The 144,179-nt window shown below is 40.6% G+C and overlaps 1 protein-coding gene across 1 annotated transcript; it reads left to right on the top strand.

Annotated features, from left to right (window-relative positions):
- The first annotated feature begins 65,501 nt into the window (after positions 1-65,501).
- SLC1A1 (solute carrier family 1 member 1) lies at positions 65,502-141,505 on the top strand. The gene is made up of 12 exons (XM_012812845.2): positions 65,502-65,597; positions 104,820-104,960; positions 119,626-119,718; positions 121,365-121,479; positions 122,684-122,726; positions 124,104-124,202; positions 126,818-127,002; positions 128,436-128,543; positions 130,706-130,828; positions 131,207-131,401; positions 137,686-137,820; positions 139,525-141,505. Exons 1-12 carry the CDS (start codon positions 65,507-65,509, stop codon positions 139,769-139,771), a joined length of 1,575 nt encoding a protein of 524 aa, XP_012668299.2. The 5' UTR covers positions 65,502-65,506; the 3' UTR covers positions 139,772-141,505.
- Positions 141,506-144,179: the final 2,674 nt, after the last annotated feature.

Here is a 144,179-nt window from a genome sequence, read left to right as displayed (position 1 = left end):
TTTTTTTTTAAGCAGGCCCAGGATGGGTTCTAACCCACCAATACCAGTGCATGTGGCCAGCGTCCAAACCACTGAGCTACAGGCACCCGGCCTACTATGGTATTTCTTGAGAACAGTCCTTCTGAAACAATGGACTCTCACTGTGTTACATGGTCTTTCATTCAAAGCTTACCTGATGGCAACCTCAAGTAGCTTTTATGCAGAGAAGAAAGGAGTTCTCTTGTTTGTCCAGTGGTCGTATACTTTTTAGAATGGGCAAGAGAATTTAAGACTGGCCTTACAGATTCTTGCTTAAGATTTTAAAGTGAATTTTAGGAGCCTCCCCCTTTTTCTTCATGGCAAGTTTTTTTTGTTTGTTTGTTTTTGTTTTTTATTAAAGCATAGCTGTGTACATTAATGCAGTCATGGGGTACAGTGTGCTGATTTTATATACAATTTGAAATACTTTCATCAAACTGGTTAACATAGCCTTCATGGCATCCTCTTAGTTATTGTGTAAAGACATTTATATGCTACATTTAGAAAGATTCACATGTACCCTTGTAAGATGAACCACAGGTGTGGTCCCACCAAACACCCTCCCTCCACTCATCTCCCCCTCCCCTCCGCTCCCTCTCCCCTTTCCCCAAAAAAACATATTTTGTGATATGGATTGATTAGAATCTGCCACAGTGGTGTTGTGGGTGGAGAACACAAGTATTCTGAATGGGAAATCTTTTGTAAGAAGGCACATTTCGAAATACCTAGCATTCTTGGCTCATGCACACCAAATGCCAGTAACACCTCCAGTCTTTGTGATAACTGAAAACATTCCACACACATCCATCTTAGGATCGGACTGTCTAATTGCGAGTCACTGTGTTAAATTTCTCAATCTTCTTACCAACATTTAACAGCCATCCTGAACAAATGTACTGGATATACCCAGCTGTCTTTTGAAGAAGATACCCTGAAAATTAAACTGTGCTAGAGACTACTGAGGCAATTTTTGGTTTTAAATTCCACAAATATTTATTGCAAAAGAGAAACTGGACTTTAACTAGTGATCTCATTCATTGCCTTCAGGTGGGAAAGATAGGCATGTAGATGGTGACCTTGTGCGAGTCACAGGTTAAATGAGGATATTACTGGGTTTGCTCTATCTGTAAAACCTTCCAAACTAAGTATTGGAAGTGACTATATAAGAATTTACAAAGACTAGAACAGAAATACAAAATGCTATGAAACACAATGGAGAAAGGGGCTAATCCAGGGATCAGAGGGAGAAAGCCCTTCATGGGAAAAGTAGTATTAAGTTGAGTCTTTTAGGACAAGTAAGACTTCAAATGGTGGAGATGAGGGGAAATGCATTGCATGTGGGAGGTGCATTGTGAACAAGGACAGGGGCTGGGAATGCTCAGACATTCTTCAGGGCACAGGTTGCTTCCTGGAGTTGGTAGAAATGCAGAGTGTGGAGCACTCCACACTCAAGATAAGTCGAGATAAGGCTAGAGAGGAAGGTGGAGACCAAATTGCTGAATCATTTGGAAATATGACATAGACCTTGCAATCTGCCATCAAGTAATTAAACTATCATGCAATAATTAGAAAATAATCTCATCAGTCTGAGCACTAGAATTTAAAATCTCTTAGAAGGGATTAATCCATGAGCATTGCTTTCCGACCTCAAATATGAGACTTATGCTCCCTATCTGATTACATCAGGGAGAAAGACTCCAATAGGCACTTAGCTGGTTTGAACAGCTACTAATTTCTTTTGAAGGAGGAGTAAGGGCTCCAGGCTAGGAGCCATTTATAGAGATCTGAACAGAAAAAGTCATTGAGAGTAATTGGTGGGGACTTAGAATTGTAGTCCTGAATCCTGGATGCTCAATGCAAAAACCTGGGAAGCATTTGTAAACTCTAGGACTGAAGTCCAGGTATGTGTGATTTAAAAAAAAAAAATCACTCCCAGGTGATTCTAATGAGTAATCAGGATGGAAAATCATAGATTCCCAAAGAATCATTGAATAGAAGGCCACAGACTTCATGTGGAGAGGAAGAAGCAGTTTGAGAATCCACAAGTCTGCTGAGTTCCACATTTGCGAACTGGCCAGGAGTTTTAGGGAGTTCAAGAAGAGAGGGACATCATTTTCTTCCATCACTTAATCTGTACACTACTACCTTGAATACCTTGTCTGAGAAAGTGCCTACCCCACAAACCTAAAGAGAAGAAGGATAATTGGATAATTATATAGCCAGACAAGCTTTCCTAGCCCCAAACCATTACTTCTAGGGTGTTGTGACCTAGAGAAGGTATAATTAGTCATCACTTAAGCAAGCCAGTCAACTTGGGGGTAGGGTGGTGGGGCAGAGCATGTTTCCTCTTGGATCTGCATGATATCATAGAAAGACGGATTCCACTGTGCAATTACGAAAAGCAGGTCCATGAGTAACATCTGATTTTTACAGCTGACTTAAATTGCTGTTTATTTCCCCTATCAAAACAGAGTCTTCATTTGTATAGCATTTGCACGAGTATTTATTTACCCTTGACTGTCTCAGAAAGCATTCCAAAAGCATGTCAGGAGCTGCATGTTGGCTTCTGCACTGTCGATTATTAGGAATTTTTTTGAAGTATTGAATAGTGATTTAGTGTCTCCACTAGCATTGAATTTTCACGTAGGTCCTACATATGACTGCTGACGTGTAAGTTACCACGAGAGCAATAAGCTACATAGCACCGATCTTTTCAGTTGGCATTCATGAGCATCTGAAGTAATCTCTGTCCGATGACAGGGCCAGAGTCCTAGTAAGCCTGCTGTTCCACCAGGCCATCTCTTCCCACAGGACAGGAAAAAGGGTCCACCCAAGACTGAGATTAGATGGTAAAGGCAAAGCTGATTCCAACTGAGAGATCCTGTCAAATAAAGGGCAGTGGCAAAAGCTGCTGATCCTGCAGATGGGAAAGAGAATGCAAGGAGAAAGCCAATTGTTCTAAGGGAAGTCTCAAAACACTCATCCATCATTCCTGATGGATTATAGCTGGGTTTGTCTCTTTCAGCTAAGAGGCATGTCATCATTCAAATACTTGTAAGCTGTGTGTGAGGGGTTCAGTGGGTTCACCTAGAATACAAAGGATCTCACCCAAGATACAATCATTATTGGAAATGGTGGGGGAAGGAAACATTCTCAGTTATTACTGACTAGTTCCTACCCTGACTGCAGAATTCACTCATCCCTTCCACAAACTTGTAGTGAGAATAGTATCAGTCACAAAAATTCCCCTTTTCTTCCTTCCTTCCTCCATTTACTTTCTCCAAAAATATGTAAGGAGTGCCTACTATGTCTCAGGTTAAGATGGTGAACCAAAGCTAAGTGAAATATCTTGGCAGGAAATCTTAACCTATGATCCAAGGATATGCCTAGAAATGGACAGGATTCACATGGATGGGGGAAAATCTCAATTTTACATTTCTAACGGAAATTTTATTCAGTTGTGAATCTACACAATAAAACACAACTGTATTAAAGGTACCCGGCCCTGGCCAGGTGCAATGGCTCACTCTGGGAGGCTGAGGCAAGTGGATTGCTTGAGCTCAGGAGTTCAAGACCAACCTGAGCAAGAATGAGACCCTGTCTCTTCTAAAAATAGAAAAAGAAAAAAAAACTTTCATGGTGGTAGGCACCTGTAGCCCTAGCTACTTGGGAGGCTGAGCCAAGAGGATTGCTTGAACCCAAGAGTGTGAGGTAGCTATGATCTATGATACCACAGCACTCTACCCAGGGAGACAGAGTGAGACTCCATCTCAGAAAAAAAAAAAAGTACCTGGCCTTCTGTCACCAAAGGAAATCACAGACATTTTCATATCAATTAATAGTTTTTGCAGATATCTCAAAAATTATTGTGGGTTTTATTCCTCCACCAGAATTTATTTGTTAATGCATTGATGAAGAAGCACATATGTGACCATATCACAAATTTGTATTTTAACATTTTGATTATTTTATTTCAACATAATTGGTTTCCTTTATAATCCTGTATGTTTTATTTTATGCATTTAAAAACTTTGTTCTGAGAAGGAGTCCATAGGCTTCTCCAGACACCAAAGGAAACATTGGCACAGAATGGATATGGATCCTCTTCTTAGTAAGAGAGACAGGCCTTAGAGAAATAATCGTACAAGTATATAATTATAATAGCACTTTTTCTAAAGAAAAAGTTCAGAAGAAGTCCAGAAAACATGGCCCCCCAGTTTCTAGGAGGATGTGGAGGTGGTAGATTACCATAGTAGTATAGTGGGATCCACCTAGATTCTGCTTCCCCAGGAAGACAACACACTATTCTGCAGTCAAAAATATGGATTGAGCACCTCTCCTATACCAGGCCCTGGGAACACAGCATCTCTGCCTGCTAATCTAGTTGGGGAAGTTCCAGCAAACCATACACAAAGAAATACAAAACCAAGCTAATACCAGGTATAGATCAGAGCCCTGAAGAATGTGAACCAGGGTAGACAGAGACCGAGCAGATGCCAGGGGAGCTGTGGGTCATCATTAGTGGGAAAAGGACTAGAAAATTCTCTTGTGCAGAGGTGAAAGATACACTAAGATCCAGAGGCAGAGATCTGAGGGGTGAATTTAATAACCAGTACAGGGACCTTGAGATGGAAACAGTAAGCTCTTGGTCTCCTTGAATTCTAGGAACCAGACCTGTCAAATCATGGGAACTGTTGCCTGCCATGGCCTGCTTTTGGAAAAAGGAACAAATCATATGAGTCAGAAAAGGAAACTGGGGCTGGTCTAAGGGTTCGTGAACATAAGAGATCAGAAGTAGCAGCAGGATGTGGCTAAGGTGCCCGAGTCCACACCATGTTGGACCCTCTGCAGGCAGGGTGCTTGAGGAAGGTTGAGGGGCACCTCCCTACCTCTGGGCACCCCTGAGTTTTGCCTAGGCCAGCTTATCCCTATCTGCCTTTCAATCTTCAAGTTCCTATTATCAGAAGGCCACCTCAAAGTGACCCACAAATATTTATCACCTAACATCACAGAAACCAAGACCCCTGATTCTCAGGGAGCTAAAGCGGTCAAATAACCTCCCTACCATAAAGAAAGACAGCTATTTACCTCCAAGTGCTTTTCAGGATTAACCTTCCAAGGCCTCAACCCATCTCTTCCCAGGTGGGTTCAAAGAAAGCTACTCATTTGTCCCCCTTCTTTGGTCTTTAGGAAAACCACTCTCTCTCCTAATGAAAAATGATGCCAAAGCTCCTATCTGGCAGCTGTCCATTAGACTCCACTTATAGCTTATCAAAATCCGCGAACATCCTACCCTGCAGCTATTAAACAAACTCAAGTAAGGAATTTATTTTTAAAAAACCAATAATTTCTAGGGAGTCCTCACAGAGCATTCAGCCCAATGCCCTATAAGAAATGTTGGCTAAGTTACAGCACAAATACCATAAGAGGTATGCAGAATCATTTTTATTTAAAAAAATGGGCCTCTCAGGTGGCACCTGTGGCTCAAAGGAGTAGGGTGCCGGCCCTATATGCCGGAGGTGGTGGGTTCAAACCCAGCCCTGGCCAAAAAAAAAAAAAAAGAGCCTATTTTTCCTTCTATTTCTAAACTTTAAATTGACTTACTCTTGTTTATAACATCCACACACACATACTTCTAATGTCAGAAGAAAATCAGTGAAAATTTTGCACCTCTTATTAAAACATTGCTAATCTCTTTCCTGCATGGTCTGTGTATCTCCACTTAGTCCACAAGGAGATATGAAATGTGAGTTTATGGTCAAACAATAGATAAGATAGTGTGAAGTTATAGGAGGAAAAAAAACATCTATTGAACTCTACTTGAATGAAGACAGAAAGATGAATTAGTAATGTTAGTCATACTTACTAAAACAATAGAGGAGGCAATAGGACTTTGGGAAGAAAGTTCAATTATAAGAAAATTTCCAATATCCTTAAAAGTTTTAGAGAACCATCAGTGTAAAAGTATTATTTTCCTAAGTGATATGTACAAAGAAGGCTGAGTAGCAGGAAGAGCTTTGAACTTGAAGTCAGTAGATGTGTATTCCAGATCTCCCTCTGCCACTGATTGTTTTCTGAAAGTGTTCTCTAGTCTCTCTGAGTCTCTTGTTTTCCTTATCTATAAAATGATGAGCTCAGAAGGGGTGACTTTTAAGACTTCTTGCAGCTCTAAAATTCTGTAAATCTCTACCTCACTAATTGGAATAAGCCTGTAAGTATCAGGCATTAGATTCTAATCTACATTCCTGAGAGGAACATGATGCTAGAGAATAATCTCTAAAGTTCCAATGTGGTCTATTAGGAGAGGCTTCGTCACTGCCACAATCATTGGCAAATTTCAGCAGTTGGTGAATATTTTTTCAATCAGAGATTTACTGATTAAAAGAATATGTCAGGCTTTATATCTGTGGCCGCTGTGTTCTGGACAATGGAATGTAAATGGAATTGTTGCTTGAGACTTCTAGGGGAGTATTCTTAAAAAGGAAAGGAGTTCTCATCTTCCTCTCTCCCTTCTTCCTCCAGGCTGCTCTGTGAACATAGTGACTGGAAGTTGAGGAGCCCTCTCAGACCATGAAATAGTTCTCTAACTTGGGTAGAAGAGCAAACTAGATGGAGCCTGAGTCCCTGCTAATCATGGAGTTGCCAAACCAGATCCAACTGCCCAACTTCAAGTTTGATTTATATGAGGGAGAGATAAATTTATATCATCTTTAAGCCATCATTTTCTTGAGTTTTCTGTCACATACGAATAAGCTTAATCCTAACTAACACAATAATCCTAACTAAACAAGACTGTTTCCTTTATCAAAGGGTATCCTTATGCAAAACATGCCTCTCCTACAACTATTTCCGTGCATCAAAGGATTTGACTGAAAACCTTGTTTTAATCACTGGCATTTCTGCTTTCGTCACCTCATCTAGTTTTAAGGATGGCAGGCCAGGCCAGGCAAGTTTTGAAATGACATGACATAACAGGGAGGAGGAAATGAAGGATTTTCTCATAAGCTTTGCCCACAAGCTGCCTAGTTCTCAAGAGTGTTGTAATGCTGAGTGATTCCAGTCGGGTTAAACATGCAATGAGGAGAGATCTTCCAGAGCACTGTCATCTATCTGGAAATTTCAGCTTCCTATTACCCTTGTAAGCCTCCTGGGAAAGAAGCTCGAAGTGACCCAGTTCCCACTGACACTCCTACAGTGAGATCTGCCTTTGCCTCAGCCCCACTCAGTTGGGAGTGCTAACCAAGCTAGCTTGCAATCCTTGGGTGGAGGCAACACAAATCAGGTCTCTGCTGATGCACCCTGGTGATATTTCTGTGGAAAGTTTAAGCCTGCAACTTCAACTCTCAGTTTTGATTTCTGTAGAATCTAGAAAGCTTCAGGACGCTCAAAGATGATTGGTTCCAGGGAAGACCTTTGGCTTCAAGGAAGGCCTCTGTGAGATAGTTCCTGACTCTTTCTCTCCTTACAACAGTGGTTTGTGATATTTATTTGGAGAAACCATTAAAGCAAGTGATGCATCTTAAGGACCACCTCCTTATACCAGAAGCACTTATATACATGAAACACAAGTTTCTAAAGTTCCAAACCCCATGATGTCCATCCATGAGTCACAGCCCCCAAGTCAAGGAGTCTTGCCTTTGAACCCCAGAACATACTTTAAAACTTCTAAAGCCACCCAATCTCCTCCTTGAGACAAATTCCCCACTACTGGTCCTGAACAAAGACTATAATAAAGGCTTCAATCTTCACAACCTTTATTTACTGTTATTTATGACCAACAGTGAGATAAATGCCCTATGCCTCTTCCCCACTTCCTGCTCCAAAGTTCTTCATCCAAAATCTAAGTCCCAACTAACTCTCCTTTCCTACCTTACCTCACACAAACAACCCACACTCTGCCACATTGGACTCTTTATTTGCAGTTTCCCAAACACACCATGAGTCCTCTCAGGTCTTTTGCTTTTGCTTAAGCAATTTCCTGCTCCATGGACATCTCTTTGCCTATCACCATCTGCAAAAAGGTTGCTCATTGTTTAAGACCCTGGAAAAATAAATGTCTCTGGAAAACTTTTCCTGAACAAAGGTACTTTGTGATCCTTTGGGTACTCAGCCTGACCTTGGACATATCACTTTCCATTATGGATTATTCAGGCAACCTGATAGCAGAAAATTTGAACCCTTAAGGTCTGGAATAGAATGATTGGGTTTCAGTCCTGGCTCTGTCCCTGTCTTGCTGGGTGACCTTGCATACATTTCTTAACTGTTCTGTATTTTGATTTTTCTCATTGATGAAGTAGGGAGAGTAACACTCCACTTCATAGGGTTGTGTAAGGATTAAATGTAAAATTTAATCCATGTAAAAGTCTTTGCAAAGTGCCTGGCACATTGAAAACATTTAATAAAGAATAGTTGTTTTTATTTTGGTTAATTGTATACTTTTGCTCACATCCACTACCATTAAAATATAAAGTAATTGAGGGTAAGAGGACGAGCCTGGGCCTTAGTCATCCTTTTGGACCCATCAGAAACAATTTTGCACATGGTAAATAATGGGAATATGATAAAAGTGTAATAACCATGAACATTCTGAGAACTTTAGGCAGAACTGTTGTCATTTATGTCATTTGTGCCACAAAGTAGTTAAGCTTCATATTGTTTTGAGACCACAGATAATTCTGGAACTTGGAAAAAATCCTGATTGCCACTCTCTGTTCCAATCCCAAGATTTTTGTTTCAAAAATTCACAATCCAAGAATTCCCATCTTTGGAATTATAAATTTAAATTCCTGTTCATTTATACTGACATTTATTTAGCAACTATTAGTTGTCAGACACTGTGGTAAAGGGTGAAAATCAGAGGTGTCCTTCTTGGGTTCCGGTAAACTAGCCACCATCTGACATCAGACTTCAAGCTCAGGATTTAGGACATGCAAGGGCTGTCTGGAAAATCTCTATCCTTGTAATATGAAAAATAGAGACATACATGGCTAGACACTTTCCACACAGCTCCTATACACACTTTCATATTTCATAAGCTTGATGCTGATACCAGATCACAGCTGGTCTGTATGATTTCCCTCCCTGAGACAAGAGGTGAATAATTCTGTCAAATGGCAAAATAATATGTCATCTTTTGTTATAAAATAATTGTGCTGATATATGTAGAAAATCTACTAGACCACCTTTGACTGCCCAACTCACTGAGCTGATCCAGATAAGCCCCTTGCCTCATAGAAATGCCAAATGAGAGACAAGAAAAATATTTCCCACACAACCAAGTTTGATCAGAAAAAAAGAAATCCTTAGTTTCTAAAAATAGTGTGGAATCAAATCAGAGCTGATGCCAGTACAGATGAGGCTATCAGAGTTTCAGATAGGGATACGGACCCTGTAGGACAAGGGGCCTAGGTGTCTAACACCTACCAAAAACCCCAGCAAATGTGAGTTTAGGCCTAAAGGGTGTAAAGAATGGAATTGAGCTCTTTACATCAACAAGCCATTGCCTGGGGGGTTGGAGGAGTAAAAAAAAAAAAAAAAAAGAAATCACCCATGAAAATCAAACACTGGGTCTATACTATACACAGATTTGAGGCCTTAACTTAAGAAACTTTCATGGTATAGAACCTTAAACTGATAATTTACCAGTCCAGGGTCATTCAAACCCCCAGGAATATAGTTAAAGCCGAGGAGAAGTATTTGTGACATTTCACAGGCTATCTCTTCTTGGTTGTTGCAAAGGCACTTTGAATTCAACTGGAAATCATCCCTGCTTACCTAACCTAGTCATTGGCCAATGTAATCTACTTATGAATGACCTCATTTCCCATTAAGGCACACAAATCTAGGCAGTATCTTGACATGTCACACTTATTCATCATTAAAGGTCATTGATTTTATCTTATAAATATCTTTCAGATACATCCATTTCCAATAGCCCATCTCCATCTGAACCCCTTGTCTCTTTTCCCAGTCTCCTAACTGGTCTATCCTGAATCCGCCCTATCACATGGTACCATAAAAATTGCCATCTTGTAGGTCAAAATAGTCTGGGGGAGGCAATTTCATAAGGTTCAATCTACTATTTCTTGCCATCTGATCTCCACATTGTACACAGAATTAGATGGTGTTCAACATGTTTTTGAATAAATTAAACATTTAAATCTATAGAATGGAGGACTAGAAAGACTAAATGCAGGGAGACCAGGGTGGAAGCTGGTGAAGGAGAAGGCAAAGGCCTGAATCTAAGGCAGGTTTTTCATGCATTACTTTGGCCAATCTTCTGAACATTCTATCTTTTGCTTTGGGCATTTTATAAACAAGGAAACTAGAGATACCAAATAACTTGTGCCAAGGGTCAAACAATGGTAGATCTAAGATGACAAACCACAACATCTAACTCCAAATTCTGTCCTCTTCCTATTAAAAAAGATATTGAGATAAACAAAGGAGACAGCACAGAGCCCAGAAATGAAAGCCAGGCACTCTAATGTCTATTGATGCCAGAAAGATAATGCAGGGACCGAGACAGGCATAGGCAAGCTGGAAGGGGCATGCCCATCTAATTCTAGCTCTAACTTACTGTTGATGCATGGGGAACGAGGGCTCGGTATTTTTAGATTGCCCTATTTTTTGAGAGAGTTTCAACCCTGGATTTTTGGATGAAATCATTCTGATTTAAAACACTATGTGGAACACCCAGAACATATCTGTAGGGGGGAATGTGGATTGTGGGTGCCCATACACAGCCCAAGTCTGTATGAATGGGGAGTCAGCAGTAAAGATACACGGCTGTCGGGATCTACCTATGCTTGTATCTTGGAAAATATTTGGGTGGGGCCCCCTTAAATAATCATTGCAAAAGTTATCCAACTTGAACTTTGATGACTCTATGAGAAGCTAGAATCAGTTAATCTATAACTGGCTTTGTGATTCTAAGATCAGTATGTTCTGTTAAAGCAAACAGACAACAACTCACAGGAAGATAAGCATCATCATTCCATGATCCCCAAGAAGGGAAGGAGGCTCACTGGCCACATTGGAGAAAATGTGTAGTTTGCTGACCGTATCTATTCTCCTTTCAAAGGACATACAATCTGAAGATAAACTGATAACAGCCCTTATTTTAATTTCAACTCCCATTCAGACATAGATCACAGTCACTTTCAATATACCAGAGATCACAGGAAAGTTCATCTTTATCTCTGGGTTCCTTTCCCCAGTATTTCTCACTGAAGAAATAAGAGAAGGTCCTAACTGCTCTTCCAAGAGACAAGCTGTAATAAAACGAATATCTGCTTTTCAGTTGCAGTTCTTCTAACTGTGGAGGAACCCAGCATGGAGAAGAGCTTCACGCATTTTCTCAATTTGTCCTTCTTCGCCTGAAATCTAACCAACTACATGTATCAGAAATTATTGCAGTCTTTTTCCCCATGGTGTTTATTTGGGTGGAGTTAAATCACTTAAATCACTAGCAATTAAATCACCATGGCTTTCATGAAAGTTATCTAGCATTTTGTGGAACATATTCCTGATCTGAGGTCTTAGAATTTCTCCTATGCTCATCAGCAATATTTTTTAGAGATAGTGTCTTGCTCTGTCACCCAGGCTGGAGCACAGTGACATGATCACAGTTCACTGCAGCCTCAAACTCTGGGCTGGAGTCATCGTCTTGTCTCAGCCACTTGAGTAGCTGGGGCTATAGGTGAACACCACTATGCTTAGTTAATTTTTCAAAAATTTCTTTGTAGAGACAGGGTCTGGTTATATTGCCCAGGCTGGTCTCAAACTCCTGACCTCAAGAGATCCTTTTGACTCAGCCTCCCAAAGTACAGGAATTATAGTATAGGTGAGAGTCACTGCTCTTGGCGCTCATCTATAATTTAAAAAGGCATCACAAGCAAATAGAATTCAGTAATAACCCACATATTCCTGGATCTTGGAAAGAGGAATCATTTAATTTCTGTCCTGGATAGCTAGTATACTTAGATCAATTTTGTATTACTGAAGTTAGGGTAATTACTAAAACAAATAACTGGGCAGTTTGTGTTTTAATAGCACACAAAGTTGTTACTTCTATTTCAGTTCAATGCAGATTGCTAGGATGGGAGGATGCGGTGTTCTGTTCTACTCCGAGACAGAGGAGTCAGTCAGAGACTCAAGATCCTCCCATCCTGTGGTTCCACCACCCTGTTAGTTGAGATGTCAGCAAACACTCTCTGTAAAGAGCCTTACAGTAAATATTTGAGGCTTTGTGAGCATATGGTCTCTGTCACAACTGTTTAACTCTGCCAATATAGCACAAGAGTAGCTGTAGATAATATGTAAATGAAGACACATGGCTGTGTTTCAATCAAATTTTATTTACAAAAACAGGCAGCAGGTAGGATTCGGCCTGTTGACCATATTTGCCAACTTCTGCGCTTGGACTTGATCTTCCTCTCCCTTTAGCCAGTGGATAAAGAAAGAGAGAACACCATGGAGGAGGCACATGTAAAATTAATGTCTATCCCCATCCCTAGGAAATTGTTAAATGATGTTTGTAAATTGCTCCATGCAAAGGTCAATATGTAGCTCAGTAAATGACATCTGTCATCATTTTAAAATAATAAAATACCTTTGATATTTACAGGAAGAAGTGGACATGTTTAATTAAGGGGTTATCAGGAAAGACTGCAGATGATTCTCAAAGCTAGGATAGGATTTAGCAAACAGAAATGGGTGGACATCATGAACAAACGTGTAGGAAAGCATGGTAGGTTGAGTACATGCATGCTGCTCAGTTTGACTGTAATATTGGGCTATGTGGCTGGCTCTGGGAGACAGGTCTGGAAATATAAGAAGGCCTCAAATATCATGTATAAAGTCGAGATGTTCAGCGATTATAAGGAGCCATTTAAAGTTGTTGAGGAGTATATACACCAGTTCTGTCTCTCAAAATTTTGTTTGTAATTGCATTGTTTGAAACACAGACTATGTTTCCTAACCCAGTGTAAGCAATGAGAGTTAGAATCCCAGGCTGGTCCACATCAGTCTGCTTTCAGGTGTTTATAACACATAAGTATATGCAAAGGAGAATTGCTTTACTCAACCAATATCTCAAACATGCCCAGAAGATTATTCAGCTATATTAATTACATACATGCTACTCCAATTATCACTGTTTTCATCTGAAATGAGCTTTCCGAGGACAAGTTTCTCAGTTAACACGTACAAAGATTTATTGCCAACTATTAAAATTCCTGGAAGGGTGTGCCAGGATAAAATATAGACTCAATTTTTTGCCAGTTTCTCTGGATACTGAGAAGTGCTTTGCATAAGGTGGAACTATGAAGTCAGAAGCGTGTTTAGATAGGCCTGCATTTCTAGATCCCTAAAAAGAACTACTCATCTCTAACTGATGCAAACCTGTCTGGCTTCTTTGTCAGAGCCCATCTGTGTTGAAAGCTAGAAACACCCCCTTCCACCACCTGCTGGAGAAATCTCTTCTAATATTCAAGAATGGTCTACCTAAATTGCCATTGTGTGGAAAGCCTCAAAACTGGGGGGGGACCCAAAGCCAGTGCCTCATGCTAATGTTTAATGTGTATGGTTATTTATTCATTCACTTATTCCACACATATTTCTGAGAACCTGTGTTGGTGCTAGAGGTAGTAAAAGCAGTCCACGAGAGTCGGACGTGACATAAGGGTTAAGGCGGCAATATTATAATTTATTTCATGGGGGTACACCCATGTCAAAGTAGTACATAGAAAAATAAGAATTTAAAACCATCTATGGAGTCAGAAAAAGCTTTTCCTAAGATATAGTATCTGACCTGAGATACCAAAAATAAATAGATGCGTTAGAGAGAATGAGGGGACAGCATCTCAGGCAAAGAACCCAGCAAATACCCAAAGTCTGGGATTCACGGAGGTTGTGTTGTGTCTAGTCAGTGAATGGTTGCTGAGGAGATGGATGGTAGGTGGATGAAAGAACGGATGAAAAGATGTGAGGAAACCTTCTTTTCGACATTCCCCTCTACCCCAAAATAAGCCAGCTGCTCCTTCCTCACAGATCTCTGATGTAGCTTAACGTTTGGCTTCATTTAGCTTTTCTTACTCCATGAAGTTAAAAGTTAAAAATCCTGACATTGAGGGGTTTTCCTTCTAATGCCCAATTTAAGCAAATGGGATGCTGACTGTAACCCATCTGAGCTCAGGGCTGAACTGGGTACCGGAGAGAGATTTCAAAGGAGACATGATCTGGGCCACTGATAAATTATCCTCTCATTGGAGAATCGACAGTGACCCTCAAGAAATAAATCAAAACAAAGGTAGCTGGTAAATTGCAGGATTTGGATTCAAAGTTATACAAGAATTTGGGTTGTTCACAATCATCAATACAGCAGAAGCTTCAAAGTTCTGTCTCTTCTCACAGATAATTCTCTACAATGCTTTGTGAAGATAGGATTCCTGGAGCGCATCGACAAGGTTTGACTATGACCCTCCTGAAGAACTCCAGTTTCTTCCTTCCCTGACTTCATGCTTGGTGTGGCAGACACTTTCTTTGCTTGCTTTTTTCCTTCTCCTTTCCCCACCCCCATCACTCTTCCCTCTCCCCGATGCCCTTACATAGCCAGAGTAAAGCTTGATAGTGTAAATTGAACAATACTATGAAACTCAGTAGTAAGAGACAGACGTGAGGGAGGCTGGCTTAAACACCAGGATGACAAGTCGGGAGGCAGAGGTCCCAGGAGTGGAGCAGCCCTCAGTTCTTCATGTGGAGTTGATCTGTATTTCTTGCCTGCCACACAAATTTCCCTTTGTCTTTTCTGCATCTCTAACTCTTGTCACAGGATTATCAAAAAGCATCCTCTTACAGAGGTCCCTTGATATTCATCTGCCTTGTATTTAAAGACAGATTTAGCACTCCACTGAAAAGACTCACATTTAAATCTCTGCAGAGATAGCTGAGACAGTATCCTCTAACACAAACCTTCCTCTAAATTGTCTGTGGATTTGTAGCTATCTAAAGGATATTAAGTGTAGATGTGAATGCTTGAAAAAAACTCATTTTTGACTTGCGATACTGGTACTGAAAAACGTTTACTATTTTAAAAAGTTCAAGTTTATATTTGGCATAAACTTGAACCCAACAAGGCTTCTGATAAGAATATAAGTAGGAACATAGCTATAGCTATGAGGGTGCTCATTAAGGCTTTGTGGTTAGCAATAAAAAAATTGGAAACAACCATAGGGAAATATTTAATTCATATGATGGGATACTATGCAAAGAAAATGGTGTTCTAGAAAAATATTACAGACAAAGGAAATAGTCATGATGTATTAAGTTTAAAAAGTTGATTTCAAATTAATATAAACAGTATGAGTTCATGGTACGAGGGAATAGAATTGAAAATTATAACATTGCAACATTAGCATTCTTCACTCTCCCTCCAAAGTGAATTTAATCTGCATGCTTTGGTTCCTCATGCTACCACCACCAGGATCCTAAGCCGCTTTTACTGTCCCCATCAAGGACATCTTTAAGAGAAGCTAAGAATTTACTTGTTTTTCTTTAGAAAAATGCTTTGAGGTTTGTGATGTGTGATCAGAATAATGTATAGAGAGCTCAAACTAGAGAGGGAGAAAAAAGAAGGGCTTCCATCCAAAAGGTAGCTACGAAGAATATTTTCCAGCTCCATCCATGTAAACATAAAAGAGGTAAAGTCTCCTTTTTAATGCTGCATAGTATTCCATGGTATACCTATACCACAATTTAGTAAAGTATCTCAGGAAAGGAAAAAAAAATATCCAATGGGGCAGCATCTGTGGCTCAAAGGAGCAGGGCGCTGGCCCCACATACTGGAGGTGGTGGGTTCAAACCCGGCCCCGGCAAAAATGCAAAAAAAAAAATAATAATAAATTATCCAATGTACTCAGTACTACTGTGAAACCAAATTATAATCACACTTGCATATGAAAAATGAAACACAACTATAGCCTAGGATGAAAAGGAAGGGGAGGGAGAGGGGAAGGGTTGACAGAGGGAGGGTTAGTAGGAGGACCACACCTATGGAGCATATTGCAAGTACAAGTTGGATCTATCAGAAGTAGAACACAAATGTCTTAAAGCTGTAATTGGGTAAATGAGGTGAAGGCTATGTTGATTAGTAGGATGTAAGCATTCCTATTTATACAATCAACACATTGAATCCCATAATGGCATAAAAGTATTCATGATCTATATACAAATTACTTAATAAAAAATAAATAAAAGGCAGCTATGTCTACATAACAGAGCATTGCAATACACAAAGGAGGTGTCTTTTGTTTGTTTGTTTGTTTTGAGACAGAGTCTCACTTTGTGACCCTCGGTAGAGTTCCACAGCATCATAGCTCACAGCAACCTCAAACTCTTGGGCTCAAGTGATCCTCTCATCTCAGTCTCCTAAGTGACTGGGACTCCAGGCCCCACCAAAATGCCCCAAACTCCTGAGCCAAGTGATTCACCCACCTTGGACCCCCAGACTGCAAGGATTACAGGCATGAGCCACCATGCTGGCAAAGGAGGTTGTCTTGAGCTAGAGAAGAAGAAGTGTTTTCTAGGAGGTGTGGAAGAGCCTCGAGATGTGAAGAGACTGTATAGTGGAAGAGAGTCATGAAACTTTATTATGGAAATGTATGCAAATGTTTTCATGGTCTGGGAGAAGTGGCAATCATGTATTTGAGTACTTTAACAATTAATTTTGGTTCTGGACCCCAAACTGCATAAGGTTCTTCAATTTATATCAGACTTATATGCACAACCACAACAAAAATTAAAGACAGCAGATTTAGGTCAGGGTTGGGGGCTCATATCTGTAATACCAGCACTCTAGGAGGCCAAAGCAGGTGGATAACTCGAGCTCAGGAGTTTGAGACCAACCTGAGCAAGAGTGAAACCCCCTCTACCCCCGTCTCTAAAAAATAGCCAGACATTGTGGCAGGCATCTGTAGTCCTAGCTACTTGGGAAGCTGAGGCAAGAGGATCACTTGAGCCCAAGAGTTTGAGGTTGCTTGAACTATGACGCCATGGCACTCTACCGAGGGCAACTGAGTGAGACTCTGTCTTAAAAAAAAAGAAAGAAAGAAAAGACAGTAGATTTATTCACCAAGGTATTCATGTGACTAGGATGAAATTGTTTTATTCTTTTTACTATCTATATTTCCTAAATTTTCTAGCTACGGGTCTGTATGTATATGTACATATGTAATTTTTTCTTTCAATTCTCAAATAACGCCTAGGAGTATGCACTGTGATGATGGAGATTTTACATACTAGGAAACTGAGGCATAGAAAGAGAGGATTGGTAACTTGCCCAAAGTCACAGAAGACAGTACATTTGAGAAAAACCAATAAATAAATAAATAAATAAATACAACAAAAATAAGATAGTCCGTTTGGCACCGGATGATATGCGTTTGAACCATGTAGGTGCACTTATATGTAGATTTTTTTCAATAAAATCTACACATAACAGTGCGCCTGCCTCTCCTGCCTCCCCCTCCACCTTCTCCACCCCTTACCGCCTCTGCCACCCCTGAACAGCAAGACCAGCTCCTCCACGTCCTCAGCCTACTCAAGGTGAAGACAATGACAGTGAGGGCCTTCATGATGATCCCCTTCCACTTAACGACTAGTAAATATATTTTCTGTTCTTTATGATTTTCTTAACACCATTTTCTTTTGTACAGCTCTATAATGTAAGGGTACAGTATAAATGCATATGACCTATAAAATATGTGTTAATCATTTACATTACCAGTAAGGCTTCTGGCTAATAGTAGGCTTTCAGTAATGTTTTGGGGGCTTCAAAAGTCACACATGCACAGATTTTTTTTAACCATGTGTGAGGTTGTCACCCTAATCCCTGCATTGTTTGAGGGTCAACTGTAACTGAAGCATTAGGAAGTGTCCCCAGCAACTTAAGTCCAAAACAAGTGCTTCAGGCACTTATGCTAAACACACAGCTTCTGGTTCTTTATTTCGCACATTTTCAAATGAAGTATTTCCATTCTACAAAGAAGTATACTAATGAGACTAAAATGACGAATGTTCAGGGACATGTGGCAGCATGCTACCCTAATAAATATTAATATGTAAAGAAAAAAGGGCAAATAGAGCTAAAATGTTTTAGTAATGAAGATTGTATTCATTAAAAGCAATGAAAGGTGAAATAACAAATAGGCCACAGTTGTTCGTGTCCCAGTGAAGCCTGCCCACCTGGTAACATTTTCACAAGGAGGCTGGAAGGAGCCAAAGAGATTATAAGATGGCAGCGGTGTGAAGTTTTTTTTTATCCTGACCTCCGACCCCCTGCCAAATTTCAGAAGAAACAGCTTCTCCTGAATTTAGTAATTATCATTTCCTTGAGTGTTTTGTATAATCCGACTACATATATAGACTTTCTTTAAATACAGCATTGCTTTGCCTGCTTTATAGATTATATGCATGGAATCATAATTGCCATTGAAATACGATGGTCAGTGTTGATCCCTGACAACTTAATCTACTGTGTCTTCAACTTGCTTTAATTTTGTTTGTTTGTTTGTTTGTTTTTAGAGACAGAGTCTCACTTTATCGCCTTCACCTCCAATACCTAGGCTTAGGCAATTCTCTTGCCTCAGCTTCCCAAGCAGCTGGGACTACAGGCGCCCGCCACAATGCCCAGCTATTCTTTTGTTACAGTGTGGCTGGGACTGAGTTTGAACCTACTACCCTCAGTATATGGGGCCGGCACCCTACCCAGTGAGCCACAGGCACTGCCCCTGCTTTAATGTTGTTATCCCTTTGTCTCTCTGTGCTGGATTCTGAGTGAATTTTTCAGTACTACCTACCAATTCATTAATTATCCCTACAAGCATGAAACTTTGTATTTCAAAAACTATATATTTTTCTATTTTCCAGGATTTCATCTTTCAACCGTTTTATTGAAATATAATTCACATAGCATACAATTCACTATTTAAAATGCACAATGCAGTTGTCTTTACTATGGTCACAGAACTGTGCACCATCAAAACCATCAATTTGAGAACATTTTCATCACCCAGTGAAGAAACTCCACCACCCTTTGTAGTCCTTCCCATTTCTCTCCTCCTACCTCCACCACTTTCCATCCTTTCCTCCTACCTGCCTGGCCACAGTCACTTGCAGTTTCTGTTATTGCCTATTCTGACTGTTACTGTTACTCCTCCCATATAACTGTGATTGCAGAACTGTGACCTCTCCATCTCCCCTCCTTACTTAATCACCCACACCTCTGGTAACCATCGTTCTGCTCTCTTCTTCTATGAGATCAACTTTTTAGATTCCACCCATGAGTGAGATCATATGGGATTTGTCTCTCTGTGCCTGGTTTATTTCACTTACTTCCAGGTTTATCCAAGTTGTCACAAATGACCAAGTTTTATTCTTTTTATGGCCGAATAGTATTCCATTTGTAATAGTAAGAATTGCCATCTTATCGCTAACTCATAACTCTTTCTTTTCCACTGCTTAATTGTGTGCTTGCTTAAAAGTCCCCAGGAACTGGCCTTGAACAACTAACCCTGAAACCAAGATTGCAGGACTCCTCCCTTGGAGGAAAATGCTGAACAATTAACCTTAAACTCTGTTGTGGTCTAGGTGATGCAGGCCAGACTGTCAGATGGCCACTGCTCAAGATAACTGTCACAACAACAACAACCTGCATTAGCCAGGTCCTGCACCTGTGTTCCCAGAACTCCTTTCCCTTTAAAATCCATAATGCAGACTAAGGAATTTGAGATGGTCTTTGTGACAATAGTTCACCTCCTCCTCAGGGTGCCAGCTCTTAAATAAACCTGCTTTTCCTATCACCAACACTGGTTTCTCAAGTCTGGCGTTTTGAGCAGTGGGCAGCTGGTCTAGCGCTCAGTTACACACTGTGTCTGTGTACCACATTTTCTTTGTTCTTTCATCCATTGATAGACACTTCCTTTGATTCCATGTCCCAGCTATGGTAAATAGGGCTACAGTAAATGTAAGAGTGTTAGGTCCGAAAAATTATTCTCCCAAACAGACGAATCCGAGACACACTCCGATGTAAAAAGCACGAGATGAGTTTTATTCAGGCCCCCGGAAGCCTAGACTCTCCTGGCATGCAAGCCGAGGACGAGCCCCAAACCCGGGGTGGAGGAAGTTTTTATGGGTACAGAAAGCAAGAGGGGTAGGGTCGGATACGAGTACACTTTTCATTGGTGGTTGGTGATTTCATTAGTGAAGGAGGAAGTAAAGGAGGATTTGCATTGGTAGCTGATGATTTCACTAGTAAAGGTGAATTTGGATTGGTACAGGTGAGGGATGGGGGGGTCCCTTAACCAGGGGCTAGAGTTGGTGCAACCTGGTTACCTGTATTTCAAGGTAATAGAAACTTATTGTTTATTATAGCAGCTGTTTGCCTAAGGTGACTCAGTTTACGGCTCAGTGGCTGTGCAACCTGGGGTGGGGGGAGGCAGCAGGGAGTGGCCCTGCAGGTTTCACTGGCAGAGGTTGGGGCGGAAGGGCTATGCGGTAAACAGCTAGGAATGGAGCTTGTACTGTGGCTTGTGCTGTAAACAACAAAATGAAGCTAGTTTGGTTCTCACAAGAGTACAGATGTCTTTTTAACCCACTGATTTCAGGTCCTTGGGATATATACCCAGTAGTGGAATTACTGGATCACATGGTAGTTCTAGTTTTAATATTTTGAGAGCCTCCATACTGCTTTCCATAGTACTTGTACTAATTTATATTTCCACCAACAGTGTGGAAAGGTTCCCTTTTTCCCATATCCCCACCAATCATTTTTATCTTTTGTGCTTTTGATAATAGCCATTCTAACAGGTGTGGAGTGATAAATCTCCTCATTGTTTTGCTTTGCATTTCTCTGATTATTAGTGATTTTGAGCATTTTTTCATGTAACTGTTTATATGTCTTCTTTTTTAGAAGTGTCTATTCAGATCTCTTGCCCATTTTTCAATAGGGCTATTTGTTTTCTTGCTATTGAGTTGTTTGAATTCCTTACATATTTTACATATTAACCTCTTGTGAGATATATAGTTTAAAAACATTTTCTTCCATTCAGTAGGTTGTCTCTTCTGCTAATTGTTTCTTCTGCCACAAAGAAGCTTTTTACTTAGATATAATCCCATTTGCCCAATTTTGTTTTTTGTTGCCTTGCTTTTGAGGTCTTATCCAAAAAGTCTTTGCCAATACCCATGTTATGAAGTATTTTCCCTATGATTTCTTAGAGTAGTTTCATAACATAGGGTTTTACATTTAAGTCTTTAAGTCTTCAATCCCTTTTGAGTTCATTTTTATACATGGTGAGAGGTAGGGAACTAATCTCATTCTTCTGAATGTGAGTGTTCAGTTTTTCCAGCAAAATTTATTAAAGAGGCTATTCTTTCCTAACTTGTGTTCTTGGCACCTTTGCCAAATATCAATTGGCTGCAAATACTTGGATTTATTTCTGGGCTCTCTATTCTGTTCCATTGGTTTGTCTGGTTTTATGCCAGTACTATGTAGTTTGGTTATTTTAGCTTTATGGTATATTTTGAACCTGTTCTTTTTGCTCGAGATTGTTTTAGCTATTCGGGGTCCTTTATGATTCCACATAAATTTTAAGATTGTTTCTATTTATCCATCAATTGTCATTGATGGAGATGTTGCTGAATCTGTGGGTTGCTTTGAGTACTATGGACATTTTAACAACATTAATTCTTCTACTGCATGTACACAGGATATCTTCCCATTTATCTGTGTCTTTTTCAATTTCTTTCATCAGTGCTTTATAGTTTTCATTGTAATGATCTTTCACCTCTTTGGTTACATTTATTCCTGGGTATTTTTTTGTACCTATTGTGAATAGAATTGTTTTCTTAATTTCTTGTCAGACAGTTCACTATTCACATATAGAAATGCTCTTAATTTTTGTGTGTTGATTTTGTATCCTACAACTTTACTGAATTCATTTATTACTTTTTTTTTCATTTATTACTTCTAACAATTTTTTTTGTAATCTTTAGAGTTTTCTATATATAATACCATGTCGTCTGAAAACAGAAATAATTTAACTTCCTCCTTTCCAATGTAACTGTATTTTATTTATTTCTCTTGCCTAATTGCTCTGGCAAGGACTTTCAGTACCATGTTGCATAGGAGTGATAATAGTGGGCAACTTTGTCTCATTCCAGGTCTTAGAGTAAAAGCTTCCACCCTTTTCCCCATGCAGTATGATACTGTCTGCGGGTCTGTCATATATAGCAGTGGTTCTCAACCTTCCTAATGCCGTGATGTATTTTCATAGTTACAAAAGGGGTCGTGACCCACAGGTTAAGAATCACTGATATATAGGCTTTATTATGTTGAAGTACATTTCTTCTATACCTAATTTTTTAATAGTTTTTTATCATGAAAGCATGTTGACTTTTGTCAAATGCTTTTTCTATATCTGTTGAAATGATCAATTGTTTTTGTTCCTAATTTTGTTAATGTGATATATTATATTTATTGATTTGTGTATGCTGAACCATCCTCACATCACTGGGAGGAATTCTTGATCCCACTCGATCATGGTGATTGACCTCTTTAATGTGCTGCTGAATTTGACTTTGCATCTATGTTCATCAGAGATACTGGTGTAGTTTTCTTTTCTTCTTGTCCCTGTTAGGTTTTGGTGTCAGGATAATGCTGGTCCTGTAGAAGGAATTTAGAAAAATTCCCTCCTCTTCAGTTTTTCAGAACAGTTTGAGAAGAACTAGTATTAGCTCTTCAAATGTTTTGTAGAATTCAGCAGTCAAGCCATTGGGTCACAGGCTTTTCTTTAATGGGAAACTTTTTAATGTCTATTTCATCTCCTTTCCCATTATTATTCAGACTTTCTATTTCTTTAAAATTCATTCTGGGTAGGCTGGGTATGTTCTGGAATTTACCCATTTCTTAAAGAATTTCCAATTTGTACATAATATTTTCTTTTCTTTTCTTTTCTTTTTTTTTTTTTTTTTTTTTGAGACAGAGCCTCAAGCTGTCCCCTGTTGCTCACAGCAACCTCCAACTCCTGGGCTTGAGCTATTAAAAAATTAGGTATAGAAGAAATGTACTTCAACATAATAAAGCCTATATATCAGTGGTTCTTAACCTGTGGGTCATGACCCCTTCTGTAAGTATGAGGTTTTATTCTGGACTGGTGTCTGAGAGACCAGATAACTGCAACTTCCAAACTCCTCTTCTTATTTTTGGTAAATTTTGTAAATTCCTTTTTGTGCTTAAATACATTAAACATATATTAATAAATTTATGAGTTAATCTTATCTGTAATTACCATTACTCTGTAATTACTCTTTTTTACCATTAGATTCCTTTACATATTTCCAGTTATTAAAATGAACACTTCCTTTAAATTAAATAAATTTTGTTGTCATTTTCTTTCCCCCTCTTTGCTTTCCATCATTCCAGGAGTTTGGAAGTTGCAGTTATCTGGTCTCTCAGACACCAGTCCAGAATAAACCCTCATAAACACAGTTTAGAGATGACCTAGTGTGATAAGTGAAATCAAGTCACTGAGTTAAGCAGGCAGCTTTTTGCTTCCTTTTTTCACATTTTGTCTGTCATGCCTACATTTTAGAACAGAGAGAATATGTCAAAATATGAATTTCCTTTTCCAAGTTGACCAGGAATGAATTAGAAATTGGCTAAAAAAATAAACAACAAAGAGGCAGAGTTCTTGAGATCAAAGAGAAGGATCAAGGGGAAGAAGTGTCACCCAGCCAAGGAGACTAAATTAGGAGGGAGAAATGATGGAGAAGAAAATAACTAGAGTTGAAAAAGAGAGCAGGATGGGAGTAAGGAACCAAGACCACAGGGCTGGAGAAATCACTGTTTCCAGAGGCCAGTCCAAAATGTGGAAGGGGGACCAGGAAAAGTCATAAGCTAATATGTCAAATGATCACTAGAAAACAAACCAGCAGTAACAACAATAAAACCCAACTTTTACCTAAATTCCAGATCACCCGGGGAACTCAGAAAGGTCCTCAGTTTTTCCAAATACAAAAGAAAATAGCTTAGCAAGCCTGGGGACAAAGAGGTTGGCTTGAAAAAAAGTCAAAATTATGTTAATAAGTCCCGGGTTGATACTCTATATAATTCTGCTGTGTGTGACCCTATCCACTGTCTGATTGTAAAGAAGTTATATCACGAGCTTCTCTACAACAGTCAGGGAGACCTGACTCCTTAAAGCTGGGTGATGTTGATGATTCACTAAAGGAGGAGCCCTGCAAAGGACTAAGGGATGGGACCACAGCTGAAAAAAGATCTCTTGCTCTGTCAGGCAAATACTGCAGAGATGACAAGGAGAAAGTGATGGGAGTTATTTGTCTGAAATGTGATCCAAGTTTTCATTCAGTTCAGTGCCCCCTTCTACTAATCAGCATCTCAGACATAAAAAGACTCTTCTACAAAATATCTTAATCCACAGGAGCATCATAATAATTATGATGCTTCTTGTACATAATAATAAAGATACCTAAGCAGTGCCCTACCTCAGACGTAATGTATAATCACATGCTAAGTTGGCTTGTTATCTAGCCTGTCCATCTGGGTTACTTAGCATCATTATCTCAATTATCTTTCAGTTCATACACTTTAACTGAATGAACAAAATGTGGAGCTCTGGGCTCTGGTCTGTATGTCATATGCGAATCTTTAAACCACACTCTTGGTAATTCATTGCATATCCTGAACTCCTTTGTATTTCGACAACTTCCTACTCACCTGTACATAAAGGAAAACATCTGGTTGCTGGACAGGACTTTGCAGGTCTGGTTTTCTGATTGCTTTGTTGTTTATCAGGAAGAAAGCAAGCCATTCCACCATTAATTAGAAGTCTGGCTTCCTCTGCCTTCAGATAAACCCACAAGAAGAGCAGAGGCCTCTAGAGTATATGGAACTCAAGGCATTTACATTCCCTATCAACACTCTCTAACTACTCCAGGCTTCACTGCATCTGACAATTGAACATTTGTTTTCAGTCTTGATTGCAAAATTGCTTCAAGGATTTCATGCTTGGCTAAATTATCTGAAAAGAGGTAAGTGAAAAACCTCCTAATAGGCTCAATTTAGCTCTTTCTTGCCCAGGATGCTAAACTGTCTTATAAGAAGCATGAGAGTTAAAAATATGCATAAGACTATTTTTTTGTATTTCACATTGAATCTCCCCTGTTGCCTTGGAGTTACAGCTCATACATTTTATCTCATACATGGTAGTTGGTTACATTTCATTATTTTAATCATTATGCATCAGCCCTGGTGAATATTAGAAAGAGGAAAATTCAAACAGAGCATAGTGGTGCAGTGAGGTGTAGGAGAGAGGTGCAGGATTTGTTTCCTAGCTTCACTAGACCTAGGTTTATTCATCTGTTCAATCAGAAACATATTACTTATCTCACAGAGGCTGTAGGAAATGTATACAAAACCTTTGAAAACTGCAAAGTGCTATAGAGTTTTTCGTCATGATTTTCACCATAATAGAATCATGGAGAGATGGAACAGGAAGGGACATTAGAAATAAACCAGCCTGGATTTCAGAGACGAGGAAACTGAGGACCAGAGGGACCAAACCACCTACTCATGGACAGACCTCAGGTTGGGGGGCAATTCACACCACCTTCAAGGCAGGTGTCTGAGTCCTTCCCAGGTACTCTCTCCCCCATAAGGGCTGCACAGATAAGAGAGAAGTGGGCTGCCAGTAGGAATTAGTGGAGCATGATGGGGACTGTGAGGAACTGGAAATGGACCTGATCTACCGGAGAGGACAGCTAGTATTTGTCTCCAGGTAATTTTCACCATATAAGAGTATAGGCCTAGGGCTGTCAGATCTCATTTTGTCTAGAAAAACAGAAATCTAGACTTTTTTGATATGTAAAAATCTCCCTATTTTTAATGATATTTTAATTTTTTTTTTTTTGGCAGTTTTTGGCTGGGGCTGGGTTTGAACCCACCACCTCTGGCATATGGGGCCGGTGCCCTACCCCTTTGAGCCACAGGTGCCATCCTATGATATTTTAATTTTTAAAACAGGTTGTCGCACAAAATATGCAAGAGTCTAAATCAGCCCCTGGTTTACCAGTTCATGACCTCTGATCTACAGGTGCCAAGTCTGATTGTGTTCCTCTGAAGTTCAGGTGGAAACCTAATCTCTATTGTAGTGGTATTAAGAGCTGGGGTCTTACAGGAAGTGACAAAGTCATGAATGGGATTGTTGCTCCTTTCAGAGGGGTTGAAGGGCATGCCCGTGCCCCTTCCATCATGTGAGGATATGGCCAGAGACACCAGTGCTGAAGCAGAAAGCAGACTGGTTCTGCTAATGCCTTGATCTTGTGCTTCCCAGCCTCTGGAACTGTGAGGAATAAATCTCCATTATTTATAAATTACCCAGTGTAAGGCTGTTTGCTACGGCAGCCCCTGTACATTAAGAGGACAGGGAAACATCCAAACTCTTTCTCATGGTGTCAAAGGCCTCCTTCTGTTTCCTTCCCCGGCTCACTCCTACCTCTCTTAGCCTGTACTCAGGTTCCAACTGCACTGAATGGCTTGTGGTTCAACAAACACACCCCAACGCTTGCAAATGTGCCCAGTTCTTACTCTGCTGCCCTTGCTCCTTGCTCTTAATGTTCCCTATGCCTGCAGTGAACCTCTGCGCTATAACTCATTTTCTTTTATGATAGATAGTTCTGATCTTATTTCCACCAGGAGACAGTCCCTGAATAGTCTCTCCACCACAAAACCCCTACTCAACACGTTCATCCCATTCTCACAATATCCTGCACATCTTATTTCATTTGCCTCATGGTACTGCAGGTACTTGGTTTATGCCTCTTAACTAGAATCTCAGCTAATGTAGCATTGAAATTAAGCTATTCATTCTTGCTTAGAAGTGATCACTGATCTCTTTTCCTGAATCTCAGTCTGTTTCTAGAGTGGTCTTTGACTCAAAGTAAAGTATTGCTGATATACCAGAAAAGATGCTGAAATTTTGTTCCCCAATATAAAAGTCTCATGGGGAACACTTTCCCCAGGAACTCAGGTAACTCCACCTCTTCTTTTGACACAAGGTTATGGGAGCAGTCAGCTTCTCGAACTGACCCCTTGCTCAGCACCTAAACCCAAGCTGTTCCATGTTCTGGTTCCTCTCTTCCTGACTCCTTTTCACCTTACTTTTCACTGTCTGCTTCTGTCCTGCTTCAGTGGAGTGAGGCTTTCCCTGACTGCTGTTAATCACTAAAACCAACTCCTTAGAGCTCTCAATATGATTCCTGATTTCCTGTTCCAACCTAAGGCTGATGGTCTTCCAAGATCTTTTCAGCTACAGATGTAATCGGATTCCCATGTAAGACCCCAAGCCCATTTGTCTATCCCTTGATCAGAGATCTTTTCATGTAGTGTGTGCCTAGGACTTGAGAACTCAGTGGCAAATCTATGCTAATAAACACACATGAGAGCTTCCAACCTAGCTACACAGGAAGCCAGAACTCAACACCATGCCTGTGAGCACAGAGGCAGAGAGTGTCTCATTAGCTCCATCACCTATGATGGCAGAGAAGTTGAGCCACTTCTCAAAGCTGAGCCAGTTACCAACATAACGTATAGGCCGTTTGGTCTTTATGTGGTCTTCCCACTTCAACTTAATTTTTTTTTCTTTTGCACATTGTGCTTGTCTTTAGAGACATTTACAGATACTTCCAGTCTCTTCTGTGCATGTGGTGGGATGCATGTCCCCTCCTGTTACAATAAACTATGAGTCAAAGTAACTTAGATCACTTCTGGGCAGAAACTCTAAGAGTCTGTATAAGAATTATCATGTCCTTTTGATTCCTGCCTCAACAATCAGAGCAGCACTCAACCAATAAGCACTGAACCTGGATTCCTGAATGACCATGATAAAGTTTACCAACATACTTTGGTCATATAGCTTGAGGTAGAAATAACCTTTTGTTATATAAAGACACAGATATTTTGGAATTGTTTGTTACTGCAGCCTAGCCCAGCCTGACTATCTCAGTTTTCCCGTCTGATATCTGAGTTGGTAGGCAAGAGGAATGCGACTGGCCTCTTCTTAGTATTCCCAACATCTTGCGCATGATGAATGTCAAGTTAAATATGATCATTCTTAACCTATGGAAAGAAAGCAAAGCTCTCACAGTTAAGTAATCACATAGTTAGCAAGTAGTAGAACTGGGGTACCAGGGGTCCTCAAACTTTTTAAACAGGGGGCCAGTTCACTGTCCCTCAGACCGTTGGAGGGCCCTGGGATGAGTCAGCTGCTAAGCAGGACAGGTAGTGGAGGCAAAAACACCCAGCAGGCCAGATAAATGTCCGAGGCAGGCTGCATGTGGCCCGTTGGCCATAGTTTGAGGACGCCTGGAACCCAGAGAGGTCTTCCCAGCCCCTCTCTTTGGATAACACCTCATCTGCATCTGCCTGCTGGTCAGAGCCTCATCAGAATGACAGGAGGAGCTACTGAAACTTAGTGACCATAAATTTAGATAGAAATACCCAGAAAGAAATCTGTATTGGCCCTTAAATTTACACAATGCCCTAAGCTAGTGATGAGAAGCTGAGAGGTACAGCAATTAACACAACTTTGCTCCTTATCTCACAAAAATTTATACAGAAAAGCTCAGTCAGTATACAAAAACCAAAATTAAAGTAAATGTGTGCAAAGTGACTTAACCCGTGGAATAGGGGCAAAGAGAATAAAGAGTGAATCATGGTTTAAGAAACCAAAGAAGACTCAATTAGTATTTGAGATGGGTTTCATAGAAAACTCAGGTTGTTAATAAACAGAAATGGGGTAAGGAGCAACATGGTCTAACGTTCAGAACACAGAGAAAAGAAATGTGGTGAAGAAATAGAGTCGTGAAATATGCCTACAGAAAAAGCAGTAGGGAGGGTAAAAGCAGTGGGGAAGATAGAGCTGACCAAGTTACACAGGACCTGTGTTCACGTCACACAGTAAACAGTGGAAAGCAGGTGAGTGACCCATCATGAGTTCTATGAAAGTAATTCTGACACAAGTTTGAAAGCTGGATTATAGCAGACAGACATGGAGATAGCAAGGAAACCATTCAGAGACTGTTACAGTAACCACAGGGTATGCACATAGGGTTCTTTAATTGCACAAACCAATAAAAAAAAATTAGCTAACTTAAATGACATATGTTGGATGGATATTGGATGTTTTGATTCAGATAAACTAGGCTATGCTGTGGTAAAATATAAACCCCTCAATCGCATGGTTTAAGACAGCAAATAATTTTATTTTCATTCCTGCAATGTCTAAGATTGTGGTGACAACTCTTTAGAACCACTCTGTGCATTTAGTAAGTTGGGTATCTAGCATTATCAAAGTAGTGCAAGCCAGGGAATTCACAACCACTCTTAGGTACCATGCCACTTTCACTTACAGTTTATTGGCCAAACCTAATAATAAGGAGTTTGGGAAATGTAGGAGTGCATATAGCATGTTTGCTAAATGTAGCTATCTCTTCTACACTTTGTGACTCAGAGATTGAAAAGAAATGTTATATGGTGAGACTCAGTGCGCCGTATATTAAAATCTTGTCCTGATGCGGCAAAAAAAGAAATGTTGAACCACCGGCCATATGAAAGGCAGGAAATCAGGGCAACTCTGAGTTTCTTTGGAGAAAAAATAAATGGTGATGTCTCTTTAGGGGACCACTATCAGAATTATGGGCTATGCAAAGAATATCATTGAGACAATAAACAAAATCTGAAAACATAAGATCATTGTATAAATGTTAGTTTCCTAATTTTGATGATTATTCTGTGGTTATAGAAGAGAATGGCCTTTAAGGGGCACATGCTAACATCTTTACAGTTAAAAAAGAATTTTGTCTACATCTCACTATCAAATGGTTCAGAAAAAATAGACAGATAAAATGATAATGATGATGATGATAGACAGACACAGCTATAAATGCCCTGAGAAAAGAAAAGAATAAAGAAAATAAGATGTAGAGAGATTAATAATTAATAAGTAAATAAGTACACAGACAAATAGAGATACATAGACAAGAGAAAGAAACAGATCAAAAGAGAAGTCATAATATCTTCTGGGTCTTTGTTAACGTTTAGGGAATTTAAGTAAAGGGTATATAAGAAATTTTGTCCTATTCTTATATATCTTCTGTGAGTATATAGTATTTCAAAATAAAAGTTTTAAAAAATTTCTCCTTGTTCTCTGTCCATAAAGAAGGAATTAGCTACAACTATTTTTTCAAGCTTGTGTCACTCAGGACTCCCATTCCCCTGAAAGTCGTGATCAGATGGAGAAGGAAGGTGGTGGAATACCTTGATTGACAGGCCTACCAATGAATTGGAAAACAAATTGTTCCTCGAAGAAAAAAATAGGGTGCTGTACCAAAAGAAGGACTATGGATACAAATCCATACCAATCCAGATTAATGACGACTTGAGCAGAGCAGTGAAAGATCACAAATATCTGACAGGCCAGAATCTCTAGTGTCACTTTTTTCAAGCTTTTAAATACATTACATACATGGGAGTTATTGAAAGACTCAAATTCTACCTCTGTGTTGACACCTGAGTCTTTATTCCTAAGTATAACTACCTGCATCAACCTGTGGAAGTGCTCCAAAGACCACCTCCCCCCAAAATGTATTTAATAGAAACAGGACTACTGAAAAAACATGCTGATTCAATTCAATTGCAGAATTCAAGAATTGCTTAGTCTATTCTATTATTTTCCAAGTGAGTAGATGGAAGTTCAGGGAAGGTAATGACCCAGACTATCTATCAAATTTGGGCCACTATTTTCGATGTATTGTCAGAATTCTGTTAATTTCAGGAATGGAAACCAAAATTATACTGGCTTAAGAAAAGAAGGAAGAAACAGGAAGAGGGAGAGGAAACAGAAAGAAGGAGGCAGGGGAAGAAAAAGGATAAGAGGAGAAGAAGGAGGGTCATGGGAAATTGTTATTATTCATTGGTTTATAAAACTGTAATATCCAAACATGAGTTATGGCTTTCAGGCCTAACTTGATCCTGATGCTCAAAGAAAGATCATGTCTTTTTCTGTTGTTCCTGTTTAATTTTTTCTACATTGTCTTCATTCTCAAGAGATTTCTTCCCAAGTAGGTCCAAGATAACATTCTACTAGTTTATCAACCTTAGCTGAAACAGTTTTAAGGCAGAGTATGGTGGCTCATGCCTATAACACCAGCACTTTGGGAGGCCAGGGCAGGAGGATTACTTGAACCCAGGAGTCTGAGACCAGCCTGAGAAACATAGCAAGATCTTGTATCTACAAAAAAATTAAAAATTAGCCTCATGTGGTAGTGTCTATAGTTCCAGCTACTTGGGAGGCTAAGGCAGGAGGATCACTTGAACCCAGGAGTTCAAGACTACGGTGAGCTATTTTTGCATCACTTCTTCCAGCCTGGATGACAGAGCTAGATTCTGTCTAAGAGAGAGATAAGCAATCATTTGGGTTAGAGAGAAGACTTGGAGCCAGAGCCTACCTCAAGGATAATAAATGCCAGCTGTGGGTGTTGGCACAGTTTCCACAAGAATCAGGTGGAATCAGGCGGAATCAGGCCCGCCCAATGATTTCTAGGCTCAGGCATCCATCCATGGTGGTCAATACGAAGGACTGAATATCAGCCCCTGGAACATCCTCTATGACCCTGCTGTCCTGCCACCACACGTACACAGAAGTTTACCTCGAGACCCAAGAGTCATCAGGGCAAGAAAAACAGGGAAGGAGGATGTGTCCTAAAAGATGGGGAATTGACCCCAAAGACATTGGGGTGAGACAAAGTAAAAGAAAGTTTCATACTGGAGTTAACTGAGTTATCTTTCCATTGAAGGTAAGTTGAAGTTTTCCCCTATCCCGCTCATTTCTACCCAGCTCAAAAGTCAGATGACATCAGTCATGGGAAATAAAGGAAAGTGACTTTTTTTTCTTATTTAATTTGTAATTCATAAACTTCTACCTGGGTATGGAAGTTTTGGATTATTCAGAAATTTAAAACAGACATCTTATGACTCTTATTTGTCTGTGTTAATTAAATGTTGGCCATTACAAATATGAACTCTGCAGACATTCTGAGGAAATACCAATCTCACTCTAGGCCATGCATGAAGATCTTGTGCATTCACAGATGAGCAGGAAGAAAATCCACTTGTCACAGTGGTATTAAATGTTACCTGTTCCTCACTCTTTTTTTTTTTTCTTTTTGCAGTTTTTGGCCGGGGCTGGATTTGAACCCACTACCTCCAGCAATATGGGGTCAGCACCCTACTCCTTTAAGCCACAGGCACCACCCTGTCCCCCAGTCTTTATGTCTCCATTGATGTCAGCACAAAAACATCTGCTCTTAACTCAAGGAAAAGCAGACACCAAAAACATACTTTCTTTTTCTTTTTCTTTTCTTCTCCCCTCCCCTCCCATTCCCTCTCCTTTAGTAACAGTCTGTGCTAAAAACCTTGATGTCATATAACCCAGGATTTTACACACACACATACACACACCAAATGCCTTTGTAAATTCTATATTTTTGTTGTTTTATTTTCCTTCATTTTTGTTTTTAACTCACCCTTATTCTTATAACATTCACCTTCCCCAAACGGCAGGAATTAGGAAGTGCATAGTGGTTTTCCACTTCACTAAGTAATTTATACCTCTTTCCCGAGTCCTGGGCAGATAGGGCAAAATAGAATTCAGCTCCAAAATAATAATCAATTTTTAATTATAAAATTGAAATATAAAAAAGACTACTCGTGATGAGCTTTAAACCTGCCTTTGTGGCATATTCTAAAATTATTATTCTTTCACCCAAGTGAGCCCATAAGTTGCTGAGTTTGGATTGATTTATATTTAATTCACAGCTAGTGTAGATTGCCTTCCACTGTCTGGTCTTTAGTTATTCAGGGTCTCTTTAAAATGTTTCATCACTCGTTTTGTAGACAACTAAATAGCATTTTCCACAAGTTATTAATGGAGAGATTACTAGTGGAGTTTATGTGGCTATAACCTCAGAGAACACAATAGGAGTAAAAGGATAAAGAAGAAAAGAAAGAAATAGGCATCTTGCAGAGTAGAAAGAACCCCTAGTAAGGGTCAAATTGACTTGGAATCTTCAGATTTTAGTTCTAGCACTATCACGAAACAAGTTATCCCGAATGGAGCCTGTAATTTGTCTAGGTGGATGAAGTTTCCCCTGACATTCTTTCCAAGCCTACATTGTAGACTTTCTCTGGTCGTTTATGAAATTAGCTTTACAAACCTTTATTCTTACTATCTTGATAAAGTAATCAATAATGGGCCACTCGGAGATAATGTGTGGGTTGTTTCTTTCCAGATCCTGAAAGGCACACCTCAGAAATACTGTGGGTACATTTCCAGGCCACCACAATAAAGTAAATATGACAATAAAGCAAGTCACACAAATTTTGTCCTTTCCCAGTATGTATAAAAGTTATATTTAAACTGGAGCTTCTTCAGTGTACAACAGCATTATATTCTTTAAAATGAATACATCTTAATATTCAAATACCTCTTTTAAATTTTAGTTTTTATTTTTAATTAAAATCATAACTGTATACATTCGTGGGGTACAATGTGATTATTTGATTTACACTTTAAAATACTTTACTGCTAAAAGCTGCTAATGATTATCTGTGCCTAGAAGGTCTTGCCTCAGTGTACACGGCTGCTGGCTGAAGAGGGTGGCAGTTGCTGAAGGGAGGAGGTGGCTGTGGCAGTTGCTTAAAATAAGACAATAACAATGCCTACTGCATCCATTGACTCCTTTTTTCACAAAGGATTTCTTTGTAGCATGTGATGCTGTTTCTTTCTTCAAAATATTAGGAAGGTACAAATGTTTGTGTTACAGGGATACCTTGTATAATGCTTAAGTCTGGACTTTCATTGTGCCCACCACCAGAACAGGGTTCATTGTACATAAGGTTTTACCCTCACCCTCTCGCATCTAACCCTTCTCTTGGGTTCCCAAGTTCTCTACACTCTTTGTGCCTATGTGTGCCCATTGTTTAGCTCCCAATTCTTACAGAGTATGTGTGGTGTTTGTTTTCTCATTCCTGAGTTACTTCACTTCAGATAATGGCCTCTACTCCCAATCCAAGTTGCTACAAAAGACAGCATTTTGTGCCTTTTTCTGGCTGAGCAGAACCTCATTCAACATATATACCACTCATGAGTTGATGAGCACTTAGTTGATTCCACATCTTTACAACTTTCTTTTTTTTTTTATTAAATCATAGCTGTGTGCAACAATGCAATCATGGGGTACAGCGTGGTGTTTTGATGTACAATTTGAGATATTTTCATCAAACTCATTAACATAGCCTTTATGTCATTTTCTTAGTTGTTATCTTGACATCTATATTCTACTTTTAGAAAGATTCACTTGTACCCTTGTAAGATAAACCATAAAGGTGATCCCTCCAATCACCCTCCCTCCACCCATCCACCCCCTCCCCATATTCTTAGGCTATAATTAGGTTATAGCTTTCATATGAAAGCTATAAATTAGTTTCATAATAGGGCTGTGTACATTGGATACTATTTCTTCCATTCTTGAGATACTTTGCTAAGAAGAACATTTCCAGCTCCATCCATGTAAACATGAAGGAGGTAAAGTCTCCATCTTTCTTTATGGCTACATAATATTCCATGGTGTACACTCAATTGTACTGCAATAAATTCAAATACAAATGCCTTTTTGATAAAATGACTTCTTTCCTTTGAGGAGATACGCAGTAGACGAATTGCTATATCAGATGGTAGGGCTACATTTATTTCTTTGAAGAATCTCCATACTGTTTTCCACAGAGGTTGTACTAATTTGCAGTCCCACCAATGTATAAGCATTCCTTTTTTTCTATATATGTGCCCATGTCTACTGGTCTTGACTTTTTAATAATAGCCATTCTGACAGGGGCAAGGTGATATCTCATTGTGGTCTGGAACTAGAAGAAATAATGCTATGCTTCATTTGGAACCAAAAAAAGTCCAAATAGCCAAAGAAATCTTAAGCAAAAAGAACAAATCTGGAGCCATCACATTACCTCACTATAAGATTATAATAACCAGAACAGCATGGTGCTGGTATAAAAGTAGAGACATAGACCAGTAGAACAGAATAGAGAAATAAAATCATCTATTTACAATCAGCGGGTCTTTGACAGACAATAACATATACTGGGGACAAGAAGCTCTATTCAACATATTAGGGAAGTACGAATGTTTGTGTTACGTGGATACCCTATATAATGGTGCTGGGGCAATTAGATAACCACATGCAGAAGAATGAAGTAGGACCCCCTACCCTCACCATATACGGAAATTAATTCAAGATGAATAAGAGACTTAAATGTAAGGTATGAAAACATAAACGTTCTAGAAGCAAATGTAGGAAAAACTCTTTTAGACATCAGCCTAGATGAAGAGTGTGTGACTAAGACCCCTATTGCTTCTGTGCCTTTCGGTTAAGACCAAGTGTAGTATGGTCTAAGACTCCCAAAGGCAATTGAGCAATAACAAAAACAAATAAATGGGACTTAATTAAAAAGCTCTGAAATAATCAGCAGAATAAATAAACAACCTACAGGATGGGGGAAAATATTCACAGACTATACAGCAAAATATGGACAATCTACAAAGAATTCAGACTAATAAGAAAGAAAAAAATCAAACAACTCCATTAAAAAGTGATTAAAAGACAGGAACAGAAGTTTTTCAAAAGAAGATAGACAAATGGCCAGCAAACACATCAAAAAATGCTCATCATCACTAATCATCAGGAAACACAAATTAAATTCATAATGTAAAATTGTCTGATAACATTTTACCCACAGTACAACTTCTTTCAAAATTGGAGTCAATCCTCTCAAACTCTCCCACTGTGTTGTCAACTAAATTTATATAATATTCTATATGCTTTTTTGTCATTTCAGTGGCATTCACTGCATCTTCACCAGGTATATATTCCATTTCAGAAAATCACTTTTTCTCCCCTTCCCCTCCTCTTTCCCCTTCATCTTGGGCTGTAGTTAGGTTATAGCATTCATAACAAACAAACAAACAAACAAAAACAACACTTTCTTCACTCATCCATAAGAAGCATTTAGAATGTCCTAATTTGTCCAATCTTTCTTATTTTGAGACAGAGTCTCACTTTGTCACCCTTAGTAGAGTACCATGGCATCATAGCTTACAGCAACCTCAGTCTCTTGGGCTCAAGCAATCCTCTTGCCTCAGCCTCCCAAGCAGCTGGGACCACAGGCTCCTGCCATAACACCCCGCTACTTTTTAAAATTTTTTTTTAGAGACTGGATCTCACCGTTGCTCAGGCTGGTCTGAAACTCCTGAGTTCAGGCAATCCACCCACCTCAGCCTTCCAGAGTGCTAGGATTACAAGTGTAAGCCACCATACCTGGCCTCACGATTTGTCCAACTTTTATCATGATTTTGCAGTATTTGGCCAGATCTTCAGGCTCCACTTCTAATTCTAGATCTTTCTATTTCCATCATATCTTCAATAGTTTCCTTCATTTAACTCCTCAGAGTCATCCATGAAGGCTGGAATCAACTTTCCTCAAATTCCTGTTAATGTTGATATTTTTACCTCCTTCCATGAGTCACAAATGTTCTTAATGGCATCTAGAATGGTGAATTCTTTCCAGAAGGTTTTCAATTTACTTTGTCCAGGTCCATTAGCGGAATCACAATCTATGCCAGCTATAGCCTCAAGAGGTATATTCTTAAATAATAAGACTTGAAAGTTAAAATTACTCTGATTCATGGGCTGCAGAATGGATGTTATGATATCAGGCATGAAAATAATATAAATGTCCTTGTATATCTCCATCCGAGGTCTTGGGTGACCAGGTTCATTATCCATTAGCAGATTTTGAAAGGAATCTTTCTTTTTTGAACAGTAGATCTCAAACTTAGGCTTATAATATCCAGTAAACTGGGTGGTGCCTGTGGCTCAGTGGATTGGGCGCCGACCCCATATACTGAGGGTGGTGGGTTCAAACCCAGCCCTGGCTGAACTGCAACAAAAAAATAGCTGGGCATTGTGGCGGGCACCTGTAGTCCCAGCTACTCGGGAGGCTGAGGCAAGAGAATCACCTAAGCCCAGGAGTTGGAGGTTGCTGTGAGCTGTGACGTCACAGCACTCTGCCGAGGGCAATAATGTGAGACTGTGCTCTAAACAAAAGAGAAAAAATATCCAGTAAACATGCTATAAACAGATGTGTTGTCATCCAGGCTTTGTTGTTCCATTTATAGAGCATAGGCAAGGAGATTTAGCATAATTCTTGAGAGCCTTAAGATTTTCAGAATAATAAATAAGCCCTGGTTTTAACTTAAAGTCATTAACTGTATTAGCCCCTAACAAGAAAGTCAGCTTATCCTTTGAAGCTTTGAAACCAGGCATTTCCCCCTCTAGTTGTGAAAGGCCTACATGGCTCCTCCTGTCACACCAGCTTTGTTTTCTCTTATTATAGAGTGGTTTCTCTACTTAGTAGAAAACATGACCTCCCCCAGCTCTAGATATTACATCTCCTTATTCATTCAATTGGCTATTGCTTATGAGCCACCGGCAAGGCAGGCACTGTTCTAGGCATTAGGGACAAAGTAGTGACAAGGAATAAGTCTGCCCTTAGGGAGTTCATGTTCTAGTGAAAGGGAGAGAGTCATACAATAAAAAAGTGAACAAATAACATGCCAGGTAACTGCTATGGGGAAAAATAATCAGCATAAGGAGCAAGGAAGTGCCACGTGGGGGTGGTGAAGGCTGCAGAGGCATTGTGTATTGTTTTATAAAAAGTGACCAGAGAAAAGTTTCTGATATCTGGTGACATCTCAACAAGTAAAGAAGTTTGTCTGGAAGTAACAAATGTATTTGGTGGAATAGCAAATACCCTAAAGTGAGAACATGTTAACATGTTTGAGGACAAGCAGGGGATCTGCTTCTGGAGTAGATGTGGGAGACAAGAAGAGATAGGACTGGAAAGGTAGAAATGGCCCAACCGTATAGATCCAAGATAATTGTTAGGATTGGGGTTTTCCTTCTGGGCTGGCAAGTCGGTGGAAAATACTGAGCTGAGCAGTCACAGGATCTGATTTATGTTTTAGTACGCCCACTCAGGCTGCTGTATGTAGGAGGGCAAGGAGGAGGGAGAGTAGGGGACTATTTTAGGAATCCTTGTAAGAGACAATGAGGCTTGAACTGGGTGATAAAGTTGGTAAGACGTGCCCATATACTAAACATGTTTTGAAGGTTGTCAACATCGTATGTTGAAGTATTGAATATGGAGGCATAAGATAAAGAGAATCAAAGATAAGCAAAAGTAGATAGAGAATACAAAAAGCATAAAGACTGAAGCCTGGAGATCCACAACCCTTGAACATTAGGGAGCTGGGAACAAACTTAAAAAGGAGAGGGAGAAGGAATAGCCAGCTAGGTAAGAGGCAAACCAAAAGAGAGTCGTGTTCCAGAAGCTGCCTGCGGAAGGTGGAGGAGGAAGAAGGGATCAACTGTGCTAAATGCTTCTGAATGAATTGTGTCAAATACTGAGGCCTGAGAATGGATTATTGGATAGGATATAAGCACAGAAGTCCACAGCTGACCTTGACAAGAGCTATTCCAGTGGAATTATAAAAACAAATACTCTAAAAGCTTATGCCACCCAAGGGGGGCTGAATTCTCAGTTCCACTTCAAAAAAATCCTAAAGATAGACACTAATTAACCTGGCTCAGGTCAGGTACTCACCTATGTGACCAAGCCACTAAGACCATTGGAAAGTGCAATTTGGAAGCGATTAGTGGTGGACCAGTCAATAGTGAGGGATCTCAGGCTGTCATGTAAAGTCATGGGCACTCCTGAGATATATACAAGGGGAGAAAAGAAGCAGCTCCTAGGAAGAGGATGACAAGGTCATCATGGATCTCCCCTACATTGGGTTTACCAGTTTTTATTTATTTTGAACTCTCCTACATTGGGTTTATTTAATTAATTCATTTATTTATAGAGACAGGGTCTCTCTCTGTTACCCAGGTTAAAGTGTACTGGCACAATCATAGCTCACTGTAGCCTTGAACTACCAGACTCAGATGACCCTCCCACTTCAGCCTCCCAAACAGCTAGGACTACAGGTGCGCACCACCATGCTTGGCTATTTTTTTTAATTCTTTAATAGAATGAAACACTGGGTTTCACTGTGTTTCCCAGGCTGGTCTTAAACTCCAGGCCTCAAGCAATCCTTCTGCCGTGGCTGCCCAAAGTTCTGGGATTACAGATGTGAGCCACTATACCCAATCGCTTAATCTTTAATAATAAATTGGGATTGAAAGTTCTGTTTTCACAGAGCTGGTACCAAAACCAAGTCAAACAAGAGAGCACAGTGGGTTACCATGATGTTGCCAAAAAGGAGGTCCATACCCATACCCATGTGGCCCTTCTCCAGCCACACAGGCCCTGGCTGCACTGTGTCCCAAGAAGAAGCCATGGAGATATATATATATATTAATATTACAATAAGTGTAGGTGGATATTCTGCTAGTGCTGGAACACAACTTTTTCTCCTGAGTTTAAATATTAGGAGTTCTTAGAAAAACACATTGTTAACATCTCACTTTTTTAAAAAGTAGAAAAAGCCATCCCAGGAGGAGCTCAAAGGAATAGCAATATCAGGATCAAAAGAAAAAATAAGAAGAAGGGAAAGGAAAAGAAGTAAATGAAGAAGTTTTCTTTCCTTTTTTTCTTCTACCTGTCTGCATGTGGTGGCGATTTGTCCTTGTTCTTTCTTTCTAGTTCTGACAAAACATTTCAAATCTGAAGTGTTTTTAAAACAAAAAGAAATCTTGAAGTACTATCGCCCCAAATGAGGCCAATTACTCCTTGGCTGTATGTTAGGTACTTAAGGAGGCTTACTAATTCTTTGATACCAAAATAACCCCTCTTTGAAGAAAGGGGTGAGGGAATTTTGTTCCCATCCTCAGAGAGTTAAGAATTTTTAAGGCCTACTAAGACCAGTTTGACTTCTCTGGGAATTGGAGATGTCCTATCTGATTTTAGCAAAGGAGGAATTCTCTGACAAATCTCAGAGCATGAATTTTTTCTAGGATAACCTCCCTTTCTAAATGAGCCATGCAAATTGACATAAAAGACATTAAAGTTGGAAACTTCAGGCACAAGTTGAGTTAGTATCAGATTGGTTTTCATTCTCACTTGTGTGCACTTTATAATCATGCTTATCTTTATGTATATGCTCCAGAGAGATAGATAAATTCTCCTAATGTTTCTCTTTTTAACGTAAATCATCTGTAATTCTTACACAAAGACTACATTTTCCATTTATGACACTTAATCAATTCATTTCTCACAGAGCTTTAAAAACAGAGTAAAATGTTCTCAAATTGGTATTGAAATTAGTAAAAGTAATTTTATCTTTCTTGGCAATGAAACAGATTTCCTACATTTTTAAATCCCTCTCTATTCTTTTCTCATTTCTCACCCAAATGTGTACAGTGAGAGCGCTCGCTGTTACTAGTGTTTTAATTCTTTCCTGCCCCCTCTCAGGCTCCTCCCTCTAAGAGGCTACATGTACCTGCCTCCTCCTTAACGTTAGGCTTGGTCATGTGACTTGCTGTGGCCAATGAGACGGGAGGGAAAAAACTGGCTTGTGCATTTGGGGACAGTGTTTGAAGAGCTATCATAGCTACCATCTTCTCCTTTCCCACAGTGCAATACTAGCAGTGTTCCAACCAGGACTACTCTCTCCCATGGGTCCTAAATAAAGACAACGTGGAGATGCACAGACCCTGACCCTGACCCTGACCCCAATGGACATACAGCATGAATAAGAAATAAGTATTCATTGTTGTAAAGCTGAGATTCCAGAGGTCATTTGTTACTGCATCATAACTTACCCTGATAGTGAGAAAGTGCTTTCAAGGCTTTTTCACATTTATGTTTACATAATATAAACACTATAATAATTGACAACAACTACAGGAATTCTGCATTTTCTGGTACAATTCATAAAAATGAGAATAGCAGCAAGAGTAGCCAAGTGAGGAGGCAAATTTATGCTACAGATAAATAATTCTCAGATTATTTCTGACCATGGATCAAAATTAAACCTAAGATTACATTAAATCTAAGCCAATAAAAAGAGTCCCCAGGGTTGTGAGGGTCTTGTTCTTTCATACTCACAGCATACTTATTAGACCAGTCTATTCAAAGTATGATCTGCAAACTTTTTCCACCAGTCTGCAATAAGGTAATCCCAGAAATTTGGCATTTTTCTGTCATACCAGAGATTTACAAAGGCAGGGGGACAAAAATAGCATTTCTTAGTTACCAATTGTAGAGTACTGTATAAATGGTTCTCAGGTTACTAAAATACTGTGTCACTGAACTCAGCAAATATGTTGTTCTCTTAAAAGAAATTTTAGTAACAGTAGAGAGAGTCCTAGCCTATAAAAGTTGACCTAATCTATAAAGCAGTAGAACTGTATCATTTTCTTTCTTTTTTTTTTTTTTTTGAGACAGAGCCTCAAGCTATCCCCCTGCGTAGAGTGCCATGGCATCACAGCTCATAGCAACCTCCAACTTCTGGGCTCAAGCGAGTCTCCTGCCTCAGCCTCCCAAGTAGCTGGGACCACAGGCGCCCGCCACAACGTCCGGCCATTTTTATTTTAGTTGCAGCCATGATTGTTGTTTGGCGGGCCCAGGCTGGGGATTCGAACCCGCCACCTTAGGTGTATGTGGCTGGCACCTTAGCTGCTTGAGCCACAGGCTCCGAGCCAAAATAACTATGGAGAATCATTTTCTATACTAACCTGACTTCTAGATCTCTAGAACAGGAATTAGGGTAGTAGAGTCAGAAGGAAGGGAAAGAAAAAATGTTAAGCAATGTTAAATTTTTCTTTGGAACTCTCTCACCTTTCCATATTACTTCTCTCTGACCTCCCAACCAACTTTCTCTCCTCTTATGTTCCCCAGTCCCCTAAAATATACAACTCATCAAAATTATCTCCTTCCCATTCTTTTAATGCAGGCAATCTCAGGTATCAAGGAAATAGAAAAGCTGATTAAACTAATTTATACCTAAGACATGAATAATTGATGATCACTTAATCCTCCTAGAGATATCTGCCCTTTTAAGGAGAACATAGTTATTTTAACCCAAATAAACCTCAAATGTAAAGTACAAGGACATGAAAAGAAAATGGGATGAAGATGTTCTAGGTCAAGAATTCAGCATGCCTTTTGTCTGACTCACTGTATCCCAATCACTTCCAACTTTTCATAATTTTCTCCATTTTTCTATTTCTTACATACAATTCCCAAGTTTTTTTCATATAAAAGTTCAGCACTAAGAGTGAGGTGCTCACTGGTAGAAAGCAGCTATTTGTATATGAGGTATAAGTCCAGGACAGTTTGTATGAGAACTGAGGGAAGAAATACAAAAACACTTGGAAGAAAAATATGTGTAACCTTATAGAAGCTACAAGTTTAAAGAGGCCTTGGAGATGATCCAACCCAATGTGTCCTAAATTGTGGTGTATGAGATGCTCTCAGGTGATATGCTGGCAAATCATTAAATAAAATGGAATTATTAATGAAAAAATCACTCCTTTTTGGATTCTCAGGTTTTTAAAATTACGTCAAGGATAATAATAGCTCATCTTATGTTGATTTTAAATCTTCACTAACTGTTGCTAATTTAATAAAGAGAGCAGGCCTTGTCCTCAATAGGTAATGGCCTTTTTGTAACATTTAATAGAATTACTTTATTTTCCCTTTTTTTTTTTTTTTGAAACAGAGCCTCAAGCTGTCGCTGTGGGTAGAGTGCGGTAGCATCACAGCTCACAGCAACCTCCAACTCCTGGGCTTAAGCGATTCTCTTGCCTCAGCTTCCCAAGTAGCTGTGACTACAGGCACCCACCACAATGCCCCATTTTTTTGTTGTAGTTGTCAGTGTTGTTTGGTAGGCCCAGGCTGGATTCGAACCCTCCAGCTCTGGTGTATGTGGCTGGTACCTTAGCCAATCGAGCTATAGGCACCGAGCCATATTTTCACTGTTTTTATTTTTAACGTGATTTTGACAAGTTGTGGTGATTTTCAGTTAGTGATAGTAATGGTAAGTTTCTTTTAAAATGCACTCATTTAAAAAAAAGAAAATGAATTTAAAGAAAATCTTAGGTCAAAAGGGCTTCTGTTATGAGTGGCACACATAGGGCACTGTGAAAAATGGACATCAAGAGATTTTGAAAACTAATTTTTTTTTGGTAGTTGGGGAGCTGGTGGTTGTGGGTCTTGACATACATATTCATTGCCCAAATAAAATAATGATGTTCTATGTCCCTTACGATGGGAATAGATCATCAAATGATTACACACAAACCTAGATGGTATGTATAGTCTACGGCTCCCAGGCTATAGACCAGTACAGCATGTTACTGTAATGGATGCTGTGGGCAGCTGTGGCACAATGGTGCATATGTGGACATCTAAACATGGGAAAAGTACAGCAAAAACAAAAAAGAAACTTAGTAAGTAATATTAATATGAGTGGCAGACGGACATGGAAAAGAATTATGAAGGTTGTATGTAGAATACTGAAGCCAGGAAGAACTGATCTATCCTGAAGGAACTGCACACCTGAGTTTAAGCCTGATGCAGGAGATAAGTACAAATGTAAGGAGAAAACTCCAAATGGTCAGATAAAACACAAATCTGTTACTGGTAGCTAGTGTAGTTAATTCTTCTGGACCCATATATTTTCATAAGCTATAAAGGGATATAGCCACAGGGTTACAGATAAGAAATTTCAGTGACATATCTCTTAGGAAACTCTGACTATATTTGTACATCCAGCCTACAGTATTATCAGGATCAGGGCATTGTCCCTCTTTTCCTCCTATGAAACAGTCCTTGGGGATGGCCTACCAATCATAGATGTTCCTGAATATTTTTCTGTTTATGACCAAAAAGAGGATAATCCTACAAGAATGCAGAAAATTTATATATAATAGTGCATACATTTTTAGTCTAAATAATGGTAATAAATAATAATTCAGTATGATCCTGATTACTTTAGATGTTATCAATAATTTGGTCATAAAAGATATATTTAATATAGAGTCAGTATGTAAAAACTATAACCATTAATGCATAATAGCTTTGGTTGAGTTCAACAAACACTTACTAAACACCAAAATATGTTTCAGAACTATGCTAGGTGTTGTGGTATCAAAGATAAAAAAGACACAGCCCTTGCCTTCAGGGCATTTGACAGTTGTAGAAATTAAATATGAGCCATGTTATATTTATAAAATTCATTGCAGTTCATAAAACAAAATTTACTTTGAATTACGTTACCTAATTCTTATATAAACCTTGTGATGTAAGATACTATTATTATCCTCATTTCACAGCAGAGGAAACTAAACCTTCATCAAGTTGTATGACTTGTCCAAGGTTATTAATAGCAGTACTAGTAAGCAACAGAGAAAAAGTCTTAAACCCAGGAATCCGGCAATACCAGCCACCTAAATTATACCTCTCAGATTTCTACTTCTGGCTATAATAAAGTAACATGTGGAAGATTAGTGCTCCTGTTGAGAACAACTTGAAAAGCCTGAAAACATACAATAATAAAACCTGCTTGAAGGCAGTTAAGTCTCTTTGAAGTTGATAGAAAATTGCCAGGATTTGAGAATACAAGATCACAGGGATGAGGTAACTTTAAAACCAGAAAAAAATGTATTAAAAAAAAAAAATCAATGAACCCCAAAGCTAGTTCTTTGGAGGAAAGAAATGATTAAATTCACAAACTCCTATCCAAATTGATCAGGAGAAAAATGAAGAAAAGGTACAAAATACCAATATCAGGAGAGAAAGAGAAAATATCACTGCAGACCTACGAGACATTAAAGATGTAAGGGTACATTATGAACAACTTTATGCCAACATATTTCACAACTTAGATGAAATGAACAAATACATTGAGAGACACAAATGATCAAAACTGACCTGAGAAGAAATAAAGAATTTAAACAAACAAATATCAGTTAAAGAAACTGAATTCAAAAAAAAAGAAAAGAAACTGAATGCATAGTTAACAACTTCCCACAAAGAACACCAGGCCCAGTTGGCATCACTGGTGTATTCCACCCAACATTTAAGAAAATACAAGCCAAGGCAATTCTTAGTAATAAAAACAGAGCTGGAGTCATCAACCTTCCAGTGGTTCTCAACCTGTGGGTTGCAACCCCTTTTTAACAATGAAAATACGTTGCAGCATTAGGAAGGTTGAGAATCACTGCTTTAGGCTATATTACAAGTCCCTAGTGATCAAAACAGCATGGTATTGACACAAAAATAGAGACATAGACATTTGGAACTGAATAGAAAACTAAGAGATAAAACCAATCTCTTGTAGTCATCAGATCTTTGACAAACCAAACAAAAGCATAAATTGGAGAAAGAATCCTTATTTAATAAATGGTACTGGAAGAACTGAATAACCACATGTAAAAGACTGAAACTGGACCTGCATCTTTCACCACTTATAAAAATTGATTCAAGATGGATAAAAGATTTATATCTAAGTCATGAAATGATAAAAATCCTAGAAGATAGTGTGGGAAAAACTTTTAAAGATGATGGCCTAGGGAAAGATTTTATGAAGAAGGCTTCCATGGCAATTGCAGCAATAACAAAAATTAACAAACAGCAGTTAATTAAATAGGAGTTAACTGAGTATTGAAAAGTATTCAATTCTAATACGAAGGCAGTAGATGATCTAATACAAGGTGGGGGGAGGGGAAAGAGGGAGTAGGGAGATGAGAGGAGGGAGAGGGATGGGGGCTCACAGTGTATAGCACACCCCTTGGGGGCAGAACACAATTATAAGAGGAATGTTACCTAACAAATGCAATCAGTGTAACCTAATTCTTTTTACTTTCAGTGAATCCCAAACAATAAAAAAAAAAAAAAACGCTGAAAAGGTTCTGCACAAAAAAGCTTCTGCACAAACCCAATCAAAGCAAATAGACAACCTTCAAAATGGGGAAAAAATATATTCATATCATGAACCTGACAAAGGTTTGATAACTATGATCTATAGAGAACTCAAATTAATCAATAAAAAAAGAGCTAACAATCCTCCCATTTATCACTGGGCAAGAGACATGAACAGAACCTTCTCTAGAGGCAGATAAATGAATGGCTAACAAACATGAAAAAATGGTTCATGGTTCCTAATCATCAGAGAAATGCCAATCAAAACCACCCTGAGATATCACCTAACCCCATTAAGATTAGCCCACATCACGAAATCCCAAAGTTGCAGATGCTGGCGTGGATGTGGAGACACTGTTTGAGGACTGCAAACTAATATAGCCTCTTTGGAACGAAGAATGGAGAATCCTCAAAGAACTAAAATTAGATCTCCCATTTGACTCCATAATCCCACTACTAGGCATCTACCAAGAAGAAAAAAAACATTTTCTCCTAAGGACATTTGCATTAGGTTGTCTATTGCAGCTCAATTTACAATCACCAAGATGTGGAAACAACCTAAATCCCCATCAACACAGAAATGGATTAACAAACTGTGCTTTATGTATACCATGGAATACTATTCAGCCATTAAAAAGGCGGTGACTTCACATCTTTTGTATTAACCTGGATGGAGTTGAAACACATTCTTCTCAGTAAAGTACCATGAGAATGGAAAAGCAAATATCCAATATACTCATTACTAATATGAAGCCAGTAGATGATCTACTTCATGCACACATAGGAGAAAAACTCATTTCAATTCAAGTTGAGGGGAGCTTAGGGTGCTCCAATGTGGTGCACAATGTAGGGGTGTGTGGCACACGTTTTGGGTGCAGAACATAACTACAAGAGGAACTCTAACAAATTCAAATATTGTGACTTGGTTATTTGTACCCTCACATTAACCTGAAATTAAAAAAAGAAAAGAAAATACCACCAATCCTATACATACTTTTTCAGAAAATTGAGAAAGAGGAAACACCAAATCATGTCATGAGGCCAGTATTATCCTTATTCTAAAGCCAGGTGAAGTCATTATAAGACAATGGAATTAGAGAAAATTATCTTTCATGACATAGATGTATATTTCTTTTAAAGTTAGTAAATTTAATCCAACAATATATAGAAAGGATAATATATCAAGACCAATGGGATTTATCCTGGGAATGCAGGTTAGGGTATTTTCAGGATCCAATCAATAAAGATAAATCACAAAGTAATTTAAACAGGAAAAGTTTGAGATAAATAATTGTTAATTCAAACAGGGAAGTACAATAAAGTTATAAAGAGAATGCTAAAGAATACACTAGTCCTAAGCAGAATACCCAAGGATGGATGAACTTAGAAGGGGGCTTTCTTCCCAGTGCTGGGGCTCAGACTTAATTGGAGAAGATATGATCATAGCACACTGGATGATGAAAAAAATTCACAGGGGTGCATAGTCAAGAACTGGTTCACAATTAGCAGGCAAGCAAGAAATACCCCTCTGAGGCTCGGGTGGGCTGCAGCTGGGAGGTGGGCATGCAGAGTAAGTTAGGAATTAGGAATTAGGAGCCCCAGTCACTAAGGGTCGGGACAAAGCCTGAAGCATGAAGTGTCTGCTCTGGATCACAGCAGAGTCTAAGAGGAGAGCAAAAGCTTTCTTCAAAAGTGAAGGTGAAATAAAGATATTTCTGGACAATGAAAGGCAGAGGAAATTCATTGGCAGGAGACCTGTGCTGTAAGAACTATTAAAGGGGATTCCTCAGGAAAAAAGTAAAAGTGATCCCAGGCAGAAATATGGAATGTAGGAAGTTGTTAAGAGCACCAAAAAAACAAAATATGTGAAAATACTAGTACTACTACTAATTCTGTCTCTTTTAAAATTTTATTTTTTTAAAGTCATATATACATAGATCATGAATACATTTATGCCTTTGTGGGATTCAATGTGTTGATTATTTGTACAAATTGGAGTGCTTACATTCTACTAATTAACATAGCTTTCACCTCATTTACTTAATCACAGTGTTAAGACATTTGTGTTCTATACTTGAAAGATTTGACTTATACCCTTGCAATATGCTCCACAGGTGTGGTCCCACCATTAACCTTCCCTCTATCTAACCACCCTCCTCCTTTCCCATCCCCCACCCCCTCCCTCTCATCTTGGGCTATAGTTGTGATTCATCTTTCATATGAAAGTGTAAGTGATTATCAATTGGCTTCATAGTAGTACTGAGTACATTGGATTTTTTTTCCATTCCTGAGATAATTTACTAAGAAGAATATTTTCCAGCTCCATCCACGTAAACATAAAAGAGGTAAAGTCTCCATCTTTTTTTAATGCTGCATAGTATTCCATGGTATACATATACCATAATTTATTAATCCATTCATGTGTCGATGGGCACTTGGGCTTCTTCCATGACTTGGTAATTATGAATTGAGCTGCAATGAACAATCTGGTGCAAATATCTTTGTTGCCAAGCGAACTAATTCTGTCTTATAGGGCATTGGAGTTGCGAGGTCTAACAATTAAGCTAACTTGCTCATGTTGGCAGCACTGTACAAAGAACTCAGTAAGGCTTCATAACTTTGGTATATCAGTATCTCACAGCTGTGTTCCTGTTGATGTGTCATTATGCTGAGCAGTATTCATTATTGTTGTAGAGTGTTTTTGTGTGTATAGGAAGAATGTTGGAGGTTGAGTTAGAGCAACGAACAAACATTAAATTTCTTGTTAAACTTTGCAAGAGTGGAAGTGAAATCAGGAACATGATAGTCCAAGTTTATAGGGATAATGCTATCAAGAAAATGGCAGTATACAAATGGATTAAATGTTTTTCTGAGGGGAGAGAAAGTCACTGATGAAGAGAGGTCAAGGTGGTCAATAACAAGCAGAACTGATGAAAACATTGCAAAAATTCATTGAATTGTACATCAAAATTGTAGAAAATTGTAAGCTGACTATGAGACGCATAGCAGACCAACATACAAAAACAGTTAGGAAAATCTTAACTGAAAATTTTGGCATAAAAAAGGTGTGTACAAAAATGGTCCTCAAGAGGCTCACCAATGAACACTATCTGTGAGGGAGTTTTCAGCCGATAAACAAACAATCATATTGGAACCTCCCTTACTCACTTGCTCTGGCCCCCAATGAATTTTTTCTTTACCTGAAGATAAGGGAAATATTGAAAGGAAGACATTTTGATGACATTCAGGGCATCAAGGGTAATATGATGGTAGCTCTGATGGCCATTCAAGAAAAAGAATTCCAGCCAGGTGAGGTGGCTCACACCTGTAATACTAGCACACTGGGATGCTGAGGTGGGTGGGTTGTCTGAGCTCATGAGTTTGAGACCAGCTGAAGTAAAAGTGAAACTTTGTCTCTAAAAAAAATAGCTGAGCGTTGTGGTGGGTGTCTGTAGTCCCAGCTACTTGGGAGGCTGAGGTAAGAGAATTGCTTGAGCCCAAGAGTTTAAGGTTGCTGTGAGGTATGATACCATGGCACTCTATCAAGGATGACAAAGTGAGACTCTATCTCAAAAAAATTGCAAAGTTGCTCTGAAGGGTGGACTAGGTGTATCATTGCAATAGCTTCCCAAGGGGAGAACTTCAAAGGAGATAGTAGTGATAGTTAGCAATGAGATGTGTAGTACCTTTTCTAGGATGAGTTCATGAACTTAATTGTCAGACCTTATATGTTAAATTTAAATGGTTGACAACATAAACACCAAAGATAAATGGAATGCATATGTTCTATAGTTCTATCACTATGTTAAATACTGGCTCACATTAGACATTAATTACTCAAGAATAGATACAATAATCTCAAGTGGATACACTAAAATTGTTAAGATGTATATAACCAATAAGTTATTTGGAATAATTATAATATACTTAATTAATCCAAAAGGAAAAAAGTGACAAAAAAGAGGAAAAGAAGCATAAAACAGGTAGAACAAATATTAAGCTGATGTAAACCCAAATATATTAGTAATTTCATTAAACAGAAATGAGTTAAATACTCTAATGCAAAAACTATAATTTTCAGCATAAAAATAAAATCAAAAGCCAATTGTTTACACTTTTTGAGACACACACTTTAAATGATGAAACAAGTTTTTATTAAAAGTATGGAACATGATATATCTTGCAAACATTAATTAAAATAAAGGCAGTATAACTATACTAATAGTAGACAAAAACAGTTTTCAGATAGGCAGTATTACTAAAGACGGAGTGATATTTCGTAAAGATTAAAAGGTCAATATATCACAAGATTATAACTATTCTAAAGTTGTATGAATCTAACAATACAGATTTGAAGTAAATAAAGCAAAATTCACAGCACTAAAAAAGAGAAAGACATTTCCAAACTATAATAGGAGATTGTTAACATATATCTCTCAGTAACTTGAAGAAGAAGCTTGGAAAATCAGTAAAGAAATAGATCTGAAGGACCTGATTGACAAACTTGATATGATTATATAAAACACCACCAAACAATGAAAGAATATTTTTTTAAGGCCATAGGGAACATTTATTACAACTAACTATATAGTGGACCATAAAACAAGTATCAATAGTTCAAATATTATGATCATTTAGAAAATATTTTATGAATCTAGTGGAAATGAGTTAGAAAATAGTAACAGAACAGATTACCTAGTGAATTCTTCCAAATATTTAAAGGAGGGGAACAAATCTTACACAAACTCTTCCAGAAGGGGGAAAAAAAAAAGCATATATACTTCTTAGCCCAGTGGTTCTCAACCTTCCTAATGCTGTGACCCTTTAATATGGTTCCTCACGTTGTAGTGACCCCCAACCATAAAATTATTTTCATTGCTACTTTATAACTGTAATTTTGCTACTGTTATAAATCGTAATGTAAATATCTGATAGGCAGGATGGTCTTAAGCAACCCCTGTGAAAGGGTTGCTCAACCCCCAAAGGGAAAACAACCCACAGGTTGAGAACCACTGTCTTAGTCTATTTTATGACACTTATGCAACCTTTACATCAAAATCTAACAAAGGACTTCATAAGAGAGTAACACGAGGCTGAGCATGATGGCTTACACCTGTAATCCCAGCATTTTGGAGGCTGAGGTGGAAAGATTGCTTGAGACCAGCAGTTTTAGACCAGCCTGAGCATTATAGTAAGACCACATCTCTACACGAAATAACAAAGATATTAATATAAAGATTTTATATGCAATATCAGAAAAGATATTGCATATAAAACTATCATTGGAGAATAAATACTGTAGTTTAGAGAAGAGGGTATGGTCAGAAGTAGCTTTATAAAAGGAGTGGCTTAGAAGATTTTAATTAGACAGTGGGGTGTATTCTGCTAAGCAGTTGCCTACCCAGTATTCATTTTCCATTTCTTACTAAGATAAAACAAACCAAAAAATCCTGATTTTATCTGGGACAGAAATCTGCATAGTTGACTCCACTTCCCAGCCCTGCCTTACAGCGGTGTGATCAGATAGCTAAGTGCTATCTGGCAAGTTAAAAGCAACAATGCTGGATGGGGTCTTCAAAAAACAGCCTAAAAGGTAGAGACTCACCTGAGCAATGCAACTACTTTGCCTTTTCCCACTTCTTGCTGGCTCTCTGACTTCTGGACTTTTTGCCTGGTGCTGCATTAGCCACTTTGGACCATGAGGCTTCTTGCTAAGATGGCAGAGCAGAGACGAAGGAGGACCTGGGACATTGATAGTCAAAGGGAGCTTCCACACAGATCCTAAGTGCATACCTTTGGACTTCTTTTCCTAAGAGAAGTCTTTACACTTATCATAATATGCATATAATCTTAGTGCTGGCTAGTTTAGGCAGATAGCAGAAGTTTCTTTTCAGGCATTCAAACAAGATATAAATGTATTGATGTGCTGGCTCAAACCATCTCACAAGAGCCAACTATCACATTTTCAGGAATTTCTGAAATGTTAGTTATTAAACACTTTTTATTAAAAAACATAAAATTATAAGGTGGGCATGTTGGTGTGTGCCTATGGTCTCAGCTACTCTGGAGGCTGAGACAGGAACATCCCTTGAGTTTGAGGCAGCCCAGGCAACACGGGGAGACCCTTGTCCCATAAAAAATATTATATAAATATAAAACTAAATAAGTTACAGTTAAATCAAAGGTAATATACTCAGAAGGCTAAGGTAGGAGGCTTGAAACCAGGAGTTCCAGACTAGCCTGGGCAACACAGCAAGTCTCAAAAGTCTCTTTTCCATCTCAAAAAAAAAAAAAAGGAATACAAACCACAATGAGATTAAACAAAGGTAATAAATAATCAAAACTCACAATTCTGTGATTATTTTCGGTATCTTTTGTGGCCTTGAGATTATTTGCATTTTTCTCTCTATATGGTAGAAACATTACATAATAGTGTGCCACTATACATATCTTTCTAATTTCACATTCAGTGAATTGGTAATTTGAAATTGGCCATGGTGGGAGTACTTCACCATGGAATTTGTCAAAAGTTACATTATCAGAGTTGTGATTTGTATGAGTTTCCATAGAGTTTTTTGGTAAACATTTATCAGAGCATTGTTGGGTGAAGTCAATATTATTTCTTATTGTATTGTTTGTCATAGCAAAATACTGGAAATAAATCAGAGGCAGTCATGAGTGAGCTTGTTAAATAGACTGTGTATATAGCCATACAGTACTGTATTCTGTAGCAGAGTAAAGCAATGAGGAAGCTTTCTTTATAACAATACCTACACAGAGGAGTAATAAATAGAAAGGGGAATGAGGAAGATTTCTTTATAATAACATCTACACAGAGGAGTATTAAGTAGAAAAGGGAATGAGGAAGATTTCTATCTAGAGTAAGCACCAGGATGTACTGTTCAATGAAAAAGGGAGGCACAGGACAGGGCGTGTAAACTGCCACTCTGTGTCCAAGGGAGGAGAATGTAGATAAAAATATTTGTTTATATTTTCTAAAAGAAACAATAGCAGGATATGTGAAACACTAATAATTGCTTAAATAATTATTACCTGCAGTGGGAGGAAGGGTAGTAAAAGAGAGGGGATGGGAATGAAAGTGAGAATTCTCTATGATGAGAAATTGAGAGTTTTGACTGAGCTATGGGTTTTACATGACGTAAAAATTGTTAAATTTAAGTTCTGAAATTTGAAAACAAATAGACAAATATGTTACTAACTGTATATCAAATTGATGGAATAACCAACAGAGAAAAGAATTATGTCAAGAGATTTAAACACAGTAATTTGGTTTTATATCACTAGCAGTATATATCCTATCCTACAAAAGAACCACAAAGAAATCTTAAACTTCATTGAGTAATCTTATTATTGGAAGTCATATAGGTCTTGTTTTTTTAGTTATTATATGTATATTAAAGGATTAGGATATAAGTACTTCATGTCTTTAAGAATAAAGATTTTCAAGGTAAAGAGAAGAGAAACTGAAGAATAAAATGGTAGAAGTTCATCCAAAATCCTGTTCGTTCAAATTTTAAACTTGATTTGGTTCATCCCCCATTAGAATTTCTGTGATTTAAAAAAAAAAAACAAGGGTGGCCCCTGTGGCTCAAAGGAGTAGGGCACTGGCCCCATGAGGCGGCGAGTTCAAACCCAGCCCCAGCCAAAAACTGCAAAAACAAACAAAAAAAAAAAACCCAGAATTTTAAAAAACAGAAAATAACAGATATTGGTGAGTATGTAGAGAAATTGGAACTTTTGTATGTTGCTAGTGGAAATGTCAAATTGCTGCTGCTGTGGAAAACACCATAGTGGTTCCTCAAAAAATTAAATATGGAATTATCATATGCTCTAGTAATTAACTTCTTGGTATATGCCCAAAAGAATTTAAAAGCAAGAATTAAAACAGATATTTTTATGCCATGTTCTCAGCATCATCATTCACAATAGCCAGGGGTGGAAGTAACCTAGTGTCCATCAACCAATGAATGGAGAAATAAAATGTGGTAAGTATATACAATGGAATATTATTCAGCCTTAAAAAGGAAGAAAATTCTGACACATGATTCAATGTGGATGAACCTAAAGGCATCATGCTAATTAAAATAAGCCAGTAACAAAAAATAAATATTCATATTTACAGAAAGTAAGATGGTATCTGCTTAGAATTAGAGTGACAGGGAAGAGGTGGAAAACAGTTAATGTTTAATGGGTACAGAGTTTTGGTCTAAGAAGATAAAAACATTCTGAGGATGAATGGTGGTGATTGCTGCAAATATCCACGTACTCAATGTCACTAAAGTATACACTTGAAAATAGTTAAAATGGCACAATTTATTATGCATATAATAGCACAATAAAAATTGCATTGGAAATAACAGTATAAAAACTTATTATTTGTCTCTTAGTATGAAGTACACATTTCTGAGCTTGGTCCATTGAAAAGGCCTAGAAACAATGACAACCTCTTAATGAAGAACCCTCATCACCAAGATTATAGTTTCTAAAATACTGTTCCCCATGGGGGGAAATACTATTCCCCTTTGGAAAATGGCTAATTTTAAATCCAGGGCAAGAAATACATAAAATGGTCACATCCTGTTGAGCCAGAAAACAAACGTTCTATTGAAGACAAAAGGTTGTCAAAAAAAGCACAGGAGCCAAAATGAAGGGGCTCCAATTAGCCAAAGATGGGACAATTTAAACATGGAAAAGAATCATGTCTGCCGTGATTAGAACACATAAATATATCTAAAACATATATAAATTCATAGTGTTCATAATACCTTTAAGGAAAATGAAAACAAAATGAAATTCTGAGCAATCACCACTGGCAATTGCTAGTATACTAATTCATTATTGAGAAGACAAATAAACAGTAAAAATTAAATATTCATCTAGCCTTTTCTGTATAAAATCTATTTCAGGGTAACCAAAAAGTTGATTCCAGTAAAGCACTCAGAAGGAATGATAAAATTAGAAGATTTAAATACAATGATCTCAAACAACTACCACCAATAGATGGTTAAACCATCTGAAAGTCTGACAATTAAGTTCACAAACTTGGCACCATGTGCTTACCTTGGCAACACTGTACAAACAACTCGGTAAGGTTTCATAACCTTGGTATATCTGTCTCACAGTTGTGTTCACATGGCTATGTGGCAGTATCTTGCTGAGTAGCATTCATTATTTTTGCATGTTTTTGTGTGCAAGAATGTTGGAGCTTAAATTATAGCAACAAACAAACATTAAATTTCTTGTCAAACTTAGCAAGAGTGGAAGTTAAATCAGAGACACGTTAGTCAAAAATTATGGGAATAAGGCCATGAAGAAAACAGCAGTGTACAAATGGATTAAATATTTTTCTGAGGGGAGAGAAAGCATCACTGATGAAGAGAGGTTAGAGCTGACAGTATTGAGCAGAATTGACAAAAAACACTGTAAAAATTCGTTTAATTGTGCATCACAGTCATCAGCTGACTGAGAGAAGCATAGAAGACCAAGTAAACATGAAAAGAGAAGCAGGAAAATCTTAACTGAAAATCTTGGCCAACAACCCATGGTTCTTGTATCACGACAATGCACCAGTTCACACAGCTTTGTCTGTGAGGGAGTTTTTAGCCAGGAAACAAATAACTGTACTGGAATGCCCTCCCTACTCACCTTATCTGGCCTCCAGTGCCTTTTTTTTTCTTTACCCAAAGATAAAGGAAATACTGAAAGGAAGATGTTTTGACATCAAGGGTAAGACAACAACAGTTCTGATGGCCATTCCAGAAAAAGAGTTCCAAAATTGCTTTGATGGGTGGCTTGGGGGCTGGCATTGATGCCTAGCTCCCCAAGGGCAGTACTTCAAAGGTGACCATAGTGATATTCAGTAATGAGGGATGTAGCACTTTTTCTAGGATGAGTTTGTGAACTCACTCATCACCTTTACCCGTGAAAGGTCCATGGTGAATATTCATGGTTGAATCAAGCTGACAACATCAGAATCCACTCTAACAAATATCAAACCAATGCAAACCTGCTATGTTTGCATTGATGTGGTTACACTCCAGGTTAATAAGTGGTAGCTTAGGTGGTAACCTCCCAAATGAGGCATGGGGGACAGAGCTGCCACTTTTCTTTATACATATACATCCTTTTTTAAATATACATCCCCTTACTGGACAAAGCCTAGAGAGAGAAAACAGGACCACAGTCTCTTTTCCTCTCTCCCTTTTTTCTCCCCCACCATTCTCTTAAGCAGAAACTGGTGTTTTTCTTCTTCTTCCCTAGTCTTAACATCCTGCTACGGCAGAGTGACGGTTGTTACAGGTGGAGGGCTATCTTTCTTATACTACAGAAGAATTATGTAAGATGGGTCTTCCAGCCTAGGCTTTTGATCTTCTAAAGGGGAAATGAAGGAATATAGGATATTCTTTCTCGGTAATAGTCTGCCCTGCTACATAATCCTATATATATCAAGCAGAATGGAATGTTACCACATTTTTAAAATTCCTTCTGTAACAAATCCTAATCTCCCACACAAGTGAACACCTCTGCCTAGTAGGGCAAGGAACATGAGCTCAGAAAGGCAATGGAGAAAAGCACATCGATGATTTTCATGTTCCTACTCTTACACACACACGTACATTTAATTGAAATTCTAGAATGCATATCTTGTTTTATATTCTCAAGTACACAAATAAAAAATTACTACATTCTCATTGTAAAAAAATAAGAACACCTACTATTTTATAATTTACTTTTGAAAGACATAGTGGTGTGTGTCTACCATTTTCCAGTGTAATTCAGTTTCTCATGTAATTCTGTGTAAGTCAGTTCAAAACTAAAATATGCTTTTCAATCCCTAAATGGTGTGTTCCATTGTCCAGTGTACTTTTATGTATTTAATCTTTAGAAAATTCACTTAACTAGACAGTTAAGTTGCTTCCAGCTAAGCTAAGATAGACAGCCATTGTGCACATCTTTGGGTATTTCTTTGTTATAAATTTCTAGAGGTAAAATGGTTGAATTACAGAATATAAGCACTTTTAATAGGTGTTACTAATTGCCTAATTGTCCTCAGAAAAGTCATAGCATTTTCTAGGTCCACCAGCAACGTGTCACAGCTCCCATTTCTCCAAACCTTCTCTAAATTCACAATTTATGTGTAAAGTATACATTTTATAATTGTGAAATTTAAAATATTTTATATTAAAATATCTTTACCCAGCTAGTAAATAAATATCAGTTTAAACTTGTATTTCCTTTAGTTCTGGAGGCTGGATTTTTTTTCAAATGTTTCTAATATGTATTAACCATTTGTATTTATTATTGTCAACAGTGTCTTCAGATGAGAAAACTTTTCAGAGAGGCTACATGACTTGCTCGAGGACACACAGCTTGTGTGATGCAGGTAGAGAATTTTTTTTCATATTCTAAAGTGAAATGGAATTGTTCTTCAGTTTGTCAGAGTGAGCACTAAAGCCCATGGGTTCTGTTGAAGCCAAGAGTTCAAGGACATCTGACTAATAGATAAGTTTCTTCTGGCCCAATCATCTTTATAAGATATTGCTTGGAGGATTATTGTGACCATTTAATAAGTTACAGTTCTTTTCCTCTCTGATTTATAATTCCAAGGTAAGTTGGTTCCAGATCACAACTGGAAAATAAAGAAGGGTGTCTTGGAACATATCCTACTTAGTAAAGTAGCTCAAGAATGGAAGAAAAGGGGCAGCACCTGTGGCTCAGGGAGTAGGGCGCTGGCCCCATATACTGGAGGTGGCAGGTTCAAACCCTGCCCTGGCCAAAAACTACAAAAAAAAAAAAAAAAAGAATGGAAGAAAAAATATCCAATGTACTCAGTACTATATGAAACCAATTTACAATCACTCATACTTTCATATGAAGAATAGATCACAACTGTGCCCAGGATGAAGGAGAGAGGAGGAGGGAGGGGAGGGGAGGGGGGAGGTCAGATCAAGGGAGGGTGAATGGTGGGATCACACCTCTGGTGCTTATTGCAAGGGTACATGTCAGATATATTAAGTATAGAGTATAAATTTCTTTTTTTTTTTTTTATAGAGTATAAATTTCTTAACACAACAATTAAGTAAATGAGATGAGGTATATTAACCAGTGCGATGTAAGCGTTTCTAATTCTATACGAAATCAGTACATTGTACCCTATAAATGTATTAACGTATGCATGATCTATATGTTTATAATTTAACAAAAAAAACAGAAGAAGGGTGTCTAGATGTACTGACAGTATCCTTCTCCCTAGCCATCCGCTGTGAAAGGCTGCACCCAGATGCTGAAGGACTCCCTGGCATCCCATGACCTCATCCACTGCCGCAGCATAAGGACAAAGCAACCAACTGCATGTGTAGTACGATGGTAGGATACTACCCACAAACTATTTCTAGTAATGCTTAGGAGCTGATGTCTTACTTTTTATTTCTGAATTCCTTTTCCATTTATATCCCAATTGATATATAAAGCCAGGCTGTCCCCTGCTGGTTTAACCTTGTGTGGCAAAGTCAAAGTCTACTTTCTTTAATAACTAACAGGAAAGTCCATGAGACAACATTTTAAAAAAGGGAACAGTAACAATAAAGGAAATAAAAGAGTTACATAAACGTAAAAGAAAGCAGCACAGTAGCAAAATATAATTAATAAAAATTAGCCTAAGGCTTATTTGGGTGAAGGCATTTAGAAAAAAAAGAGAGATGTTAACATTTACTGCAGGAAAAAAAAAAATCCTAATAATTCTTCCTACCTGACTTGGAGAATGAATTCTTTCTTCTAGGAACTGAGTATCAAGTTCTCCGTGGGTAGACTTACAAGGCGAATACCTCCTACCTCTTGTCCAATTTGAGACCATTTATGTCCAGAACTGTCACAGGCAAAGGAAGTAAAATAGAACAGAAGTTAAGTACCAGGGGTCTCCAACCTCCCCTCTCCCCAAAGTAATTCTTCATATACCATTTCTTACCTTAGGCAGAGCTATCCCAGAGAATTAGATGCCAACAGCTATGAACACAGAATTTAGGAGTTCAACAACTGCCCCATAAAATCTATCATGTCCTCTTGAGCACAGCACAGTAAGACATCAAAGTGTGTGCTGGACATGGGCAAATGGACTCTTACACACAGTAAAACACATAACCTGAGTAATTCTCCCATAACATTTTCTATGTATTCCTTTATAAGAGATATTGGTTAAGGGCACAAATTCCAGACCCAGACCACCTAGCTCAACCCTTGATCCATCTCTTACTAACAGAGGGAGTTTAGACAAATAGCTTAACCTGTTTGTGTTTCAGTTTCCTGAGTTGTGATACAAGGATAAGACAGTACCTCATTTGATTCTTCCAACAGCCCTGTGGGATAACAACAGTCCTACCTCACTGAGTTGCTGAGAGGACCAAATGAATTCATATTTTTAAAGTACTTAGCACTGTGCCTGATACATAAGTGCTTTGGAAGTGCTCATTGATTCTTTTTTGATTACCAGCTAAACTGGAACTACCACATAACAACAGCACAGTTTACAATTCATTTAGCCCGCCAGCTTTGAACTTTCAAGATTCTTCACTATTTTTTAGTCTGGAAGATTTTTATTATTTCAAAATCTGTGTATATACTCAGATTTCACTAATCTTTCATATTTCACAATTTAAACTTGCATAATTTAAATGAGCATCAAATAAGTATGCACCATATAAGCTTTAGGTATGAAAGTGCAATGGGCAATATAAGGACTCTTGTATTAATATAGACAGGCTCAAGAGAGAGGGAGATAGAAGATGCCTGGCCAGGTAGACTCCATGTAAACTAGTGATAATATTTGTTGTATGCCATGTCCTGCTTTAAGCCTTTCACACAATATTATTATATTCAATTCTCTTTTTTTCTAGATAAATCAGTTGAGGAGGAAGGAGTGCTTGGGGTGGGGATGGGGGGGTTGGCCCAGCCTGCACTCGCACCTTGGGGACACTATTACACAAAGAATAGCTGCTTTTAGAAGATTATTGCCCAGAAGAAAATAATTTTGGTTTCCACAAGCCCAAGAAGTACAGAAGTATAGTCGGCTGCTGTATTTGCAGAGGCTAAGTTCTCTAGTTCTTGAATCATGCTGACAATAAATGCTATGAGAAGGACTTCAGAGCTATTTAGATTGCATGAACTTGCTCAGGAGACTTCTGCAATGTAAAAGGTAGAAGTTGTGCCTTGCTTATGAAAAGGTAGAAGTTGCCAGCAGGATCAAAAAAAAAAAAAAAAACTGGAATCATGTGATAGACACAATCACAGGACTTGGTCTAAAGATGACACTGATACCAAAGAAAGAGAAAACTCTGCCTCAAAACAAGATAAAATGCAACCAGGTCACAGCAGCAGAAGGCATTTAAATACCATAATTCTGATCCTCACAGTACCACCTCAAGTACCTCCCCAGTTCAATCTCCAGAAATCAGATGGGGGCTCAGATACAGAGATGGCTTCTGGTTCTAACAAAACACCAGGTTTGTTTGCTTGATTTCACATATTGGAAAGGACAGGAAATATGTTGTGGAATTATCTATAAAGGCTATCTGGGGGGCATCCTCATCAACACACATCCACGCAGGCCTTGCTGCAGCAACAGGGAAGTGGGCAGTGAGAAGCCAGAGGAGCAGGGCCACAGCCTCTGCCCATCTCCACTCCTGGGTGGTGACGGAGCTTTTTTGTAGAAAGGGAACCAAAAATGATTTGAATTTTTAGCAGGCCACAAAGCAACAAACCAACCCTCCTATTTTAAACTTGGATACCTGCTGTTCTGCCAAAAGACAACTTCTAGAATACTTTTGAATGGGTTATTTGCCCCTTCCAGTTCCACAAACTCTGAAGCCAGCATCTAGCTTATGAAAAAAAGAATTGTACATAATATTTAAGATGCTAAGTATTTCAGAGGAAAGCTGAATGCTGCTGTAAATTCCTCTTTAAGTTTTCTTTTTTTTTTAAATCCCCTTCTAATGAATGAAACTAAGAGGAATTTCAGGGGAGATTGTTGGGGTTTGCTATATGATAAACAGTATGTAGTTTTAGTCTTTCTGTATTGAGAAGCAGTGGTTGGGCAATTTTTTTTTTATTTTTTATTTATTTATTTATTTTTTTGCGGTTTTTGGCCGGGGTTGGGTTTGAACCCCCCACCTCCGGCATATGGGGCTGGCGCCCTACCCGCTTTGAGCCACAGGCACTGCCCTGGTTGGGCATTTTTTAAGATGACTAGCTACACTTGTTTTCCCTCACCATAATAAATCTGTCTTAAATCCATAACATGGACTTGCCCCTAGAGGTCATTGTTAATAACTTTGAGATACTAAGGTCATGCCAAGGTTTTGATGATTCAAACCTGTATTACTGATTTTTAAGCAGGAAAGACTGAGCTTTCTGTTATAAATACCTTGAAGGAAAAAGTAATTATATTTTGCCTCCTGTGCCACCTCTCTTCATATTAACATTTAATAAAGATTTTAATTTACGTGAAATTTCTAAAGCAGAATGAAAGCTCCTCTTGGGGAAATGGAAAGTTATAGGAGAGGTGAGACCCTATATGAAGAGTACCAAAGCATTACCCCCTGACAGACAGCACACCCCATAAAAATGTTAAACGATCTGAAAAATAAAATATTCAAGTCTTCAGGATGGCACAAAATAAAAGTTAATGCTTTGGGGGGCATATTTCTTACAGGGCTTTCCCAGTATGTAAATAATTGACTTTTGTTTGTGTTACATGACTGGTCATGAAAAATCTGCACAATTCAGTTTTAGCTCCGGATTACTTCAGCTGACCTTTGTGAAGGTTTTATCTGTGTAGAATGGATGTTTGATTTGTTTCAATCTATTAGGGTTTTTTTTTTTCCACTCTGTATTTAATGTAAAATTTGCTAACAGAACAGAGGTGTGTGTTAACGCTAAGTGGGTTGGTTTGGCTTCTTCTAGTCAGGCTTTCTGAACATCGGGATAGCCTGAACTTAGAGTTCTTCAATTCTTAAAAGCCTCTCCCTTGAACCCAAACCAAAAAAACTCTCATTGCCTCTTTCCTAAAAGTTCAGGAGAAAAATATCACCAGCTCAGTGTTTTCACAATGAGCCTTTGCCTGCCGTATAATGACATAACACAGGGCTTGTTTTTCAAATTGTATTTAAAAAACTGGATCATCAAACAATAAGGAGTGAATTACTTTTTATGGACACCTGATGGTTTTATAGTTCTTAACCTAAACATTTTATATTTCCTCCTTTTGGAAAAAACCCACATGCTGCAAGCCACCATATGCACAGACTACACAGTTACATCGGCTCTCTCATAGTCTTTAAGGTGAATTATAAGAGTCTAGCCATTATCATCCTCCTGAGGATGAAATGGGTTTGGGGGAGTATATTTTGGCTGCAGCATTGGTGGTAGAATGTACTATGATGTGGATCATCATTACTTTTTTTTTTTTTTTTGAGACAGAGTCTCACTTTGTCACCCCCTGTAGAATGTCATGGCATCATAGCTCATAGCAACCTCAGACTTTTGGGCTCAAGGATTCTCTTCTCTCAGCTTCCCATGTAGCTGGGATTACAGGCGCCCCCCACAACCCCTGGCTATTTTTAGAAGTGGGGTCTCGCTCTAGTTCAGGCTGATCTTGAATTTAAGAGCTCAGGCGATCCACCTGCCTCAGCCTCCCAGATTGTTGGGATTACAGGCATGAGCCACCTCGCCAGGCCCCATCATGACTTCTGTATTTATTTATTACTAGACCTCAACTGCAGTCGCCTTTTTCCCCTTCCACCTCTCTTTGTAGTCAGGTACTTTGTATTAATATATTAGAAACCCACAGATCTGTTTTGTACTGTTTATACTATTGTATACTTACAATTAAAACTTTAACTAAATTGAATAAATTTAGTATTAGAAAATTTTTTTAAATCTTACAATACCTCCATGAGGTAAAAATTATTAATGTCCCCATTTTACAGATGAAGAAACTGATAAACAATAAATTTAAGCAATTTGCCCAAGGCCACCCAACTGGTAAGTAGTAGTGCTGGGATTTAAACCCAAGTATGTCATGCATAGAGCCCAGATGTAATTGTCTTATTACAGCCCCAAATTTGTGGTATACACAAAGTTCTTCTCAGGTTCATCTACTTTATTTTCTCTTCAGGGCCTATTTTGTAAACACAGCCCTATCTACAACTGTAATGAGCATGGGATTGTTTACGGCACATTGGAAATACAGAAAAATAGAAAGCGAAAAGATTCAAACAAGATATTATCACCCAAAGATAACCATTTATAAAATTTTGGTATATTTTCTTCTAATCTTTTTTTTTTTTTTCTGAGTCAGAGTCTTATTTTGCCACCCTCAGTAGAGTGCTATGGCATCATGGCTCACAGCAACCTCAAGCTCGTGGACTCAAGCAAACCTCTTACCTCAGCCTCCTAAGCAGCTGGGACGACAGACCCACCACAATGCTGGGCTAGTTTTGGAGACTGGTCTCGCTCTGCGTCAGGCTGGTCTTAAACACCTGAGCTTAGGCAATCCACCTGCCTCAGCCTCCCAGAGTGCTAGGATTACAGGTGTGAGCCACCGTACGCAGACTCTACTCATCTTTCTAAGCAGGTGGTTTTATTTTATAGGTTAATTTTATATACATCTGATCAATTTTTATACACAATTTTGGTGTTTCTTTTTCCTTTATAATACAACACGTGCTAGCCCAAGTTATTAAAAACTTCATAAACGTCCTTTAAAAATGCTGCATAATGTATTGTTGCATGGCAGTTCCACGATACACTTATCATTCCTCTCGTGTCATACATTTAAGATTTCCCAGCTTTTTAATTGTAGGATGAATCTATCTTTTCCTTCTTGATAGTATCCCCACTCCTGACGTTTCTCCATGTCTTCCTCAGACACCCGTTGACCCCTCATCCTTCCTATCATACCTTTCTATCCTTCCATCTCTCAAAGTTTACTTTCTGGAAGGGAGGTGATAAAATGTTAAGTGACTGATAAAGCTTAATCGTAATTAACTCTTCAAGGATACTTGTATCAATTTAAACCAAAGGAATGAAGCGCTAATTGTAGGGTTTTAGTTATCAGAAAATCTCTAGTTGAAGGAATTCTCCCTACCCCCAAATCAGAGAGTAGATGCCAGGTAGTAAAAACAACAACAATGGGAAGAAAAAAAAACCAAAAAACCATGCAGGGCTCACTTAATTTTAGGAAAGCTGATGAGAAGCCAGCTTAGAGCTGCCGGAGTGCTAATGAGATGTAAGAAGGAAAGAGTTTGTATAAGTAAGGGTGGAGAAAGTGGGCAGAAGAATGTTAGAAAGTTAGAAAATTCACTTAGCAACGCAGAGTCTACTTAGCACCACTAACCTAGTTTCTCCTGTGTTTGCCTTTCCAATGTGTCAGGTTCTCACTCCTAATTACTTTACAGAGTCTCAAAGCTTTGGGGCCTGTGGTGGCCACACAGCTAGTCATAAGGAAAGGAAGTCCACAAACAAGTCACCTCCGGAGACTTGGAGAGGAGTTAATCCCCGTGGGGAGACTAGAGGTTCTGTGTGAAACTTCCCCAAATCTGGTCCCGTCTCCAGTACTCTTTCGGCTCTCCTCCCAGAGGCTTCAAGCTTTTGCGCTTTGGGAAAATCTCAGCCTGCACAAGGGAGCAAGAGGGATCCAAGGCAGAGCCAGTTTTCCCCAACCCTAAAGGATACCGCGTTCTGCGGGTGCTGGCACTGGGAACGGCTGGTGTGGATACAGAGCGAGGCTGCAGGATGAAGTCCACGCCAAGGGGGTCAATGGCTCCGCCCCTCTGCATTAGGGGCCGAAGAAAACGCGAAATCGGAAGAGTTAACTCAGAGTAGGGGCTCCAGCTGAAGGCTGCGGAGCCGCGCGCAGGGTTCCCACCACCCCAGCTCCAGCCGCAGCGCTCGGCGCCCTCCCACGCCTGCTCCACCGGGACTCCGGGCGCCCCACGCACGCACCCACCCGCCTCTCTGAGCCTGCCGCTCCTCCCCCCTTCCTCGCTGGTTGGCCCGGGCGCCGCAGAGCGCGGCGCCGCCAGGAGGAGCCGGGCGCGCCCGCCACGCAAAGCCACCGGGCTAGCAGGGCAGCAGTAGCGGTGAGCGATCTCAGGTGGCGGCTACGGCTGTGACAGCAACAGCAGCGGCAGCAAAGCTCACTCTCTCCCCTGTGCTCCTGAATTCCGCCTCGGCCGCGCCACCGAGTAGCCCGCGGTCCCTCGGTCCCCAGCCCACGAGCGCACTCCCGAGCCTCGTGCACAAAAGCGGCGACCGCAGAGGCGGCTCCGAGCCCGGGCGCCCGCCATGGGGAAGCCGGCGAGGAAGGGATGGGACTGCAAGCGGTTCCTGAAGAATAACTGGCTGCTGCTCTGCACCGTGGCCGCGGTGGTGTTAGGTGAGCTGCGTGGCGGGTGGGCGATGCGCGCACCCTCACGCGCGCCCAGCGCCCAGGCCGCGTGCGGGTCGCGCGGGTGCGAGGGTGGGCTTGATGCTGGTGCACTTGAAGCCGGGATCCCTCGGCGTCCCCTGGGCCTTGGCCTCGGAGCTCACGCGGGGGTCTTCCCCCAAGCGTGCTAATTAATGCGTAAGAACAAAGCTCCTCCAGGATTCTCATTTGGGTGCTCCTGGATCCTGCTTTACCCCAGATGATCTTGGAAGGTGGAAAGAAAAGCAGGTAGCTCTGTGTGCCCACGTGGAAACAAACGGGGCTTAACAGGGTTTAATTTTGTTTTTAATCCTATCTGCTCCCCCTTCACTCACCCACCCCCCGCCCCCATGACGCTGCCCCGACAGAGATAGAGGGTGCATTTCAGTTCTCAGTACCTTGGTCGTCTCCGGGATTGCCATGCCCCGGGGGAGAAAGACTGGAGATGTGGCCGCCGTTCGCCCTGGGCATTGCCTGGAAAGGTGCCTTCCCAAGTGGCGAGCGCCAACCGCCAGCACCGGGGTTCTGAAAAGCTGACATATTCGTGCCTGAATTCAGGGGCGTACCTTTGTGTCCCGCAGGAGGTCACAGGGGGAGAAAGCTAACAGAACTCATACCCGCTCACCCCAGCTTCCTTGCTCTCCACGTTGTTTTTCTATTAAAAATAATTTTAAAGCCATCCTAGCCTGTTTTTACACAAGAGTGTATTTTTAAGTGATTCACCTCTGACAGATCTCTGGACTAGGTGGATGTCTGAGCCATTGCTCAGAGGTATGAGTTATTCGTATTTAGGTTCTGAATTTCTGCCAAGGTTGTCTGTTTTCCCAACTGAGCTCTGGGATGCACTTCTTTGTGGTTTGAGCTGTATCTGTCTCCTTCCCTATGAGCTCACACAGGTGGGGATTCCCAGCAGGTGGGGACTCCCAGCAGGTGAGAGCTGATGCACACTCTGGGGAACAGTGGCTTCTTGGCAGGCTCTACCTCCTCTTTGGAAACTGCAGCTGGGTTTGCTGGAAAGGCAGGTGGGGGCAGCCTCTCACACCTTCCTCTACAGCTGCTGCTTCTGAAGCTCAGAATATTTAGTGTTACCTTCTCCCCCTCAGATTACTACCTCCCTCCAACCATCTTCGAAAGTTAATGGGATCCTTGAGGTCAAACTATCTCCTCCAGGACCTTGGGCAAAGAAAAGTCAAATTTCTGGTAAATAAATAACATCAGGAATTGCCTTAGCAGAGGCCATTTGTGGGAGGAAAGGAGAGAAGCAAGTGTTGACTCTTTCCCCTAAGAAGTGCCCAGGGGCTTTGGAAATATTTAGGGAAAGTTTATCCTACCCCACCACATTTAAATAGCAGACTCTATAAAAAGCAATTTTATTTCCTTTTAGCCAAAGAGAAGAGATAGTCTTGTTTCTTTTCCTAGTGATAAGTATCCAGAATTAATTGTTCAATGTCTTTTTTAAAGACTTTGGGTGTTGTACACACTGGCTTGTGTCTCCCTCCCAATTCCTGCTGGTAATGGAGTGAATCTGCCTTTTTGCCCTTGAGGCTCTCCATAGATACTCAGTTGTTAATCAAGTGTTGCACACCACACTCAGCATACTCTCTAGAAGCTGGTTTGGAAAAGATTTTGAGCAGTTGTACCCTGGCCTTTGGTACTAGCTATATAAAGACCTCTTCAGGGTCAAGAATGATTACATGCCAGTTTTGCTAGATATCACCTTTGGTCTCAGATGGGCAGTTTCCTACAGCTTTAATGTGGGTGAGCCCCAAGAGCTTAATTTGGGTACTTTTCTCCAGAAAACTACCATCTAAAAATTGTAAGGTGGCTCAGACTGGTAATCCTAGCACTCTGGGAAGCCAAGGTAGGAGGTTGCTCCAGGAGTTTGAGAGCAGCCTGAGCAAGAACCAGACCCTGTCTCTACAAAAAATAGAAAAATTAGCCAGGCATTGTGGAATGTGCCTGTAGTCCCAACTGCTTAGGAGGCTGAGGCAAGAGATCAGTTGAGGTCAGGAGTTTGAGGTTGCAGTGAGCTATGATGACATCACTGCACTCTAGACTGGGCAATAAGAATGAGACACTGTCTCAAAAAAACAAATAAAAGACCTAATAAAATATCAAAAAAATTGTAAGTGTCCAACCAAAGTCTTCCTAGACTGTTGCTCTTCCTGATGGCAACATAGGGAAGTCCCAACTCAGGGCAGTCCCAATACAAGGCAGTCCTGATTCTTCTGGTTCAAGCCTAGGCCACCCCAGTGTGCCCATCACCAGCCACTTCCTGGAGTCCTTCTACATTACCTCTTTCTTCAGAGCTGCACTGGCCTGAGTGGAAAGTCAGTCCTCTGTGTAGTACTGCAGGGGTTTTTTTAATCAGCTGTGAAATTCCAGTGACTTACTTGACAGTGGCAGTAAGTCTCTCCATGAGCTCCTATTAGGCCATGATAGGAAGAGTTTGTTTTATAATTGTCTTATCCACAAAAATCCACTGATCCACAAAAATCACAAGAGCTCACATGCAGCTTCTCTTCTGGAGTTTTTAGCATGTGAACCTGTAAAGAAAAAAAAACCGTCAGGTTTATTAACTACCCTGAAGTAATGTCATCTTCAGATTACAGCCATTGAAATGTTTGGTCCCTGCTATAATTCAGGAGCCTTGACACTTTAAGATATTGTAGTTATTGATATGAGGGGCAAAGATTTTTAAGAGCCAGCTTAAAGCCTCTGATTTTTCAAAATATAGCATGTTAGCAGAAATGTAGTTTTTCACAGGAGAATCCCTTACTAAAATACCATGAGGAACATTGTCAGTGCTTCCATTACAATTCCTGCAGGCTTTCCCCCTGCTTATACAGTGTGTTAGAAAGAGCAGAGCCTGGGGTCGAGAGTCCTAGATTCTGGCACTTTCAGGCACTACTGTTTAGACAAATTGCTTATTCTCTGTAATCCTCAGTTTCTTCATCTGGAAAATGGGGATATTCATCATTACCTCATTTGTTATTAGAATTGATTAAGGTAATGTGAAGATATCAAGTTGTGTGGCTGGCATGTAAGTACTCAATAGATTTTATTTTAAGGTAAATCTGAAAACCTTTATTATGAGAAAATTAGTATTTTCTTATGAAATAAAGTCTCTCCTGCTGTGGTTTTTTTTTTTTTTTTTTCTGTTCTGCTTAGTGTCCAGCCTATAATTTAGAGTCCAGGGTGACTCAAGTGTTTTGATGACGTGCTGTGTCCAAACCAATACCAGCCTCTGTAGTAGTTTTCATTGTTTTTAAAAGGAAAATGAAAAGAATTTGTCATTTTTTTTTGTACCCCACAGTCTAATCTTCAACTCACTTAAGCTTAATGTTTAAATATAATTTATATAATTTAAATATTATATTTAAATTCTGAAGGAAGAATTTCTGTGCTCTAGGTGGGAATTCCATCTCAGCAGAGTTACTAATGTGAGAATTCTGCCGGCATTCTGATTAAGAGTCACCCAGTAATGATCACGTAATGATAATATTGGTAAGGCACTGTGGTATCCTCGCCCTATTCACAACATAAACCCTGATCTTTTTCTCCAGACTAGTTAAGTGTTATTTCAGTCATTGGAAAAATCTATGATTTCAAGCTTAGTAATATGTGTTGGTATTTACATGGAACTAGCAAGCTTATTCATTCTAAATCGTCTTTGGAGCACTAGGGAAGCAATCATTTATAGATTCCCATTCTATTTTCTTACAAGTCTGAAAAGATTCTTTCACATTCTCAGTAATACCCCTGCCTAGCCTCCTGACTTTGCCTTGGAGCCCAGTAGTATATATCTGGCCACGCTAATTTGAGTCTTGGTATATACATTCTCGTTCTGTCTGTGAAACCCCAAGGATGGGCGGGTGATGATGGCTCATGCTCATCTCAGCCCAGCCCTTCCCGTGCACAGAGCCTTGGCTCAGTGGTGTTTAGGAATGTCTCTGCAGAATTGAGCACTGTTCTAGAGCCAGGTCACGCAGAAGTGAACAAAACCCCCTGTCCTCCTGGGACTCATGTGCAAGTGGAGAGAGGTAGGCAGTAAACGGTGAAGAGGTAAAATACAGGGGAGTGTGCTCAGTGGCTGCAGTGCCCGGCAATAACATAATGCCGGCGGGAGGGGGCTGGGAAGTGGGAGACTGCAGCTTTAGAAACAGGGACAAGGACGGCCATACTGAGAAGGTGACAATTGCATCAAGACTGGAAGGAGAGAAAGGAACAAGTCACACAGATAGCAGGAGACCATCCTGGGTTGTTTGGGAGACATCAAGGAGTAGGGGTGAGGGAGGGTGAGTAGAGGGAGTGGGATGAGTTAGGAGGGGGTCAGAGCAATGGGGTGGCTCAGGTCCAAGGTCCAGGCGAAGGGAGGTGGGGCCTCAGCTGTGCAGCTGTCAGTGGTGTGGAAGGGGAAAGACAGCTGCTTGGGGTGTTCAGCTGGTTAACCTGGCAGGGCTGGGCTGGATGGTCTGATGAAGAAGGTAGTAGCTGTCTCTAGCAGGATAAGGAGTCCAGGCAGGGACACCAGCCTATTCCGTTGAGGTCACATGGAGTCAAGGAGCCTGGAGGACCCTTAGGTAAAAGTGAGCAGCACACAGTTGGATGAGTGAGTGTGGTGCTCAGGAGACCCATGTGGGATGGAGTAGTAAGCATGTTGGGCATGTGGTTATTGGCACTTTAGGAATGAATGGAGCTGTTTGGGGAGAACATGGAGAGGAAAAGAGTAAAGAAAGAGCCCCAGATAACCCCGACCTTGGAGTCTGGGAAGATGAGGCACGCACAGGAGAGAAGGGGTGTGATAGGAGTTAAGAACTGGAGCAAGTGGTGAGCGAGACTCAGAGGGGGAGGGTGTCCTATTGTGTTGGGGGTACAGGAAGGAGGGGACTGACCTTTGGGTCTTTCTTTGGAGGTGCATAGTTATGAAAGAATTGTGAGAAAGTGGTAGTTATGTGTAAGATCCAAAGAGGCATTTTCTATTTTGTTTTGGTTTGCTTTTAAGGAGCCTTGAGTTCGATTGAACCTGAAGAGGAGGCTCATTGAAAGCAAAAATGCAGAAGAGAGAGAACCATGAATGACAACAGCTGGACTGAGGCCCGGGACAGTGGAAGACAGCATAGGGTGGAGGGGCCTGGTCAGGGCTTTCCCAGAACAGGTGACAGGACTTAAGCTTCTGAGATGGAAGGGGAGTTGTTAAGGGTCAATGGTTGTATTTGTTTCCTGTAGCTGCTGTCACAAGTTACCACAAACTGGGTGGCTTAACACAGTAGAAATTTGTTCTCACCCAATTCTGGAGGCCAAAAGTCCAAATTCCAGCAGGGCCACACTCCCTCTGGAAGCTCTGGGGGGAAATCTGTCCCTGGACTCTTCTAGCTCTGGCAGCGGCCCTGGCATTCCTGGGCTTGTGGCCACATTGCTGTAACTTCCCTCTGTCTTCATGTCCCTTTCTCCTGTGATTATGTCTGTGGTCTCCCTCTAGCTCCATCTTTTTGTGATGGCATTTAGAGCCTGCCCAGATAATCCTTCTGTCAAGACCCTTGACAAAATTGCATCTTTCCATTTAAGGTAAAATTTACTCACTTTGGGACCACCATTCAAACTGCTGCTAGGGGAACAGTTAAGAGTTCAGACTGTGGGCAGCACCTGTGGCTCAAAGGAGTAGGGCACCAGCCCCATATGCCAGAGATGGCGGGTTCAAACCCAACCCCAGCCAAAAACTGTAAAAAAAAAAAAAAGAATTCATATTGCAATCAAAGTGACCTTTCTAAGATGAAGATCAGATAACATCACTCTGGAGCTTAAAACTATCCATGGCTCCCTGCTGCCCTCAGATGAGGGGAAGAGGTCTCTTCAGCATGGCATCTAAAACCTTTCCCCACCTGCATCCAGCCTACCTGCCTCATCCTTCAAGACCTGGGTAGAACACCCCTTCTCTGGGTAATCCCCCCATCTCTGCTTCTCCCAGGTTATACAAAATGCCCCCTCTTCTTGTTTCATATGTAATAAGATCTAAGACTTACATATCACTGACCATGTGTCAAATACTGTTCCAAGTGCAGTAGCCCATTTGACCTTTCCATCAAGCGTATTTTCAGGAAACTGAAGCACAAAGAATTAAATTTGTCCAGGCTCCCTGGTCAAGGGCAGGGCTGGGATTCAAACCTTGGAAATCTGGCTCTGAAGGTTCTGTGTGTCGCCATTACGCTCCTCCACTGCTGTGCATAATGGTATCTACTTGGGCTTTATTACCCTATGTTCTGATTTTTCTGCCTCCTTCACACCAGCCCATGGGCCTTTGAGGGAAGGAGTTTCATGTTGCTCCTCTCTGTGCCCATAGCGCCCATCATATTATCTGATAGGCTTAATACATTTGTTGAGTTTGGGGGCATTTATGATTCAGAGTTAGTAAGACATTATCTGGTTTGTTGAGGGAATAAATGAGCTGAAAACTTAGATGAAATTCCATTTCCTCCATAAATTCTTCTCTGCCTACTTCAGTGCTCTCTGATCTATGTCAAGAACGAATCTATGTAGATATCTCAAACATCTTTTCTTCCTGAGCTCTAGGTTGTAGAATCCTTAAGGGCTCTCCTATTATACCTAGCAGGCCCTGGAAAATGAGATGAATGAAAGTCATAAGACTCACTCTTAAAAGCTGTGTTTTAAAAACAGTGTATCTGGTACTTATGGTCTCTGGCCCTTTGTTTCTTATGAGAAAGGAAAGGGGTTGGATTAGCTACGAGAGCAAAGAGGATTTCATTTATGTGCCAGTTCTCATTTATTGGTAGTGGGATATCTGGTATGATATGTCTGTTGAGAAACTTGGAAACAAAGCTCTGAAATGGATTACTGCTGTCTGCCAAGCTCTCAGGATCAGGAAATAGTGTATATGGGCTGTGTAGTAATTGACTATGGGTTAGAAAATTTCTGAGGTTCCTTCCAGCTTTAAGAACATTTAGCTGTATGACTGTATAGTTATTCCTCGGTTCATTGCTAGGATCCAGAGAAACTCTGCTATAGTGAGCAAAGGGAGAGTCAGTGCATGAAAATGAAATGATCTTGTTGTTGAGTCAACTTTTCTGTTTGAACTATCAGTCAGTAACTTAGGAATAATAATGTAAATTTTATTTAGGGCATTTACCAGAATAATGTTCTATGTCAGTATTAGATTGTTCATTATGATAGTAATAGAAAGTCTAATAAATGTATGTTTTTGGACTTTATATGTCTCTAATTTAAAATATCTGTGAAGCACAGAATACTCCAAAATCACAAAATAAAACAATAGTTTCTTTAAAAACTTTTCTTTAAAATCATAGGAATAGACTAGTTCCTGGATCTTTAAAATCAATCATTTCAAAAAAAAAAAAATCAATCATTTCCATACCGTATGGTCTGTCAATTAAGTATGTAAACTCATCCAAGAAAAAATGCTATATACCTTATTGCTGAATATCACTATGGTCACTTTGAAGTACTCCCCTTAAGAAACAATACACCTACACCAGCACCTGGTCCACCTTTCAAAAGAATTTGGAACTCGTTTTCTGGAATGGCCATCAAAGCAGTCATTATCAAATAAGGTCTGACAATTAAATCTGCAAACTTGCCTCTGTGCACTTATGTTGGCAGCACTATACAAACAACAAAGTACGATTTTATAACCTTCATACATCAGTGTCTCACAGTTGTGTTATCACATGTGGTGGTGTCTGTGGAATGATGTTTATAATTGTTGCATGTTTCTGTGTGCCATATGAAAATGTCAGAGCTTGAATTAGAGCAGCAAACAAACATTCCTAAATTTCTTGTAAAACTTGGCAAGAGTGGAAGTGAAATCAGGGACATGTTAGTCCCAGTTTGTGAATATAATGCCATGAATAAAATGGTAGTATACAAATGGATTAAATGTTTTTCCAAAGGGAGAGAAACCATCACTGATGAAGAGAGGTTAGGGCTGCCAGTAATGAGAAGAACTGATGAAAACATTGCAAAATTGTATTGAATTGTGCATCATGGTCATCAGCTGACTATGAGAAGCAGGAAGAGAAGCAGGAAAAATCTTAGCTGAAAATCTTGGCCAACAACTCATAGCCATAGTATCATGACTGCATCAGCTCACATGGCAATGTATTGGAAAACCCTCTCTGCTCATCTCATCTGGCCCCAACTGACTCCTTTCTTTATCCAAAGATAAAGGAAATATTGAAGAGAAGGCTTTTGATGACATTCAGGACATCAAGGGTAATATGACAACAGGTTTGAAACTCATTCCAGAAAATGAGTTTCAAAATTACATTGAAGGGTGGACTAGGTCCTGGCATCAGTGCATGGCTTCCCAAGGTGAGTACTTCAAAGGTGACCATAGTGATATTCAGCAGTGAGGTAGGTAGCACCTTTTCTAGGATGAGTTCATGGACTTAGTTGTCAGACCTTGCATGATTAGCAAAATACTGATCACTACTATTGATTTTCATGGTATTTTCTAGAAATTTGGGAGTTGATAGTATGTTACATTTGTCTAAGTCACTTTATGTGAGACTAAACATACACACATACACTTACATATCAATCTCTAAGGTATTATATACCTTCCCGAAGGTACTTAAATAGGTATATGCTTTTTCTCCTTTCTCTCTCTCTCTCTCTCTCCATGTACTTTAAATTGCACACAACTTTATGTCTACCCTGTAGATGAGGTATTTATCCCTTTCTACCTACCTCACATATATGCTTAATTAAGCATCTTAGAGAAGACCAAGTTCCACATATTGAAAAATTAGGAAAAGAGATTGGGCTTTGAATTGTGCTTTCATTTTTGAGAATAAGTCAGAACCAAATTTGGGGCATCACTGAAAAGGTTTCTATTTTTGTTTTTTCTCTGCAAGGTATATACCTCAAGTCTGTCTAATCAAATCTTAAACAAAATTATCAAAACAGAAAACTAAAAAACTAATCTGTACAAAATGATTTTACTAGCCCAGGGGTCCTCAGAGGACCAGTTCACTGTCCCTCAGACTATTGGAGGGCTGGACTGTGGGCCCCAGGACGAGTCAGCTGCTTAGCAAGACAGGCAATGGTGGCAAAAACACCCAGCGGGCCGGATAAATGTCCTAGGTGGGTGGCAGTTTGAGGACGCCTGTACTAGACTCTTGAATATCAGGCTTGGTATATACATTTTTAAAGTCACCTATTGGAAAGACTTTCTTTTTGTTGTTGTTTTTGTTTGTTTTGTCTTGTTTTTTGTTTTGGGGGGGGGGTTGAGACAGTTGCAAGCTGTCACCCTGAGTAGCGCGCTGTCGCATCGTAGCTCACAGCAACCTCAAACTCTTGGGCTTAAGCAATTCTTGTGCTTCAGCCTCCCAAGTAGCTGGGACTACAGGCGCCCGCCATAACACCTGGCTATTTTTTGTTGCAGTTGTCATTGTTGTTTTAGCTGGCCTGGGCCGGGTTTGAACCCACCAGCCTCAGTGTACGTGGCCAGTGCCCTACCCCCTGTGCAACAGGCGCTACCCAAGACTTTCAATGTAAATTGCTAATTGTTGACAAATATTAAATCTCTTGTTAGATGTTACATAATTTAAGATATAGTCTTTTATTTGCCCCTATAAAACTACAGAATCGAAGTTACTCATCTGTCAAAAAAGGTCAGCAACGGGCATAGGAAATAAAAGAAGCTTCAAAACGAAGCTCTAAAAAAAATTTTGTAGGTTAATTCAGGATGTAGTTGAGCTCATATAGTAGCTCAGGTGGGTAAAAACTCTGGGTTATACCAGACAAGATGTAAACAGGTAGGATTCAGAATTAGCTATTAGAAAGCATGTGCACGCGTGTTTAAGCACTTGCTTATAAAGCGAAAGCTTTCCACATTAATTACTTGTGACAAATTGTCATTACCTTTAACAAAGCCAAGCCTGAAAATAACTGTTCTAGGGAGTCAGGGACACACTGGCCTGGAACCAAGGTAGCTGTGTCCACCTGAGGAACTGCACATCTCCCCTGTGTTACTGGAGATCTGGGGTCACATACACTGTGGAGACTTAAGCACTCTTGGACAAAATTCATTTGAGATGACAAAGGGTGGCCCGTTTAAACCCTTCTGCAGAAGTGTCTGTTAAAGTAGCAGATGTTTTAAATGGCCTTTCCTATTTTGAATGCTAAATATACGTCTAATGGAAGACAGTATTGGAGACAGTTATTTTGAAGCCAATAATTCACTGCAGAGCTATAGTTCAGCTCAGCGCATAGATTTAGAAGGAGCTAATTCATTATACTTGCTGAGGGAACAGCCCCCAACTGCAACAAAGAGTGCTCTGTTGTAATTAGTACACTCCACAGTAACACCTCTGTTAATGGAAAGGAAGTGTTTCGGTGACTCACTCCTTGCCAGAAATGTCACTACCTTACTTTAAAAAGTATCTGCTGACTGCCTATTCCATTACCAGAGGTAGAAGATTTCCTTTCCGGCAACTACTCCTGTACTTTCCAGGATGGATGAACCTTGTCCCAGCTCACAGATGATTCACACAGTATGTCCTGGGTTATTCCTCTCCTAGGCCCAGCCCCAGCTGTGCAGGCTCTGGGCAGGAGGTCCTACTCAGCCGGGACAGACAGGGAGAGACACTGCGCCTCATTCTCCACTAAAACCCAGAATCAGCATGGAGAAGATAAGACCCTCCACCAGTCCCTCTGCACTCAGGCTGAAGTCTTTGTTCTTAGAACCCTTTTTAGTCTCAGAGGCCCTAACTGCGTCCAACATAGGACAGTTGTCACAGGAGATCTCCACATGCTAGATATTGATACCAGCATCATGTGACTCTGTTTGGTCTGGACAGTGAAGCGAAGTGGAGGCCTTTTGGACTGGAGCATTGATTCACAAGCACCCTCAGAGAGGGGCTGCATCACATGTTTATTCTTATAACCACTCTGGAGCAACTATTTGGATTCAGCACTCTCAGGTGGTTAAAAGTACAGTAGCCAAGGCGGAAATCCTTATCGGATAGAGCTTAAGTGAGATTGTACAATTAAATTATTTTTCTACCACTGTTTATTGTTCAAGAGTTATTTAATTACTTATAATCAGGAAATAATTAAACAAGGAAATGCACCATCACCAGAAATGCCTAAACTACAAAAAGCCTAATCTCTGAACCTCTCCCATTACTGGAAAATAGAAAGATTTTGTTTAATTTCTATGGGTATCTCGTAGACTTCATTGTTTTCTGAGCCAGTTGTCCACTTCATAGGTTTCATATAAGATTCTTCAAATGATAAATGATAAAACATTAAGACAGAGACACATTTTTTTCTCCTTTGAAAAGTTCTCTCATGTGGCTAACCAAGTCTAATATCGATATTTATTGAGGGCTTACTATTATTTTTATGCAAATTTATTTCTCTTTTGACCCTTAGCACAATTAGTGGAGGTGGGGGGGTTCTCATTTTACAGATGAGGAAACAAACTTAGAAGGCTTAGGATGTGTGGCTGAGGACACAGTCAGAACTGGGGTTTGTACCCAGGACTGTCTGATTCCAAAACTTAGGTTTTTAACCATTGAGCAAGGCTTCTCCCTTCGTAACAAACCTTGATACACCTAATTGGTAGTTGAAATCATTCTTGCAGACAGATTTTGTTCTTGCAAAGTAGCTAAATCCCATTATCCTTGCTCTTGCTCCATCCTTTCTCAGTCTCTTAGTTCTTCTTTATTCTGGTCTTAACTTGAGGCATTCCATAGTTAGTTAGGTCTTTCCATAAGTCATCTTCTAAGGAAAACTTTTGCTTGAGCTTGTATTCTAGTGGGATTTATCTAGTAGTTGTTTTCCCAACCTGTGTTTCCCTGCCTTCATGCTTTTGCTCAAGTTTCACCCATAGTTATCCCGCCCATCCTGGAAGATGAATCTAATTCCCACTTTTATCATACAGGCTTTTCTAGCTGCTGAGTTAAAGATAATCTCCCTTCCTTGTGCGCTCACAACCCTTAATTTGTATTCACAAATCATCAGCATTTACATCAGCACACCTGCCCTGTGGCAGACATCATTAATTGATTACAGCATTCTTTACTACTGTCGTGGCCTTAGAATCCTCAAAACCATACTGCAGGCAACAACTGTTAATCAAACAGAAATGCCATGTAAGATAAAAAGTATTTTGCATTGCTGGGTAAATCTTTTCATTTGGCCATCAATAAGGAACTTAATTTAAATTGAATAAGAACTGATGTTACTAGCAAAACATGTTGACTGTGTGTTTTGCCCTCTCAGTCTGTTGGAAGTAATGCATACACAAATGTCACTAACATAAGCCTGAGTGTGGTAAGGGCTACAAGAAAGCCATGACATGCCCTGGGTCTTTAAAGAAGAGAGGTGGAACCGGGAGAGTCCATGGAAGGCTGGAGTTGGAATGGCCTTAAGTAGGTATAGTAGGACTCTGGGATTAAAGATCAGAAGGAGCAAGTCCAGGTAGAGGTGATAATGGACATACAGAGGCCTTATCCTCTCTATGTCCAAGGTCAGCATTAATGTATGTGTCTGCTTTCACACTCCTATCTAACCTCAGTTTCCTGAGGATAAGGAAGCTTTCTTACATGGGCCTGGCATATCACAGCATCTAGCACTGCATTTGCTTCAGAAGAGATGCCCTAAGACCTGTTTTGGCTGATTATGAAACCTTATTCACTGAAGGTTTTATTGATGAGCCAATCCCATTGATCCCCTAATTACCCCCTCAAGTTGTATGGGTTTTTGAATGGAGACCATGAGAAACTCTTATCCCAGCCTAAGTCATCCCAAACATACTTTGTTCCTAGATTGGGAAGGAAAGCCATGTTATTAATAATTGTGAAGCCATTTTAGTGTGAACTCAGCATGGCCCTGAAGCTTCCAAATGGGTGAGTGACTTTTTACCCTGAGAAAGATCTGACTTCTCAATAAACCAGCACCAGAATGAGCCTGATCTCCAGATAATTCTTTGCACTAACTGGATAAAATGGAAGGTCCATCTGGTTTCCCACAGTTGGGCTATGGCTTGGAGCCCAATTAGCATTGGGTGGTAGAGCCTTTCGGATGTGGCATTTAGCAACTCCTACATCTTTTGGTGAATTTATTTGTAAGTTTTCCTCCCTTGAATTATCCTTTCACATCCTTCTCCAAATGCTGCCCATTTCTTTTCCTGTCTGGAGATTATTTCTCTGATAAGAAATTAATTAGCCTGTCTGTCCTATCTGTTCCAGGAGACCTTGAGCAACTGCCTGGGTAAACACCAGACTTGGTCATTAAAGAATAAGAAGATAGGTTTTTACTTTTTATTATTAACAAAAGTTAATTGTCAACTGGAAGATCTAATAGGCTTGTTCCATTTCTGCTTCCTCTTCGTGGCTCTCTTCCTTGTGTCTGGCCAATTTGCTGAGGTTTCAGCAAAAAAGGGATTGTGAGTTTTATGGAGTGATAGAGTTCAAGATCTTGTTGCCAGTTCAGAAGCCACAGGCCCTGTGAAACATGCCCAGGTTTCCTCTGTAACTGGTTCGACACCTGCATTGAATATTGCCATTTCCCAAGAATCTCCAACTAGTTTGTTTATTTTGAAAAGAATCAGATGTTTACATCTACTTTTGTTTAAATGGAAATGATTATGTCAAGTGTGGTCGCTTTTTTAACCTCAAGTCAGTAACCATAAAAGACTGGATTTATTATATTTAAGACCCAGAATCCTGAAGTTATTTGTTGTAGTGCTCATCCCCCAGATGGTGAAGCCTTCTTGAATCTTGCCCAGGGCCCTGTGTACTAAGTAAAAGGGTGGGTGGATTACAAGGGGTGGAGGAGGCAGATGTGGCTTTTTGCTCAGATTATCTCTCTCTGTGTCTCCCTTTTTAGAACCTCCCCTTGTGCCCCAGGGAACATCTGTTGTCCATGAGTGAAATACTAAGAAAGGGGGATGAAGACCTCCACAAACATAAAAGATTCCAAGAGTAAACAAAACCCTGCAGTGTTGCTAGGAAAAGATTATACTCACCATGCTTGATCTGTTAGTCTCTGGTGGTCATCTTAGGTGCATTTACAGTCTTTTCTGGACCTAAGTCTAATCCATTGCTGTTACCAAATGAGCTGATCCATGTGGTACTTTATAAAATTGTAAACAGCCTTATAAATGTTTGTTTCATTGCCCAGAAAGAAAAACAAGGAGGAAGGGTGAAAATAGTAAGGTTTGCATTCGGGTATAATGCTATTACTCAAAGGCATTGGTAGAAGATGTCATCTTTGTGTTTTTGGGTGCTACTCTCATCTTGTATGAAGAGGCATTTGGTCCCCTTTTTGTGTTGTGTGACATGTTTAATGTCCCATATGTGAGTGTTCTTTCCTTGGACAGATGATAACCAAACAAGGTGGCCTGTCTTTATTCTTCCAGTGAGGATTAAGAGAAGCATTGAGGTATTCACAGACAGAGATTCCTCACCTAGCCTTTCAACAGTGGGGGGGTCATCTTCATTTTAATTTAACAAATATCACGCAATTCTTAACTCACCTGGAGATAAAAGTAAATATTTCTGGGGTCCTTCTGGAAGTAGGGAAAGAGAGGAGGGCAGAGAGTTGGCAGGCAGGCAACACGGTTAGAAGTCATGAAAAACAAGAGTTCAAGGGAACATGAGTTTTGTAAGCAGAGGTAAGAAACAGGCTGAGGAAAGTCCCAGTTACTTAGATTCTGCATTCAGGGCTCAGCGTTTACCAGACTGGGGATTCCAGGCTTGCGGCAGGGTTAGAAAATCCAGGATGACCTCCTGCCACCTTCTTCCTCCAGGAGGTCAGTCTGCTCTTAAGTTGCTCCTCACTATCACCCGCTGCAGGAGAGATAGTCAGATTTTGTTTACACACAGAGAGAAGGCTTCCTAAGATTGTGTGGTAAACCAAGGAGGTGTTTGTAAGACTTGTGAAACCAGTGACAGTGAAGAAGCAGTGCTCTCAGACCTGCCGTTAAACTTGAGCAATAGGTTGTGTTGTTCAAGCAGAGAATTCCAGAGCATCTCCAAACATACATGTCTGATGAAGGGACTTGTAATTCCCTCAGTGACTCGGAGGCAAAATATTTGCCCAGGTCAAATATTTTGAAGAGGGGAGAGAGTGGACTGTAACTACAAGGTAGATGAAAGTATTTCACAGAAATGCATAAAACAAGTTGATTGATAGAATCACCCATGAAATTATCAGACACGGGCCATTTTAAGAGAAATAGACTAAAGAGAGTCAAGCACAGGTAGAAAATGGGAGATTTTAGAACCCACAAGTCAAGTCATAGAAATGTATCTCAAGAAATAACTGTTGCACACATGTGTGGGCCTGACACACTGATTGTTTCAAACAAGACACCTGTGGAGGAGAGTAAGTGTCTGGTTGGTCTAGGATTGAAAGATTCACCCATCTGCTGGGTTCTGAGTCAGCTGGATGTTTAAGATTACATTCCAGTGGGAATCTAATTGACTGGGTCCTAACTTCCCAGCCATTCTCATCCTGGCTTGAACCTAAAGGGCTCCTCAGAATTGGGGGCCCCAGAAGGCTGGGAAGTCCCAGGCATAGGAAGTGAGCACACAACTTCTCATGAGTATAGCACCTTAGCCTCTGTCACAAGAGAGCACTCCCATGAATCAGAAGTTATTGGGAAGGTCATGTTTATGACACACTTCTGGATTGGATGGCCCTGGGACAATGTGGCAGCATTTATATTCATACTCTGCTGGGCCAGTTTCCATACTCTGCTTCAGCTACTTTCTCCTGCCTATCAATCAGGTTGGATGAGGGTAGAAAACTCAGTGGCTTCCTAGGCACGTGCATCAGAGACCAATCATAATGCATCCTTGGTTCAGTTCAACTCAGCAGGTATCAATCAAACTCCCACAGTGCATCAAGCTCAGTGCCAGGGTGGTAGGGTACAGGAACGAGCAGATGGATGCTTCTGCCTCAGGAGCTCAAGGCGAAGAGGAAGAGGAGTGAAACAGAGGCCTGTCAGAGGGGATAATAGAGACACCGATGAAGCTTAGTGAGGTCCAGAGAAGAGACTCCTTCCACTGGGGAGGAAGCCTAGGAAAGCTGCTGGAGGAGGGAGCACGCCAACTAGGCTTTAGGGGTGGGTGGGAGTTCATTAGGCAGAGATTCCAAGAAGGGGGATTTGTGTGAACAAGGACATGAAAACAAAAAAAGTGCGAAGCATCCTTAAGAAATTGCAGGGAGTTTGCTGTGATGGGATATGCTGGGACTGAGGATGGTGAGGACATGCAGGCCTGTGTCAGTTAGGGACCTGGCAGGAAACAGATGGCATACTTACTCAAAAGGGTTTCACCCAGCAGAATTTAATCAAGGGACTATTTATAGAGTTAGGCAGGATTCAGGGAAGCAGCAAGGGATGGGGAGGCACCCAGGGACGAGTAGCCAGGGGAGGCCATTAATTCCCATAGGCCTGAGTGGGCAGCTGGGGGAAACAGTGTTAGCACAGTCCCGAGGCAGGGACCAAATGACAGGACCCAAGTGGCCACAGAGAAAGAGCTACTGCCAGAGGTTGATGAGGCAGGGAAAAGACAGAGACTCCAGCCTCCTTCTCTTTCCACCCTTAGGACCTGCAGCCAGTGTTTCTCTTTGGGCAAACCCAGCCAATGCCAGAGAGCAGGGAACCCTGGGTCAGCCCCCTGCACACAGAGCAGGACAAGGAAGGACAAAAGGGGAACCCAGGGAAAACTGGCCCAGACCAGTGCCATGCTGAAAAGTTTTCTCAGGACATGGATAAGAAGTGTTGGAAAGATACAAAGTCTATGAACACAGCAGAGAAGTTATTTCAATGAGGCTGGTGACCCTGGTGGCTGCCACTTATGGGCACTGTGGGAAGTGGGAGGTAACAATGGCTCCCATGAACTCTGTTTGTCACTCTCTCCCAACATGACCCCTCTCCTGCCCTTGCTCCTTCCCAGAAGCCTATCCCCTTGGTCACCACATCTAGAGGGCTTTGCCAGGAGGTCAGGTGTGGTTGATAGCACCCAGAATACCTGTGACACCTTCTCTGTCTCTGTACCTATCATTTAGGATTCTTCTAATTATAACAGAAAACCTGGTTCAAATAGGCTTAATCAAGTAAGGTTGGGGGTGACATAGAGAATTTATGGCTTAAATAAGAGTCCAGCAATAAAAACTGTCTTTAGGCACAGCTGGACTCAGGGGTCCAGACAGTATCATCTGGACTTGTTCTCTTTACTCAAGTCTCTGCACTCCTGTGCTGTTTCCATTCCCAGGCAAGATGTCTCCCTTTTGAAGAGATAGCTGCCAGCACAGCTCCCAGTTCCACACCCAGCAGGAAAGAGAAAGGTTCTGATCCCTATCAGCTCAAACCAGATTCCTGGGCCTTAGCCTGAGGCCCACTCAGCCCTAATTGGGTCATGGCCCCATTCTTCAATATGGTCTTGGGATTAAAGGAATGTGATGATTGGCCAGATTGAAGACACTCCCTCATCCTACACTGTTCCCCCAAACTTAAGAACTCATTACAGGTTCAGCCGCACTGGAGGCAGACTGAGTGATGGGGATTGGGCCTTTCACAGCAGGGATGATGAGTATGGGTGGTGATGAAAACAAAATCTTTGCCTTTTACCTGTCGTGCTCCTGTGGCATTTCCTGAAAGCAGCTAATACTCATAGGTTAAACTTTATTTAGTTCATAGGGTTATACAAACCACTGAAGTTGTTTAGTTACTACCACATAGTTTGAGATCAATTCAACTTCTTAGAAAACATTTTAAAGTCTGAGAGAAGTGTCTTAGTCTGTTTGAGCTGCTATAACAAAATGTCATAGACTGACAGCTTATAATAAACAGCAGAAATGTTTCACAGTCCTGGAGTCTGGGAAATCCAGGATCAAGGTGTGAGCAGTCAGTGTCTGATGAGAGACCACTTTCTGGTTCATGGGTGGTGTGCTCTAGCTATGTCTTCACCTGGTAGAGGGGACAGGCAGCTATTGATATGCACAAAACTTGAGTCACTCTTAAAGTCATTATACTCAGTGAAAGAAGCCAGTCTCCAAGGTTATATAGAATATGATTCCATCTATATGATAGTCTCAAAAAGATCCTTGGATGCTAGAGGTTAGGAGTAGGGAGAAGGTGTAATTTTAAAGGTAGAGTTTTGGGAGGTGACGAAACTATTCTACACTCTAGTTTTGATGGTGCTTATAAGAATTTTAACACATATAAAAAACCATGGAACTGTACACTAAAAAAGGCAGTTTTACTGTATGATAAATACACTTAAACACACACCCCTTAAGAGTCAGTCCATACACATCCAGCATTTGCAAGAGGTGGTCTGTTTAAAGATGAGGAATTCTTGCTTTCTGATGGTTCCTTATCCTTGCAAAGAACAAAGCTTTTAGTGGCCTATTGCTACCCTAGTTCCCACTGAGGATATCTGACTTAATTGTTTTGGTACTGTTAGGCATGGACAGTACAGGAACTTCTTAACTGGACATCTGCTAGGCCAGCTAGGGCCTCCCTGGTTCTCTGGCTTGGGGACACATGTGCCACATAGGTTATGGAGAAGGTTGGGAAGGCTTTCCAGTGCCCTTGAGCTGAGTTTTGAAGTAGCCAAAACATTAATCAGGTAAATGAAAGAGCAGAGGGAGCAATAGCCAAAGCTCAAAGACAGGGGCATGGGCAGGCTGATGCAGTGGGGCTGGGGCTGGGGCAGGCCCAGGAGCTGGCATGCCACCCTCTGTCAGGGAACCAGAGGAAGGGCTTTCAGCAATTGACTCAGGGGGATTTGCATTTTGGAAAGATGGCTCTGGCTTTGGTTTTCAGGATGAATTGGCAGAGACCAAGATTGGAAGCAGGAAGAGCTTTACAAAGTTGATAAAATAGTCTTCATGAGAAATGAGGCAGCCCTGAACCAAGGCAATGTCAGTGAGGACAGAAGCGACAGAGACAGATTTGAAAGTGATTTGACCCGTAAAATCAGCAGAACTTGGTATGTGGCAGGAGACATGAGATCATCTAGGATGTCTCCCCAGTGTACCACTTTGGGCCCAAAGTGTTCCTGTGGGGTCTTAGGCACATCACATCGTGCACTTGTGCCTCTTCTAGAAATGGGATTACTTCATAGAGTTGCTGTGAAGATCAGAGTTCATTACGCTTAACCCAGTGCCTGGTATGTGGTAAGCCTCCAAAAAATGTTTGCAGATAACACAGTTTAGGGATATATACATTTTTTTTGATAAGTCACCCCCAGATCTAGAGGCTTAATGTAACAACCATCATATCATTATTGCTCATGGCTCTGAAGGCTGGCCGGGCTCAGATAGGCAGTTCTCACACCTGGGGCTGGGGCTATTGAAAGGCCATGGTTATCTGCTGCCTGGGTGGAGAGGACAGAGATTTCATTTACTGATGGGAAGATTATCAGATATTCTGTGGAACTATTTTTAAACCATCAGGGGAGCCAGATGAAAAGACTGAGGGTATTTTGGGGTGGGGGTGGCACAGGAAAAAAAAGATAAAATTTATTTTTCCCCATTAGAACCCATATCGAGCCATATATTCAGGTAGAGATTTCCAGAAGGTAAGTATATATTGAGTTTCCATTTGGAAAACAGAATGAGGAAGGAGGTAGAGGTAGAAATGGAGGCTATCAGAACAGATGGGGTTGCCCTGGGAGAGTGTGCAGGCCAAGAAGAGGGCAGAAGCTGAAACCCTTGGTGGACATCAACATTGATGTGGAGCAAAATGTCAAAAGCTAGAGAGACGAGAGCTTACTCACCCTGGCTCACTTCCTCCAGATGGCCATCTGGGTCTCAGCCTCCTTGTGGCAAAAAAGAAGGCTTAGCAAGCCTGGACCCTTGGTTGCCCAGACCCAATGTCTTCTCCCTTCTCTCTCAGCAGGCTGCTGACAGTCAGAATCACCTCCTTGCTCCAAAGGCAAAGGTGTGTCACCCAGGGGTGTGGGGATCTGATTGCTTCTACCGTATGCATTTCTAGTGTGGGACAAGGAGTTAGAGCCTTTGCCCTCCTCTGAGTCAGGTGTTTTCCCTGCAGTGAAAGGGTCTCTGTACAGGTCATTTGGAAACTTCCTCCTCTCCAACCACTTCCGACTGTCCTTTGGAATTCAAGCCATATCCCAGTAGTTAGCCACAGTTCCAGATCTTGTAGAGAACCACATTGGTGCAAGGACTAACCTGGTTCCTTTTTTGTGAGTTGCCATAGGGAAAGAGGAAGGGACCTGCAATCTGTGACAGAGCAGATTCCCAAACAGGTGTGTGGGCCTTCAGAACCAAACTCCTCACCCACAGCATCCATCCAAAAGTTCCCATCACCAGTGGGAACTTAGCAGGAACAAACCTGAACATTTGACAGCTGAATACAATATACCCCAGCTGGCTCCTGACAGATCGCCCTAGAGTCTGGTTTGGTTTGAGCAAGCACTTGAAATAAAACAGGGTTTTCCGTGGGGACATGGCAGAGTCAGAATGGCTTCTTTCGACCCCCATTTCTTTCTGGGAAACGAGGTAAATTAATGAACTGACTCATACTCCCTGTCATCCAGTCTCTGAAATAATCCCCTCTTTACCATCTCACCAAACCTTTCTCTGACCCAAAGCATGGACCGGGATTCTCATTCTTCTTCTACCTTTAATCTCTCCCACTCCCAGGGAAGCTCCTTTTCCATTTTCCAACCCATGGGCTTCACTGCTTGATTTTCCGATTCTAATCCATCCTACACACCTCAGCAGCGTTTATTTCCAGCCTAGGCCCGCCCTTATGCAAACCTGTTCAGTGGCTACTCGTTATCTGGACTAATAGCTAATCTTTGTAGATTATTTATAGTTTGACACTTGGTTCATCAACGTTTAATCATCACAATGACCCTGCTCATACAGAAGGGATCTAAGGGTCACAGATATATAAATTCTCCTCCTTGGAATTCAGAGCCTTTCCTGGTATATCCCAAGTGACGTTTCTAGTCTTAGGTTTCTAAACCACCCTTCCGCCAAACTATTGACTGCCACACTCTTATCATGTCTTCCTGGAGGGAATAGAACTTAAGGTCAGGCAGACCTGGAGGCTGGTTGTATCACCCTGGCTAAGTTTCCTAACCTCACTTCCATTATTTTTTTTTTTAATCTATAAATTACAGGCTAGATAAGACTTGACAATTAAATGCAGCAATACATGACGAAGTGTTTGGGACAGTGGACACTTGACACATGTTAGTTTCTTCTCCCCCAGTCCCCTCTGTCTTTGGGCGCTCTCTTCACTCTCTTCCTTCCCTCTTCTGTGGTCCCTGGTCAAGTCCTGCTTTCACATTGGAGGTACATCTGAAATTCTGCCTTTTTTTTTTTTTTCAGTTTTTGTCTGGGGCTGGGTTTGAACCCACCACCTCCAGCATATGGGGCCAGCACCCTACTCCTTTGAGTGCCATAGGCACCACCCAATTCTGCCTTTCTTAATCCTGTCTAATGGGAATTTCAAGGATAGCCTTGAACTTCAGCAATTTTAGGATAGTCGTTCTTATAGATAAGCACATTCTCTGTTATCACCCATACGTCCCGTCCTGCCCTGCCTACAAGAATATAAATTCTCAGTGGCAGGAGCAGCAACTTCTCTTTGACCTTCCTTCCTATGGTGCTAGCCCAAAGAAGTCTCCCAGATAACATTGGGAGAGAAAGATTGAGTCGAGACCACAGGAGGCTTCGTGTGTTCATCATGCAGACTTCCTGTGATACTTGCTTTCAAATTTGTTTTCAGCTGAAGCCTGGTGGTTTTCCCCATTCTGTTACTCTGTACCAGAATGAAAGACAACATCCCAGGAAGAAACTGGCTAGTGGAGGGATTTGGGATGACCTTACAGAATTTAACAATTATTTTTAAGCTTTTGTTAAACATTTTAAAAATTTAGGTTAGTGGGTGGCCCCCATGGTTCAAAGGAGTAGGGCACCGGCCTCATATGCCAGAGGTGGCGGGTTCGAACCCAGCCCTGGCCAAAAACTACCAAAAAAAAAAAAAAAATTTAGTTATACACAAAGACCCAGGTTCCTAGTTTCTCTTAGGAAATTCAGAAGACACCCTGGCCCCTCATTTCCATGTGACAGTGCTTGGTAGGAACTGTCAGGACCATCACAGACCCCACAGGCCTGCTTGCCTGACTACTACTTCCCTAACCCCTGTAGTCTTAAGTGTTTGAAATCTCTGATGTCAGCTGTGAAAATCACTGAAATGTTTTTAAACTCTAAAAACAGAGTTGTTCTTCTTTTTGATTTTAGGACAGTTGACCAAGGGGATGTTATTTCCCAGAGTGGTGAAAATGTTCTTCTTCTATTGCTTGTTTTTAAAATGCCTTTGTGCTCTCAGTCTGCAGTCATCTTTCCCTTGCTTGGAATCTGGAGTGGTGTAGGCTTTATGGTCTGGTCCAGCTCCAGCCACCTGTTGATGTGGTATCGGTGGCTTCTTTCAGATGGAAGGGCGGTCACTCCCATTCTGCCCACCAGGGTGGAGTGAAGAAGGCCAGGTCAGGTCGCTCTGCTGTCTCTGTGGCCTCTCGGCACAAGTCCCTCCACTCACTCAGGGGAAAGGTAGAAGAGATAAGGAAGGAAGAAAGAAGAAAATTGTCTCACTTTATGATTTCTCACATTTAAGACCTTGAGTCTCCAAGTCAAGTATCACTCCTTCTCGGTGTATTACAAAATTAAGACACACAGAGGCTTTTATTTACCCTGTGTCCCATAGCTAGAAGTTACCAGATGAGTAGAGTTTGGGCCCAGTTGGATCTCACTTGCGACGTGTTTTCCCAATATTCTGTCTGCCTTAGGATCTTCAAGCTTTCCTGTGGGTTTCTATGACTGATATTCACACAACTGTTCATTAGTTTCAAGACAATTACTATCTGAGCTGAAATAAAACTTTAGTTGCTACCTGCTCTAAATAGAAGATTCTGTTCAACCGCGCACTAGGAGTATGTCTTTAGGCCTCCAAATTTTACACCATAAATAACACTATAATTTGAATGATCTACAAGGAAAGGAGAATGAATAAGAGTAATAGATATATACATTCTAAAGTAATAATAACGCATGACATTGGTTTAGGTCATAAAGTGCTTTTTATGTACTTTTTCTCGTTTGGTTCTCCTAACAGTTTCAAGGTACCTTCCCTGAAGTTTTTAGATAAAGCAATAAAAAAGCAGAAGGATGAAATGACATAGCTAAGTAGGTATATAGAAGAAATGGAATTAGAATCCAGATTCTTAACTCCTCTTTCCATTATCTGATCCTGCTTAGTTTTCACCTACACCAGAGAATAAGTTAATTTTGAAAGCCCTAGCCTTTCTACTTTTGCTGATGTTATTATCATCTGTCCTTACCATTCAGTTATAGCTAAAACTTACTGAGACTTCCTCCAGGCCAGAGGCAGGGCTGTATCCTGTGCATTCATTATTTCACTTATTGCTCTTGACACCTATATGACATAGACACTTTTCATACCCCCCTCCCATTCAACTGATGAGGATATTGATGCTTCGAGGGTCAAGTAGCTTACTTAAGGTTACACCACTAATAATTGGTTGAGTAAACTCAACTCCTGATCTGGGTGACTCATAGAAATTTCTACTGTGTCTTTTCCTTAAACCACCTGGGAACCAGGACTATGTTTCCTCCACCGAGCTTTAGCAAAATAGTTGTATACAGCTACCTGAGTCATTTATAACAGCTGAGTTTTTCTAGGCCAATAGTTTTTATTTTTCTTTTCTTATAAGGATCATACTGTTCTCACACTGATCCTAGTTTTCCACTGGCCTTTTTGATTCATTTTTATATATAGTAATTGAAAATTAAGTTCTCAAGCATCTCCTTTGTGGGCTATGAACCACAATCTGTAATCACAACTTTTCTTTAAATTGATCATCTTCTTTTGAGCTGTTAATAAACATGTCTGGCTTCGTTTGGGTTTTCAAGTTGTTATTTCCAGATGGTGGGACTTTCAGATCTGATAAGCTCACACACATCCTACTAAGTGGAAGTTTGAGCAGAATGCCACATCCTTGGCAGTCTTTGTGCTGTTAGTACAATGAGGAAAAGAAAAAAGTTGCCTTATGTTCTTGTCATCTCTCCTACTTTATGAAAAAGACATCAGTTGTCAACCACTTGGATGGAAATGAATCACATTTATCATCATTGTCTACTTTTCTATATTCCCAATTCTATAAATGAACCGAAAAAAATGGTTCATTTACTTTCTGCCTCCAGATTTACCTGTTCTGGACATTTCATATAAATGGAATCATATAATGTGTGGCCTATTGTGTGTGGTTTATTTTACTTAATGATAATGTATTCAAGGCTTATCCATGCCGTAACATGTATTACTACCTTATTCCTTTTTGTAGCTGAGTAATATTCCATTGGATAGATATACAACACTATCCAATAATAAGTTGATGGACATTTAGATTGTTTGTACTTTGGGGCTATTATAAATAATATTGCTATGAACATTTCCTAGGAAAGTTTTTCTGTGAGGACATGTTTTTATTTCTGTTGGGTATATATCTAGGAATATCTAGGAATAGAATTGTTGGGTCATATGGTAACTCTAGCTTTTTAAGGAGCTGCCAAACAATTTTCCATGGAGTCTGCACCATGTTACATTCCCACCAACAACGCAGATATATTCCAGCGTCTTCACATCTTCACCAACACATGTAATTTTCTGGGGCTTGTGGGTTTTCTTTTAAGTAGCCATCTTAAGGAGTAGGAAGTGGTATCTCAGGTGGTTGTGATTTATATTTTTGGAATGACTATATGATGTTGGACATCTTTTCATGTGCTTATTGCCCATTTGTATATCTTCTTTGAGTGGCCATTCAGATTCTTTGCCTATTTTAAGAAATTGGGTTGTGTGTGTCTTTGATTGTTGAGTCGTAAGAGCTTCTTATCAGATATTTGATTTACATATTTGCCTTTCTTGAATCAATTATAAACTCAAGAAAATCTGTTATTTTGCTACCATATTGTAAAGCTTGTTTGTCTCTACCAGGTCCTAACTCCCATTAGTATTGGAGAGATCACCAGAATTTATCCTCAAACATGGGGACTGGGGTAAGAAGGAAGCATTTTGTTCGCAGAGGGTTTCACTTTTGAGTCATTCATTAATCCTCACCACCACTTTGAGGAAAGTCATGGTCAACATTTCCTACAGTGGAAAGTGCTGTGTGGGTTGAGGGTGCACATCATGGCAAAAGCTTGTGGGTTTATCACATTTGTATCCATGGCTGAATGGAGACATTGGTTTTGCTTCAAAATTGCTCTTAAAAATTCTGGAGTGGGCTCGGCACCTGTGGCTCAAGAGGCTAAGGCGCCAGCCACATACACCTAAGGTGGCGGGTTCAAATCCAGCCTTGGCCTGCCAAAACAACAAGGATGGCTGCAACCAAAAAATAGCCAGGTGTTGTGGTGGGCACCTGTGGTCCCAGCTACTTGGGAGGCGGAGGCAGGAGACTCTCTTGAGCCCAGGAGTTGGAGGTTGCTGTGAGCTGTGATGCCATAGCACTCTCCCCAGGGGGATAGCTTGAGGCTCGGTCTCAAAAAAAAAAAAAAATTCTGGAGTGAGCCCCCACCATCTTCCTGGAAGAGTGTTTACAGCACATTTCTTCTTATCAAGATGAGTTTGCCTCTTTGAAGTGGTGTGATTGGAAACTTCATAATGGCTGGCTGGTCTCATTTTCCCTCATTCAGACTCTATTTAAGCCCTGCACATCTTGTGGGATGCCCAGAACCCCACCCTGAGATAGAGTAAGGAGAGCGCAGCTGAAGAAGGTGCCTAAGTGGGGGAGAGACATCTCTCCCACTTAGTTATTTGTTCAGGACATTTACAAAGGAAGCAGCCCCTTTGGGGCATGCTGGTTGAACCCTACCTTACTGTCCGGCTGCTTGAGGCTTGCAGCCAGGTCTTTCTGCTCTGTCAAGGTGGATGTTACCATTATCAGCAAGGTCTTCTGTTTGTCTCTCTAGGCTCCTTTACTTCTTTGTTACTCTAAGCATGGTTCTACTGAATCTGAACCTACCTTTTAACCAGATCCCCAGGTGACTCGTGTGCACATTGAAGTTTAAGGAGCAGAGCTTCATGTTCAGTTCTCTTATTACTGCACATCTCATGTGGTTACTCAGTCTTTGTCTGTGTGAATCAGCCTTCCTCTTTCTTTTCACGGGTTTGGCCTGGTGTCCTCCTCACGCCATCCTAGTCCTGGCCGCTGCTTCTTGGTAAAGAAAACTAACACCTTGATCAATTGGAATTTCCCTGAAGTACTCTGGGGCTTGTATAACTCCATAGAAATCCTGAGGTAGGTACCTATTTGTGTTTCCTCTGGAGCCTCACCAGCCATCTCTCCTTCGTCCTCCTCCCCCGCCCCCCACTTTCTTCCCGCAGTTTGCTACTTCCACCTTCCGTTGTTCCTTGTGGCCCCACTGATTCCTGCCTCTGCTGGGTCGGCTCTCTTATGGGCCCTCTCTGAGGGAAGGGGTCCTTTATCAACCATTTTTATATCTTCACTCCCCTCCTGGACCCAACACAAACAGTAAATATTTGCAGAATTTAATTAGGTTATTGAATACATTGGAAATTGTTTCAGAAGACACCAGAAAAAGTTAAATGCCTTTTCTTCTAGTATCACTTTTATTTCAGTGATATCCAGCAGTAACTGTATACCAGTCAACAAACGGAACGTTCCTGGCTCTCTTGTGTATCCTAATTTTAACTCTGAAATTTTTAATTCATAATTTAAAGACTAAAAATAGACATTTCTCTATCAAAATAAATGCAGCTGACTGAGGGAAGAATTTTGTAAATTTAGTCAGTTACACTGAAAATATTTTATATTAATTTCTCCCCTCAACTTCTGACTCTACTGCTTTTTACCTCTGTAACCATGGCTTACCTGCCAGACCCAAAACCGATTTAAGCGTTTCATGAAAAAAAAAAAAAAATTCTGTAAACAGTATAGGGCCTATAACCACAGCAAACATGTATTAACTGTACTTAATGTGTGAGCCAGGTACTTTTTATGCTAAGCCCTTTACATATTATCTCATTGTTAACTCTCCTAATGCTTCCGTGGGGTTGATAATCCATTATTCCCATTGTTATAAATAAGGAAACAGAGGCACAGATTGCAGGCTAAGTATTTGCCCAAGATTACCCAGCTAATAAGGTGGGAAGGCCAGGATCTGAACAGTCTGCCCACAGAGCCTCCCTCCTGAAGAGCTGCTGCTGAATTAGTTTCTTCCTTCAAAATGCCTTGTGATTTAACATGCCTTGTTTCGTCGTGAACATTAAAGGCTCTTTGATTATTCACTACTCTCATCCAAAGTTCCCCATTCATCAATAATTGTTATCTAATTGATTCCATGATCTTACATGGGAGTGCTTAGCAGAGCAATGATTACTTTAATCTACAGGTCCTTGACATAGCAAGAGCTTTCCTATATATTGTGTAACTCTCAGTGTTAACCTGCATTAACTCTATTATCCATCTTAAAAGGGACATATTACAAAGGGTAAGGAATAAATAATTGATGGTGGTGTCACATCTAGTAATATGGTAGTTGAGCGAATAAAGGTGAATTCTCCTACCATCTCAAATACGTAGAAATATAACACTCCCCTACAAAGTATTATAAGGTTAAGCCCAAACTTAAGAAGAAGTGAAGGAACATCCCCATGTGCCAAATATAAAAAGGGAACTCAAAGCCAGAAATATAAACAAGAGCTGATGCTGGTCTAGACCTATCTCAGTCTGTATTGCATTGCTATAGCAGAATATCTGAGACTAACTTACAAAGAAAAGAGGTTTATTTAGCTATAGGCATGTAGGCTAAGCAATTCAAGGGTCTTCAAAGAAGAGAAGTGGAACTGGGAGAGTCCATGGAAGGCTGGAGTTGGAACGGCTTTAGGTAGGTGTAGTAGGACTCTGGGCCTAAAGATTAGAAGGAGCAAGTCCAGGTAGAGATGATAATGGACATACAGAGGCCTTATCCTCTCTGTGTCCAATGTCAGCATTAATGTATGTGTCTGCTTTCACACTCCTGTCTGTTGAAGACTTTTGTGCTGTGTCATAACTTGATAGAGAAAGTCCAAGATGAAGCAGACATCTGCAGAGGCAAAACCCAAGTGCCATCCTGGCTTTATCAGATCAGTGAAAATTAATTTAATCTCACCAGAGCAAGAACTCACTACTCCAAGAATGACAATAACCCCTACATGAGGGTTCCACCTTTGTAACCCAAGCACCACTCGCTAGGCCTCACCTTCAATACCTCTTCCACACTGAGGATCAGATTTCAGTGTGGATTTTGGTAGAGACCAAAAAACCATTTCCAAACCATAGCAAAACCCAATTACAGGCCTGAATGATGAGAGAAAGAGATTTTAATATTCCTAATGGGAAAAGAGATAGGCTCTTGGCCCATCTGAGTGAAAGAAAGAATCAGACCGTCACATAAAGCCTAGAACCACAAAATTAGGCCCTGCCCTTAGAAAGAAGAGCAGAAAAATTCTACTCTACTCAGTGACTCAGGAAAGCCTCAGGAAAGCTTACCATTTGTCCATGGATAAAAGTAAGGGGGAAAGAGTGTACCTATGAGAAAATTAAAACCCAGAGTTACACTTTGCTGAATGCATGGTCTGAACTTATACCACCGTATAATGCTGACTTCCAAAGCTGAAAAACTTTTATGAAAACTACACTGGAGGCCTTAAAACTCCAACAAAATCAAGTAACCTATAGAGACACTCTCGCAACTCAAAAAAGCCAACTCCTCCCCCCCAAAAGACCAGCTTATAATGACAAATTATAGACTGCACAGAAAAGGACACAGCAGAAGAATAGGTGTCTCCAAACTGGAGATGATAACAACAATCTGAAAGAATATATACTAAATATGTTTTAAATGATTACAGAAAAATACACGGTCTAGTGGAAAATGGAAAAATGATAGTGTAGACCTCTAATGATGAAACTTGGAGTAGATTTAAAACTCAGTGGATAAATTAAACATCCAAGAAACATAGCTGATGTAAGCATTCGTAAACTGCAGGACAGATCTGAGAAAATCAGTCAAAATGCCTCAGAGAGGTAAGGAGAAACATAAAAAGCCCCCAAGTCCTCATACATTTGGATACTGAAAAGCATATTTTTTGAAAAGTTTAAGTTCAAAGAAGAAATCACAAAAGAAGCTATAAGACATTTAAAATTGAACAACAGTGGAAATACTGTATGATAATTTGTGGGACGCCAGGGCAGGATTTAGGAGGAAATGTCTTAAATGCATATATTGAATAAAGAAAACAAAGCTAATGGGCTAAGCAATCAACTCAAAAAGTTAGAAAAAGAACAGAGTAAACCTAAAAAATATTACAAAGAAAGAAATTATTAGAGAAGCAGAAAATAGGGACTGGGGTCTGGAATACTTAATAGCATGTTAAATGGGCTAGACCTACTTGTATTAAAATTAATAAGTCTCAAAACATTATGAAAAAAACTCAAGGGAATACATCCAAACTGATACCATATAAGTCAGATTTTCAAACACAAATAGCATAATACATTTTAAGGAATAGAGATACATGCATAAAAACATGGACAAAAATGTATGTTCAAAATAGTGATGATAGCTGTGAAGAGGGAAAAAAGATTAGAAATGGGGGAGGTAGGATGGACTCCAAACCATAATGATTTATTTGGGGCAAAAAAAATCTGTAAGAAATTTGATAAAATGCTAAAGCAGTGGTTCTCAACCTTCCTAATGCCGTGACCCTTTAAAACAGTTCCTCATGTTGTGGTGACCCCTCAAATATAAAATTATTTTCATTGCTAGCAACAGCAAGAGTTGAACAGCATTAGGAAGGTTGAGAACCACTGTGCTAAAGATTTACTCACTTTTCAACCCAACTGGTCTGCTGTGGCATACTGGTGTGCCATGGGAGATCTTAGGTGTGCCATGAAACTTTTTAAAGATCATTAATTAAATTATTTTTGAAAGAAGTTCAAAGTACAGTAAATACATTCTTCTTTTTTACTCTTTTGTGTGTGTGTGTGATCAACATAATTGAAATGTACCATGGAAGTTTAACTTATAGGTTCAAGTGTGCCATGATATAAAAAAAAGGTTGAAAAATGCTGATCTAGATGGTGGGTTTTCTTTGAAATATTTCAGAATAATACTTTCTTTAAACATCAACAATTCAGATTCTATGGATGGAATAGAATTCCAATAAAATTGTCGAGAAATAAAATTGATGCCAGTGTTGCAGGAGGTTTTACTCTATGTGGCTAAGTTGTGGGAAGGGGTATAAAGTAGGTGCGGTAGGCAGTTGTAAGATAGTCCCCAAGATTTCCACCTCTTGGCATACATGCCTATGGGATCTTCCTTTAAGTGTGAATATGATGGGATTTCACTTCTGTAATTAGGTTATGTTATGTGGCAAGGGTGATGGGATTTTGCAAATGTGATTAGGGTCCCTAATCAGATGATTTTGAGGTTATCAACAAGAAGAATATCTTGTTTAGGCCGGACTTGATCTGATGAAGACCCTTAAAAGAGAGCCTGGGCCCACCTGAGGACATTCTATTGCTGCCTCTAGAGAGATGAGCCTCCATGTTTGAGGCAGCCACATGGCAAGGAACAGTGGGGGCCTCTAGGTGCTGAGAAAACAGCTGTTGATAGCCAGTAAGAAATCAGGGACTTCACTCCTGCAGCCCCAGGGCAGCAAGTCCTAGGAACAACCACAGGAGCTTGGAAGAGAGCCCTAAGCTCCAGAAAGGGATGCAGCCCTGCTGACACCTGGACTGCAGCCTTGTGAGACCCTGGGCAGAGGACCTAGCGAAGCTGTGCCCAGGTGACTCACCCACAGAAATTTTGAGATAAATTTTGAGTGTTCTTTTAAGCCACTACATTTATGATCAGTAGATACCACTACCCTGCTGTGTAAAAACAGTTTTTAAACTGAAGTTTAAAACTGAAACTCTATAAACAGTGCTGGTTTTATTATGGTATTGATTATTCACACTTTATCTGAACCTCTATGATCAATAAACTGGACTCTTACAATGTATTACATTTACTATCTTGCTCAACCTTCTCTTGGAATACAATTTTGATTGAGATCATCAGACTTTCATTTTAGATAAAATTCCTAGAAAAGATCCACAGAAATTGTTTCTAAGCCTACATAACAAGTAAATATGACAGTACCCACCCAATGCAATGTCTGTGCAAATGTCTCCCCCATTTGGAGTTTGAAATTTGAGACCATGATGTCCTGTTGTTGTTTCAAAGCAGTACCATGGGGTTTACCCCCTTGAAGGAGCAGATGTTCTGAGTATCTGTCATGGTGAGTCTTCTGAAAAGAAGTAGGAATTGGAACTTGACCTTTAGAGTATGTAGGAATTGAAGCTGCTCATGGAGAAGGACCAGAAGCACACCTGAAGACTTTCTGATTGGGGTCACCACCAAGAATGAAGGAGCCCTGGCATCTTGTTACCTAGTTTGCCCTAAGCATGTGACCTTTTATGTTTATTTCCCTCCTGTCACTCCCTAGCTTTTTTGAAAGTCTCATTTAAACTTTCTAGTCTGGTCTCTACTGTGCTAGGTGTATTAAGAGAATGGACACTTTGATGCATTGGGTCATGATGTGGTGATAGTGCTAATTGGTGGGAGTTCCCTAAAGGAAAAGCATCTCTGGGAACAAGATGCTTAATAATCAAGATATTTATTAAAAATACAAGGTAGATTTTCTTATTGTTCGAGAGTGTTATTGTTTAAGAAGGTGGGAAGAAGCAAAACTGGCTGATGTTCTGATTTACAGAGATGATGCCAGATCTTTGATAAACAGACCCCTGACTTGAACGGGTCATGTTCCTCCTTGGACCCTCTGAGTTGGCTTCACTGCCCTCACCTCCTCAGTTGCCTTTATGTCACTGACACCTGTATCAACATGCCTTGCCCACATCTCTTTCCTGTGTTCTCTACTGATGTATCTTTCTTCATTAAGCATCTTCTCCTCAGCATCCATCTAAAAATAAATTCATCATCCTTCTCCAGAACTACCCAAATCCCGCATTGTGGTGGGTATCACCACTTACCATGTTGCCCAAGCTAGAAAACCAGCAGGAATTCCTGAGTGCCACTTTCTTCCTCATCTCTTCCTTTCTCCTCTTCAGAAACTCTCACCTGGAATCCCAGCAGTGGCTTCCTAATTGGTGTCCCTGCCTGCAGCATTTACTCCCTGCTTTCTAATTGACAACTCCTCAGTGGCTTCCCGCTGCCTTCAGGGTCAACTTCTAATCCCTAGCTTGGTGTAAGGGGTCCTTCACCATCTGCTGCTTCGGACTTGTGCAGTTTCCCATCCTCCTACCTAATCGCTGTCCTACTGAATTGCTTGAAGGCATTCAAATGTGCCACAATTTCCGAACTCCAAGTATTTGCAGTGTTCTTTCCGAAATGTCTTTTCCTTTCTCCTTTTCTTTCTTTTTTTTTTTTTTTCTTTTCTGTCTTATTAACTCTTACTTCCCTTTTCCCTGGGCACCTCTACCCTCTCAAAGAGACTTTTACCTCCCTGCTAGCCCTCTTACCCTTGTGTTAAAATGGTTTGTCTGCCTCTCGGAGGTGACTCCTTGAGGGCAGAGGGCATGGCACAATGTGCCACAATACCTGTTTGTGTAGGTGTTGGACAAACGTTTGATACTTACCAGTGAGTGGAATAATGAACCTACATCTGCATGAACCGATGACTGTGGGGATGGACAGGTTTAGGGAGAAGTGAAGGATGAAGGAGATAAGCAGTAGCCTCTGTCATTGTCAGAATGGAGCTCTCATTTTTTTAAATGTATATTTGAGTGGTTACTTCACCGCACTAGGGTTGTTTTGCTCGCAGTCTCTGTGCCTGGTCCCTGTTAGAGTTCTGAGTCATTTGCAAGATGACTGCTTTGAGAGAGTAGAGTTGGACAGTGAAGCACATTTTGTGCATGAATTTTCTTATTTATTTAGCCCGAATAGGCTGAGAGAGTAACTTGAATATTGAATGCCTTCCTAAACATGCACCATAAATAAGGGAAAGGGAATGACCTGACTCCTTCCCTTATCTTGCTCTTGTTTTTATTTGGATTGACAGAAAGGTGGAGGTTTAGGGAGACGGAATTAGGAAGGGATGGGGAACATACCCAGAAGAGGGCCCAACCTTTCCTTTTAGATTCCATAGTATAACAAGCTCTGATGTCTGCGTGGTGGACAAGAGAATATTGCGGATACTCAGAATTCTGGATAATTAGACTGTCAAACCCTCTAATATAGACTACTAATTTTTCAAAGCATTGAAAGCACAACTAAGTGGTAATGATGCAGAATAAAAATGCACTCTTTGATTTAGGAGCCGCTCCTGAGAGAAGCAGCAGTCTCAATGGGCACGTAGGTGCTGGCTTAGCACAGTAATATGCCAGAGAGAAACTGTACTTTCTATGAACCCAAATCTCTTCCCTAGAGAAGCCCATTAGATCCTCACCAGAATCGACTTTCTTCCTGAGTCAGACTAAATTCTTAATTGTGGGTGGTAGACAAAAAGGGAAAGATGATTCAGTGCAAACAATCAGTGCTATTGACAAAACAGTGCCAACCACATTTCCTATTGATAATGGACAGAGTCATCCACGTAGGAAAACATTTCTTATAGCAATAATAACAAAATTGTGTTTTTTACCTCCTCCCTTTCAAATCCTCTAGCACTCTACATAGTACTTGGCATATAGTTGGATGTTAACACTGTTAGTTAATTATTGATTTTATTGAATTTGGATACCACAGCGAATATGCTTAATGCACTTTCTTCCCATAAACCTGAAAGTGCATCATATTTCATGCTTGCCTCCTTTAGTTGTTACGAAAAGTCAGCAGCCTTCCACAAAATTGGCAAGAATTAAAGTGTTTCATGGTTGGTGGTCAAGAAGCAAGTCCATCCACATGTAAAAAGATGGAGATATTTAGTGGGGGGGGGGGAATATTCATGACACAATGGCAAATGAAAAATACTTAAAAAATAAGAAAACACATGCCACACCATAGATGAACCTTGAAACATGATACCAAGTAAAAGAAGCCAGATGCAAAGACCATGTGTTATATGGCTCCGTTTATGTGAAATGCCAGATTAGGCAAATCAAAGAAGACAGAAAGGTAAGTGGTGACCAGGAGCCCTTGCAAGGGGAAATGGGGTTTCTTTTGGGGGTGATAGAAATGTTCTGGCATTAGATAATGATGATGATTGTGCAACACTGTGAATGTGTTAAAAGCCAACGAATTATACACTTTAAAATGACAAATTTTATGTCATGGGGATTTTATCTTAATTTAAAAATTACCCCCAAATCCCCAATAGTTATATAGCGATTAAAAATTACAAGAGGCTGGACACCGTGGCTCATGCCAGTAATCCTAGCATTTTAGGAGGCTGAAGCAGGAGGATCGCTTGAGGCCAACAGTTTGAGACCAGCCTGAGCCAAGAGTGAGACTCCATCTTTACAAAAGATAAAAAAATTAGCCAGGTGTGTTGGCATACATCTGTAGTCCCAGCTACTTGGGAGACTGAGGCAGGAGGATGGCTTGGCTCAGGAATTTAAAGTTCCTATGAGCTATGATGATGCCGTTGCACTCTAGCCTGGGAAACAGAGTAAGATTCTGTCTCAAATAAATGGAAATTAATTAATTAATTAAAAATAATTATAAGTGATAATTCATTTGCAGGGCCTAATGGGTAGAATGTGCTTGATATTGTTAACTATCCTGGTTAACCTTCATAGTATACGGAAAGACAAGAACAACTTTCACCTTGTATGAATTTGAGTTGGTGAGTTATAGATGAATTTTTGTACTTATATTTATTTCCGGTAGAGCAATGATCATGTATTGCTAGTATAGTAAATACTTTGTTCAAGGATTTGGAAACAAAAAAATAAAAGTTTTACGGAATCCGACATCTGTTTTTTAAGCCACAGTTTCTCCTGAAGAACTTGCATTGGTGGAGCTGCTCCCTTTTTAGGGAGGGAGAAAAAGATGAGAGATGGGTACAAATATATTACAGCACAAGAATGGGATAGAGCAACCATCTCGCCATTGATCCAGCATCTACACATAGTCATTTGTTAATAAATACTCATCTAATACTTTGTCATCATCAGTGTTTATCTTAGACTAGTTCCCACAGGGCAAAAAGGCACATAGTTAAATTGCTTAAAATAGTGCCTAGCATAATAGTATGACTAGATAACTACTAACATGATAATTAAAAATATTTTCCTTTTCCAATAATTCTTTATTTAATCAAGCCCAAATTTATTTGTGTACTGCAGGACTATTCTAGAGCTTTGATTAAAAACACCACTGAAGATTTTAATCTCTTTTCTGCACATATCCCCAAGCAGGAGCAATACTGTTTTCAATAAGTCTGAGTCACATGCAATTCAGCTATTCTTCCAGCTTTGTTTTATAACTGAAAAAGTGTGTGTGCACAGGAATAAGGATCGGTTAAGACTAGGGAAAAAATGGGAGAGGGGAGATGAGATAAGCTGACATAATGATACTATATGTGACTTTTTGTTCCTTTCTGATTTCCAGTATTGCTTCTTCCTGAACAATATTTTTTTAATCAACTTAGAAATAAAGAATGAGTCACTTAACCAGTTTGATGAGAATATTTCAAATTGTATATGAAAACACCACACTGTACCCTATGATTGCATTAATGTACACAGCTATGATTTAATTAAAAAAAAAAAAAAAAAGAATGAGTCACCTCAGAACCTCTGAGACAAGGCTGCTGGACCGTCAGGTTTTTAAAACAACCAGAGCATGAAGAGATGACATTTTATTCATCTTCTATTTTAAAATTGCATCTTTGAACTTGAATTTGAAGAATTCCTAGCTGAGGTCTTGGTTGTTCTCCACCTGTGTTTCTTTTCTTGCCTATTTTACCAACATACTTAGGTTTGGCATAAAAGCTGGAGAAGATTTGTACACTTTCTTTGGAACTGAGATCATGTGATCTCATTTTAAAGTGGAGGAAACAGAGGCTCAGAGGTGATCATAGCCTCTGGGGCATTAAAAAAGACCAACTAACCTACAACAACTAACCGAGCCCTTTCCCCACCACTTGCCAGTAGGAGAGGTTGAAGTCATGGCCCAGGTTACACAGCTCGCAAGTGATGGAACCTCAAGATGAGCCTGCTCGTCTAACCCCAGTGTTCTTCCCCAGCTACCCCTACCCTGTTTGGGATTAACTTGCTTGGCAGGAGAAGGAGGAGGCCCAAGAATAGTGTCCTAGGTCCACTGCTGGGGGGCTGCGGGGGTCCAGGTGACTACCTTTGAAAACTCCTTGTTGGCCCTGCAGAAGTCCTATTTAGAATTATACCATTCGGGGAGGTTCTTGACCTTCACCTTCCCTAGTTCTGGGAGTGGCTCTACCAGGTGGGCTGGGCCTGCACATCCTCAGGAGGACAGGTCTTCCCAGAAGCCTTGAACTCTGGGAACCTCTCCACAGTCCTTAATCCAGTCCAAAGTTCTGACTCTGTTAATGGGTAAGAATGGGTTGTGCCCTGTGAGATCTGACCTCATCTGGGGACCTGAAATTTCTTCCAGTGATTTTCCTTGTCCTGAATCTGCTATTTCTGTACTTGTTTGAGACCAAGATAAAGTTCCCCCATTTATAAGGTGTAACTCCTAGGTGAGGTCATTCACCAGCCACTTCTTGTTCTTGAGGGTCTCAGGATAACATTTCTGAATCCCCCAACTGCTTTTCCAGCACTAGGTTGGCATTTCTATTCTTCTTTTTAGGAAAAAAAGAAAAGAGAGAGAAAGAGAGAAATACTAGAGAGCAATTTCTGGTACTCAGTTGTGAGAACAGCCTTAATAGAGAGTGTTAATTGCCAAATACAGTAACCTATTCATTGTGCATGCCACCTTTAGTTCTCTCAAACTACCCCACCTGACAACTCTCATAAAAACCCAGATCTGGCCAAAGGCTGAAAAATAGCAAGTACATTTCTAACTGCCCTGCATTCATTTGGGGGTGGAGATGATTAAAGGCACAGTTAATCATTAGTAATATAAACCCTAAGATCGGGGCACATGGGGTTCTTTTGCTACTCAACAGAGTGCTTTTATGGCTGGTTTTTGAGCACAGACACATCTTTATTTTTACATACTGAGCTTTCTTTGACATAGGAGACAAAAATTTCTTAAAGCAATCTAAATAGTATGAGAGAAAATGTTTGTTTTTTAAATCCTTGAGCATTACAGAGTATCCTCACGGCATAATATAGGTGTGTTCATATAGAACAGCTGAACACAGGCAGTCTATGCAGCAAGAAGTAAGTGCATCGAGCTTTCAGAATTTACTTAAAATATTTTGAATCTTGATGTTCTTAACCTTGCAGGAGTCTCTAACACTAGTTTTTAAAATATGAACCAAACAGGACATAATAGAGACGTTTTTTCTTTGTCTTAGGTACATTTTGGAAAATGTTTATGTGTATAGGTTTGTTCCAAAAATGATTTAAGATTGTGCATTGGCGATTCAGTAGTGTATACTGAAATGCATTTAGCAGTGTAGCACAAAATAAAGAGATCAAGGCAAAAGTGGAATATGTCGGAAAATAAAATTAAGCTAAGGATAAGGTTATTATGGAAGATGTATCTTGGGAGGTTCATCTGTTTGGTCTACTAGAGGGCATGGGAAAGATATGTGAATTTAAATGAAAATTCTTACTATTGATCATAATTCATATCTCTTTTCATTGCCCTAAAGTTGAGGGGTTTTGGGGGGTTTTTTTTGTTTGTTTTTTGAGATAGAGCCTCAAGCTGTCACCCTGGGTAGCATGCTGTGACATCACAGCTCACAGCAACCTCCAACTCCTGGGCTTAAGCGATTCTCCTGCCTCTGCCTCCTAAGTAGCTGGGACTACAGGTGCCCACCACAACCCTGGCTATTTTTTGGTTGCAGCCATCATTGTTGTTTGGCGGCCCAGGCTGGATTTGAACTCTCCAGCTCAGGTATGTGGCTGGCGCCTTAGCCGCTTGAGCCACAGGCACGGAGCCACGCCCTAGAGTTTTTAACTGTGCCCAAACAACTCTGGGTTTTCACAAACACGTTATTTTAGCCTGTGAATTTGCGTATCTGGTGATATTCTCCTTGAATCTTCCCATCCTTTAGTCATTTCATTTCCAATTAGCAGGTCACCCATCAGGGGATGATGAAAGGAAGAAGATGTGGAAGGCATTCCAACTTATTTATTTCTTGGTTTTAAAAAGAGGTGTGTGTATTGAGGGGAAGGGTGAGTAAGGCCATTAGATTAAAGAAGAGATAGTAAAAATGTGTTATTTTCAGTTATCAAAAGGTCACACAGCTGAAGGATTTCATGTAGATATCTTGTGAAGGGAAAGCATTGGGAGCAGGGACAGCATTTCTTAAAAGTAAATGTGTCCCTACACTCATGTAATTATAAACCTGCTAGTACAAGGTACACGGGATCAGAAGCTTCGTAAAAAAATCTCTTGATCAGATAAACCTGAATGGGTCGTTATCTAAAAATCACCGAAAGGAATGCAAAGCATTAAAGAGCAGTGTTGTAAAATTACAAAATTATAAAAGAGGGAAAAGTATTTATCATAAACATCTACCATAACAGGAGCACTTAATATAAAAATATGAGAACAATTAAAAGCGATATGTAAACTATAAAATAAATATTTCTGCAAGTTGACAAAAAAATAAAGGTAATGCGTGAAAACAAAATAGTTACATTGGGTTAACTAATGTTGTTAGTTATTTGCAAATGTCTATGTAAGCTGTTTCTTTTTTCACAGCGTTCTTTGTTGTTAGTTGTTATATAATATACTTGATGGGGAAGAAGGGACAACAACGCTTTCATGTTGAGAGTACTTCTGACAAATTTACTGAATAATGTGGACTTTCTGCTCCCTCTCTTTTAAAATACAGCTTTTTTAAAGTCAAAATTTTATAGACTCATGGGAGATTACCATTTTCCTTGCATTTTTCTGGTATTGTTCCATCAAAATGTGTACAGGAAAACTCAACAATGTTCTTCTTTTCGTCTTTCCAACTCTTGGTTTTCTTAGGCATTATCATCGGAGTCTTGGTTCGAGAACACAGCAAGCTCTCAAATTTGGAGAAATTCTACTTTGCTTTTCCTGGAGAAATTCTAATGAGGATGCTGAAACTCATCATTTTGCCATTAATTATATCCAGCATGATTACAGGTACCTTGCAAAATGGGTGTTCTCCATGATTACTTAAAAGCCTTTACCTACGTTGTTCTTTTGTAATTATGAGAAAAGTCAGAATACACTAGATACCTCCCTCTCCCCCACCCCACTCCTCAACTTGGGTGGGGAGCTTTCATTATTCTCAAAGTAGCTTAGCTGTGTTGTGTTGTGCCTACAGGACTGCCTGGCATAGCTCAAATCTTCATTCAACCAAGTATATGATGACTTGGGAGGAAGATAGCATTTTCAGACATACACATAGAATGCTATCTAGGGCACAGAAAGAATAAAAAGCACATTTATTTGGTCACAGCAGCATCAGCTAGCATCCTCAAGAAAAATGTGGTTGTCAGTTTTTCTCAGTTCTCTGTAGGCACTCACTTGTTTCCCACTGCAGCTGTCCCACCCCAGCTGTCCCACCCCTAACCTCTCTGCAGGGTCCTTCTCCCCTCCACTCCTTACCCCCCTCTGCTGCCCCATAGACCTCAGGACATGCTACATATCTGCCCTGGAAGGCTGGCGGCTGCCATGGGGCCCAGCGGCCAAGTTCTGGCAGAAAGGTTTTAATACAGGTTGTGCTGTATCTTAAAAGCCTGGTATTTTTAAATCTGAACGTGCAATACAGTTAAATTTGAAAACAATATTTTCCTTATTGACTGTGATATTACAGGTTCTTATGAAAAGCAAGCTAGAGATAGAGATTAAGCTTGTTTACAAAAGCATCATTCATCTGAGTACAAGTTTCTCTCTGCGTTTTTCATAGTTTCTTATATTTATCTTGATTCTGGCAGTTGGAAAAATGTGGCATAACAATCACTAGTGTTGTCAGTTTGAAATCCAGGTTGTATGTAAACGTGCAGTTAGGGGTCTTCACATACCTTCTTCTAGGACATTTTTCTCCACTGGCACTGAAAGACCTGGTACTAATCTTTGTAGAGTATGGGGCATGAGCTAGGGAAAGGAGGGGTGGGTGTCAAGATCTGCTGCCTCCAGCAACTGCATTGCTTGAAGAGCTGTCACATTGGCCAGTGAACCTCCCGAATGCCAAAGGTTGGTCAAACTGAGTCCCTCAGTAGCTTTGTTCTTAAGTGTTCTTGGTGTGCTAGCTTATAAGAAGTCTAAAGAAGGTATTTAATTTATTTTACTCTGTATTTAATCACATTTGCAAATGTCTGTTTTTAAGCCCAATAGCTTTACAAACAAAGCAGCAAACCAGTTGGTTGTACTATATAATGTTTGTTTAGCTTTAAATTGTCATAAGCATTTAAAAATTAGAAAATTGTATATAATCTCCAGATTTCTGGCTCTCCCTAAAAAGAATTAAGATCTGACATTACTAGACCCATGTTTCCCTATACCAGCAGTGGTCTGGAGCCAAGACACAGTTACTCCATTTAGTTGGAGCTAAAGCATTTGAGGATGGCCCAGTCCCCACCTCTCCCTATTGCCTAATGCTTTATCTACCTCACTCTTTTATATTATCTGCATGGCCCTTGCAGACATTTCAATTATAACCCCTTAGAATTTTCTCCATACCAAAGATTCTTAATCTTTTCATGGGCTCCTTTGAGAACATTAAATCTCTGGACTCCATCCCAAGACAAATATTCATAATTTTACATATATACAATATTTTGCATGCAGCTACACAAGGTGCATAAACCACCTGAAAAATAATACTATTTAATTATTGTGTCTATGGAGAAAAGTATAGAATATTGGTTCAAATTAGGCAGCAAATCTAAAGCTCATGTAGTAAACCAGGTTTTAAAAGAAAAGGTAAAAATACATATGTGAATTTACTAATTCTACATTGGATGTTTGAAAACATGTGCCATTCTTGGCTGTTAACAACTAGTGATATTTTTGTGGTCTGGGTGTTTCATGTGCTGTCTCAGCCTCACAAATAATCTAGGAAAGTAATTTGCAACTCAGAACATTCCACTGACCTAGCCCAGCTGCTTTCTAAGCTATAGCACAACTTCCAGCAGCTAGTCAAGAGCTGGAGAGAGCAAGCAAAATCACCACCCTTTCTTTTAATGTAGAGCAGTGAAATAGTCAAGGATACAGAGATTCAAGAGACATGAACCAAGTGAGGTGGGGGGGGGGGCAGGGAATGATGCCATATACATGCTTTAAATTGTCAGATTAAAGGGAAAAAATAGCAATACTAATATTGGCACTGTTGTGGGGAAATGAGTTCATTTATACATTTTCAGTTACCATATAAATTTGGAACTAGTTTTCTGGAGGACAATTGGAACATGTTCTGATCCTTCCACCTACTAATGCTACTTCTCAGAATTTATCATAAAGATAGAATGAGAGGTATGTTCTAACATTTAGGTACAAGGATATTAATGGTATCATTTTTAATAATGGTAATAAAATATAAGTGGTCTGAATGATGGTATACCCATAAATTAGAATACTATGCAACTATAAAAAATATTGTTTTGGAAACATATTTAATAACATGGAAATAGTCCTAATACAGTGTAAAGTGGGAAAATAAAATATATATCAAGATATTATGTACAATCCAAGTTTTGTTTAAATCCATTTGTTTATATATCCATTTTTAATAGTTGGTATCAAAACAAAAAAGTTAATAGTGATTCAGTCTGGGTGGTGATTAAATCTTTACATTTATATGTTATTTTTGTTTTATGTGTTTACATTTGTGTTATTTTGTGAAAGAGATGGCAGTAGACTCTGTTCTGTGATTTTCCAACTTTGCCTCTGGTAGTTTCTCTGCTCCCCGTCTCCCATCTCTGCTCGCTGCTCCCACTAGCTCAGTGCCAACTTTCCCCTGGTATGTGGCTCCTCTCCACAAGCCCTGCAGTGGTCTTCAGCCTCCCCACCCAGAAGGTGGTCAAAGAAAATACACAAGAAGGGTTGTCTCACATTGCAAAAGTCTTCATAAGTCCAGCAGGCCAATAGCTTAACTTATGCATTTACTAGGCCAAAGGAGGATGTGGGAAGCTGGGGGGCGTTGAATGAGTCCCCTAAGAATACATAATTTAGAGGCAAAAAAAAAAAAAAAGAAAAACAGCTAAATTGAGACCCAAGATTAATAATCTGTGCTCCTGCCTAAAGGAAACTCTCCTGCCAAATTAACAGATAGAAAAAACATCTGCCATCCAAGCCTCTAGTGACATAAAAATACTTTCTGTAGCTCAGTGGGTAGGGTGCTGGCCATATACTCCAAAGCTGGCTGGTTTGAACATGACCCAGGCCTGCTAAAGAACAATGACAACTGCAACAACAACAACAACAAAATGGCTGGGCATTGTGGCAGGTGCCTGTAGTCCCAGCTGCTTGGGAAGCTGAGGCAAGAAAATTGCTTAAGCCCTGGAGTTTGAGGTTGCTGTGAGCTGTGATGCCATGGCACTCTACGGAGGGAGACATAGACTCTGTCTAAAAAAAAAAAGAAAGACAAAAAAACTTTCTAGCTATTTTTTTTAAATAAAAGGAAGAATTCTTTTTTATGTGAGGTTAAGTCATAGTAATTAGAGAAATTTGTTGATAATTTTTTAAAGGTGATAATGGCACATAGTTGTATTAGAAAATGTCACTTTTTAAAATGTATATGGAATTATACAGGGATGAAAGACATGTCTCAAATTTAGCTTTAAAACAGGGGAAAAATAAGAGGAAAACCACACAGTTGGTATAACCTTTTCAGAGACAGATGGTGGGCATAACAGATAGACTCCTACATATGATTTACATCCTGAAGAACATACTCCTGCCATGCCCAGGAATATCTGTGTGGGACCTGGTAACATTTAGGTTTGTGCACTGTATTGATGTCAAACCACCAGAGGAATTGCAGAGGAAATATGAACACACCTAAGAATTATAGCTCTACAATAATCCTGATTTGGGTCTCACCAGCCAGCAAGTTTAAATTCAGGTCACATTTTCCTTAATGCCCAAGTTATGCTGACTACAGCCCCTATGACCAGCACAGGAACCAAACAGCACTCACAGTGCCTCCCAGAGGTGCTCTGAGCATCCTTCCTGGATGCTCTTAGCCAGGCTCAGGAAGAGGTCCTGGCTCTTTCACTCCAGCCTTTCTGACACCTCCACCCCAGCCAGAGCACTTCACTAGGCACAGCTGTGTCCCTGGTGTCTCCTGCAGCTGCTCCCACCTGTTTTGACCTAAGGAGCTCCCTTACTTTCCTCCTCCGTCCTAAGAGTTTAATTCCCCATAGTGTGGCTGAAACCAGACTGTTACTTGGAATAAAGTCTTGCTGAAGGTATAGGAATAACAAAAAACAGATGGTGACATCTAGCTGCTCCCTGAAGCGGCTTCCAGGGTCTCTTAGCAGGGCTATCCTCTGCCTAGCTGCCAACCTGTCTTCAGGAGGCTGCGGCCAACTTCCCTCTCCACATGAAGGTGTTCCAAGCGCTGCTGCACCCCAAAGCCTAGAACCTGACACCATATTTTAAGAAGGAAATGTTTTACTATCAGACAGGCCTTCCTGTCCTGACTGGGAGTGACATCTTCCCGGTATGCTTGCTGTTGTGGAATATCCATATCAGAGAAACTCCTCACAGCAATAGGGGAGGTCTTGCCCTCTGGACCCTATAACAAGACTTAAGTAGAATCCATACCCTGGCACCTTCTGGGCACCCTCTCAGCTTATAGAACTTGAATTCTGTCCAACTTGGCCTGGGCCAAGTACATGCCAAGTCCTGTGCACATTTGTTCCCCCAGAGTAAGGAGAAGCTTGTTCCTAACCATTCCTGTGACACCTCAGCCCTGAATCTCCTACAAATACCTGCTCAGACAAGAGCACACACAGCTCTTCAAGAAACAGCACCAGCGCATTCCAAGTTTATACCAAGCCAGGAAGAAAACTCCCTCTTTTTTCTCCCCAGCCCCCACCCTCTGGCCACTAAGTGTGAGTCTTCATACGAATTCTGCTTCCTAAACAAAGTCCCATTATCAAACAGGAGACGTCTATACAAAACATTTACTCGGTTTATCAATGACTTTTGTTTCCTCAAGAGCACTGGTTGGGTGATTGGATTTCCAATTGCGGGGGCGGGGGGGGGATCTTCTCCAAAGATAAATTTAGAACTTTACCCTTCAAAGATTAAAAAAAAAAAATTGCTCCAGGCTTTTAAATGATTATTACATAAGGATTTCACAAATTTTAGGGCTTGACCTCAACCATAAGAGCAGAGGATTTTCACTACTTTCCAGCCAAGAAAGAAAAAAAAAAATTAAAGCTTCTAAAAGCTTAGTTATAAACAGTATTTATTAAACAACACCCAAATGTAGAATCATATGTGAGCCGGCATCAACACGAGTTTTCTATAAAGGGTCAGATGGTGAAGATTTCAGGGTTTGCAGGCCATGTGGTTTCTGCCCAACTACCCATGGGAAGACAGCCACAGACCATATGTAAATGATTGGGAGTGAGTCTGTGCCAAAAAGCTTTATTTACCAAAGCAGGAGACCAGCCAGCAGCTGACCCCTGCCACAGATGAAAGATGAGACTGGCCTCTGACGCTCCAGATAACAATCTAGTTGAGATTGAATCCAGGTGACAAAATAAGTGGTCATACCACGCAATGAATTATAAACGCTCCGAAGAGACTGAAGACTGGAGAAGGGGTGGAATAAAATGAAGTCACTCAAAGTTTTTGGAGACCTTTATTATTAAATTTAGGCTTTACAGGCGATGACACACTGGGATCATTTGGGCTGGGGAAGGTATTTTTTAAGGCTATGTATTCATTTACTCATAGGCAGCTGTGTACCTGGAAATGATCCCACATCCTCTGATGGAAATAACCATGCTATGTGCCTCCCTGAGACAGGGTTCAGTTCAACTAATGTCTGTTAACCCCAAGTGCATGAAAACAGACTAATAGAAAACCACCTCCAAGAGGGTAAGGTCCTGCCACCCACACCGTCTTCTCATAGCTGGGTCCAGGAGTCCCCCTAATGGCAAGAAGATGTAAGGCTTGAAGATGCCCACATTACTTCCTTCTACTACTTTGCTATTAAATAAAAGCCACTGCCCATAAACAAACATCAGTGGCTAAGAGCATTTAATGTGAGCTGTAATGCCACAGCACTCTACCCAGGGGGACAGCTTTAGGCTCTGTCTCAAAAAAAAAAAAAAAAAAAAAAGACCACTACTCTGAACATGAACTTCTCGCCTCATTTGCAACATCGGGAACCAGTGGGCTCTTCCTGCATTTTAAGTGCCTCCTCTCTCTTTCCAAGCCTTGTTTGGGAACAAGGAAAATGAAATGGCCTAAGCAGTTTTGCTCACATGAATTAAACATTTCCCTAGGATCACCAGGAAGTTTATGTTGAGTTAGATCACAGCTATTGAAGCCAAAGAATGTATTATAATATTTTGATTTCTACAATGCCTGTCCTTCAAGGATGAAAGCTCATCTTGTATAAGGAGTAGAGTTCCTGTATTGCACGTGCCACTTTCAAGCAGTAGAATGAAAAGTGACAGGAGGCAAATACGCTCTGCTTCAGACTCTCCCCGAGACAATGACACCCAGAGAATCAACCACACCTGAGCCTACTTTCTGCCTAAAATGGTACTAGACTAGTTCACAGCTCTGCTCAGGTGCAGGATAACCTGGTTTTGTTTCTTTAAGGGAGAGAGAGAAACCATGCAGGGATCCTAAGGACCCTCCCGAGTGCTGAATGCCTAGACTTGGGAACCCCTTCGTCCATTCATTCCATCTTCAATGAGCCAGGCAGTGCCAGGCACACAAGATAAAAAATTAAGCCCCATCCCATCAAGAAAGAGTACATGACATGCTGTGCGACAAGTGCTTTATGGGTCTGAGGGCAGTGGGGAAGACTTTGGGAGGGGATGTTTTAAAGGAAGGAGGGAAATCGAGTGAAAGGGAAAGGATACTTTTTCTAGCATAAAGAAAATAGCAGAAGGCCTAGCATCTTAGAAGGACAGTGTGATGCTGACTGGAATGCTGGAAACCTGAGGAGGAGGAATGGGACGGACTGAGTGAGCATGTGGCCCTGTTGGCTTCATGTGCTTCAGGCAGGGGACTGGACTTGAGCCTGTGGGCATGGGAAGCAAATTACAGCAATCCTTAGCTGTAAAATAGGGATAGTAATAGCACTGAGTCATAATGTCATTACAGTGCTATATAATTTATTTTTTACTATTTTTTTGTCTGATACTTTCAGAAGTTTCTAGAAAGTCCCTGAATTGGCATCAGAAGCCACAGAGCCAGTATTCAAATAGAGCTAGCTGCATATGATTCAACTGTATTCGTTCTCGAAATGAAGGTACAGAACAACTTGCTGTGCCCCTAGTTTGTGAAGTTCACCAGCATATAAGAAGCTTCTACCCTGAAGCCTGAGCTACCGTATTTATAGGACAAGGAGAAGCAAAGAGACCACTCGGTAATTTTTAGGTTGTGGCAGAAAACCAGGAAAGTCTCACTGAGCCATAAGCTGGCCACTGATACTAAAACATTCTTACAGACTTTGGAAGAGAACAGTTGAGTTCCTCAGATCCTCTGGGGTCTGTTTAATGCTTTTATTGCAGAATAAGCCTCCTAAAAAAGCTTATAGAATCTTCTGAAAAATTGGTCCCAACTACAAATACCACAAGGCTCAGTGATATTTAAAAAATGTTCCTGGTCTGCTGAGGAGCCAGGACACCAGCCCACTGCTTCTTGATGCCTGTTTGGAACAGCAAATGTGGACCAATTAACAGAGCTGCAAAAGGACCTTTAGTCACTCCTGCTCCAGGACAAGTGTATTTTGTCAATGTCACAGAATAGTCTAGCACAGACATGTGACCTATTTTAAGGGAGTTCTGGGTATTAATGTCTCTAAGAAAAATAGATATCATATACCTACACAGAAGTATATTCTGCATGCTCTCCTCTGCTTCCCTTTCTAACATCCATGGGTTACTAAGCCGGGCTACAGAGATTTCCCTGTGTCCTGGCCTAACAAAGTGAGAGCCTACCCAGCCTTTTTTCCCCTGGGGAATAAAAGAAACATTTTGTAGTTTAAAAATTGTGGGCTGGATGTGGTGGCTCACGCCTGTAATCCATAACACTCTGGAAGGCTGAGACAGAAGGATTGCTTAAGCTCAGGAATTTAAGACCAACCTGAGCAAGAGCAAGACCCCATTTCTACTAAAAATAGAAAAAATTAGCCAGGTGTGGTAGCGCACACCTATAGTCCCATCAGGAGGCAAGAGGATTGTTTGAGCCCAGGAGTTTGAGGTTGCAACGAGCTTTGATGACACCAGTATACTCTAGCCTGGGTGACAGAGAGAGACCCTGTCTCAAAAAAAAGAAACATAAAAAATAAGCTGTGAACATGTTTATTAAATTGTTATAATAACTTTGAAGTAGTAAAGTAGGTGAGGCCTAAATTCCATCTTTAGAGATAAGGAAATACAGGAGGTTGAAGACAGATTAAGCCACTTTTCCAAGATCATGCAGATTATAAGAGCAGCACCTGGCAGTGATGAGTTCTATTCTCAAACCTTCTGCTTCCACGGGGCCAGATCTGGGGTGCAGGTGACTGTACATTAATATCAGTGTTACTCATTCAATCAACACACTTATTGAGTGTCTCCCCTGTGCTGGGCACTGCATTGACATTGGTGAACAAGATGTCCTGCCATCACAGAGCTTATAGTCTAGGGAGAAAGACCGACATTAAGTAATTAACCCATGATAAAACCGTGAGACATGATATATACAGGATGCCCAGCGAGAAAATCTGGGCAGCCTGGCATAACCTGGATGCTCAGGGAAGGACTCAGGAAAGACTTAAAAGCCCATGAACAGAGGGGAAGTGCAGTGTAGGCTGACGAAGAGCCTGTGGAAAGGCCATGAAGTGGGAGGAGCATGATGTGCTCCACAGAAGTCTGAAGGCTCACGGTGGGGAGGGGAGCACAGGGTGGGGCTGGAAGGCAGGCAGGTGGCTCCTGCAGGTCTTATTTGCTGGGGTAAGGGTTTTCTGTTTTATCTTCAGCGTCAATAGAGGGTTATCCCAGAAGGTAAAATGGCCTCATTTGTGTTTGTAAAAGATCTCTTTAGTGACCAGGTAATGAAGGAGGGAGGGAGGGAGGAAAAGAATAAGTGAGTGCCTGTTGAGGGCCTTCCATTGCTCACTGAAGCACAGGCTGTTTATCATCCCTTCAGTAATGATGGAGGCCTGAGCACAGTGAAGTTGCAGGCATTGTGCAGGGCACACTATAGACGTTATTTCTCATCCCCGCAACAGCTCTGCAAGCTGAGCTTGTTCTCTTTGCTCCCCTGAAGGAGAATAGGCATTAAAACCCTGCATGTTACAGATAGGGAAACTGAGCCTCAGATTGGAGCCCAATCTGTCCCGCCAAAGCCCACATGCTTCTTTCTCTCTGTGCAAATGGCCTTTCTGCTGATGACAGAGACAGGATTTGCCCCACTGGGGGTTTTAACTCCCAGGCAATGGTGAGTTTGTTGAATGTTGTGTCCACTCTCAATGGTGAAGCACCATCAATGCCAAACCCAAAAGAACTTCCAATAAGGGATTGAATTTTGATACCGAAGCAGCAAGGTAGAGGGAGGTTGGCAGGAAAATGTTGTTCTCAGTGGGTGGGAGCTTCATCAGAGAGTTCTAGGAGGAGTCTTTTGCCCTTGGATGTTTATTTTTAAGACATGCTATTGTTTAGCCAAGCAACAGCTTCCTTTGTAGTGTTTTTATAAAAAGTTCAGATGATTACTTCCTTGGCTGGAAGCCAACACCCCGGCTTGTCAGAGCCTTCTCCTGAGGTGAAAAAAGCAAATGGTTTTTTCTAAAATAAAGAGCTAACTGTAGCAGGTGCCCATATCTTCCAAGCATGACCTTGGATTTTATTCCTGTTTGTAGGCCATATCCTAGCCCCAAACTGTCCCTGGTCCTAAAGGACAATCCTGGGCTCACTGGTGACTGGAATCCTGCTTATCTTTTTCTGCCCAATTTGGGTGCCATCTATTCCACCAAGTCCCTCCTGGTCATCTCAATCTGCGACACTTCAGGGTCCTTTGAAACCCCACAGTACCTGTTTCCTGCTCCAGGCCTTCACAAGACAGGTTGTTTTAAAGTGCTCCAGTGGTTAAAATTTCTAATCTGTCACAGATTAATAACTTTTTAAAATAAGAATGAAAGAGAATTACTAAGCCCAAAATGTTAGTATGTGCCCATAGGCCCAGCTGACTGGGGGCTGAGGCAGGACTGCTGAGAGGGATGCACTTGTGACTGTACTCTGGCTGGTCTCTTAAGGAAAAAAAAAATGAAGTACTAGAGAAATGATGCAAAAAAGAGACCTATAAAATACTGGCCCTATTTTTTATTATTACATTCAACAGAAATAACATTACTGTCCAATTACTAGAGATGTTTTTAAACAGTATTGATTTCTGTGCAGACCCTGTCACACCTGCTCAGTAATATATGAATGCACAGTTTCCTCTCACTTGTGACCTCTCACAGGACAGCTTCCAGCTCCCAGGAGAAAGTGGACTAGAGGGGATCCTCTAGAATTCACCAGCCTCCAACGATGGCGTGAGAGCAAGAAACTCAGGTGGTTATTGAACATAAAATCCCAACGTGAGGTTATGGAGGATGGAGAGGTGCCGTCCTCAGACAGGTGCCTGGATAGTATGGCCTCCAGGGAGCAAAATACCTTTTTGTTTGGAGTCGGGGAGAGAATTCTACTCTTCTTATGAAAAAGAAACAAACAAAAAACACCACAAAAACCACATTTACTCATCTAGTATATAAAGAGATATTCAGTTTGTGGTCTTAAAATGTTGCAGTGGCAATTAGGGAAAAAATGTTTAAAAGGCTTAGGACAGTGGTTCTCAACCTTCCCAATGCCGCGACCCTTTCATACAGTTCCTCATGTTGTGGAGACCCCCGGCCACAAAATTATTTTCATTGCTACTTTCATGAAGTAGCACTTAATAAATGTTAAACACTCTGGTAGAATCCAGAGATTACACTGTTTACTATCAAGCCATTAGCTGCCTGTATCTATTTAAATTGAGATTAATTAAAATTAAATAACATTAAAACTCAGTTCCTCAGTGACACTGGCCATGTTTCAAGTGCTCACTAGCCATATGTAGCATGTGGCTACTGTGTAGGACAGCACAGATGCAGAACCTGTCCACCACCAGGAAGCTCCATGGGGTGGTGCTGGTCTAGAATGCTGCAGCTCTTGGACAGACCCAGCAGGGAATAGTGGTTAAGAGTGTGGCCTGTGGGGTCAGCAGGGGGAATCACAGTTCCACCATGCATCTTACCAGCATTATAATCGTGGTATGCGGCTTAGTCCTCAGGAGCTACAGCTTTCTCCGCTGTAAAATGGGGATAATAATGCCTGCCTCCTGGGGTTATAGTGAGAATTAAGGATAAGGCATTAACATGCAGTCATGGCTCAATACAGTGTCTATGATCATCGTTATCATTTTTATTATAATTGTCACCATCATCATTATGGATGTAATTGGCAGGTAGGGTGTTTACACTAACGGACAGACACTTCATAGCCTTTTGTAATGTTCCTGTAATAGAGGTTTTTAAAGATTAGGCTGTTTCTCTGCCTGGATTTGGGGACTAGCTCTGCCCTTGGTCAATGAGAGAGGTAGAGGGGAAACCATAGAGTGTAGCGAAATATGATTAGTGGTGGAGTAAATTTCCAAGATACTCAGGAACACTGTAGGACAAAGGTGGATTAGACAAAAGGGAAATAAAAGCCTTCCTTAAAGTGACTCTGAGATAGTTGCTGTGCTGCAGCAGAGGAGCAGGCCGACTGCAGGGGATGTATTTGTTTAAGACATTTCCACCGCACATCTCATTGTTATGAAGCCTTTTATTGCCACCTGAGCCCTGGAGCACCAGACTGTGGCCAAAACATTAAGAGAAATTAAGACATATTAACATACGCTGGAAACAATTACATACATTTAATTGGTTTCACAGCTGGAAGAAATCCTGAGAGGGCACCCGACCCATACCTTAGAACATTTCTGTAGCCACCCTGTAACTCTTGTCCCTTGTGAGCACGTCAGGAGCCTAAAATCTACTTAAATTGGATAGGAAAAATACACCTGAAAATAAATCCTGTATTAGATGAGGGTTATAAGTCCTTGTAACAAGTTACTTCATGTCTGTTAATGTGGTGATTTCCTAGTTGATTTTTAACCTACCATTATTGTAAAGAATTATAGCTGTTTTATCAAAATAATGTACTGAGCTTTAGAATGAAATGGGAACATTCTATAATCATACAATGCACTTTGCAAACTTATATATTTGCATTATGGTTTGCTCTTTAAGAGACCTAAAGTGAACAGGAAATAGTTCATTTGCTTCTGAATTTTAGCCTTTGATTCTTGTTGATATTTTTGTTGCTGCTGCCATTGTTTCTTGCATAATTGTTAGTTTTAATTGCCGTGCTGTCAGGAAAAGAGAGTCTCACTGCACCAAACTGAATTTTCCCCAAAGAAAGAATAGCGAATCTCTCTTCAAGGTTATTCTGGGATGTGAGTGCTGCAATATGCCCACCATATGGCAATTGTACGTGCATGTCCCAGAGGTCGGTGAATGGCCCTTAACAACATCCTGTGGTGGTTGCCACAGAGGTCAGAGATCGCAAAGACAGACTCTCAAAGGAGCAATCAACAGCCGCAGCAATGGTGTGTTTAGAGTGAAAATTGACTTGTTCTGTTTGTCATAAAGGTGATAGCTTCCTCATAGAGTTTTCCTACACATCAAATATGTACAATTATATGTGAGAAGTATAATCCCCCAGTCACTTAAAAGAAAATGGACTGGCCTTTTATGGTGTGAGAAGAGAATATAAAGGCTACCTGTGCCTGCTGATGGCCGCAGGTTTACCAGCTTTCCCTTGGGCTTGCCTTGCAATAGCCTCTTCTTCCTTTTTTCCTACTAGCCTGTGCTTTAGGCTTTGTGAACAGTTATGGGACAACTCACACATAGTGAAGATAACAAAATCTTTTTCTGCGACAATCATTATTATTTGAATCAACATGTGGCCTTCATTTTGGAAATAAGGCAGGGTAATGCCTGAAACCTCCAAATGACAGCTTGCCCCCCTCCCATTTAGAAGTCCAGTTAGAGAGCAGCATTCACTCCCTTTGTAGGAGCAGCTTTAATGGAAAGCAGGAGATTTTAGCAAGGAAGGATGCATGCCTACCTTCTTGAATACAGCTGTCCTCGGCATTCCAGACAACCAGTGTTTTTTAACCATTTTTATCTCACAGCACACTTGAACCTACAGTTAAACTTCCATAGCACACTTAAATTATGTTGATCAAAAAATAGTGAAAAGAAGAATATACTTACTGTGCTTTGAACTTCTTTCAAAAGCAATTTTAATTGATCTTTAAAATTTTTCTTGCTTGGCGCCCGTGGCTCAAAGGAGTAGGGCACTGGCCCCATAGACTGGAGGTGGTGGGTTCAAACCTAAGCGTGGCCAAAACTGCAAAAAAAACCAAAAAAACAAAAAAAACTCTTGGCACACTGGTTGAAAAATCACTGCTAAGACAACTTTTCATGTCCAGGCAACACTCAGTCATTTTATTGGTAGCCAAAGACCATTTGAAACTAGATGTATGTGACCATAAGTCTGAAATTGCCTGGGCCTTAAGAGAGTGTTTATTTATATTCTTCCTTTATCAGAGATTTTAACTTGTCCCACAAAAGAAGCCACACACTGTAAGGTTGTTCACGTAGAAGCAATTTGAAAATCATGAAAAGAGGAAGGAAATATGCTAGCATGGATGGATAATGACATTACTGTGACATTTATTATTGAATTTGGCCTTGAGACAATCTAAAGATCCAGCAATAAGTGGATGATTAAATACATTAATGCCCAGCCACGTGACAGGAATATGTAGCCATTACAATTATCCTCACAGTCTGTAATGATAAGGAAAAGTGCTTATAATAGAATATTAATAAAAGAGAGGGTTAAAATCTACAAAATTCTCTCATCTGTGTTTATAAAAAATTGCAAAAAAAATAATGGAAGAAAATTCAACAGAATATTAGCTATGGTAGGTGAGAGAAAGTGATTTTTGTTTTCATCTTTATGTTTTTCTCTTTTTTCAGATAATAGTGACTACATACAATTTTTTAGAGCATGCATAAATATTTCTTTTCAGTTGACTATGAAAACTTTCTGACAGAAAAGGTTACATGAGTCAGATGATTTTCATTATGTGAGAAAAGAACTATCTTGGTTCTTGAAGATAAATTTTCCTATCACTGGGACGCCCAATGATATAATAATGTCCAAGTCTTAGTGAAGTTCTTAATGCATGTGCAAGAATGGGCTTCTTGTGACTGTTCACGACCACCCCCAAGGAGAGCCAAAGGCCCCGCAGAGTAGGCTGACATGGTGGGGAGTTGGCTCCTTACTGGGCTCCCGGCTCTTAATTCTTTTTGTGGAGTTTTTGAGTGCTTCTTTTTCTCATTGACTCTTACTCAAACCAACTTTGAGAGATGGGCCTAGTAGATGGAGAGAATAGCTTTCAGCGGCTTTATTTCACACTTTGAGGATAGAATCACCAGACCTGGAAATCTGCTTATTAAAATTAATGTAATCTGACTTCTTCCCTTCAGGTGTTGCTGCACTGGATTCCAATGTATCTGGAAAAATCGGTCTGCGTGCTGTCGTGTATTATTTTTGTACCACAGCCATTGCTGTAATTCTAGGTAACATGTATTTCTGAATCCTATTCCTCTATGTAATTGCAATTTTCATTCAAAAAGTAGTTGGGCTTTAATAAATGCAGATATTTTTTAAAAATCAGAAACTACTATTCTCACACCACCATCAGGCTTTTTCTTTTGAAATCTACATAGCACCTTCTAAGTGAAGAAAACGTAATGCTGACGGAATTTAAGCCATGGTACTGCCTATTAAAGTCTCAAGTGTCACTCAAGGGTGACAGTTCTATGCCTTGTCAGAATCACCAGATAAAAGGAAGTGAAACCAAGAGCTTATATAATTCTTAAACTGGATAATTAGTCTATAATAATGGAGTTGAGTATAGTTATACAATAATTACTGAAAGATGGCATTTAGCATAGTACCAAGAGCTGGTGGTGAACAAAATCTTGCCAAGTGTAAATCCCACTTGTAAGAGGGAGGAAGTTCTAATAAGGGAATAGCAGCTTTTGTCCTTTGGCATGGTTTTGTGTAGAATGCTTGGTCTATCTTGTGTAATCTAGTGTGGGTTTTCAAGAAGGACGCCCATTGTGGGAAGAAAGGAAGGGAATGTACTCAGATGTTGTAGTCAGCATGACCCTTGCAACTCTGCTTTAAAACTGATAAGAATGGTGGATGATTATGGTGAGGTTTTAGTGGTGTTGGGCCAGGGGACGCAGGAGGGGCTGAACTCTGCCCTAAACCAAAGACCCATCTTCTCATGAGGTTCTTGAGCGAGACAGACATAAAGAAAAAATAGCAGTGAGAAAGCAAGGTGCTGCTTTCTTATTAGCTGATGTACATCCCGACTGCAGCCCCAAAAGGAAAGAGTGGACCATGCCCACTCACGGTGTTCTTCCTGCCCCACTAGCAAAACTGGCCCATTCAGCATCCCACAGCCCTAACCCTCGGATTAGCATGACCTCCTCTGGGGCTGGGAGCAATGAAGAGCATAAGAAGCCTCTTCTGCCTCACTCCCCTCCAGTCAAATGACCTCCCACCTCTACTTGGATACTCAAGTGACAGGAGCTCATTACTCCAAAGGCCACAGCAGCACATTCAGATCCTCTACCATGTAGACAGTCTTCCTTATGTCAAGATGAACCATCTCCCCGTAACTCCCATCTATTTGTCCTCACTCCACCCCTGAACATCATATTTTCCACAGGATAACTTTCCAGATATTCAAAGGCCTGTGGTATGGAAGGAAGGCTGGTTCTGTATGATCCTCAAGAGAATAACCAGAATCTGTGGGCAGAATTTACGGAAAGATACTGAATGAGTTCCAGGGCTGGAAAATGAATCATCTGCACCCTTACACCTGCCTAGGCTGATCTCATAGCTAAAAAAAAGAAACGAAAAGAAAAAGAATATTCTTTTCAGCAGGTGTTTCCAGAAGCAATTCTAGGGTGCAGCCTCTTCAATTAAAAAAAGGAGGGGAGGAGTTTTTTCTGCTTATTCACTTAAATGGAAAAGTAATTAATGGAGCTGCTAAGGTCCCAGTGGCATTTGGCTGGACCTCAGAGTCCTCATCAGGGTGCTGCCTGGTACCACCATGTCTGCTAGTCCTAAGAAGGACACACCAGGTGCCTGGTATGCCAGGCGCCCTGGAAGCTTCCTAATGCTCTGTGGGTGCTGTTCTTGGTCACAGGAATTGTGCTGGTGATGAGTATCAAGCCCGGTGTCACCCAGAAGGTGACTGAAATTGATAGGACTGGCAGCACACCTGAAGTCAGCACTGTAGATGCCATGTTAGACCTCATCAGGTGAGTGTCAGCCAGCATGTGGCTGTGTGGGCGAGGGACCTGTGTAGGGGCACAAGGGCCCATGAGTGGTTTAATGCTCTGCTGTTGCTGTCTGGAGATTTTTAATAAGGTTTGAATTGTGAATTGTCATTTCACTCTGGACCCAGCAAACTACATAGCCAGTCCTAATTTACGGGTCGTAGTTCCCAGAGGGAATGGAAGAAACTGAGATGCAGAAAGTATACCTTGGCCGGGTTGAGTGGTCAGCTCCAAAGTGCACTTAGGGAAATGCATCTTTTAATTGCCCAGGAGAAAACTCTCTATCTGAAGCAGTAAATTAGTAAACTAATTTAAATTACACAGGAACTTTATGTCCACCCTGTGTGTCAATCAATAAAAATAGCAATTAAACCAGAGACTCATAAAAAAGATATAAGATACATATTACATATTTTGTTTCCACTTAAAACTTAAATGCATTTATTCACTGATTTTTTGAGATAGGGCCAAGATCTTGTCTTAGAGTTTGTCGGTTTGTAATTTCATATGGTTTCTGTTGCATATGCAGCCCTTACAAATGCATCATTTGCAATTCCCAGATTAAATTTCCATAGATGAGAGCAGCAAAACCCTTAGAAATTGCCAAGAAAGCCAAATGCCAAAAAACAAAATCTTTTCATTTCAATTGTCTTCCCATGCCTAATTTAACCATAAAAAGTTTAGTCATTTGCCTTTATTGAGTTTCCAGGCATTCAGCTTAGTTTTTATAGAAACCATATATTCCTTTTCATAGTCATTTCATTATATTTAATTCCATAATTCTGATATTTGCAACTGGCATAAAAAAAATTGAGAACAAAGACAATGAATTTGCAGTATGCACACATTCTCACTGATGAAAACAGAAATATGCAGAATACTAAAGAATAAATAGCCTTTTGACTATGGGTGTTCACCTGCCAAATCCTTTCACCAGGAATAGCAGGCATGTCAGTTACTCAGTGAATCATTTAAGTGACAATTCACTAGGAGAGCCTTCTGCATTTGAAGCTCAACGGGAGAAAAGAAATCTTAAGAAAAGGAAGTATTATGCAAAGGAAAGGCCAGAAAAGGAACCAGAGTACTCACTCAGTCTACATTATACTAATTTCCACTAAAGTTATTATGATAAAAACTACCTTTTTTTTTTGTACTGATATAATACTGGTTTTCATGTCTCCAACAGGAATATGTTCCCTGAGAACCTTGTCCAAGCTTGTTTTCAGCAGGTAATTTTAATGACTTTTACCTGTAAGTTGCTACCCTCTTCCCATTACCAGTTAAGAATTTTTTTTTTTTTTTTTTTTTTTTTGCTGTAACCCATCAAATCCAGCAGCAGGAAACATGTTCCTGTGAAGGGCAGAGTTTCAGGTGACTGCTCTGACTGCTCTGTTCTGCACCTGGCCTTCACAGCCCCTGGTGAAGTGCAGTCATAACTTATGCTGCTCCAGTTTCCTCATGCTTTTTCCCCAAAGGGTCTCAAATGGTGCAAGTCAGGAATCTTTCAAACAATAAATGTTTTAAAATGTGACCTCCAGTACCTATTTTTGGAGAACAGTGTTATATTTGTGCCAAAACTTAATCTCTCTATGGAAAATAAAAATTATCTCGCTACCTCCTCTTTCCTTTTCCCTCTCATGTTGGAGCCCAAGATCTAACCCACATGATGGGGTTCACATTCTGGATTCCATCTTTTACTTAATCACTACGTCTGGCACTCTATGGAGCCATGTAACAAAGCCATGATTATTTTCTCTGGGGAAATATAACAATCTCTTCATGCCATTGACTTTGAGCCTTTTTCTCTTACTTATCTATTTGCTTTAAAACAGCTGAGTCTATCACAAACTGCTGTATTCATTTACATGAATTATATGAATAGACACTTCTGTGTATTCTAATAAATTTTGCAATTATATTGCTCCCCGCTGGCCTCCATGAGAGACAGAACCACATCTGTGGTTCAGCCACAGTGGTCATTTGTTGATATTGGTAGAGCCTTGTCAAGGGGACATTCATGCCTGGTGTAACAGAATACTAGCTCTTTCTTAAGCTTCCATATTGAAGCTCCACAAAACCAAACAGGGCTGAAGAAAGAGAATTCAGCAGAAATCTCGCTCATCAAATAGCCCCTAAAGGGACTGTTGTTTTTGGAGCAATCATATAGTCAAACCTTTCCCCATGTTTATGTGTTAATAAAAATCATGATGATTTTATCAAAGTGATGAAGTGTTTTCTCCCAGAACTAAAAATAATTCATTAATTAATAGTAACATAAATGGACCGCAATCCTTACAGAGCCTAGGAAAGCACCTGTCGATAAAACCTACACTTCCTTTTGCATCATTGCTGCATTAATTTGTCCCTTATTGTGAAAGTAAGAGAACATTTTGACATTACTGAATGGTGGTATGGACGTCAGGGGTTTGGATCCCTCAGCCCCCCTTTTAAAAGTTATAAAACCTCACAGGAGGAGCCATCACCAACCAAGGGTGGTAGAACCCTTCAGTGGTACTTGATCAGTGAAAATAATGTGTTCGAAGCTTAAAGTTCAAACTTCCTTTTATTTGTTTGTTTGTTCACTCATCTTTTTCTCCACCATGCAGTACAAAACGAAACGTGAAGAAGTGACTCCTCCCAGTGATCCAGAGATGAACATGACTGAGGAGTCCTTCACAGCCATGATGACAACTGCTCTTCCTAAGGTACTGTCCTTCTGGTCCCTCCCCGGCAGGCAGCACCTGAGCCCGAAGTGAACAGGAGACAAAAATACAGTCCGTCCTCGTTTCTCACAGAATCTGCACTTGTAAATCCATCTACTTGCTAAACTTTATTTTTTAACCCCAAAAGAAATACTTGCAGGGCTAATGGAGTCATCTGCAATACTCCAGAGTAGCAGAATATTGGAGTCACATGAAGTACCTGTTCCCAGCTGAGGCTGAACAAGGCTCTGCTCTGCCTTCTTGTTTTGGTTCTTGTATTGTAGATGAGTGTTCATTTTGCAGTGTGTTTAGCACCACAGTTTTTTGCATTTTTGTGTTTTTTCTTGATTTCATTGTTTAAAGTGGACCAAAGACTAGTTCTAAAGTGCTCCCTTGTGTTCCAAGCACGTAAAAGACCGTGCTGTACCTTATGGAGGAAAGCTGGTGTTAGATAGGCTTCATACAGCGTGAGTTACGATGCTGTTGGCTAGTGGTCTGTGGACTAAATCAACAATATAGATTACATAAGGTGTCTTTAAATGGAAACAAACAAAACAATGTTAATGTATTGATGGTTTGATGAAAATGACGTGACGAGCATTCCCAGGTACCTAAGCCTCCCTGTATTTCCTCTAGGAGCAATGATTCGGTATTTGCTCATTCACAGCATTCAGGAGGACTGTATAGACCACAACTGTTGGGAATAAAGAGAATCAGCTGTACCACAGAGAGAGAAGAAAGAGCCTTGCTGCTTCTGTATTTCTGCCACTGCCTACAGCAGAGTTGGGCACTCCTGGGGAAAGCTGCAGATTGGCAAGGCTACATAAACATAGAATGCAGACCCACAGCTCCTTGCCTGAATGTCTCTGCCCAGATGTGATTCAGAGTTTAGAATTTCTCAGACTTCAGAAGGACTGTGTGGTGTGTATACAACATATTATGCAGTCTCCGTAAGTGAGATTGGCAGCCACGCTTCATAATCCAGCATATCAGTACTTCTACACCAAACTCGTGAATATTCTGCCAAGTGAGAGAAATAGACTATTAGGACCCTATCTCAGTTCAGGATAGGTTTTGCCACCTGCCTTATCACCGACAGAGATGGCCGTAAATGCATAGATAAAGTTATCAGGCTTTGAGAGCTGTGGTGATTTCATTATTGGGGATTAGAATGTGTGGTCCTGAAGAGGTACCTTTGTACACCTGTCATAAATTTCTCCCAAGTGTTCTCTGCCTCACACAGGAAGGAAAGATTTAAGGAAAAAGAAATATCAGTAGCCTTAGGAATTCAAATTAAGTGGACCTGTGCAGAAAGCATTATCACCTCCAGTTGAGGTCAGAAGCCCTCTCTGCCCTGACTGCTGTCTAGTTTGCCCACTAACATCCTAGTGGGCCCATCTCCTCTATCCAGAGTGCCTCCTCCATTAATCCCCATTCCTGCCTTTTCTTGTGGTTCCACAAATATTTTCTGAGCACCCTTCACGTGCCAGGCCCTGCTGTGCACTGGGATTGTAAGAGAGAAAAGACAGGTGTGGCATCTGTCCTCACATGAAGGAGGATAAGTATTGCCATCAGGAAGAACAGAGTGCTTCAGGGCACTCAACAGGGGTTAGGTTGGGGGCCATGAATAAGAATTATTCAAGCATGAGCACAAAGGCCCAACACACGATGACTTCTGCCTTGGCTTACCACTTCTCCACAGCAGGCTTTTGTCTCCTGGTAGCCAACTCCTCAGGCCTTGCTTTCCCTAACCCTGAAACCCTCATTCAGGTCCAGTCTCCATAAGATGCTTGTAACTAACAGCTTGGCTGTGCGGTTAATTACATACCATCTTGCTATTATTGGCTCATGTTTCTCACAGTTAGTCTTGTCTCTCCAGCTGAATTTTAAGACCTCATGCTGTTGCCAGTGCAATTAGAATACTCTGACTCTAGCTGCTCCCTAAATGTTTGCTTGATCATAAGTAAGAAATGACTGGTAGCCCACTAGCTCCTTGACATAATTCTTCATAAATTTGGTTTGCACCACTCAGATTACGTTATCACTTGGTAAGTCTCATGCTACTTTTACCCAGGATAAAGTGAAGACAGGGCTCAGTAGTAAGTATCTGGTTAATTTTTATATCTCTAAAATCTTACTGGGCATCTAAGACCAGAAACAGTAAAGAATGTTCTTATTCTTTATTATCAGGGTAAAACAGATAGTAAAATGTCCTAAAAATGTTCACACTGGTAAATATTTTGTACTTCTTGAATTATTAATTCCTATCTTTTTAAAAGCAGGCTCCAAATGTAGCTATTAGTTAAAATAACTCTGAAAGGTGCCTTGGTTCTAAAATTTGTAATAAAAATGTAAAACATTCCCAAATAAGAAATCTTCATAAAAAATATTCAAATATGGATTTATTGAGGGACGGAAAAAAACTTTAAATTTCAGGGTGGGGCAAAAATTTGTTATGTGCATAAGTTTTATTACTATTATTAATCTTTTCTAAAGTATGGTTGACTCTAGTAGGTCACTAGCTTATTACCTTTGGCTCCCATATCTTCTCACTTCAACTCTGCGTATTCTAAGATTGTAATTGTGCATCAATGTATTTTCTTGGTTTTGATCCACAGAACAAAACAAAGGACTACAAAGTTGTAGGCATGTACTCAGACGGCATAAATGTCCTGGGCTTGATTGTCTTTTGCCTCGTTTTTGGACTTGTCATTGGGAAAATGGGTGAAAAGGGACAGATTCTGGTGGATTTCTTCAATGCTCTGAGTGATGCAACCATGAAAATCGTTCAGATCATTATGTGGTGAGCAGACACTGTTTAATGTCACTTTGCTTCCCCTGCCAATTCTGTCTTCTCAAAATTAGAAAGTAGAGGCTATGTTTCTCCACAGACCTCATCCTAGAGAATGTATATATTTAATAATAAGCCAGTAGAGTATTAGGTATTTCCACATACTATTCAGGAGTTAGTTCATTATCAAAATCCATTGTCTTTTCCCTCAAAGCCCTGGGAGATCATCTTGCTCCCAACCAGGACTCGCATAAGAAATAATTCTTAAAGGAATGATTTAAAGGAGTTCCTTGCACATGAGAACACAAGTGCTTTCCTCATTAGGCTCCATGCAGAAATGAGATTCCAAATATTTACTGACTGTTACGGCATAGGCACTAACACATCTGAAAGGAAGCTGCCATCTGTAAGTGCACCAGCGACACCACTGGGGTATCTACCCTGTCCCTGGTGATACTAAAAAGTCTTCCTATCCTAGGAAGCATCTGCCTCACTTATCTCATATTCAATTAGCTCAACATTATTTAATCCTAAGTGTTGACATCGACGGTGACGTAAAGGGCTCAGTCAAAACAGCCAGACAAGTCATTTAATCCTGCAGAAACCTCAGCTTCATGGCCTGTAAAAAAGGATAATAAAACCTATCCCCAGGGTTAGGAGAAGTACTTTATATGAAATGATGCATGTAAGATATTTTCCTCGGCTCGGCGCCTGTGGCTCAAGCGGCTAAGGCGCCAGCCACATACACCTAAGGTGGCAGGTTCGAATCCCCAGCCTGGGCCCGCCAAGCAACAATGATGGCTGCAGCCAAAAAATGGCTGGGCGTTGTGGCGGGCGCCTGTAGTCCCAGCTGCTTGGGAGGCTGAGGCAGGAGACTCGCTTGAGCCCAGGAGTTGGAGGTTGCTGTGAGCTGTGATGCCATGGCACTCTACCCAGGGGGATAGCTTGAGGCTCCGTCTGAAAAAAAAAAAAAAAAGATATTTTCTTCAACAGAAGATGTAATGAGAACTCCACAAATAGAGCTATCATGACTGTTTCCTCTACTAATACTGTTGCTTCTAATGCTGATTCCTAGGAAGCAAGATGACCATGGCTCACACCCACATTTGGCAGTGAGGGTCAAGCTCAAGAGGGATAAGCAGATATGACAGTCAGCAGGATACATGTGCACTGGGGGACACACCAGTCTGACCACATGTCCTCATGAAGTTTGCAAACCACCTTTATAGTAGTTTAGGTGGGTAAAATTGCAGGTGCATTCAGGTTCTAAAATCTGAGCCAACATAGTCTACCCAAAACTTGAGAAAGCCCTTAGCTTCACTATGTACCCTGTGCCCCCACCAGCTGAGTGAACAGGCCAAGCCAAGATTACATGCCCGGGCTTGTTTCTTTCCCAACAGCCTCATTCTAAGAAAACATGTGACCTTGTTGTGCTTACTTTCTAGTTACATGCCTCTTGGTATTTTGTTCCTGATTGCCGGGAAGATCATAGAAGTCGAAGACTGGGAAATTTTCCGCAAGCTGGGCCTTTACATGGCCACAGTCCTGACTGGGTATGTCAGACTCGAGAGAAGAAACAGAAACATCTCTGATGCAATGGGATGTCTGCTGAGAGGCTGGGTTTCAGTGGGCCAAAATCAGCTTTTCTTCCCCATCAGGGGAAGATAGGGTTCAGAGATAAGTGAGCGGGGGAGGAGGGCTGCCCTTTAACAGCTGTGCTGTAGGTGGATCACGCCATGCTAATTGCCAGCTCTTGGCAGAACATCCTGGACCAGGCTTTGTCACTGCCTTTATTGGCTGTATTAAAATCATTTTTAAAACAAAAGAGAAACCCACTCGTAGCCTCTCTTGGCTCTCTCCTGGACTTTACTTCCTCAAGAATTAAACTAGCCACACAAATAAGAAAGCCTTGATGTATTCTGTGCCTGAAAGGAATTAGGAGCAGCCTAGATGAAATCAAGCTACAGCAAGTAAGATCAGGATGGCTGGCTGGCTCCCACGCCAGTGCTGGACGGCTGACCACTGAGTGCCCTGCACCATCAGGATGCCAGCAAGGGTGCTAGGAAAATCCTGAGGCCACGAGGAATTGTGAGGTTTTTAGACACCATAAGACTTTTAGGCATCAGGGGATTGGTCATTTGCATATTTATTACAACCCAGGTATTGATTCCTTGAAAGAGATATGATGAAACAGGTTATGAATGTGCCCTTGGGCACCTAGCCAGCAGAAGGCTATGTCACATATACTAAGAAATATGGACCAAGGGATGAGTAAATATCATTGATTTGACCCAAAGGTCAATACCCCAGGTCAACTTACCTACTGAAACTTGATTGCATTGGGTGCAGGATGGAGGACATTTCAGTCACACAGCATTTGGTTCTTAATCTGTGTTTGGCAAAAGCACAGCCCTGCTACAAGCACAGAAGCAGCCTGGGTTTCTATGGTGCAAGGGCTAGAGACAAATCCGGGGAGGTGGGGCCTCTGCCTCTCTAGAGACTGTCGTGCTCTGGGGCTACTGATGTGGCTGAGGTATACCCAGCCATTCCATAATGGAGTTCTACTGGTTTCTGTTCTCTCATCCTTTCTAGGTTTTGAACAGAAAACTAGAAGTCAGTTCTGGCCCAGGTGTGCTGGCTCATGCCTATAATTCTAGCACTTTGGGAGGCCAAGGTGGGAGGATAGCTTGAGCTCAGGAGTTCAAGACCAGCCAGAAAGAGCAAGACCCCTGTCTCCACTAAAAATAGAAAAAATTAGCCATGTTCCTATAGTCCCCACTACTTACGAGGCTGAAGCAGGAGAATCACTTGAGCCTAGGCGTTTGAGGTTGCTGTGAGCTAGGCTGACACCATAGCACTCTAGCCTGGGCAACAGAGCAAGACTCTGTCTCAATTATTAAAAAAAAAAAAAAAAATACTCCTCATAGTTCTTGCCCATAAGCTCTCTTTCAAGAAGAGCCTCTTTTCAAACCTTCAGGATCTGTATTTTCAATGACCATTTCCTGTTATTTCAAACTCACATGACTGATCTGTAAATTCTAGGTTGTCATCATGCTATCTGCCAAATGAGTCTCATTTCTTAAGCCCCTCTATTTGGGTAATCTATATATTTCCACGTGAAACAAGAAACAGTTTTGGAAGGCAGAGATGATAGAGAAAAGAGGGTCAGTCCTAAAGTATGCAGGGACTATGTCCTTCCTGCGATTCTGGCTTCCCTCTTAGATGGTGGGTGCTGTCCAGGCAGTGGCATGGTGCAGAGGATAGAGGGAGGCTGTGGTGAGGGCTGTAATGAGGTACAATGTATGAGGGACCCAGAGGGTGCCAAGGAGGGAAGGACCAGCTCTACCTGGGACAATGAGAGCAGCTTCCTGAAGGAGGGGATAGGTCCAGCTGAGCTATGGAGGAGGAGTAAGAATTCAGCAGTGCGTGTGGCAGGAACAGCATGCAGTGTGTGGCAGCATGATGTAGCCCTTTTCTGTGAACTCTGAAATCTGGATTCAGCTCCTGGCTTTGCCATTAACTCTGACAAGATGCTCCATTTACAGAGTGACCCTCTGCATCCTTGTACATGGAATGGGGACATATATTCCCAGGCCACTTCTCATTAGATCATTATGAACATTGAACAACATCATGAATTTAAAAGCTGTTGGATAAAAGGATTAAATATGAGGAGGTGGCATTATCTTTGAAACTGTTTCTCTCTGTGTTACAGGCTGGCAATCCACTCCATTGTAATTCTCCCACTGATATATTTCATAGTTGTAAGGAAGAACCCCTTCCGGTTTGCTCTGGGAATGGCCCAGGCTCTCCTGACAGCTCTGATGATCTCTTCCAGGTAAGCAGAAGAAGGGTTCTTAGAGGAAGCCTCAGGCCAGACTTTATCAACTCTCTCCTCACTTGACCAAATGGACTCTACCTTGTGGTTTTTGTGGTCCCTTTTGAGAAATGACCTCCATATTCTCCGTGCCACCCTTGAGCGTGTTTTTTCACCCTGTTGAATTTATATTCTCTGCCTTGGCATGGCCTTCACCCAGGAAGGGGTCATTGGATAGCCAGGAACAGTGGTAGGTACAGGACCTTCTGATTCCTGGACCTGCCAAAAGGGCCAGCATGCTTTGGGCCTTTACTTTTTGGAAAAGAGGTGTCTCTTCAAGTAGGAACTGAGGGCCAGCATCCCTAGACCGTAAGTTCTTTTCTCTTTTTTATTGCACAGTTCGGCAACACTGCCTGTCACTTTCCGTTGTGCTGAAGAAAACAACCATGTGGACAAGAGGATCACGAGATTTGTGCTGCCTGTCGGTGCTACGATCAATATGGATGGGACTGCACTCTATGAAGCTGTGGCGGCTGTGTTTATCGCACAGCTGAACGACTTGGACTTGGGCATTGGGCAGATCGTCACCATCAGGTGAGGTGGTGTCACAATCATATTTCATCACTTCCCTGGGATTGCCTCAAGTAAAAGGGTCTGTAAAGGGACACTAAGAATTGCCCAGTAATCAATCATTTTTCTTGGTTTACAACTATATTATAATGTAGTGGACTCATGATATACAAGATTTCTGTTTCAGGGTCCAGGTAGCCAAAGGCATCATTCTGTGTTCAGTCAGTATACCCAGGTGCTGGGCACAGAGTAGGCACAAAGCTTCAAGGTTGAATAATGACCAATCCCTGCTTTTAAAAGTCTCCTGATAGAAAGGGATACAGATACCCAAGTGAATGCTGAGAGATTGATGAAAGCTATAACAGAGCCTTTTGTGGGGGTCAGAGAGAGCAGGGAGGAGGAAGAGCTAGCTCTACCTGGGAAGGTGAGGGAAAGCTTCCCAGAGGAGGGGGAACTTTAGCCGAATCTTAGAAGAGCAAAAGGAATTTAGCTCTTTAGCAGGCAATGAAGGAGCTTACGAGCATTTTGGATAATGGAAGTAGCTTGTGACGTATTCATAGCCTAGCTATGGAGTGTGGATTATTTGTTGTGCCTGGCACAAAAGACATGATGTGAAGAACATAAATGAATGAAGAGGTGAAGGTCATATCATGAAAGACTTTGTATGGGAAGTTCATGGAAGGGTTTTTGTCATATTATGGACAGATGTGCATTTTAGAGAGGGTAACTGGCAATATAGTGGATGGATTGGACGAGGGCTGAAACCACAAGCTAGAAGACTGGTTAGGAGGCATACAGAAGTCCAAATAAGGTATTTCAAAAGGCCCACACCAAGGGACTGACACTGGAGATTGAGAGGAGCTAATAGGTGGAAGAGGTATTGGGTAGAGTCAGGCTGAGGGACAGGGAAAGACAAGGATTACTCTCAGGATTGATAGATCATTCTGGATTGGTGGATAGGTCTCACCAGAACAGAGACTGGCGCAAGAGAAGCAAGTATAGGTGGAAAAGGCAAAGAGTTATACTTTTTGATATACTGAACTTGCCTTTAAGACGTCCAGGTGGAGATATGCAATAAGAAATGTAGGTCTAGAATACACATACAGAAGTCAGGGATGTCAGTTTAATGGTGGTCTTCAAACGTGTGTCTGTTTGAATTTCAGCTATACAAAATGATCAGCTGTGATCTTGGGCAAGTAAAAAAAAAATTGAATACTCTAAGCTTCCATTATTCAGGTAGTAGTGATTAAGTAAGGTGCTGTATATAAAATGCTTAGGACAGTGCCTACATGGTGAGCGCTCAGTGAGTGTTGGGAAAGGACGCAGGACACTGGGAGAGTATGTGGAGAAAAGGAGACTCGGACTAAACCTTAGAAAATCCTAATGTCAGAGGTAAGTGGAGAAAAGGGAACCCTAGAGGGAGGGTCTTGAGGACAGAGAGGTGGGAGGGGAGTCAGGAAACCATGGTGTCATGAAAACTGAGAGAAGAGAGATTTTTCAAGGATTAAATTATCCACAAAGTCAGATACTACAGAGAATTCTGGTCTAGTGAGGACAGAAATTGTCTGCTCAAGTAGATGGTAGAAGTATCTTCAGTGAATTTTGCCAGAAGTATTTCCCTAGTTGTTTCTTGATATGGTAGCCACTAGCCACATGAAGCAAATAGCTAACTGAATTGGATGACACAGATACAGAACATTCCCATCATTGCAGAAAGTTCTACTGGACAAGTTCTGCATTGGAGTGATAAGCTGGGATCAGAGTTTACCTGGAGACTTTAGTATAGAGTAGAAGTTTAAGACAAACCTGGGTCCCTAGGCCTATGCAGGTTGAATCTGAACCTTTTGGAGTTAATTCACCGTTGTGTCTTAGACATAAATTCTAAGCCTAAAGTAAGTTTGTTAACTAATGGCGTTCTAATACAGTACATTTTTGAAATCCTCCCCAACCCTAATCATGAAATATTTATTGTTGTTTGCTTAAAACTGAAGACAAGTGTAAAATATACCAATTGGCACAATAGCTGGGACACTATCCAGATACTCTATCATCTATAAAAAGTATTAGTGGCTAAAGAAGCCAGAGCCAAGGAGCTCAAGTAAAGTCCTATCAGCAGCAGAGAGTGTGTTAAAATTAAGAACTTGAATCATGCCTGAGATAGTTTCTGCCACACAGCTTCCTATGTGGGTGTTGCTTTTACACTTCTAAGGATTTCTGCCCACCTCTCTTTACTGTGGCCTGTGGAATCATCAGTCTGCACGGAACTGATTTCCAAGGAGTGGCGGTTCCTTCGTGTGTTTGCTATTTTATGATGAATTTCTTTCCTCTTCCTTTGTTGTAAGTTTTCCTGGTCTTTCTAGCCATTTTTTTTTTTTTAATTTTACCTAACTACTAGAAGAATCAACTTTGGGTCTAGAGGCTAAATAGTCAATTCACTTTAAAACCTCTCTCCCTACTCTCTGGTGTATTCTTAAATTAGACTTGCTTATAACTACTGGCCCAGAAGCAAAAACAACTGTAAGGTTGAAAGCAATCAGTGACTTAAAGTCAAAAATCCTCTCTGGCTGTACCTGGGAAATAACAAAAGTTGTTTTAACTTTACAGGTTGTAGGTATAGCTCATGTGACTGATGGTCAAGGAAGATGTTTAGACCCACAGTGGACATCAAAGAAACATGGGGTACCATCTACCCAAAACATCACCTTTTGTGATTTTATCATGATATTCATTTATCAAAGGTTACAACTGATTTAAGATTGAATAAATTATACTATAAATAAAGATAATTATAGGATTTGTGGCCTAGAAAGAGCTTAGAGGAGAAAAGTAGCAGTAGTAATAGCAGGAGTTCTCGTTTTGGTCATTGCTACAGCATTAGCAGGGGTAGCCATGCCCACAGCTGCAGCAATAGAAACTGTAGAAAAAGTAGCAGCAGCTGCCAGTGTTGAGAAAGTAGAGCAAAATGACATGGGGTTTTTGGCTTTTTGATCTAGGTAATAACATACATATATAATTTGCCATCTTTACTATCTCTAAGTGTACAGGTCAGTGGTGATAAATATATGCATATTCTCTTTATTCCCTTCATCCCACCACCTCCCTCTTCCTGGCCTCTGGTAGCCACCAATCTACTCTATTTTCATGAGATCCACTTTTTTAGCTCCCACATATGAGTGAGAACATGTTATATTTGTCCTTCTGTGCCTGGTTTATTTCACTTCCCCCAGGGACCTCCAGCTCCTTCCACATTGTGCAGATGACAGGATTCCATTCTTTTTATGGCTGACGGGTATTCCAGTGTGTATGTGTACCACAGTCTCTTTGTCTGTTCATCTGTTGATGGGCATTTAGGTTGATTCTGTATCTTGGCTATCATTAACAGTGCTGCAGTGAACATGCAAGTGCAGGTATCTCTTTGATTAGCGGTTTCTTTTCTTTTGGATCTATACCCAGCAGTGGGATCGCTGGGTCATATGGTAGTCGCATTTTTGCTTTTTAAGGAAGCTGCTTACTGTTCTTCATTCATAGTGGATGCACGAATTTACACCAACAGAGAGCGAGTGTTCCCCTGTCTCCGTATCCTTACTAGTATCTACTATTGCCTTTCTTTTTAATCCAAACAATTTTAACTTGGGTCAGATGACATTGCATTGTGGTTTTGATTTGCATATTTCTGATGATTAGTGATATTGAACATTTTTTAATATATCTCTTGGCCATTTATGTCTTCTTTTGAGAATGTCTATTCAGATTTTTTGCCCATTTTTCCATTTTTAATCTGATTATTTATATTTTGGTATTGAGTTGTTTGAGCTCCTTATATATTGTGGCTATTAATCCCTTGTCAGATGGGTAGTTTACAGATATTTTCTTCCATTCTGTGGGTTGTCCCTTCACTTGGTTGGTTGTTTCTTTTGCTGTGTAGGGCTTTTTAGCTTGATATGATCCCAGTTGATCCCAGTTGTCTATTTTTGCTTTGATTCCTTTTTTTTTCTGGATACAAAGGCTCACTCTGTTACCTTGCATAGTGTGTTGTGGCATTATGATAGCTGACAGCAACCTCAGGCAATCCTCTTGCCTCAGCCTGTGAAGTAGCTGGGACTATAAGCACCTAGCATGACACCTAGCTAGTTTTTCTATTTTTTTTAGTAGAGATGGGGTCAGGATGGTCTCGAACTCTTGAGCTCAAACAGTCCTCCCACCTTGGTCTCCCAGAGTGCTAGGATTATAGATGTAAACTACTGTGCCCAGCAAGATTCCCTATGCTTTTAAGGTCTTACACAAAAATATCTTTCCCCAGGGCAATGTCCTGGAGCATTAGAATGGCATATTTTTAAGCATATACTATACAGGTGCTATACCAGATGCCTTGTATATGTTACCTCATTAAATCTTCATAGCAGCCTACAAAGTAGACATACTGTCATCATCTCACAGGCAAGAAATTGAGCTTCAGAAAAGTAACCTGCTTAAGGAAACACTGACAGTAAAATGGCAAAGCCCACGTATAACTAAGATGAGTCTGACTCTAAAAACCTACGTTCACTCCAGTTCACAACCCAGCCTTCAACCCATTGAGGACCTAATTCAATAGCCTGTCCTAAAACTAGGCCTCAGTACAAGCAAAGAACTTTGTCCCAATAATTATTACGTTGTCTTCTGTGAAAACCCTCAAGTCAAAGTAGGATATGTTCAAGCAGCAAGAATAGGTTTTCATATTATTTTCCCCAGTCTGAAGATTTATAGTTCAAGCATCAGACCAAAGCCAAACTGCCAAAGCCTAGCAAAGTGAAGGCACAAAGGCAGCTTTATCTTGACTAAATGGATTTTGAGTTTCAAGGCCAGTCTCAGGCTATAGGAACACGGTTAACTGTGACATGTCAGGGCTTCCAAGGGGGATCAATGGGCATGGGCATAAATCACTTCTGACAAGGAAAACTCATTGATGCATTCAGTTTAAATTTTTCTTCAACCAGCATTAAACTTGGGGATTTTCCAAAGAGTACTTAGGTCAGAACAGATCTAAAGAATTATGCAGGGGCCTGAAACCTTTAAAGAAATTGGTACAGCCCCAGTAAAAATTTAATTTACTATAAATTAGTGGCCACAGCCACTCAGTGAAAGCTCTGGCCACGTTTGACTGTACCCTCAAATGCCCTTTGGCAACACATCAGTAGGCAGATGAATGGGCCATAGATTTCAGCATCCTCAGAACTCAGACTTTTTGAGCCCATAGGAACATGAACTTGTGGATAGAATCAGGGATTCTTTTAGTTTAAATTGACATTTTCTAGATTTTCACCTTTTAACACCCGATGGCATCAAGGGCAAAGACATACCTCCAAAAAGTATTATGGGTATCCCCTCAAGCTCATCCAAATTGAGAAACTTTTTAGGGCATTCTGAACCCTTGCTTCCTCCAGAATGATCCCATTAAACTAAGGGAGACTTTACTGATGAAAACCTGCACATTCTGAAGAGAAAAATCTCTAGCGTCACATCTTATCTACCCAAGAAAGATCTTTTTAAATACATGGTAATAAAGTTTATCTAGCTGCCTGTCCTGGATTCCAAGAGAGGAATCCTTTTGTGCAAAGCACATCCACTGGCAAAAAAGCAGCAGTCAGGAATAAATGCTTGTACCTTGAACAGGAGTCATAGCTGTTTCTCAATTCAGTGCCCTAAAGGGCAGCTCCCAAAGAGGTAGAATCTTGTGATGTCAAGAGAGGGCATAAACCCTGCTTACTCATGCCTCATTCCGTTGCCTTCACCTGAAATGCCCTTGCCTGTACACTTCCACTTGGTACCATCCCTCTACCCATCCTTCAAGGCAACTTAAGTTGCTGACACACACATGTATTAGGTGCCCAGGGAATGACTGGGTGGGTGAGTAGATGGGAGAAGGGAGAAGGCAGGCAGGCAGGTAGAGAGGTACCTGGCACGTATTCAGGATGGATGCATGCATGGATGGGTTGATAAAGCCTTCTATAAACTCCCCAGTTGGTAAACTTTTGCCTTCCCCTTGAATGTTTCTCTTGCTCATTTTTGGTACCACTCATGTAGTTCTTCCCTACATTAAAGCAGTGTGCCATGTCTGCCTCCTGCAAGGAGACAGCATCGTACTCTTCCCAGTGCCCCAACACCTCTCATCCTATACGGAGGCAGACCTGGTACTCGGCAGATAATAGATTCTACCTGTTCAATCTGGGGACACAGCAGGAACAATAGGGACAGATGATTTCAGGCCAGAGGCCTTAATGGGGGAGATGGGTGACTAACTTCTTTCTTGTTGGTGTGTTTGGCTATAGTATCACAGCCACAGCTGCGAGCATTGGGGCTGCCGGTGTGCCCCAGGCCGGCCTGGTGACCATGGTGATCGTGCTGAGTGCCGTGGGCCTGCCTGCTGAGGACGTCACCCTAATCATCGCTGTTGACTGGCTCCTGTGAGTTGCAATAAATGTACTGCCTCAGCCGGTGGGCAAGCAGGCCTGCCAGCTGTGCAGACTCTGCAGTGTGTCATCATTCTCTGCTCAGATTGCCTAATGAGCCACCTGTTGCTGCTTTAATTTCCCTCTGACCAGGCCATCTGATAATGTTTTTAAAAATTAACTCCTCATAACTTGGGACAGTGATTTTAAAAAGCCAGTGAGCTTCATTAGCTCATTATATCTAGTAATGCCCAAGGTTAGGAGCTAGGTGTGGGATGGAAATAAACAGAATAATCAGGTGAAGAAGGTGGGCAAGGCCCTAGGCCATCCTGTCCTATCCCAGCCTTGGTTCAGCATCATAGGCTCAGAACCACTTGGTTCAAAACCAGTCCCTCTTCCTAAGCATCTTCAGAGCCATTAGGGGCAGTGGCCCCAGGCAGAGGCTTTGGGGTAGAGTGGCCTGGGTTTGGGTCCCCACGTTGTGTCTTACTAGCTGACTCAGGCTTACTGGGGAGCCCAAGGCTATGTACTGGAGTTTGCAGGTAGCAGCTGAGATGGAGGAAAGGGAAGCAGAGATACAGATTCTCGTTCCAGAAGGCAAAAAGCCCCTGTGCCTGGCTTGGAAGCTGTGCATGTGGCAGTGCTGCCTCGGCAGCCAGGACCCTCCACATGGCACCCTTTTAGCAAAGATACCCTACCACTGAGGCAAGATCTGGTTTTTCTTTCTAGTGGTGTTAGTAGATTTGCACTTCTCTCTTTTCCCTGGTTCTTCCTGGAACTGGTGCCCTTCACTGCCAAGATACCCAGATGAGTCAAAGGTCCAATCTGAGGTCATGGGATAGAAAGACATGAGGCAAGTTCATGCTTGGCCTTGTTCTAAATAACAGAAGGCCATCCAGAGTGTGTGTGTAAGTTCTGCTGGCCTTTTCTATCCTGCAGGTATAGTTTTCACAAGATTACCCATGCACACAGTTCATGTCACAAAGCCAGCATCAAATATTAATAGACATCCCTCCCCCCCTGCAGTGTGCCTTCTCTGCAGATCTGCCTGCCACCCCTCTCTTCTCTAGGCTATTGGGGATTTGAGATGGGCTGAGGGTGTATTGGGGGTAAATCCATTCCTGGGCTGACCCGTGTTTTCTGACCTTCTGTTATGTGGCATCCCTGCTGCTTGTTCACAAATAGTGTTATCTAGTTTGATAAAGGAATAAGTACATCAGGGACATGAATGAATACACACCACTCTCTCTCACATACACACACACACGGCAGATACACTTGCAACAAAACATCCTAAGTTCTCTCACCTTAACTAAAAAAGAAACCACAATGTCATTTGCAATGAATCTGGAAAACCCCCAAGACAGAGGTTAGGACTGAAAGACTTACTGAATTCTGAACTTCTTTTAGTCTCCCCCAAATCTAGAAGACTCTATTCACACTTCTTTGGAAGGAAAGGAAGGACTTGAGGAAGATTTAGGAGAATTATTGCTACTCACTGGGAGCACAGACCCAGTGAGTCTGGGAGAGCAACCTATGTGCTCATCCTGTGCTTTAAAAATGACCTTTTCTGGCCAAGACCTGTGAAGGGAACTCTGGTCAGTCAGTCATGAGGACAGCATGATCTGGATTTACTTAAATCTGAAGTGAACGTGTCAGGTCCTTTTGTCTCTCAAAGGCAAAGGAAAATGAAATCTGGGCCTCCTGTCTCTTCCTCAGGGACCGGTTTAGGACCATGGTCAATGTGCTCGGTGATGCTTTTGGGACAGGCATCGTGGAAAAGCTCTCTAAGAAGGAACTGGAGCAGATGGACGTTTCATCTGAGGTCAACATTGTGAACCCCTTTGCCTTGGAATCGACAATCCTCGATAACGAAGACCCAGACACCAAGAAGTCATATGTCAACGGAGGCTTTGCCGTGGACAAGTCTGACACCATCTCGTTCACCCAGACTTCACAGTTCTAGAGCCCTGGCATCAGGTGACTGGGAAGGATGAAGGACTTCTCCGTGAGGGTCATCTCATAGCAAATTCAAACATTAAATAAGGAAAAGAAAAGCACTAATGACCAGTTGTACATTTGATTCAGTAGACCTCCAGGTTATTTTCTATACTTGGATTCACAGCCTTTGCTCTCCTGGTTTTGAGATTTAAGGGTGGAGTAAGATGAAAGGAAGCTGATTAAAAGGAAAATTGTATTATCTGGGTTTTGAAAATTCTGTGAGACAAAGTTTGGAAGTATGTAAAATAGTTAACTGTTAGAATTACATAATGGATATGGAAGAAAAACTGCTTTCTCATGCACAGACCAGTATTTTGGGTTTTTAAAATATTCTGTCATTAGTTACAAATTTCTACTCAGGCTTTCTATTGGCATGGATTTCCTTGGCCCTCTCACTTTTTTACAGATTATAATGCCTCTAAAAACCTCTCCCCAGATAATGTGCCAAATTATTCATTTTGAACTCATCTCCAGCCAATCTCTAAGAAACTTCTTGAAAGAAAACAGACCAGCACAGTTCTGCAATAACAATTTCAAGATGGGCATAGGGTTTGGGGGGAAGGGAGAGGGTTCTTTTTTAAATGTACTGTATGGGACACTGGTAACTGTTCACCCCAGTGTTCAGCATAGACCTATCTATATATATGTGTGTGTGTGTGCGTGTGCGCGTGTGTGTATATATATTTATTATTTTCATATAATTTGCCAGATAGAGATCAGAGTTGAACTGTCAATGTGAAATAAAGAGCTCTGATGTACTTGAATAATAACTACAATTCCAACCCAGGTCTGCTTCAGGGTTTCTCAGGAGCACTAGGATGAGAAATCACATTGTTTGATCCTTTCACTTCTGTGTATCAGCCCTAAATCAGAGGTGTATTACAGTGATACTCCAAGGTGGCATAGCCATTCACTCACAACTTCCAGATTCAAACTGCCTGGAGGGAATCCATGTCAGCTCTATATAACATTGCATACAAAGACTGGAATGTTCTTTTATTCAATTAGAAGGCTTCGTTCTTCCAAGTTCATTCATATCCGCTTAAAGAGGCCGGTACTTTGCCACCCTTGCACTTTTGTATCCACTGGGGCCCAAACAATAGTGGCAAGCTACCAACTAAGTTGTATTTTAATACAGATTCTGTGGATTGAACAAGACACATTACAGAAAAAAGCTGTCTCTACCCTGGATTCTTGCAAAGTAAATCCCATGACATGAGATGTTGATATCAGTGGTTCAGGGGAGATTCTTCCATTCTACCATACTTGTCTCCTCCTCCAGAAAGGACTGTTGTAACTAGCAATCTTGGCCCTACTCATTAAAACCCTCTGCTTGTCATTCTCCTCCTAATTTATGAAGATAGCTTATCAAAGTCTGTGCTTCAGTTTTCATCTTGTAAATAATGCTTAACATACTCCTGTATTTACACTGAGATCTAAAATAATTATGTTTCTGCAGTATTGTGTAGCCAACTTAAACCTGTGCTTTTCGATTTAAGAAACCAGAAATTGTGCCAAAGATAGCAGATAGCAGAAGAGTAAATAAACTCTCAGTATTGACCACCTGCACCTGAAATCTTCAACAGGATGATACTGAATTGTAATGTAAACATCATAAATAGTGAGCAGTGATTCAATGTGAATTTTAACATGCAAATATTGGTATTATTTGTAGGAAATAAATCTAAATATAAATGAAGTTGAATCAGTAATTTCTCTTGTGCTGAATGATTTTACCCCTGCATCAGGTTGCTCCAGTTAGTGAAACTGGAGCTGGCAGAGAACTGCCTGTCGTCCTTGTTTTGGAGTTGGTCTGTCACCAGCCTCTTAACACTGTGTGCTATTAACTCATAAAAGAGAACAATGTTCCATTTCAGTCTCAATAAACATTTCCCTCATTCTTTCCTCCCCGCCTTTTTCTTCCTCTTATCTGTTCTTTTATCGCACTTAATTGGATGGGTGTGGGAAGGCACAGATATGGTCAATCGAATCAGACTGTGCACAGATTATTGTTTTTAAAACTTTATACCCCATGACTGAAAAATTGAGGCTTGAGAAAAAAAAAATCTGATTCTTCATGTTAATCGGTGGTGATTCAAGGTGGAAATACAGTGCCATTATGAACAGTTATGCCCATATTTTGTTACTGAAACAAAAGTAGAATTTTGTTAGAAATTGCTATAGTAGGAGACAGTCTTATCTCAATATGATGATGGCGTGGTTTCACTGAAGAACCAATCCCGCCCTCTGGAACATGGCTGCCACCTACAAATGGCTGTATTTAGAGTGCTTTTTACAGGGATGGCACAGTCCTGCCTGAAATACTTCAGTCATGAGGCCATTCCACGGTGGACTCAGCAAAGGAATAATGGACAGTTCCCTGTTTCCCACTGAGAGAGGATAACATCTTAAAAAAAAAAACAGTGCTTCTCACTACCTGGCAAAGGTATACAGGGTAGTTTCCTTTGTTTACAACATGGGAGAGAAACCCAACAACACAGGTCCTTAGAAAAAGATTAGTTTTGAAGACTTGGTGCCCTTGATTTTGATTTTGGCCAGAGTATACTTGTAGACAAAGGAATGGTATTATCAGCTCTGGTGAAAATGAAGTGAATGAGCTTATTTTTGTGTATTAAAACACATCCTCCCATTCCTAGAACAGTCATGGCAGATGTGTTTGACTTATAATTGGGTAGTGGGCCAGCAGCAACACTGGCTTTGCAGAGATTTAAGAATCTCCCCCGCCCCTCCAGAGCAGGAGAGAGGAAATGATCTTGTACAACCGTGGCGAGATGCTAGAAGATTCTATGCAACAAGGTACTGTGGATCACGCTGAGTGGGCAAAAAGCTGATTGCGTGCCAGATTTGTGACCCTTGCCAATAATATAAGCCTTGTTCTCCTCTTCTGTGAAATAGGGATAATAATTCTTGCCTCATAAGAGACTGCTTTAAGTATTAAATGAGAAAATGCATAGTATGAATTTAACAGAGACCCTGTCAAATATGTTTAAGAAATGCTAGTGCTTCTCCCTACCCCCCCCCCAAAAATCCCTACAATCTCTTCTGTCTCTATGGGTAATTCACAGAGATGTAATTGCTATTCCAGTGTTTTAGGACTCATGTCACTACGTGATTAAGGCACGTAGCTCATACCACTTGATGTCAGCTAGGTTATCAGAACAAACAGCATGTCCAACCAAGTAGTTCATGAACAACCTTCATTGCTCTTGAACTCTAAAGGGGAAACATCTCTCCTGAAGTGGGACATTTTAATCTTCAAAGTATTGGGCTTAGAATTTCTCCAAAAAAGTATCATGTGGGAAGTACAGAATAAGTGTTCACAAGTGTTTGCAATCTTTCTAGATTCTGATGTAGAGAAGGGTTTGAGATGCTCAGATTGTGTGTATGAGGCCAAGATGTACATCCATGTAACACCACTTCAAACATCCTCAAAATTAGAATATGGCATGAAATTCATTCTTACAATCTTGGCCTATAAATATTGTGTAACTCCTCAAAAACTGTCCTCCTTGGTTGCTGGAGGGGGACTTATGGTCCCAACTAGGGCTTTTTAATACACCCTGTGATTGGAAATGTGCCTCCCTCTCCTGGAATCTTAGGCTTTTTAAATAAAAGCTGCATAATACAAACAAGTAGGCTTTGTCAAATTAGCTTTGAGAACAATACATTGATCCATATATTTATGGAACTGGGTGCCTGCACACCTAAGTGTATGAAGTACTGAGCAGAGATGGAAGTAACAGGGGCATTTCTCAATGGCTGAGGCCACATAGTGCCACAAAAGTCCTAAACCAGCAGTGAGATATAACCACACAATTGCCCGTTTCTTCTCTGATTAGAAGGAACCACTGCCATATATGATTTGGAGGGCATCTCCACAGAATTAGGGAGCAATTTCTGGTTACATCTACAACCTCCACTTGGTCTGCCACTTTTAAAGTATCACAAAGATCAGAACAGTTATGAGTGACCCCTCAGAGAAAAGTTAAAAATCCATAGTTGTTTTTGAGATACCATCTAACACTAGTAAGATTAGCCCATATCACAAAATCCCAAAATCACAGATGCTGGCGTGGTTGTGGAGAAAAGGGAACACTTCTGCACTGCTGGTGGAATTGCAAACTAATACGTCCCTTTTGGAAAGTCATCTAGAGAACACTTAGAGAACTAAAAATAGACCTGCCATTTGATCCTGTAATTCCTCTACTAGGTATATATTGAGAAGACCAAAAATCACACTACAATACAGATACTTGTACCAGAATGTTCATTGCAGCCCAATTCATAATTGCTAGGTCAGGGAAGAAGCCCAAGTGCCCATCAACCCATGAATGGATCAATAAATTATGGTT

Source organism: Otolemur garnettii, unplaced genomic scaffold (genome assembly GCF_000181295.1).
Source record: "Otolemur garnettii isolate 467f Iridium unplaced genomic scaffold, OtoGar3 scaffold00006, whole genome shotgun sequence".
Taxonomy (NCBI): Eukaryota; Metazoa; Chordata; class Mammalia; order Primates; family Galagidae; genus Otolemur; species Otolemur garnettii.
This window is presented reverse-complemented; position numbering and strand designations above follow the sequence as displayed.

Excerpts from the sequence above, each read along its gene's own strand:
- SLC1A1 (XM_012812845.2), top strand. The coding sequence starts at position 65,507 with ATGGGGAAGCCGGCGAGGAAGGGATGGGACTGCAAGCGGTTCCTGAAG. Across the intron at positions 122,727-124,103 it reads TCCAAGCTTGTTTTCAGCAG|TACAAAACGAAACGTGAAGA; the intron begins GTAATTTTAATG and ends TCCACCATGCAG. Across the intron at positions 137,821-139,524 it reads ATCGCTGTTGACTGGCTCCT|GGACCGGTTTAGGACCATGG; the intron begins GTGAGTTGCAAT and ends TCTCTTCCTCAG.